Source organism: Ceratotherium simum, chromosome 2, assembly GCF_057802395.1.
Source record: "Ceratotherium simum simum isolate JZ-2026a chromosome 2, ASM5780239v1, whole genome shotgun sequence".
In the NCBI taxonomy this organism is placed as follows: Eukaryota; Metazoa; Chordata; class Mammalia; order Perissodactyla; family Rhinocerotidae; genus Ceratotherium; species Ceratotherium simum.
Genome location: NC_141901.1, coordinates 28,512,060 through 28,656,238, shown reverse-complemented (window position 1 = coordinate 28,656,238; position 144,179 = coordinate 28,512,060). Strand labels below are relative to the sequence as shown.

General features: G+C 42.1%; 2 protein-coding genes, 1 long non-coding RNA gene and 1 pseudogene across 9 annotated transcripts in view; 2 read left to right on the top strand and 2 right to left on the bottom strand.

Moving 5' to 3' along the window:
- LOC106800975 (complement component receptor 1-like protein) overlaps positions 1 to 7,877 on the top strand; it is a 10,941-nt gene extending 3,064 nt beyond the window's left edge. Inside the window, 3 exon segments of the mRNA XM_087420354.1 lie at positions 904 to 987; positions 1,285 to 1,968; positions 4,392 to 7,877. Of these exon segments, the coding sequence (XP_087276480.1) occupies positions 904 to 985 (82 nt within the window). The 3' untranslated portion in view covers positions 986 to 987; positions 1,285 to 1,968; positions 4,392 to 7,877.
- A 33,201-nt stretch (positions 7,878 to 41,078) lies between these two features.
- LOC106800999 (membrane cofactor protein-like) lies at positions 41,079 to 100,099 on the top strand. 7 transcript variants are annotated; one of them, XM_087439728.1, is made up of 12 exons: positions 41,079 to 41,309; positions 53,299 to 53,487; positions 53,816 to 53,918; positions 60,899 to 60,981; positions 61,816 to 62,013; positions 67,420 to 67,602; positions 80,390 to 80,437; positions 90,223 to 90,267; positions 91,704 to 91,739; positions 92,240 to 92,303; positions 96,175 to 96,267; positions 98,533 to 100,099. In XM_087439728.1, exons 1-11 carry the CDS (start codon positions 41,189 to 41,191, stop codon positions 96,224 to 96,226), a joined length of 1,122 nt encoding a protein of 373 aa, XP_087295854.1. In that variant the 5' UTR covers positions 41,079 to 41,188; the 3' UTR covers positions 96,227 to 96,267; positions 98,533 to 100,099. The 7 variants fall into 7 exon arrangements, with proteins under 7 accessions (XP_087295854.1, XP_087295868.1, XP_087295847.1 ...); XM_087439742.1 differs by lacking the exon at positions 96,175 to 96,267 and adding an exon at positions 92,874 to 92,918; XM_087439721.1 differs by lacking the exon at positions 96,175 to 96,267.
- LOC106800978 (ubiquitin-ribosomal protein eL40 fusion protein pseudogene) lies at positions 58,568 to 58,984 on the bottom strand (annotated as a pseudogene).
- A 20,522-nt stretch (positions 100,100 to 120,621) lies between the features above and the next one.
- Positions 120,622 to 124,600, bottom strand: LOC106801003 (uncharacterized). The gene is made up of 3 exons (XR_001390351.2): positions 124,379 to 124,600; positions 123,982 to 124,160; positions 120,622 to 122,520 (listed from the first exon to the last, which is right to left on the bottom strand). It is a non-coding gene; the product is annotated as an uncharacterized LOC106801003 (long non-coding RNA).
- Positions 124,601 to 144,179: the final 19,579 nt, after the last annotated feature.

Below are 144,179 nucleotides of genomic sequence, written 5' to 3'. Positions count from 1 at the left end.
GAAAATGTAATTTTATGGAAAATTTGCTAGTAAAAAGTTTGACGTAGGAGACAAAAATTGTTTACAATGTGATAAAAGTCAAGCAAGCGTTGTTTCAGGAAACTTAAAGCCAATTAATAGTGGAATTGTAACAGCGTATGGATAAGTATTTTTAATCCAAACATATAGCTTCGCATCAGTACTGTCTTTGACACTGGGATCTAACGGCCAATGTTATTGTTTCAGGCAGTGTTATTAGACATTTATGTGGATCTAGTACTCTTGATGGTCTGCAATATCTGTCTGTGGGAGGTAACAAGATTGGGAAGGCAGCAGTTATTTTTAATAATTTCCAAGGAATCTTTGACATTTACAAAGCCTACCACCCAATAGTGATCAGCAGATTTCAGAAGGACAAGAGGATCCAATAATAAGGGTGGCAAAGACTCCTCCCCTCATCCCTCTTTTGTTCCAGAACATCTGGTCCAGTGAGCCTCTGTCTGGCCATTGCAAATGTGGTGGCAAGAAGAACATGGCCATTCTCTTTCCAGATGATCTTTGCTTTGCTCACCCAGATGGAAAGCTGTTCTTCCTCATAACCAACTAATGAGAATACGTGGGGTGTCAGAGGGCTGTCAGTGAGAGATGGGTGTGGGTCTAGGGCACAGGAAGGAGTGTAGCCTGTGTTCAGTGACCTCTGTAGGTGACACTGGGCTATGAGGTCTGTATGACAATTAAGTGTAGAAGTTCTGATTGCTTGGCATGTCACAGGATATTGTAATTCTTTAGAATAAAGAACCAAACTTTAGGACTTTGAACCAAATGGTATTTAGGCTGAAGTGAGAAAGCTGAGCACCTATCAATGATGAGATGAAGGGAGAGATGGGAATTGCTCACTCATTTGTACCCCTTATTATTCTTTAGGTTCTGATTAAAAGGCAGCTCTGCTACTCACTGTGTCTTGGTTGGAATGAAAAGCCTTTGGAGCAGCAGTGTTCACGTGTGAACGTGAGTAGAAGGAACAACTATGCAGCCTGTATATTCCCTTTATTTTTTTTTCCAGTGTGTTTTTTGCCTCGTAGAATCACCTGCTGTCTGCATTTTTATTTAACTAAAATACTGATAAAATACTTCTTTGTTGGAAGAATTTCAAAGGGGTCTTGTAGATCTTATACAGCATGTGTTTTTGTTACTAATCTGTAAGTCACTAGTTTAATGCTAGGGTTGAAATTTGTAGGGAATATGTGGAGAGAAACCAGATGACATAGAAGTACACCAAAACTTATTTATTCATTTATTTTTTAGTTTCGTCAAAGAAGAGTAACCTCTGTGGGGGATCAAAATTGGCTACCTCAAAATGTGTCTCTTTGGCTTGATTATTTTTAAGAACAAAAGACTCTGAAAGACACTTTGATACCGCTCGCACCCCCCCCGCCCCCCCCGCACTGCCGCAAGTGCCTAAAAGAATTTAGGATAGAAGGCCTGTTCCAGGAAGAAGCTAATACCAGAAGATAACATTGTCTACAGACGGCCCAGCAAACACTTGTTTAAGAAACATTTGCATTTCCATCCCTGTGTAAATTGCCTTCCTCCCCTTTGAAGCCCCAAACCACTATTCCCAACATCCTCCTTTGTCTTCAGGTGAAAATGGTATTTAAGGTGGCGACCTCAGGCATTCTGGTGAGTTGCTCAGTTTTCCTGGGTTTCTCCCACGTATACATGTTATAAGCTTTGTTTGATTTTCTCCTGTTATTTTGTCTCATATCAATTTAATTCATAGGCCAGCCAGAAGAACCTAGAGGGTAGAGTAATTGTCTTCCTCCCCTATAGTTTAGTGACTTGACAGGATAAATCTTCACTGGCTGGATGTTGCTCACTCCTGGACTATTGTAGCCGAGACATCCTGGACCCCTGATCACAGGAGGTAAGAGCTCTTACCACATCAGCCTCCCAGATCTCTGCCTACAGGGTCCAATGGAAGCGAGAGTGGTGAGTTTTTCTTCCTTTGCTAAATTTAGATTAGCAGGAGAATATATTGGTGAAGCTAGCTTCTTGGACTCAGTGACTCTAGGAAATTTTGTTTGAGTACCCATTGGTTTATTGATCATTTTCTTCCCAGAGAAGGTCACTATTTTCCCTCGTTCTGTCTTTTGTGTTGTTTGTCATGAAAAGGAAAAACCATAGGGCAAGATGCAGGCATCTATAAGCCTGTTGTCTGGGAATATGCACATGCAGTGAAAGCTGTTGCGAAGGGCATCTTGGAAGCCAAAAATGCTGCAAATTTGGTGGGCATAGGTCAAGCAGTTAAGGGCCATTAGGGTGCTCACCACCTCAAGAAGACTCCCATGATAGGATCAGTTGGGTCACAGAACGGGGTAGATAACACAGGTCCCCCGCCAACTTCAAGAAAATGTCCATGCAATGATGAGGTACTCTGTAAAACCACACACATTCCCCAACCCTGTGGAACCTCCCTCCTAGGTATTAATTTGGCTCCAAGAGACCCAAGGCTTAGCTAAAGCTGTTAATGTGCATATGAAATGAGGATTTTCTTGTCTTTTTTTACGTCTTGAGAGCTTGGCTTTGTGACCTTTCTGGTCTCTGCCACATGGAGGATGCATGTGCCAGCGTGCATCTTGATAGCCAGTCAAATGGACTGGGGTTTTGAGATGCACTCTCTTTATCCAGCTTTGTCAGTTCCCAGGGGAGTTTGTCATAAGGGGTCCCAATTGCTTTCATAAGGGGCCTTTGTCATCTCAACCTTCGTTGCTTGTTGTGCAACAATGGCCTTTGCTTTCTCAGACTATTTTGGGGAGTGAAGTTTCTGGATCTCTCTTGGGGACAGCTCTTATATCCATGGTTAAGCTTACTGGTTTGAGTCGCTATTAAGATCCTACTCATCAGTGTGGCCAGACAATGGAGGATTTAAATTGGAAAACCTTCTAAATTGGAAAAAAAAGTTTTTGAGGGCTCTCATAATAATTGTTTTATTTGTACCTAATAAAAAGCCAAATTAAAAAAGAAATACAAACAAAAATGACTATTCTTAAGACCCTGACTCAGGCTACAATTAAATTGAAAAAAAAAAGCATAAAAGTATAAATGTTGATAAGATTATAAAGGTTGGGATGTTTGAGCTAATTTTATAGAAAGAGGTTATATCAACTTTGCCTGAAAGTGCTTTGAAAATGGACCTTATATCTGACTGGGAATGCTTCTCCTATTCAATATTATAAGACCGAGACCTATTGATAAAGTCCCCCCAATGAAAGCTATGATTAGAAGTATAAGAGTTGATGGAATTAAGTGATTACATCTCTTTTTGCAGGATTGTATTATAAATTCTATTGTGGGTATAGACATTGTGTCTCACTGGGGAACATTTCCCCTGCCTGATTGTAAGACAGCATATAAATCTGCCCTTTAAACAATGTTAATTAAACATACATAGGGAATTCAATAGAGTTGCCTGAGCCCACACCGTATGAGATAAAAACTAGAGGCTAATATCGGGTGCTAGTAAAAAGGATAATAAAAACCCTACCCTCAGGGTAAATTGGTCTAGGGTTAAATTATGTAAGAAAAAAGGGCCTTTGTTAAATGCTTTGTACAGACTTTTAAAGGTGTGATACATTGTCCTGAAGTTTTAGAACATAAAAATCTTGTGATCCACCTCTTAAGTTAAAAATTTCCCTGATACACAGAAGCAATGGGAAAAATGTAACTGGAAGGGTGAGTCAACCTCTTTTTGTCATTCAGACTGTAATCCAGTTCTTTGGATTGCATATCTCTGCAAGGCTGAAGGTATGGCTCTAGCAAGTTGTTCAAATTTCACTTGTCCTTTTGCCAGTCCCAAAGCCTCCGTGTTCCTCTCAAAATGCAATGTAGATTTTCTGGTCTTGTCTTCTCTAGGACCTGAGAGCCGTTCTTTGAAATGCAAATGTTTCTTATAAACTAGTGAGTTTTGTATTGCACCTGATTCATAACAAAAATTTAGCAGAAGCTATAAGGTCTCTGCCTGTGTCTACTTGTGTGTTCATGTATGTCTGTATATATATGTTGTAAATGTGAGATATTTTTCTACCTCCGGATGGTATGGGCAAAATTAAGAGCTCTATTTAATTGGCTTAAAGCAAGCACTTACATAAATTATTTCTAAATATAAAAGAAACTAACCCAAATGTCTTTCAAGTTAACATGATATGAAATAATCTTTGGTGAATGAAAGCTTGTTTAAGTTTGTTGGTTTGACTAAAATAGACATATCCTCAGAGTTATCAGCATTGGACACAATGCAGACACACAGCCTGGGTTTACTAGTGAATTGAGCTCATGTTATCCCTGTTACAAATTTGTCTGCAAAGTAATAGCTTTATTTTTATTTATTTATTTTTTTTCTTTTTTGTGAGCAGATCAGCCCTGTGCCAACATCTGCCAACCCTCCTCTTTTTTTGCTGAGGAAGACTGGCCCTGGGCTAACATCTGTGCCCATCTTCCTCCACTTTATATGGGACGCCGCCACAGCATGGCTTGCCAAGCAACGCGTCGGTGTGCGCCCGGGATCCGAACCGGTGAACCCTGGGCCGCCGCAGCAGAGAGCGCACACTTAACTGCTTGTGCCATCGGGCCAGCCCCAATAATAGCTTAAATAATACCTAATTTTGTCTGATGTCTCATGAAGTTTTCTTGGGTAATCTAAGCATAAGTTTTCGGAACAAATGATTTAGATGTGAGATAAGAGTTTCTATAGATAAACTTTTAGCAATAATTATAGTTTATCACATGTGTACTTAAAATAGCTTCCAAAATCTCTTTGGTAACTGAAACTTTGAAGTTTTGCTAGGTTAATTTAAATGATAAAAATTCATTGAGTATCTAGATAATTTTCAAATAAGAGAAAAACTCAAACAGTAATTGCTAAACATGTCTAAGTTTACCTGTTTCTGTCTTATTACAGAGAAACTAAAAAGTGTTTGGGTCTATTGGTAAACATGTCTTATATTTTATTAAAATATTGTACTATGAAGTAACATGTTTCTAGAAATTATGAAAAGTGTTTATAAATTCTCTCAAGTCATAGAATGCTAATGTAAAAGAGCATTTATAATTGCTTACTTAGTTTTTACTTAAAAATCAAGGGTTAAAAATTCATATGTATGATTAAAGCAACTAAAAATTAATAAGGGAAATATCTTTGTATTCAAGGAAAGTAAAATATGTTTTCAGTAAAGAAGGTATAAATAATGGAAATATTTTTGTTTGGTTGGTTAAGAAAGATAAATTTGTCCTAAAGTACTAGGAGGAAAGAAAAAAAAGGCATGGGACAAATTCTAAATGTAAAAAAAAAATGTTGTAAAAGGTTTGTGGAAGAGGAACCTTGAAAAAGAGTTTTACATGGTCAAGTTGGCTAAGACTGAAATAAATTTAATTAAATGAATAAGTTTTAATATCAAAAGTAAGCTGGTACAAAATTAAAATTTGGTTCTCTCTCTTAAAAGAACAATTTTCTTGAACTTTTAGTCTGCTCTTGATAAAAGAAATTACAAAAAGTTTTTTTTTTTTGAGTGTTACCAGAAGGGTAGAGATTTTATGTTTTATCAAAATAAATTTACTATATTGTTTTTATCAGGTCTTTAATCACAGGTGCTAAGGTTTTTCTTACAGCTATTTAATCTTCTGCATTCACCTAAAAATCTTTAACTGTCACCATGGTTAAATAGATAACTAGAAACTGTTTCATAGGGACCTATGATATTATGTGGGTAAATGTTATTGCTATAAGTGTTTTAAAAATTAGATAACATTCCTAAAATTCTGTTATCTTCTGTTTATCAGTCACAATTCTAGTATTATCTTAAAGTGTTGTATGTCACAGAAATAACCAAGTTACTTTGTCAATTGCCCTTTTAAGTCTTTTGTCATTTACAAACAGCTTGGTTTTACTCTGCTTTTGCAAATGTTTTCATCTTTAGAGAGATTCATGGAAAGAACTCTGACACTTATTCCAGAATACAAGTTTCTGATAAACTTTCAAATCACAAAACTGAACTCAGTAAAAAATTGCAGAACTCTAACAGAGAACCTGAGGACTTCAGGAAACTGCTAACAAAAGATCAAGATCAAACATTGATTATGTGGGAGGGAATGAACTGATACAGATAATTATAAATTCTATGACTTTTCTTTTGAAATATTGCTGATTTTTTAAATGTTTTGTTTTTTCAGATTTAAAGGAAACTTTTTCTCTTTTCTTTTAAGTTAACTATGACTCATAGCAATTTGGTAAACTATACCATTGTAAGCAAAATTGAAACATTTATCTTTTTCTCCCTACCTGATCCCTCTAGAATGTGAAAACCCTTAGTAAGTGAATATTCTTATTTCATGGCAATATAGTTATTTGCATAATTTCAATAAGAATATGTTCTCCTTATAGCAGGACACAATTGGAAACATTGGTTATATTATCAAAGGTTTGATTAGAATGCAATATTTGAGAGAAACAGGCATAAACTCAGATATGACCACACAGCTTTTGAGAAACATAGATTGGACATTATGAAATAAAGACACTTGGAAATATTGGCCTGGTACCTTGTTTATAGTGTTCCTAACAACCTTACCAGGTGAGTAAAGAAGGTCACGTCTCTGGCAGGTGCCTAGAACCTCAAAATATTTGGGAGAGGAATTTATCCACATCTATAGGTATTACTGATGGAGTCTGACAAGTCCTTCACTTTCCTGGACTCTAGAGGGCTTTCAAGTTCAATCTGAGATTCCTTATATAAAGTTCCAGCAAAGCAGATTTTAAAAAGCCTATATGATCAATTGCTATTCTTGCTGTACTTATAGAAATAATTGGACCTAATTTATTAAAACTAGATTTATTTTACAAAGCAGTTAGTCTTAATTTGGCTATCTTTGGTAAAAATGAGTGTGATTTTAGAGAGGAAAATTATATTTCAGTAAAAACTATAATACCCATTTGTGGATATTAGATTCTAGTTCTGTTAATTCTTGAAGGTTTTTGTTTTCTAAATAAACTGGACTGGATCTTGAATTCTTCTAGTCTCCTGAAATATCTGGCTACAAATCTCCAAACTATTGTTTTCAATTGTTTATCCATCATTTTCATTTGAAATCAATTGAGAACTGAAACCCTTTTTCCTGAAGCCTTGCAAACTGAAGCTAGATAACTTGATGGGAACCTTGTAGAGATCACCCCAATAGCATGCCTGTTGCTATGTAAGCCACGCAAAAGGATACCTGAACACCTGATGACATCATCAGAGACATTTCAAGCTACAAAAGATACCATGACCCTAACATCTAGAAATCTTCTTGACTCGTTGTCCATTGGGCTCAAAAACTGGTTTATAATTCACTCCAACCAATAACGTTGTTTTTCTTTTTATTTCCATAGAAATGCTACTTATTGAATACATGATTGCTGGTTTCCAAAATATAGGCCTAGCTTTGGAGCCCAACCGCATCACCACCTTCTGAAATGAATTTAAGTGGACTGATCTATTATCAGGACTAAGAAATGTGTTCAGTGAGATGAAACAATCTACCAACTCACCTTCTGGACTATGAAACTTCTTAAAGTTTCAAAGGTGAGACTGTGGGGGATCAGAATTGGCCACCTCAAAATGTGTCTTTTTGGCTTGATTATTATTTTTTGTGTGTGTGAGGAAGATTAGCCCTGAGCTAACATCCATTGCCAATCCTCCTCTTTTTGATGAGGAAGACTGGCCCTGGGCTAACATCTGTGCTCATCTTCCTCTGCTTTATATGGGACACCACCACAGCATGGCTTGACAAGAAGTGCATCAGTCCGCACCCGGGATCCGAACCTGTGAACTCTGGGCTGCCAAAGCAGAGTGCATGAACTTAACTCACCAGGCCAGCCACTGGCTTGATTATTTTTAAGAACAAAAGACTCTGAAAGAAACTTTGACCCCCCGCAACGGCCTAAAACAATTTAAGATAGAAGGCCTGTTCCAGGAAGAAGCTAATACCAGAAGATAACATTGTCTACTGACGGCCCAGCAAACACTTGTTTAACAAACATTTGCATTTCCATCCCCATGTAAATTGCCTTCCTTCCCTTTGAAGCCCCAAACCACTACTCCCAACATCCTCCTTTGTGTTTAGCTGAATATGGTATTTAAGGTGGCAACCTCAGCCATTCTGGTGAGTTGCTCAGTTTTCCTGGGTTTCTCCCATGTATACATGTTATAAAGCTTTGTTTGATTTTCTCCTGTTATTCTGTCTCATATCAATTTAATTCATAGGCCAGCCAGAAGGACCTAGAGGGTAGACAGTAGATGTTTTCCACCCATATATCTCTCTTAAATGTTTATGTCCTTCTATCCCTCACATCTCTAAACTATTTATTCTGCCTGTTATTTAGTCCATAGTGTTTAGTGAGGAAGGGCTTCCATGGGCCAGGACTTTCCATGTGGGGAGAGGGCTAAACAGGAAAGTCTTATCTCTGCTCTCATGGAGTTCATTTTCTACTTGGGGAGGCAATAATGAACAAGAAAGTAAATAGGTAAACAAATAAAAATAGAATATATAAAAAGGTATAGTAAAAAGTGGTAAGTGTTATAGAGAAAATAAAGCAGAGTTACATGGTAAGTTAGTATGGTGCAGGACGGTGAGTCAATATTTGAAATGATGAGATGACTTGCCCTTAATTTCAAAACCACCCACTTAAATAAAATAGCAAATATACAGAAACTGATAAATAGATAAGAGTGTTTTAAACACCAAGACATTCCTGATTTATCCTACTCTTTACTAAAGCAAGGCAAGACTTTTTTTTAATCCCTTTTCCCTAATGATTAAAAATTGCTCATTTTAATTTGGACTTTGTTAAAATACCTTGCTAGAAATCTATTTGGACATCTTATGGGATTATGATGTTACTTTATAAGAACATTCAATACGTATAAAACTCAGATATCCAACAAACTCAACCTTCCTGAGACACATAAAGCTGAAAATAAGTATATAAGTAAACTTTGGAGAAAAACAAACACATAGAGAAAATCCAGTATGGGATGTCCTGCATTGTATCATGCACTAAGGCCTTCACTTTGTTTATTCACACAGTTCTGACAAGCTTGGGAATATCTTCCTAAATCCATATCAGATTAGAAGCATCACATTAGTTTTAGGGAGAGAACACTGGAATCAGATACACTAAAAGCAGGAGGAAATGACACCTGATAGCTTGAAAGAAAGAAAACCAGCCCCCATCCCCCAAAAAAGGTTCTCTGGAGCCATTTAATCTGGCTATAAAGAGCCATAAAGGAATCAATGTACTTTGATGACACTATTATATCTTTGGTATTGGTACTGATGATAGTGGGCTTGAGTCATCAAGAAACGTTTACATCTACTGAAAATGATAATCCATGTTTAAAAACTTTACAAAGATTTCCCTGGACCCTCAGATATTTGAGGGCCAAAACCTTGTCTGTCTTATACCCCATTGTCAACCCAGGATTCTTAAGATGCCTCACATAAAGTAGGCTATCAAATGGTTGCTGAAAAAAACAAATTAATTGCCGTCTAAATTGATTAAAAACGTAGCTACCTTGAGGGTCTTTTGGACTTTTACAATAAAAACTGCCATTTAAGTCTCACTTCAGTTTCTTCTCAGCCTTACGTATTTAAATTGCATCCACCTTATTATGTTCTCATAGAAAAAAATTGATTCATAACACATTCCAAGGGCACCATTGTTGTATAATCATTTTTTTTCTGAGGCAGCCTCACAGTGGGGATGTTGACCCCAGCCCACCACCCACCCCCATTCACTGGCAGAAGCTGTTCACTGGGAGGGAAAACAAAGAAAAAATTCATGTTTTGGAGGAAGGGTCTGCCTTCAGGCGAGACATGTTGAGCTTGAGCTACAGTGGGGGAGTCCAGATGAATAGGATAGACTAGTGCTCCCTAACCTTTAACATGTGCGTGAAACATATGGATCCTGATAAACTGAAGATCTTGGTTCAGGAAGTCTGGGTGGGGCCTGGGAGTCTGTGATTCTAACAAGCTTCCAGGGAATGCCCATGCTTCTGGTCCCCAGGCCACACTTACAGTGGCAAGTATGTAAACTGCTAGAAATGTAGATCTGGAACCCATAGGGGGATGGAGGTGTCCTCAGAATACAGGTCACAGGTCAAGGCCTGACAGTGGGCAAAATCCCCAGGCAGAGGCCACCCAATGGGGAGGGAAGGTACCTAGGACTGAGTGGTGGGGGTCACCCGAGCTGGCAGGTCCAGAAGCAGGCAAGGAGCCTGAAGGAAACCAGAGAAGAACAAAGGATCAAAGGAGTAGGAGGGAAGCCAGAAGAAAGTTGCAACTGGGAGTTTCTAGAAGGAGGAAGGGCTCCATTATTGTATAACCATTTTGCTTGAAACTCTAATGGAACCTAGAGTTCTTGTGTTCTTTCTAGAATCCGTTGTCCAAATCCTCTAGCTATCCTTAATGGAAACTCCACAGCAACTTCTCTGGGAGACATTCCCTATGGAAAAGAAATTACTTAAATGTGACCACCAGTCAGAGGTATGACGTCGAACCTCACTGGGGAAAGCACCATCCACTGCACAAGTGACAGTCAAGGGAACGAGATTTGGAGTGGCCCTGCCCATCACTGTGAACTTCCCGGTCCTGCTGGTCAGTGCACATTTCCCCACACTCCAGATGGATCAGAATATCTAGGAGAGAAGCCCCACAATTCTATAGTGAGAGTCATTTTTGCTTGTGAACATGGCTGTGTTGTGAATGTCACAGAATTACCTGCCAAGTGAATAACAGATGGGTTCTAGATGAGCCACACTGCATCCCAATTGTGGTATTCTCATGTCCCCGCTGGGGTGAGGAATGTGGGATGGTGAGGAGAGGAGGGAGTGGAGAGCAGAGAGAATCAGTGAGGTCCGGCTTTCATAGAGAATATTTCCAAAGCACCGAAAACAAATGCCAAAGAAAATACCCTGTGATGCCGTCTCTTCTACTAGTTGTCTTCATACTAGATAGATGGGTGTGCAGAGCAAAACATACATGTTGATGGCAGTAATTTACTTCAGAATTGATAATGCTACAGAAATAATTAAATAATCCCCAGTGTAGGCATTTATACTGTTTTTGTTAATTCTAAATGTTCTGCTCTAGCTTGTGACTGTATTTTGTTGACCCTTCATCTCGTGGTTAGCAAAGGGAACTCAGGACGCCCTGGAGAAGTGGAGTTCAAGGTTGTGCTCTTGGCCTCTGTAGCTCATTCCTCTTACATATTAGTCTGGCTTTAAATGACAGTGCCTGACAACTGTAGGCTCATTTGTGGCTGTGATTGTCCACACCAGCTCCATCCTCCAGTGAGGACAGACAGTGTTGAACTGGTAGTCTATAGATCCCGGTGGAACTCCCATCTGGTGCAGTTACAGGTAGAGAATACAGATGATCCAATATAAAAGTTGAGAGGTCTCGGTTTAGACAATTGGTATTCCCACTGATTGGCAACTGTTCAGTGCCTTGGGAACCTGCCTGCCTTGGGTCCTCCTGTGGCTCTAGTATCCAGAGATACTAATAGATGGGTCGGTGTAGTCATACTTCTTTGTTTAACTGAATGTTTTTTCTCATGTTTTGGGGGGAACTTGTTCTTAGCATGCCCACATCCACCTAAGATCCACAACAGGCAGCACATTGGAGGCCATGCATCTCTGTATCTTCCTGGGATGACTGCCACCTACACTTGTGACCCATGCTACCTGTTGGTGGGAAAGGCCTTCATCTTCTGTACACACCAGGGAACCTGGAGCCAATTTGATCATTATTGCAAAGGTATTTCTTATTCTAGCTGGGTTTTCATGGAAAATTGATGCATGAGGCTAAGAAGGCTGAGAGATCATTTCTGAGAGGATCATGAAATGAGTATCAACAGAGGAGGAGAAGAGCAGAACAAAAGGAAGGAAGGATCCTCAACTTTACTGAACAAGTAGGAAGAACTGATGGAATTTCCAGTAATACAATAGATATCAAACACCAATTTAAAATGCTTTATGGGCTTTTAACTAATAAAATATTTCAGCTCTAAAGGACATCAGATGGTCACAGGTGGTCCTCACAAACATCCGTAGAAGGTAAATAGGAGAATAGAAGCACACATTGTTGTGAGGAAAATTGAAGTCCGAAGCAAGGTTGAGAGCAATTAATTTCTAGAATTACTGGATATGGAGCCTCATATCATCTCCAAGCCCAAAGGTGAGATGTTTATTTCATCTCTTCCCTGGAACGAGTCCCCAGCAATTACTTACTTTATTCCTGGCTATGTTTGTGAAAATGGCAACTGACTTAAAAAATTTTTGTTGGTATTATTCCAAACAGCTACAAAATGTGGCTATAAAAATAATATTCTATGACTAGGCATGGTATGGAGGTCTTTACAAAAGTTATTTGTATTAGTCTCCAAAAGAATCTGATGAGGTGGGATTATTATTCTTGCCATCTTCCAGAAGAGGATACTAAGGTTTAAAGAGATCCAGTAACTAGTCCATGGTCCACAACTCATGAGTGGTGGTGCTAGGATTGGAGCCCTGCTCAGTCCCTGCTTTTGAACACTGCACTGTATATTGCCTTCTTTTATTTTATTTATATATTTTTTGTGTGAGGAAGATTTGGCCCTGAGCTAACATGTGTTCCCAATCTTCCTCTTTTTGCTTGAGGAAGATTGGGCCTGAGCTAACATCTGTGCCAATCTTTCTCCATTTTCTTGTATGTGGGATGCTGCCACAGCATGGCTTGATGAGCAGTGTAGGTCCACGCCCGGAATCGAAACCCACGAATCCCTGGGCCACCAAAGCAGAGTGCATGAACCTAACCACTGGGCCAGTGGTTTCCTTTTAAATGTGGTTCTTTTGACTTTGCAAAACTACGAGTTAGTGATATTGCTTTGTTTTTTTCTTTTCTCCTCTATTCCTCTCTAGAAATACTAGGCTTAGGGCAGCAAAGAGGGAGGAGGGATTTCAGACCTGCCTGTGTTTCTAATGTTAAGGAGAAGTTAGTCCTATGCCCGCTGTGATTACAGGGTCATAGGGCCCTCCCCAACCTAAACACCTCAGAAATCCTTCTTGTCCTCAGGGCCCTCCGATTTTAGAGACAGAGAAAATGACGTCCAGCACAGAGATGGTAAGTGACTCTCCTGTGTTTATTTGCAAGAATGGACTGCACAAACTACAGAGTCCCTGTGGCTCTGCAGGCACCAGAAAGCTCGCTCCTCCTTGCTTTAGTTACATAAAGAAGTATGAAGATTTAGGGAATGGTTCAGAGATCAATTATATAAACTACGACTCTAGGAAGGTTCTTCTCCTGAAAATAAAAGAGTAAAATTCTATTGTCTTGTCAGCTGTTTTGAAAGTTAAGCCATAGAAAAGCTAAAGTAGAAAAAAAAGAATATTTATCAAACAGCTAGAAGAAGACCAACTTTTTAAAATTTTTGATATGATAAAGAAAATTACAAAAGGCCAATAAATTTGATTTAGAACTTATGTACATTGAAAAGTAAATATGCAGGCAGTAGACAGATGTGACGTACTTGAAAAATATAATGAAGAGTTAACAGTGTTATCATACAAATAGCAGGAGTGGTGGTTGTGGTAGTAATAGTCATAAAAGTTAACATATATTGAGCACTTAATACCACTGTTCAAAGTTTAGATACAGAGATTCTAATTTAATGCACACAAAAACCTACGAGAAGGATAGTCCTTTTATTACCTTCATTTTATAGATACAGAAACTGAGACACACAGGGTTTAGGTAACTTGCCCAAGACCACAAAATGGGGTAGCCTGCGTCCAACCAGGCAATCTACCTATCTGTAGAGCCTGTGTACTTTAACAGTACATCAACAGACAAAGACCTTAAATACACAATTCAACAAAACAGAAAATTCCAGTGTTAGTCATGATGAAATGGAAAGTTATTAGGCCAAGTTCCCACACAACAGACAATAAGCAATTCTTCAGATTCATGAGGGATATATATATATATATACAAAGTATTAGAATGGGCCAAAAAGCTGTTAACAAGCAGACTGGAACTCAGACCTTAGTGCAGACTCCTCAGGAATTGGGCTGTGAACTCCTTTGGTCCCTCTGGACTCAGACCCAGACTAAAAGCCGGTCCCCTTGCATTCTTTTTCCTAGTCTCTTTACCCTATCCAATCTTGGTCCTTGAAATCTTACCACTCTGTAGTGAGAAGAGGTAAAGAAAAGTGAGACCATGGAAAAAAGAGAAAAAAGTCAGTATTTTTCCCTAAGGCTTAAGGAAGATTGCTCAAAATACCAGTCCTAGGCCTTTCTAAAAAGGAAGCTGGGGAAATAGATTGGAGAGGTGTTCCAGGCTTGAAATAACCCACCATAGGGAGTTTTGAGAGAGAATAGCAATCTAATAGGAAAAGGAACCTTTGAGTACTAGCATCACAGAATGAAGAATTTCTTGGAATTCTCAAAACCAGCACAACCCCTATGTCAATGGCCCAGGTATGCCAGAGGCATGACTCATATCAACATCTTCCTCAGAGTATGGGGTGATCTTGAGCTCCTCCATAAGACCAGAACATGCTGCTAACAATATATATAACCCACATTTAACTGTGCTGTCTCAAGATTAACATAACATGGTATTGCTTGACAGCTAAATAAAGTCCACTCCAGAAATAATGTAAAAAGTAAGAGAAGACTTTATTAGAATATCTCAAAGAGGCTCAGAGAAGGATTATACTATGTGACACTCATAAAAATGTCCTAAAATCCACTTTATCCATTTCCGTCCCCCAGGGTTCCATTCACTAAAGCAACTGCTTTTCTAGAACCTAGCTTCTCTGTCTCCCACCCAGACTTTCTCTCAAAAACTCCAGCTTAAGTTGGCTTGTCTGATTTCTACTACTCCCCCCACTGTCTGGATCTCCCAGCTCACACAAGTCTCCATGACATTTCTAAGGTAAATGGAGTTTCTTCTGCACAATTCAACACAGCACAACACTGAAAGAGGAGGAGAGAAGTGTAGACACTGTCTTAGAAGGCAGGATTGGGAGAAAGGGTGTAAATATGTGTTTACTCTGGCACATAAACATCTAGAAACTGTTTAACCTCACTAAAATTGAAGAAATGCAAAAGAAAATAACAAGGTACCATATTTTTTTGCTCATTAAATTAACAACAAAACAGTTCTTATGTGAACACCCAATAAAAAGCAATGTGTGATGAACTGATATCCTTGTATGTTGAAGGTACCATTGTAACTGGCAAAAAGCCAATGAAAAATAATTATGCACTGTATGTGAAGAATAATACAAATAGGCATGCCAATTAGCCCTCCTATAAGCCCAATCTCAGGAAGTAATGTAAAATATGAAAAATACTTCATGCACTTTTATCAAGGGTTTCATTAAAAATATACCCAGAAATAAATATACAATAGAAATCTTGGACTACACTATGATATATCCACTAGAATAGTTTATATTAGTTTGCCTCTGTCATAATTTGCATTTCTATTGTATAACTATGTAAAAGCTTAGGTGCATGGGAAAACGTACCAGAAGGGAATGTACCAAACATTTCAGGGTAGTACGATTATGGGTGATATTTTTCTTTTCTTCTGTTTTATAAGTTTTCTGCTGTAGTTATATTACTTTTATGATAAAATATTAAGTTAAAAAGAAAAAAACCAGACTTCACTGAGCGCACAAATTAAAATGGGATGGTATGAGTACAACCAATGGTTTTTATATCAGAAAAAAATTAAACTGTGTCCTGAAAATGTCAGGAGGAATTGTCACCAGCTGAGAGCTCCTGTTTGATCGTGTTGTGTGCGCCACTGATGCTTCCATGGCTTTTGTCTTCCTATTGCGCCTACGTGATGCTCTCATACTTGGTCAGTTTTATGAAGGGTTTGCTGAGGAACTCTAGCATCTTCAACAACAAATAGCCACTTATAATGAATGAAATGTAAAAAGAGAGATCAAATTATCTTATACTGCAATTTCAACTAGAAAGAAAATAATGAGGGGGATTCTGGGAAGATGGCAATGTAGAGCACTCTGAACGCACCTCCTCCCTCAGACACAACAAATCTGCAGCTACCTGTCGAACAATTACCTCTGAGAGAGATTTGGAAACTGGTTAAAAAGAACCCCCACAACAAGGGACAACACTGACAGGGGTGGAAGAGGCAGAAATACAGCTCTGCTGAGAAAAAAACACATCTAGCCATGGTGCTTGACAGCCAGGAGCCACCTTAAAGGTGCGAAGCTTTTCCTGGAGGAGCAGGGGTATCTGAGCAGGAGATCTATGCCAGTATAGGCATCCCACTCTGAATTCAGCACAACTGAGATGAGTTCCCACAATATCTGGCTTTGTTGGTTTTTAAAACTAAGAGGGAATATCCTCAGAAAAACAATCAAACTTCAGAGAAAGAAAAGCCTGCTCTTACAGGGCCCAGGCATAGATTCACCCATTCCAGAAACTGACACAAAAATACCAAAAGAAAGGTACACCATCCTTTGGTAAAAGAGACTCACTGGCTAAGCTCCGAGGGTATCGCAGAGAGGCAGGAGGCAGCTGGGCACACCTCCCCAGGGACTGAGACACTGGCAGCAGCCATTCTTGACCTAGTGCAGTCATGCTGATACGGATGCTGGCAGATGCCATTGGATTGCTTTCTGTGGCCTCTTAGTGCAGGGGTTTGCCCCCTGACCACTAAAGCACTGATTTAATCCAGCTCAGCCACAGCAGACAGCCTGCCCTAGGGTCTTGCACCAACCACCAGCAAACCTTTGGGGAACTTGTAAGCCCTAGTAGGCGGGGTGTGTAGGACCTCTGCAGTGGGCTCAGTGGCTCAACCTCAGCAGGGCTGAGCATGCTCTGGGGGATGGGCCTGCCTTGGTGGGTGTGTGGGCCTCCAGGGTATGGGGCAGCAGATTTGTGCTCCTCATCATCTCAGCCACACAGAGGATCAGCCCTGCCTTCCAATGCCTGAGACAATGGTTTGCTGCCATGCCTGGGACTGGCCCCACCCAGCTGCCCTCTTGAGAGAGCTGACAACAGCCTCACACTGCAGTGAGCCTCATAGGAGCCCTGCAGCAATTGTGACCCAGAGCCTAGTAACCAGCCACACTAGGGGCCTGATTCATTTCACAGCAAAATAGCAGCAGTTGTGTGCTATTAGACCTTGCAGCTAGCCATGAAGGGGCATGCTCCACCCAATAAAGTGACTAAAGTGACCATAGCAGCCACATGTAGCTGAGCATTACAACGAGCTGGCCCGAAGACCAGCCAGCCTACCCCTGCACCCGCAGCAATAGCAACCCTGCCACAAGAGAAGGGCACATGTAGCCTATACGGGGGACAGTCCTGGAACATCTGGAACAGGTAACAAGAGGGAAGCATATTGCTGGGCCCCATAAGGCATCTCTTACGTAAGGCCACATTTCCAAGATTGAGAGACATAGCTAATCTACCTAATACAAAGATATAAGCACAGAGAAGTAGGCAAAATGAGGAGACAAAGGAATATGTTCCAAATAAAGGAACAGGACAAATCCTCAGAAAAAGGACTAAACTAAACGGAAATAAACAATCTACCTGATAAAGAGTACAAACTAATAGTCATAAAGATGCTCACTGATTTGGGAGAAGAATAGATGAACAGTGAGAACTTCAACAAAGATTTGGAAAGTATGAAAAAGGACAAATCAGAACTGAAGAATACAATAATGGAAATGAAAATTTCACTAAAGGGAATCAACATCGAAGTGAATGACACAGAAGAACAGATTCGCGATCTAGATGAAAGAGTAGAGGAAATCAACCAAGCTGAACGGAACAAAATAAAAAGAACTAAAAAGAATGAGGACAGTCTATGGGACTGCTGGGACAACATCAAGCATAACAATATCTGAATTATAGGTGTCCCAGAAGGAAAAGAGCGAGACAAAGGGGAAGAGAACCTATTTGAAGAAATAATAGCTGAGAATTTCTTTAACCTAAGGAAGGAAACAGATGTCCAGGTACAGGAAGCACAGAGAGCTCCAAACAAGATGAACCCAAAGAGGCCCAACCAAGACACCTTATAATTAAAATGTCAAGAATTAAAGATAAAAAGAGAATCCTAAAAGCTGCAAGAGAAAGGCAACGTTACATACAAAGGAAACCCCATAAGGCTATCAGCTGACTTCTCAGCAGAAACCTTACAGGCTAGAAGGGAGTGGCATGATATATTCAAAGTGCTGAAAGGAAAAAAAACCTACAGCCAAGAATACTCTACTGGCAAGGCCATTGTTCAGAATGGAAGAAGAAATAAAGAGTTTTACAGATAAGCAAAAACCACAGGAGTTTATCACCACTAAACTGACCTTACAAGAAATGTTAAAGGGACTTATTTAAGTGGAAAAGAAAAGACAACAAATAGGAATAAAAAAATTATCAAAGAAAAAAAATCACTGGTAAAGGCCAATATACAGTAAAGGTAGTAGATCAACCACTTATAAAACTAGTATGAAAGTCAAAAGACAAAAGTACTAAAACTATCTATCTGCATGATGAGAGGATAAGGGATATACACACACACACACAAAAGAGGTAAAATATGATATCAAAAACAAAAAATGTTGGGGGAGGGGAATAAAAGTGTAGGGCTTTAGTAAGAGGTCAAACTTAAGAGACCATCAACATAATATAGATTGCTGTTTACATAGGTTATTATATATGAACATCATGGTAATCACAAACCAGAAGCTTATAATAAATACACAAAAAGTAAAGAGAAAGGAATCCAAACATAATACTAAAGAAAGCCATCAAATCACAAGGGAGGAGAGCAAGAGAAGAAAGAACAGAGAAGAGCTACTAAAACAACCGTAAAAAAGTAACAAAGTGGCAATAAGTTCATATTTATCAATAGCTAATTTAAACATCAATAAGACTAAAGGCTCCAATCAAAAGACATAGGGTAGCTGAATGGATAAAAAAACAAGACGTATATATATGCTGCATACCAGAGACACACTTCACATCTCAAGACACTCACAAACTGAAAGTGAAGGGATGGAAAAAGATACTCCATGCGGTTACAATGAAAAGAAAGCTGGAGTAACAAAACTTTTATCAGACAAAATAGACTTTAAAACAAAAACCGTCACAAGAGACAAAGAAGGGCACTACATAATGATAAAGGAAACAATCCAGCAAGAGGACATAACACTTGTAAATATCTATGTACCCAACATAGGAGCACCTAAATATATAAAGCAATTATTAACAGGCATAAAAGGAGAAATTGACAGGAACAGAATAATAGTAGGGGACTTGAACACTCCACTTACATCAATGCATAGATCATCCAAACAGAATATTAATAAGAAAACTTTGGCCTATAATGACAACATTAGACCAGATGGACTTAACAGATATATACAGAACATTCCATCCAAAAACTGCAGAATACATATTCTTTTCAAATGTACATGGAGGGCCGGCCCCGTGGCTTAGTGGTTAAGTGCGCGCACTCCGCTGCTGGCGGCCCGGGTTCAGATCCCGGGCGTGCACCGATGCACCACATCTCCGGCCATGCTGAGGCCACGTCCCACATACAGCAACTAGAAGGCTGTGCAACTATGACATACAACTATCTATGGGGGCTTTGGGGGAAAAAAAATTTTTTTTTTAAATGCACATGGAACATTCTCCCAGGGTAGATCACATATTAGGCCAGAAAAGAAGTCTCAAGAAATTTAAGAAGATTAAAATAATATCAAGCATCTTTTCTGACCACAACGGTATACAACTATGAGTCAAGTACAAAAAGAATACTGGAAAAGCTGTAGATATATGGAGATTAAACAAAATGCTACTGAACAACAATGGGGTCAACAAAGAAGTCAAAGGAGAAATCAAAAAATACCTGGTGACAAATAAAAACGAAAATACAACATACCAAAGTTTCTCAGGTATGGCAAAAGAGGTACTAAGAGGGAAGTTTATAGCATTACAGGCTTACCTTAAGAAACAAGAAAAAATCTCAAATAAACAATCTAACAGTACACCTAAAGAAACTAGAAAAAGAAGAACAAACAAAGCCCAAAACAAGTAGAAGGAAGGAAATAATAAAAATCAGAGTGAAAATAAATGAAATAGAGACTTAAAAACAATAGAAAAAGTCAATGAAACTAAGAGCTGATTCTTTGAAAAGATAAAGAAAATTGACAAATCTTTAGTTAGACTCACCAAGAAAAAGAAAGAAGCCTCAAATAAATAAAATCAGAAACGAAAGAGGAGCAATTACAACGGACATCACAGAAGTACAAAGCATTATAAGAGAATACTACGAAAAGCTATACACCAACAAATTGGATAATCTAGAAGAAATAGATAAATTCTTAGATTCATACAACCTTCCAAAGCTGAATCAAGAAGAAAAAGGGAATCTGAATAGACTTATCACTAGTAAGGAGGTTTGAAACAGTAACCAAAAACCTCCCAAAAAACAGAAGCCCAGGACTAGATAGCTTCCCCAGTGAATTCTACCAAACATTCAAAGAAGACCTATCCTTCTCAAACTCTTTCAAAAAACTGAAGAGGAGAGGAAGTTTTCTAACTCATTCCATGAGGCCAACATTATCCTGACATAAAAATCAGACAAGGACAACACAAAAAAGGAAAATTACAGGCCAATATCACTGATGAACATAGAAGCAAAATTCCTCAACAAAATACTAACAAATCAAATACAACAATACATTTAAAAGATCATACATGATGATCAAGTGGGATTCATTCCAAGGATGCAGGGATGGTTCTACATCTGCAAATCAATCAATGTGATACACCATGTTAACAAAATGAAGAATAAAAAATCACATGATCATCTCAGTAAACGCAGAGAAACCATTCAACAAGATTCAACATCCATTTATGATAAAAACTCTGAATAAAATGGGTATAGAAAGAATGTACCTCAACACAATAAAGGCCATATATGACAAACCCAGAGTTAACATCATACTCAATGGTGAAAAACTGAAAGCTATCCTTCTAAGAACAGAAACAAGAAAGGATGCCCACTTTTGCCACTGTTATTGAACATAGTATTGGAAGTCCTAGCTAGAGCAATCAGGCAAGAAAAAGAAATAAAACAGATATAAATTTGAAAGAAAGAAGTAAAACTGTCACTATTTGTAGATGACATGGTTTTATCTAGAGATAACCCTAAAGAATCCACCAAAAAACTATTAGAAATAATAAAAATATACAGTAAAGTTGCAGGGTACAAAATCAACATATCAAAATCAGTTGCATTTCTATACACTAACAATGAAATAGTAGAAAGAGAAATTAAGAATACAATCCCATTTGCAATTGCAACAAAATGAATAAAATACCTAGGAATAAATTTAATGAAAAAGTTGAAAGACCTGAACACTGAAAAATATAAAGCATTGTTGAAAGACATTAAGTAAGACAAAAAGAAATGGAAAGATATTCCATGCTCATGGACTAGAAGAATTAACATAGTTAAAATGTCGATATTACCTGAAGCAATCTACAGATTCAGTGCAATCCCAATCAGAATCCCAACGACATTTTTCACAGAAATAGAACAAAGAATCCTAACATTTATATGGAACAGTGAAAGACCCCAAATAGCCAAAGGAATCCTGAGAACAAACGACAAAGCTGGAGGTATCACACTCCCTGATTTCAAATATACTACAAACCTATAGTAATCAAAACAGCATGGTAGTGGCACAAAAAAAGCCACACAATCAATGGAACAGAATCGAGAGCCCAGAAATAAACCCACACATCTACGAAAAGCTGATTTTTGACATGGGAGCCAAGAACATACAAAGGAAAAAGGAAAGTCACTTCAATAAATGGTGCTGGGAAAACTGGACAGCTACATGGAAAAGAATGAAAGTAAAGCATTATCTTACCCCATACACAAAAATTAACTCAAAACGGATTAAAGACTTGAATGTAAGCCCTGCAACCACAGAACTTCTAGAAGAAAACATAGGCAGTACACTCTTTGACATCAGTCTTAGCAGTATCTTTTTGAATACCATGTTTCACCAGCCAAAGCAAACAAAAGAAAAAATAAACAAATGGGACTACATCAAAATAAAGACACGTGCACAGCAAAGGAGACCATCAACAAAATGAACGGACAACCTAAAAACTGGGAGAATATATTTGCAACTCATATATCTGATAAGGGGTTAATATCCAAAATATATAGAGAAATCACAAAACTCGATAAAAGGAAACCACAAACAACTCAATTTAAAAATGGGCAAAGGATCTGAACAGACATTTTTCCAAAGAAGATATACAGATGGCCAAGAGGCACATGAAAAGATGTTCAACATCACTAATTATTAGAGAAATGCAAATCAAAACTACAATGAGATATCACCTCATGCCCATCAGAATGGCTATAATTACCAAGACAAGAAATAACAAGTGTTGGAGAGGATGTGGAGAAAAGAGAACCTTCATACACTTCTGGTGGGAATGTAAACTGATGCAGCCGCTATGGAAAACAGTATGGAGATTCCTCAAAAAATAAAGAATAGAACTACGATATGATCCAGCTATTCTACTTCTGACTATTTATCCAAAGAACATGAAAACACGAATGCGAAAAGATATTTGCACCCCTATGTTCATGGCAGCATTATTTACAATAGCCAAGACTTGGAAACTACCTACACGCCCATCGATGGATGAATGAATAAAGAAGATGTGGTCTATGTATACACCATGGACTACTACTCAGTCATTTTTAAAAAAGATGAAATCTTGCCGTTTGTGACAACATACATAGACCTTGAGGGTATTATGCTAAGTGAAATAAGTCCGATGGAGAAAGTCAAATACCATATGATTTCACTCATAAGTGGAAGACAAAAACAACAACAACAAATAAACACGTAGATATAGAGATAAGATTGGTGGTTACCAGAGGGGAAGTGGGTAGGGGGGAGGGTGAAAGGAGTAAAAGGGCACATATGTACAGTGATGGATGGTAATTAGTCTTTGGGTGCTGAACATGATGTAGTCTACACAGAAGTCGAAATATAATGATGTACACCTGAAATTTATATAATGTTATAAATCAATTTTACCTTGATTAAAAGAAAGAAAGAAAAGAAAAAGGTGCTAGACCAAGAAACCCTATTTCAAATCCTAACTCTGCCACCAAATAACTTTATACTCTTGAGATAAAAGAGTTCAGTTTTATGAAGATAAATAATTTATAAATATATGCAATAAATGACAAATTCAGACTTTGTCACCGCCCCCCCCCCAAAAGAAAAGAATGATAAATTCAGGCCACGCTGTGGCAAAACTAGTATCTTCATATGCATAAAGAGTGAGTGCCTTCTATCAAAGGTTCTATACTATCTTTGAACCATTACCAATGAACCATCATTCTTCTTATTTTAGTGTGGTGGGAGAATGCAACTTCCTCCTTTATTTATAACCTGGGAATATTCTTCAGGATGGTAGTTGTGCCCATTTGCATAATTCAAAGCCACAAGGACCAATTTTCTTAGCCCACTTCTCTGATCTGCTTGTGTAAGAGGAATAGTTTTGTGACAGTGATGCTTCAAAGGTAGTTAGCAGAGTCTGTTGTGTAGAATAGCTCCTGCCTTGTGCCTTCCACAAGAGACACATGCAGAGCTGGAGCCCAGGGGCTCCAGTGCCATTATCACCTACTTGTTGAAAGGCTGCTGTTGGACTAAGGGTCACAAAACTGCTCTGCTCACTCCTTATCTATAACCCTGTGGTGGTAAGACGGATATGCCAGATTAAACCGGAGCAGAGGGGAAACATTAAAAGTGAGCCTGTGTGGGGTGTTTTTTAAAGCAGACTTTGTAATTACATTTAAAAAAATCATTGGCAACCTCTAGTGGTACTAGATATTACGACAGAGTTTAAAATCCAGGGGTTATAGCCTCCATGCATTTAATGATCTGTTTTACTGCCTAGGCACGTTCTTTTTGGTATGATCTTCTTTATTGTACCCATCATTGTTTCCTGTAGGATAGCTCTAAAGTGCAAAAAAGGGTGAGTAGAGCCATATTCTCCTAGAAAATGATCATTACTGTACTTGCCTCCTCTTGGAAGCCAAAGAGAAGTAAAAGAAAACCTCAAAAAAAAAAAAAAAACCCACTACCACATAAACAGATGTAGTAATTCTTATGGAGAAAGCCCTTAATACACAATATGGATAGTGAAGTACTCACACTAAAAGAAATATATATGATACCAAGAACACATTTTTAAAAAGCTTACAATTTTAAGAAGGACTTGAGTTTTACAAAAGGGACAATGGGCAGAAGGAATTTTCGGAAAGGTATTGAGGAGGCCGTTGGTATTCCAGTTTTGCTGAGACATTCCAGACTCGGACCTTTATACACAGACCCTATCAGGGCTCTAGAAGTTAGATAGTGGGTCCCATTGGCACACATCACAGGCTGCCAGTGTGGAAGAATTGAGGCTTTGCTTTGGATACTAAAAACATAAGTAAATCTTTTATAAACACCATTTACTTTTTAAACTTGCAAAGACCTTGCAAGGATTAGGATCTAAATGAAGAAATATTTTTGACTGGGAAGAGAACATACACAGCTTTTGTACTAGTTGATTTAATTAGAACAAAATCAGCAAGATCAAAGTCAATGAGATCAGTGTTTAGAAGCTTGAGGAGCAAATTCTATACCCATGAGAAAAGCCTATAACTTTACATGAACAATTTTTTTTATAGGAAACAGTCTAAACGAAGGCAGCCTCCGACAACAAGCTTTACAGAAATTGAAGTTTTGAAATTTCAGAGGATACCAATATAAACTTTTTAAAAGCAGAATATCACAGCAGGTCTTCCTATAAGCAATCTCATGAGGAACTCAATTTCATGATAAAATAATTAGAAGAAATGTAAATTTAAGTTAAATCTTTATCCTCCCTAACTAACGTCTCTATATTTTGTGGCTTGATGTGTAAATACACCTCACTTCTGTTCATTACAAAAAGAAAGTGAAAGTAGCCTGATGCTTTTCATTAGTAAAACTCCTTGTGTCAACAACCTTTCCCCTTAAAGTTTCTCATTTAATACCACTATAATTTATGAGTCAATTTTTTTTTTTAATTTTAGACTTTTTAAAAATTAAGGCTGAATTAGAGTAGTTGGGACTTCTGATTCTATTTCTGTACCAGTCTCCAGTTAAAACCACCCAGGGCAAATGACTCTCTCTTGCTCATAGATATAGTCAAGATAATTCTCCACCTCCTGCTTTCCAACTACTTCATTCCTCATCCGCATGGCCTATACCTTCTTAATAAACCGGAGAATCAAATTCCCAAGACTGATTTGTTTCACCCATGTAATTTAAGATCATTCCCTCATATTAGTCACCCTCAGGCATAACTAAGATTCAATACAATTTCATAAAAATTATTTCCTCAGAAATGATTACCTTGCCTTATCTAAATAACCTCAGATCACACACCATTTCTTCATGTATTCTATGTCTTAAAATCTGCCTCCTCTTTTTTCCACGATCTTTAAAAGTGTAAAGTCCATGGCACAACTAGTCTCTCTCTGAGCAGTGGCAACCAGGATGTGGCAGGAAAAGATCACGATCCTCTTTAACCTTACAGGTCAAGTAACAAACCTCCCAAACATCTAAGTAAGCCACAGTTGAACCTGTTATATATGTGTAATCCATGAAAATTTCAAAACATTGTCTAAACTTTTATTTTTGGCCTGTTTCAGTTTTTGGGATAACAAGTGGATTACTAAAACAAAATGCCATTTATTTTTGCATTAGAAAAAACACATAACTAAAATTAGGGGGAGGAGATACTAAGCTTAAAAAATCAGAATACAGGGGCCAACCTGGTGGCGTAGTGATTAAGTTCAGCATGCTCCGCTTCAGCAGCCCAGGTTCACAGGTTCGGATCCCAGGTGTAGACCTACACCACTCATCAAGCCATGCTTTGGTGGCAACCCACATAGAAAACAGAGGAAAGAAGGGCACAGATGTTAGCTCAGGGCAATCTTCCTCAAGAAAAAGGAGGAAGACTGGCAACAGATGTTATCTCAGAGCAAATCTTCCTCACCAAAAAAAAAAAAAAATCCAAATGCAGTAGTCCTTTGTCTTAGAAGCAGTTGGGCTGATTAATCGTGTAGTCATTTGTGCTTGTGCTTGTGGGGGTGAAGCTGGTACACTAAGCAGATGCAGCTACCTGGAGAGGACTGATTATTCTTATCAGGAGCTCAAGCTGTCCTCACCGCAAGAGAAGCGCATAAAGGTCCTCACAGTAAAGAAGAAGGAAGCCACGTGAGAAACACAGGACATAGAGCGGAGAGGACCTTAGTGGTTGTCTAGCCAGAAGAGCAGTTTATCTCAGAGCCAAAAGACTGACAGAGACAGAAGAGTGTAGAACGAGATGGGCTGCTCTGGGGGAGACACAGAATGAAACCATGCTTGGAAGGGCACAGACTGAGGTCTGCCTCTGATGCAGGAGACAATTCAGAAACTATCGATGTTTCATTTGGTGGTAACACTTTTATGTGGTGTTTAGCACACGCATTTCATTTAGCAAATATTTACTGAGTACCTCTCTGTGCCAGGGACACTTCTAAGGCTTGTTACGTATCCATCAGTGAAGATAGACAAAGATCCCTGCCTTTCTGGAGTTTGCATTCTAGTGGAGGGAGAGAGACTACAAACAACACACTTCATTCATTCATTCATTCATTTATTCATTCCATTAAAGGGGATAAAAGCTATGAAAAAATAGAGCAAAGTAAGACAGATTGGGAATGTGGGTGTGAGGTGGATGTAATCTGTAATATGATGGTTAGAGTGGGCCTCAGGGAGGACGGTTTTAAAGTAAGATCATTTCTGTGTGTGTATTCTTTCTATTTTTGCCTCGCTTTAATTTCTTAGTAAACCTTCAAACTGCTTATGTGTTTGTAAAAAAAAGGAGATTAATGTTTTATGCCCTGTTGAGAGAGGGGAGCAGGAAAGAAGTGGCCAGGATGTTAGCAGGGGAAATAGTAGCTACAAATACTCGTCAGCAGCTGAGGTGGTGTTTAGGACCCAGCAGAAAGCAGGGCTGTGACCAGTCAGTGAAATCTTCCCCGGTGTGTGATGTCCAGAGACTGAAGGACTCTCACGGATATAACTGCCACTCTTCCCCTCAGGGAGTTCTGCCACACTCTCTACCAAGTCAAATAGTCCGTCTTTGACTTCTAAACTTACCCCAGGTTTCAAGGATGCTCATTGTTTAGGATCCTGACACTGAACTTGGTGAGCAAGTCTGTTTTAGACTTATATCACATTACTGATGATTTCATATGGCTCCTCAATCCTCAGGTTCCGCAGATTCAGGATGCCTGTGCCTTTCCTCCCTCTCCCCCGCAGTGGGCTTTGTCACACGCTATTAAAAGATCTCTTGTGGTCTTGGTCTCCACAACAGGCCTCACCAACCCCTCCTCAGACAATGAGCTCCTTGTGAGCAAGGACCACCTGCAGGCACTCAAATTTAGTGATTTTTGATCTCCACTTGTACAGTAGTCAAGATTAGTGAGAGCAGCAACAGCTAACATGTTTGTTTACAAGATGCTTTACCATTTATTGTCTTCTTTGGTCCTCAAAGCAACTCTGCGAGGAAGGCAGGCCCGATGATGTGGTTATCCCAAAGCAGGGAAGACTCTGAGGTGCAGAGAAATTCAGTGACTTGCTCAAAATCCATTAGTAAGAAGCTGTGAAGAGTTAGGGCTTTAGTCCCAATTATTTGACTCAAAATCTTGAACGTATTCGCCTACTCCGTCGATAATTTTAGTTGTTCATTTCTTACTCTGTATCATCGAAATTCAGTATTCTGAAGTGCATACAGTAGAAAGCTAGAATATTTCCTTTTTTCTTTCAGTATTCCTTTTTTTCTTCCTCTATTATTTTCCCCCTGAGGAAGATTCACCATGAGCTAACATCCATCACCAATCTTCCTCTTTTTGCTGAGAAAGATTTGCCCTGAGGTAACACATGTATCCAGTCCTCCTCTGTTTTGTCTGTGAGCCGCCCTCACAGCATGGGACTGATAGATGAGTGGTGTAGCTCCACGCCTGGGAACCAAAACCAGGCTGCCGAAGATGAGCGCACCAAACTTAACCACTAGGCCACCAGGACTGGCCCTCTCCCTCTATTTTATCGAGTTTGTTTTGGCTACTCTGGTATATGGAGGTAGTATCCTTCTAGAGAACAGTATGCAATCTCTCCTTCTTTACTCTATTGTGAGCAATTAGGCTAAAAGAAAATTAGAATATTTCTGTAAGGGCCTCTGTCGATATTAAGATTTAGTGAAAACTTGCCTGTCCATTCACACAGACTTGCAAGTTCTTTCTGTAATTTAACCTCACTGGCTTGACATTTCACTAGTGACAAAAATGCTGTTATCTGCACATTTGATATTTCACTGTGTATTTACTACATCAATAATTTATGACAAACGTTAAAAAAGAGAAGTCTGCACTGATCACTGAGGAATAATACCGTTGGCCTCCTCCATTCAGAGCCCATTTATCCTTGCCTCTTCTTTCTGCCTCTCATCCATTCCCATTTCTATACAAAACAGCCTTCTTGTTCATAGATAAAACTTGAAAGATGTCACTGGTATGATGCTAGGAGTGACAACACTATTACATCCACTCTCTGTAAAGCCTCCCTGCATTACCCTGTGTTCACATTAACCACCATTAAGCAACTGGATAGCCATTCCTTCAGCATCCACTCACTAGGGTGGTATTCTCACACCCCATGTACCACTCACCATCCACGGCCACTTTTAGGCCATTCCTCCTGGAACCACTTAGTCACTGCTCCCTGGAAGCCCATGCCACCTGGCTGCACAACCCTCTACTCTGCCTCATGCATGGATTTCAAGTTTGCACTTCCTCATGCTGTGAACACTGGCTCCTGACTCACAGTCTTCCTCTGTCTCAAGTGGTGCTGTTCTTCTAATGTCCCTGGTGGGCAGAGTGACCAAGTAATGAGGAGGTACTGGCAAGTGGTGGAGTGAGTTAGCTCTTTGTGTCTCCATTCTTAAATCTCTCAATCCAACGCAAGCCTGAAATCTAAATGTATTGGTATTATATTATTTGCCATTTCATTTATGTAAAATGAAGTGCTTATTAAGTAATGCCCACAGAGGCAGAGTAGCAGACCAGGTAAGACCATGGGCTTTGCAATCAAGAAGACCTGTGTTCACACTCCCTCACTAGTTCTGAGACCCTGAGCAAGATACTGATCCTCTCTACACTTCATTTTCATTGCCTGTAAAATAAGGATAATAGCTCCTACCTCACACAGCGCCTTGCTTATGATGAATGTCAGAAAGTGTCAGCTATTGTTACTTACACACGATTGTTATTACTGACATTTCAAAGTAATTAAATACTTCCTTTTACTGTTGGTTCTCATTTACCTCATGACAACTAGTGCTGATCTCCTAACTGTAGGTTTTAACTGTACAGAAAACAGAACTTATTTCTTCACTACAAGCGGAAAAGGAAGCCTTGTGTAAGATTGCAGTGCAAAGCTACTCATATTGTGAAGCTTAAATGTCACAGTCTTGTGGAAACAGTATTTACTAATCAAATTACTTTGGAAATAGTGAAATGTGTCATTTTAAGGCGCAGGCACCTGCCTATAAGCAATTTAGAGTCTTCTGACACAATGTACAGGATAGTAGTATTTAGTATTTAGTATTATTTTCTAATCCAAGTTTATACTTAGTCTTTAAAGGTAGGACATGGTTATGTGTTTCCTTTTACATATCTTGCAAAGATTTCAGAAACTTGAGGCACATTATGCCCTAAATTTCAAAATGAAAGCTAATTTCTTTCAGAACAGAAACATATAATAAAGTTGTTTTCCAATTTTTTTCCTCTACCGATTAGCAATAATACAGATGAAAAATCCAAAGAAGTGATTATCCATTTACACCCCCAAGAAGGCAGCGGTGTTCATCCTCAAACTCTGCAAACAAACCAGGAAAATCGCAGGTACCTAATACACATATTGAATTCAAAATGTTTTGAACAGCTGAAATATCGAAAATAGAAACAGGATTTGACTATGATATTGCACTAGTTGGATCATTGATACCAAAGAAGTTAGAAAGTACATCAGGAGCTGTAAACGCCTTGTTTTTTCTTGCATTATGTTGTTTCCAGTGATTTGGGGTGATGACTCTGTCAGTGCGGTGCACAGGCACCATCTTTTCAAAGCCTCCCTATATTTTTGTGCATTTATGCTATGAATCTTTGAGAAGTAGCAAGCTTATCTTTTTCTGGTGGAACCCAAGCATTTGCCACGTGGGTGTGCCTCCAAGGCCTCCAGCTCCCCTTAGATGTGCAGCATCTCTTAGGGACCCTGGGGAGACTTGGGCTTTACCTCCTCCCCTGCTTTCCCACTTTCACGGAATTCTCCACCTCACCCAGCCTCCTGTGACTGCTTCTCCTTTCTGTCCTCCTCCACTTGGACTGGTTCCCATTCCTTACCCCTTCATTCCACCTATCCACAGCAGCCTTACCACAAGCTGTTGTGTAGTAAACGTTTAGCTGTTTGCTAAAGGTTTGGGGTGAAAAGGGAAATTATACTTCAACCCAAGTGCCACCCCACATAGAATTCAATATTAGAAATCACTGAACTGAAAAGTAACTGTTCTTGAAATAAAGTTTTACTGGACACAGCCACGCCCATTCGTTGACCTACAGTCTGTGGCCTCTTTCACACTACAACAGCTGAGTCGAGTAGACGCCAGAGACCCAGAGACAGCGTGGCGCACAAAACCAAAATACTTACTCTCTGGCCCTTAAGAGGAAAAGTTTGCTGACCCCTGAACCCTGTCACACTGTGAGGATCTTCTCACTGCTGGGCCGTCTTTAGGCCTTGGCGTTCCAGCCTTTTCCCAGGTGTCTCTCACGTTAGACACTTGTCCCTTTTGTTCAAACCTTTAATGCACTCTCAGGGTACCTCACTTCCACTCTGGGTTTTCTTGTAAATTCAGAACCTCATTTTTCTTTATCATACAGAGCAGTTCACCTGGGCCTTGCTGACCCTGGCCATGCCCAGGAGTCCTAAACTTCCCATCCAGGAGATTCTCAGGGCATTGTTAGAAACAACAGCACCAAAAGCACTCGAAAGAGATTAGGCCGCTCCTGTAGAAAGCAGAATCAACAAAACCCAAATTTTTTCGTAAATTTCCTTTCTTTCTGTCCTACCTCTTTCCCACATCAACGTGCATTAACATAAACCTGGCATTTCATATCTACACACATGTCAAAATCTGAAATTCAACAGAGTACAGTGGAAGTGGCCACAGAAAAAGGTAAGGGGATGGGAGAGGCATTGGATAGCTAACCAAAATAAAGGGAATTCAAATTTTTCCAAGCAAACAAAAATACAAATTATGTCCTATTTTCTCCCCAAAAGAAATGAATTTGCAAAGCCCTATGTCTATTATCTGGCTTTTACTCACTTTGCTTCTGTCTAATAACTTGTTTTTCATGACTGTTTATGTAAGCAAACGAAATGTGCATTGTTTTTACACATTCAAAATTGGTAATTTACTTTGTGAAGGTTTAATAATCTTCTAGTCTGATCCTTCTCAAAGGGGCGTTTGCATATGTCTGGGGATGTGTGGCTGGTTTACCAAGGCGATACAGAAGTCTTGAGTGAAAATGGCATGGCTTCCTAGGAGAACATTTTTTCTAACATTATTCCAATAGTTCGAAGGGAAAATAGCATTATTTCTATATTAACACAAACACATAGATAAGGGAGCAGAAGGCCAATAATGCACGAGACGTCAAGATAAAATCAGACAGAATATTGTGCTGTCATAAGTTCTGCCTCCAAGGCTCTTGGGGCAATGCATTGGCTTCCCATTACAACTGGGGTCTATGATGGAAAAGCTGTGCAAAACTGATCCACAGACAGCCATGCTGCCACCAGATATAACCAGACACAACAACAGCAGGCTGTGAAGGCAATGGTTGTCTTTACAAAAGTTCATCTAAAAATATTCCACAGCACTGGATTTCACCTCATTCCTGCCAGGTTACCTGCCGAAAACACCTTGCCCCCTTTCTTCCCATGCAAGTTGCATTAACCCAGCTCAGATTCACTCTCCCAGGAGCTCTCCCGAAGAACTGCAGTCCAAAGGGACGTCTCTGTGGAACTCACAGCACTTCCTGTCTGTACCATTTTTTAAATAAACCATTTCTTTTAAGAGTAATATGTGCTCACTATTGAGAATACAGAAATTATAGAAAAATATAAAGAATGTTAAAATTACCTGTAATAGCTTCCACCCAGTGCTTAGTATTCTTAAGCTTCTTTGCATATCACTTTACATTTGCAGGGTTGTACCTTCAGATTATATTGTCTGTGTAATATTAAATCCTGTTTTTATTTCACCAAATGACAACCATTTCCCCCATCATTAAAAGCTATATCTAAACACATCCTATAATAGTCAACATTCCATGTGTTGTTTTTCGCCTATTAACTTTATTGCATTCATTCACTTGCTCATTCATTCATTCTTCAAACATTGATTGGTCACTTATAATGTACCAAACATTGTGCTTATGTGTTTTCTTTCCCATGCCAAATTAACTTAAGAGTAAGGACACCTTTGTAAATTCTTTTCTTTTTAAAGCGTCAGAGAGAAGGTGACCTTTTTTTTTTTCTTTTTTTGCTGGGAAACATTCACCCTGAGCTAACATCTGTTGCCAATCTTCCCCTTTTTTTCTTTTTTTCCTCCACAAAGCCCCAGTCCATAGTTGTACATTCTAGTTGTAAGTCCTTCTAGTTCTTCTATCTGAGCCGCCACCACAGCATGGCTACTGACAGATGAGTGGTATAGTTCTGCGACCAGGAAACAAAGCTGTGCCACTGAAGAGTTGAAAGTGCTAAACTTTAACCACTAGACCTTCAGGGATGGCTCCCCCTTTTAAAATTTGCCAAAATTTCTGAGTACAGACTTAATCAAATGTGCAGTGTACAGTAAATATTTGAGAATTAATTTATCACAATTTCATTTATCCTCACCTTTTTGGAAACATCAAGGTACATCTCAAATTATGTGCATTTTCTGTTGACTACCTTTTAATAAAAGGAGAAAGTTCTTAATGAATTTGTCACAAATTTCTCTTTTAAGACTGGAATTTTGACCACCCTGTTCCACAGGAGCAAGGTTAAGCATTTGTGGCAACATATGGTAGACAAGGAATGAGTTAGAGTCTGTACCAAGCTTAAGACCTGTGTGCCCAGGCCAGGCACAGGGGCAGAGAGGGCGATACAGGTAAAGAGGCAGACTCCAAAGACACAGCCGTGTGCTGAAGGACATGGGAGGGTTCAAAGATGATGCAGGTAACAGACGATGTTGGGAACTCCTCTGAGGTAGAAAGGGAACAATGATGAGGGATCAGGTAGCAGTGACAACTGGGGGTGTCGGGTGAGCTGATGGCTTCATCAGGGGTCTGTCAATTGGTGGAAGGACAGAGGTCCTGGCCTTAAGGAAGAAGAGAGGCTTCAGCATGGCCAAGGAAGCATTGGGATATCTTGGAGTGTACAACCCTTCTTTCCATCTTGACTGTGATTAGAGGAGGAGGACATGCTATCTGAAGCTGACCCTCCTCCAAACCACCAGCTCCTGTTTACGGTCCCCTGTCACATCCATAGTATGGAAAAGAGACTCAAAGAAATATTTTGTCTGTTATGAGCAACTTGTATGTTTTCTGGAACAAGGCTCTTTTGATTTAGTTGCTCAACTCTGAGAACACTTTTCCTTTGGCAAAAGAGCAATGAGGAAACGTCAAGTTATATTAATCTCTCTTTACCTACTCAGTGTCTCAGTTTATGCCATACTTTCTTGTGCCCAACAGAGCAACCACAACAGAGAGCAATAAACACTTTTTTTGAACTTGTAATTTATGTGTAATGCTAGCATCATGATTATCAGCATATAAATTCTGGGTAGTTCAGTTGTCAACGATGTTGCCATCTAAATCAAAATATCCTGTTATTTCAGTGTCCTTCCTTAAAAGTGTACTATAAAGCTGGAGAACACCTCGAATTAAAAGGCTAGTTGCCAAGGAGCCAATGCATTTCAACAGAAAAGACTTGAGACTCATAAAATCTTTGAAGTAACTTCACAGAGATGCAAATATGTGCACTTGAAGATGCTGAAGGTCTCCCGGGGTCTGGTGAAGCTCCCTCCTCCCAGTTTGGATTATTGTCACTCCTTCACCCTCTTTCCTTTTGTTGAAAGCACACACCGTCTAGTCAGGGGAAAAGACTGCACTTAGGAAATATAAACAGTTTCCATTACTTCAAGGAAGAAGCTGTTGCTTAGGATTTCTGTTTACAAGTTTGTCATTTTTTTTCCTTATTTTAAAAGGTTTATAATATGGAATGAGCTCACTATGGACAATTTGGAAAATGTAGGAGGAAGATATGAAAAACATATAAATCACATATAATTACACTTCCCAGTGGTAATCACCGTTAATATTTTAATTCATTTTCTGCTAATCTTTCTTCATGTATGTTTCTTTACACACAGACGTGTCTTTCTTTCTTAAATAGCTTTTTTTCTTTTATAGGGCCGAACCCACTCCTTTTAGACATTTTGGAATAAAATATATGCTATATCAGTTTGCAGTTTCTCTAGGAGAAAAGGAATTTCTGTTTATTAAAAAGGCATTAAATAATTATAGGGAAGAGTGGTCAAGAGAAATATCTGGAAAAAAATTAAGCTTTGGATATCTCCTATACTCTGTTTGAAAAGCACTTTGTACTATGCTCAGTTTAAAAAATATACTAAAATTTAAATGAAAGAATTTGTATAATAAAACTAATTAGCTTACTTTCGTATGGATTCAGAATATGCCAAATTAACTAAGAAAGTATGACTTTTAAGAACTTATAAAATTAATAAACGTATATTGACACTTTCTAAATATGTGGCCCTGGAGTCTTTAACGGGTCCACATCTTTATAGATCAAAAATTTATGTGGTATAATATTATGCACCATGCAAATGATCGCTAGAAGATATCAGAATCTTTCTGGATATTTAACAATAGATTTGTACATGACTATTGCTAACTTCTGGGTAATTCTGGGTTTTAATAGTTGCTTCTAGAGTGTATTCTTCCATTTTTACCTTGGTAAATACAAAGAGTGAGCTGGATATGAACTTGAATTTCAATTTAAAATCATGCAAGATAAAAAAAAAAAAAAAGCATAACCAAAGTCAACTGACAAACCGGGAGAAGAAAATTCAACTTACAAAACAGACAAAGGGTAATTCGGCTTATTTAGAGAGTTAAACATTCAAAGACCACCCTTCCTCCCACCTCCCCCCAAATGAGCAAAGGACATGCACCCAGGTGACCAAAAAAAGAAAGGCAAGTAGCCCACAAATATATGAATAGATGCTCAATGGTTTTGCTTAGTTGAAATGTTAGCAAATCTCATATTATTTCCTGGATTCCTGAGGAAGTAACTGTGAAGGATGCCATGAGGGGAGCCATATTGAGATAGAGCCAGAGCAGCCATTACAGATGAGTTGCCTTGCACTTCTTTTCTTTATCTTCTAAACTGGACCAAACCACCAACATTCCAAGAAGTCAGTGAGCACAAGAATATCCTGTTCATAAGGACTGATGAAACTGGACTTTGCTGATGACCAAATGGCTAACCAATCAATGAAGTACAGATCTAGCCCTTTGCCTGATGACTGAATCTCAAGCCAATCTATGAAGTACAAACCTGGCCTTATCTCATCCAGGACCAATGAACTCTTCTTTAATACGGCTTACCTCATCTTCCTTTCTTTTTCCCATAAAAATCCTGAGTCCCTCTCCTGTAAGCGGGACACTTTGGGTTTCTACCTGAATCTGTGCTCCCTGAATTGTGATTATTTAATCCCAAAATGCTTGGGAATTGGCCTTTCTTAGAAATAAATTTCTCCATCACAAGAAAAAAATTTTTTTCCCAGAATTGAGTAGGTCACTGATCAATATGATTAACAAATATCTGATGCCCATGATTTTTTTAATTACAAGAAATACATGAGTTTTTTTTTTTCTATTACACTACTTACCTATGGGAAATACTATTTGTACTAACTATATGTAAAATCCTATATTGCCTAACTTAACTTGCATTATTGAGCAATTCTATTAACCTGGGGCCTTAACATTTTTCATCTGAAAAGCAGGGTCTGGACCAACTGGTCTCCAAAGCTATTGTTAGTGCTAACTTTCTAACTTTGTTTTGTTTGCCTTTTTGTAGACTTAAGGGTGAAATGTAAGTTAACATCTATGATATTTAAATGAAACTTTCTGTCTCTCCAATTATAATGAGAAAGAAATAAAAGATTTTATCTTTGCAAATCTACTTATGGAATATAGTTTGTAGTACATTTACTTTTTAAAGCCTTCAAAAGCTAAGAGGAAATAAAATGAATATACATTCCTTCTGAGAAATGCCCTCCTTTCTGTACTTGATTGGTTTCAGAATCCTTGCATAGGGTGTGGCATACCACAGTAAAGCACTGACTGGGAACAGCTAAATATGAAGGTCCATTGGCTGTCAGGGGCTTACCAGGTGTAAATAGAGATGGCAGGGCTCCCAGGGCCAACATCAAAAAGTGGCTTAACTATCCTCTGTTTAGCCATTCTCTTTCAGGTTTTCACAAATACCTAATGTGTAATTCACCGTGACAGTGGAGAGCCTTTTCTGAGAGCATTCACAGCCCCATTCATGCTGCAACCCCCACCTCTGAAAAGCATAATGTACATATACTAATTGAGGAGGCAAAGAGTCACCTAACATTAAGTTTTATGTGAAAGAAGTTGGCCTCCGTTGAATGACATCCCCATACACCTACCTCACCCTCCTGCCATTCATAAAGCCTAGGGAGATCTACCACACAGCTCAAAACCGGGTCTACAAACATGTGTATTCTCTTCTCTCCTCATTCTCTCTTTGGCAGTTTGACAAAATCTTGAGGGGGAGTTGGCTGAACCCCTAGTATTTACTCCCCTACTTCACTCAAAGCCTTGACTCTTGAGTTCCATCCCTGTCAGGACCTTAGGAAGTTCATGGTCAACACTCTCCCTCTGAACTCAGTCACTAAAATGATCTCAAGGCTAAGGGAGAGACAGTAGCTCCACTTCATAGGTCAGCTTACAATGCCTGCTTTAGGAGAGCTTTCTGTGCAGACAGTTGTAGCTCATTCCTTTCAGAGACAAATCCCATTTTGTTCCTAGTGTCTAAAAGTACTAAAATCAAAATCTCTCAGAACTTTCCCAGCATTTGGTAAATCCATGCTAGGGGAGAATTGGCAGAGACACGTTAAATGCACTTGACAGCAACATCCATTTATTTCATTCAGGATTTACTACACAGTGTTAAAAACCAAAATTCCACTGAGTAAATGTGAAGATCTAATTGGCTTTATGAAACAATTCATGAATGGAGCAGCATTCCATCCAGAAAGTAGAAGCGTGCTCTGAAGAGTTGTACAAAATGGAAAGTTTTTATAGGAAGAAGGGTGGGGCAAAGGAGCTACTGGCAAAAGAAACGAAACGGTTATTTTTGGCCAGGACATTTTCTTCTGGGGAGGAAGGGAACTGGCAAGGGTTTTATTACGCAGATTGTCTCTTCTTCCTCTGAGGGGTGGAGAGGGCCTACTTGACAGATTACTTTACTGGTACTTGACCAGAAAATTCCAGACTGGTAGATTAAGATGACATTTCTGGGAGAGGGTGAAACTGCAGTGAGATCAGGTATTAAATCTAGGTTTGGTATCATGGGCTTTTGGCACAAGTGACGCCATTTTGGGCCTGTGGTTTTCTTTTTAACAATAGGTATTTAATATGCACCTACTACAGGCCTACAACAGTCTCTGAACTGCAGATACAGCAAGAAAACTCTATGTCTGCCTCATGGAGCTTGTCCAGAAAAATAAGGAACAAGGTTCAGAACATTTCAAATGGAGCCTCTGTTGGGTCAAATCAAAATAAGTTAAAGAAATCAATGCGAAAGTCTTCAATTATATTCAGAATGGCTTGACGAACCACAGGTATACAAATTTCACTGATGAAAGCTCCAGTAAAACTCCAATCCTTGAATCTAATCTAGCACCTGTAACCAGGAAATCAAACACGAGCCAAATTTTTCCATTTTGTAAATTTTCTCATGAGAAAAGAAAAACTTCCAGTCTAGAAACAGATGAAGAAGTTTTTTTCAGCTTTATTGGGATATAATTGACATACAACATTATGGATCGCTGGCAGCAGAGAACAATAAATAGATTCTCTGTTTTCACAAATAAGTGCCAACACTGAGCCCCAGAAATTTTCTGTTTTATCACTCTTTTACAACTGTAAGAATCAACAGAAATTATCATTCCCCCTCATTGAGTTTCCTATTTGCTGTCTCCTTAATTATACCTCCTTCAATTAAGTGTTATCATGGAGTGTCTGGATTGTATAATCCAAGATACTAAGAGTTGTTTATTTTATACCTCATATCCACAGTTGGTGTCTATATGCTCTACCGAGAATTCAAACACTGCATTGGTCTGGGAGGAAGAGGAAATTGCATGGTTTTTTGAACCCAGAAAGTCTTTAGTACATCTCAGGTATAGAATTGTTTACATATAGATAAAGTTTTATAATTCCAGAAGATGCACTTGAGGTTTATACAGAGAGCTTCCATTTCCTCACCATCCTCACATACCTTAACCCTGTGCAATATAGGTTCTATCCTCCCTATTCTATGAACAAAATAGCAGTTGATATACAGGTTAGATTTTTTAATTTTTTTAATTTTTTATTTTTTTGGTGACAAAGATTGGCCCTGAGCTACCACCTGTTGCCAATCCACCTCTTTTTGCTTGAGGAAGATTGGCCCTGAGCTAACATCCGTGCCAATCTTCCTCTATTTTTTATATGTGGGTCGCCGCCACAGCATGGCTTTGATGAGAGGTGAAGGTCCACACTCAGGATCTGATCCCACAAACCCCGGGCCACCGAAGCAGAGTGTGCTGAACCTAATGACTATGCCATTGGGCTGGCCCCCAAATTTATTTTCTTTACCTGATTCCAAATGTAACATAGCATCAATATAGAAAACTGAAGAGCACAAAGAAAATAAAATACCCATAATCCTATCAACTATTAGTTAATTTGGGTATATTTACAACTACTCTCTTTTTGTGTGTATTAATATACTACTTTTAATAAAAGGAATGCCAAAAGGCACACTCTGATTTCGAGTCTGCTTTTCCCGCTTACTAATATAGCATAGTTTCTCACATTGATTTTTTTTTACACTGCTTGCTGCACAGAATTTCATCCCATAAAGCCACCTATCCAAAATTCCTGGGGCTGGCCTGGTGGTGTCACTGTTAAGTTCCTGTGCTCTGCTTCAGTGGCCCAGGGTTGGAAGGTTTAGATCCCAGGTGTGGAATGATGCACCACCACTTGCCAAGCCACACTGTGGTGGCGTCCCATATAAAGTAGAGGAAGATGGGCACGGATGTTAACCCAGGGCCAATTTTCCTCAGCAAAAAGAGGAAGATTGGCATCAGATATTAGCTCAGGGCTAATCCTCCTCACACACCCCCAAAAAATACCTTATATTTTTGCTAGACACTGAAGAGTTTATATTTTTTCCTGAATTATACATCTTTGATCACAGCTCTGATGACTTCTTTGGGATAAACTCTAAATGAAACTGGTGGTTTAAAAATCATGTAGCTTTTAAAACTTTTAATATATGGAAGAGTTATGTTAAAAATCCCAAGTCTGAGGGGGCCAGGCCCCCAATAGTTTTACTCACATTAGTTGACATTTTTATTCTTTGCCAACTAATAGGAAGAAAACGTCAGCTCCTTTTGTTTGCTCTTTTAATACCAGTCACGTTACCTTTTTTTTTTCACTTTTGTAGTCATACAGGTTTACCCACAACTCTACAAATAAATCTTGCTCATTCTTAATTTTCCAGCACTAAGAGACTGTTTCACCAGAAAACTTCTCCCTCTTACCAACTCCTACCCAAGCCAACAATAATGGCATTCATTGCTTCCAGGAATTTGGCACTTAATATACTCTCGTCCTTACCTTTTTCATACATGTATATTTCCTCTTCATAAACATTTAGTTGCTGAAGGGCAAGGGCCCATCCCATTGAGTTGAGGCGCAGTACCTAAGGGCCCAGTGTTCTTTAATAATTTACCTTCCCGGGCATCCCTTCAAGCGAGCAGGGGGAGAGTAATTTACATTAGGGGCTGTGAGTGCAGAGGCCAAGTCTTTGTGGATTTGAAGTCTAGCAGGCCTTGATGGGATTCAGGAGCAGAGGCTCAACCACGGTTCTCAAGTGTTGTCCCCAATTATGCCTGATTAACGCCGAATAGTGACCAAGGGCCCAGGCAGTCCTGACAGATGGAGCGCCCCAGGGACAAAACTGAAGCCCTGAGGGGTGTTGGCCCCACGGTGACCCGCTCCTGGGCCCCGGGTTTCTATTTTCAGGTCGATGCGCTTTATTCTTCCATCCAGCGTTCCGGAAAAGGGACAATGATGACCCCGCCGCTCTTGTTTCCTTTCCACCCTTCCTGAGCGGGGTGTTAACCGTTCTTGAACGCGGCGGTGACCCAGCGTTTCCCGCAAGCCTCCTCGGGCTTCCGGGCAGGTCTGCAGGGGGTGCGGCCAGAGAAGAGTCGGGCTCACGCGGGAGGGCCCGGGGCCGCCCGCCAACGCCAGTCCGTTAGATGCCAGTAAGGGTTACGCCGCGTCCCCTCCGGGCCTGACGCCCCGTCCCCGCGCCGACGCCCCGCCTCGCAGCCGCCAGATCGGCCCCGCCCGCCCACACCCCGGGCCCCGGTAGGTCGAGTCACTTCCGCCCCGGGCGCGGCACAGGCCACGCCCACCCGCCGTTCCGCGCTGGACTCTTTGCGAGTCTGGGGATAGTTACGTCCGGTGACCAGACTCCAGAAGGTCCGCTCCGCCGTCTCTCAGGACTCCCGCGGATCTCCTGAAAATGACGGCGTCTTGCGCGCCGCGCACGGCGCCTCCCTGCCGCCCCGAGAGCCACTTCTCTTCTTGGGGCTTCGTTGGGGTCCTTTTGGGGGCCCTAGTGCTCCTGCTGCCCGTGTCCTCCGGTAGGAGCCTGGAGAGGGTGTGCGCTCCGGCGGCGAACGGAGCGGGTCGGGGAGCGGGCGGACCGGAGCCGAGGGCGGGGGAGCCTCGCTCGGTGGGTCGGGTGGGAGGCGCGGGGCTGGGTCGAGCCGGGCCGTGCGGAGTTGGCGCTCCGTGGCCAGGGTCCCCCCGGGTGGTGCTGTGCGGGGCTCCGGGGGGGTGAGGACCGCGTAGTGCGGGCGGCGGAGGCGTGCTTGGTGGTCGGCACTGAGCGGGGCGGGCTGGTGGGTGCGGCCGGCGTTTACCGGGGCCAAGCCGCGTCCCTGGCCAAAGCTTGCAGGGCGGTGGCCGCGCTGAGCCAAGTCGGGATGGGCGCGCGGACCGCTGCTTGGGGTGAGGGCTTGCTCTTGAGTGCCCGGGTGCGCGGGGGTGTTGCTAGGGCTCGGGCTGTGCGTGGGAAGGGTTTGCCCTTGTTCCCTGGGCAGGGTGGTGCCTTGTTGAGAGGGGTGTTTGTGCCCCGCTGGGCTGGGCTACGGAAGCCCCGGCGGGTGTTATCGGGTGTGTGCTTTATGGAAGTGGCCAGCCCCGCGGTGCCGAGTGTGGGGCAAGGAAGCTGCTCGCTTTGTAAGGGGGCTGGGAAGTGCCTGGTGTGCCTGTAGCGCTGGGGTGAGAGCAGGCTCTGGGTGCCTGGGCTTTAGAGGGTTTGGGAAGGGCGCGCCATGCTTTTGTACCTGACGTTCACAGGCTCCTTGTTGTGCAAGATCGTGTTGATATCCGTTTGCAGGCTGTTGCTTTTTTTTTGTTTGTTTGGCCGTGTAGTTATATTCCTGTGCCCATCCAGTACAGACAGCCAATTCTATTACTGAATGGCTTTTTAGCATTGTTCCCTTCTTTTCATTAGCTTGGATCATATTTGAGGGGATATCCGAAGTAACCTAAAAATCATTGGTAGTCAAACCTAGCAAGAAATGATTATTCCAAGAAGATGAACGATAAATAATGTTAATCTGGTTTTCCCCTACAGCTCAAAAACTATAGCTGAAGGCCCATCTACTAACTTTGTTTCTTGTTTCATTGAATGGAAATAAGTACTTTAAAAATATATATGCTAAAAAAAGACATGCTTATTGTATAAAACCTAGTCGAAGGACAAGCATTTTTAATACTTGGGTATATTTCCTCTGTCTTCATATGCACATGTGCTTCTATGCCCAACTTATTTTCAGGACCCTATTACACATACAGTTTGTATGCTGCGTTCTTACCTTAGCAGCATTCATTCCACAAAGATTTGCCTTCTCTGCTCCAGGTCCTGTGCTGGTCCTGAGCATACACTGGTGAGCAATAAGAAACCATTCCTGTTTTCAGGATCTTCAGTTGTCTGTTTGCACACATGCACACGAATATCAGCAGGGACTGTTGCTCGCTGTTATATCCCAGTAGGTAATCAAAAATATTTGCTAAAATTTATTGGGGGTGGCAGTCAGTAATCAAAACATAATACTAATGAATACGTTATAACCCAAGAGAAGTGCTCTGGAGGAAAGGATCACGAGTCTCTGAGAGCATTTAACAAATGACTGGAGGCAGGGAAGACTTTTCTGCTCATCACACAGGCCGACTCTGCCACTTTGGGGCTTGTGCACTTGTATTCCCTCAGCCTTGGAACATAGTCCTCCTGCCTCTTGCATAAGTGGCTCTTGCTTATTCTTCAAATTCATTTGAGATGCTACCCCCTCAGAGGGACCTTCTCTGACCACCCTGTCTCAGATGGACCCACACACACTCCCCAGCTTAAATCCCCCCTAACTTGTAGTCACCCTTCCAAAACTATCTTCTCTGTTTTCTCCCCATTACAATGGGGGATCTTGTCTGTCTTGTCACACTTGTGGTTGCAAACGCCCATTTTTTTTTTTTTTTTTGCCTCCATATCAACACTCTTGCATTACTATTAAATACCAGAAAATTAAGTATACTATGCAGCAGGAGCTTAGAGCTCAGGCAAGCATGCCTCTGGGAGGAAAGTCTTTTAAAGCACCATGCTTAGGATGGCCTTTCTGTGTTGCCTAAAAAGCTAAGGCTGGGACAGCTGAGGTCAGAGAGGCTCTGTCTTCCCTGTTAGTAGACTCTCCAGGGCTCACAGTATTGCAGACTTGCTTGTTACAGATCATGAACAAGTTCATTCCTATGTAGGAGGGGGGAGGGTGGTGGAACAGTGGTAGTAAAACAAAAACAAAAGGGGGTGACGTCAGCGTCATGGCAGAGTGAGCTTTCCCGTAAACTCTTCCCCCAATAAGATACAACAAAAGGAACAGTCACAGACCAACAACGGAATCCTAGACAGTGAAAAGCAAGGTCGGAAAGATCCATACTGCCACACATCTGAGAGTGGAACTTGTTGGGCCCCCGGAGGAAGTGAGGAGAGGTAAGGAGAACTCGTCTCCCTCCCCTTCAGATCAGTGATCCGGGTCCTCCTGGCTCCCAGAGAGGGGGGAGGGGCGGCCCTCTGCAGGGACACAGTAGCTCTTCGGGCTCTCTCAGCCGGTGGGAAACTCCTACACAGAAGACTCAGAACTGCTACGGGGTACCATCAACATCTGAGCACCCCAGGAGAGCGGATAACGAGGGGCGAGCGAGAAGCCCCCCATGCCAGGGACCCCGTAGGCAAAAGAGAGATCCCCCCCTCCCCGCAAGCCGGACCCTGCAGCTCAGCTGACAAGACCAGACCAAACGACTGGCGGATCGCATCAAACAGCCAGGGCAGAGTGCAGGGGGCTCAGATTACACAGCCCTTTACCCCCACAAAGTCGCAGCGGGTGGAAATTGCAGCCAGATATTTCCAGGATGAGGAAAAACAAAGCCAATACAAGAACCACAATGCAAAGGTACACGAAATCACCAGACCAGAAGGAAAATGACAAGCACCCAGAAATCAACCCTGAAGCCACAGAAATCCATAACCTAAACAACAGAGATTTCAAAATAGCTATCATAAAAAAACTGAACGAAATATGAGACAACACAGACAAACAATTCAATGAGATTAGGAGTTTCTTCACAAAAGAGATTGAAATCATAAAGAACAACCAATCAGTGCTGATGGAGATGAAGAACACAATGGAGGAGATAAAGGAGAATCTGAAATCTTTAAAGAACAGAGCTGACAATATGGAGGAAAGAATTAGCATTATAGAGAACAGGAATACAGATATGCTCCAGATGGAAGAGGAGAGAGAACTAAGACTAAAAAGAAATGAAAAAAGTCTTGGAGAAATATCTGACTCTATTAGAAAATGTAACATAAGGATTATAGGTATTCCTGAGGGGGAAGAGAGGGAAAGAGGAACGGAGAGCCTATTCAAGGAAATAATAGCTGAGAACTTCTCAAATCTGGGGAAAGAGCAGGAAATACCAGTAAGCAAAGCCAACAGATCACCTAAATACATCAACAGGCAAAGGCCCACTCCACAACATGTAGTGGTAAGGCTGGCCAAAGTCAATGACAAAGAAACAATATTAAGGGCAGCTAGACAAAAACAAAAAATAATGTACAAAGGAACTCCCATCAGGCTCTCAGCAGATTTCTCAACAGAAACTTTACCGGCTAGGAGAGACTGGAATGATATATTCAACATACTGAAAGACAAAAACTTTCAGCCAAGAATACTCTATCCAGCAAAAATATCCTTCAAATATGATGGAGAAATAGTAACTTTCCCAGATAAACAAAAGCTAAGGGAGTTCATGGCCACGAGACCCCCACTACAAGAAATACTCAAGAAGGCCCTCAGGCCTGGAAAAAAGGAGAGAAAGGGAATACAAAGCTTGGAGCAGGGAGAAAAATAGGTAGACAAAATCAGAAAAATAGGAGATCTTTACCAGAATAGGTTAGCAACCACTTAAATACCAAAATCAAAGATCAAAGGAAGGAATTCACCAAAAATATATTTAACCTCCTCACTGTAAACACACATCCACAACACAAGATAGAATAAGGCATGACAGGAACGACTTAGAAGGGGAAGAGGAAAGTGGTTGAATTGATTTAGTATAAGGAAATAGGCCATCAGATGATGGACTATCTCATACACAAGATTTTTTACACAAACCTCAAGGTAACCAGTAAACAAATAATCCAAACAAAATCACATATGATAAACAAAGAAAACTAGAAGAGTCATAAGACAGAACAACCAAACTGAATTGGCCGTCCGAAGCAAATGGGACAAGAAACAAAGGAAATGCAAAAGAACTGGAAAATAAGTGACAAAAGAGCAACATTAAGCCCTCATATATCAATAATTACCCTAAATGTAAATGGATTGAACTCTCCAATCAAAAGATACAGAGTGGCAGGATGGATTAAAAAGCAAGACCCAACAATATGCTGACTCCAGGACACACATCTCAGCTCTAAAGACAAACACAGGCTCAGAGTGAAAGGATGGAGACAATATTCCAAGCTAATGGCAAACAAAAGAAAGCAGGTGTTGCCATACTCATATCAGACAAAGTGGACTTCAAGATAAAACAGGTTAAGAGAGACAAAGAAGGGAAATATATAATGATGAAAGGGACACTCCTTCAAGAAGACATATCACTTATAAATATATATGCACCCAACATAGGAGTACCAATGTACATAAAGCAAATATTAACAAACCTAAAAGGAGACATTAACAACAACACAATATTAGTAGAGGCTCTTAATTCCCACTTACATCAATGCATAGATCATCCAGACAAAAAGTCAATAAAGAAATAGTAAACTTAAATGAAAAACTGGACGAGCTGGACATAGTAGTAGACGTATACAGAGCGCTCCATCCAAAAACAGCTGACTACACATTCTTCTTGAGTGCGCATGGAACATTCTCAAGGATAGACCATATGTTGGGAAGCAAAGCAAGCCTCAATAAATTTAAGAAGATTGAAATCATAACAAGCATCTTTTCAGACCATAATGCTATGAAACTGGAAATCAACCATGAAAAAAAAACTGGGAAAGTGACAAAAATGTGGAGATTAAAAAACATGCTACTGAACAACCAATGGATCATTGATGAAATTAAAGGAGAAATCAAAAACTATCTGGAGGGGCCAGCCCGGTGGCGCAAGCATTTAAGTGCGTGCGTTCCACTGCGGCGGCCCGGGGTTCGCCGGTTCGGATCCTGGGCGCGCACCAACGCACTGCTTGTCAAGCCGTGCTGTGGCAGCGTCCCATATAAAGTAGAGGAAGATGGGCACGGATGTGAGTCCAGGGCCAGTCTTCCTAAGCAAAAAAGAGGAGGATTAGCATTGGATGTTAGCTCAGGGCTGGTCCTCCTCACAAAAAAAAAAAAAAACAAACAGTATCTGGAAACAAACGAAAATGAAAATGTGCCATACCAAACCATATGGGATGCAGCAAAAGCGGTCCTGAGCGGGAAACTCATAGCAATACAAGCCCACCTTAACAAACAAGAAAAAGCCCAAATAAGCAACCTCAGATTACACCTAATAGAACTAGAAAAAGAAGAACAAACAAAGCCCAAAGTCAGCAGAAGGAGAGAAACAATAAAAATCAGAGCAGAAATAAATGAAATTGAGACCAAAAAAAGAGTAGAAAGGATTAATGAAACAAAGAGTTGGTTCTTTGAGAAGATAAACAAAATCAACAAACCCTTAGCCAGGCTTACTAAGAAAAAAAGAGAAAAGGCTCAAGTAAATAAAATTAGAAATTAAAGAGGAGAAATTACAACGGATACCATGGAAATACAGATTATAAGAGAATACTATGAGAAATTATATGCCAACAAATTGGACAATCTAGACGAAATGGATAAATTTTTAGACTCATACACCCTCCCAAAACTGAACCAAGAAGAAATGGAGAATCTGAATAGACCAATCACAAGTAAAGAGATTGAAATAGTAATCAAAAACCGCCCAAAAAATAAAAGTCCAGGGCCAGGTGGCTTCTAGGGTGAATTTTACCAAACATTCAAAGAGGATTTAATACCTGTCCTTCTCAAACTATTCCAAAAAATAGAGGAAGATGGAACACTTCCTAAATCATTCTACAAGGCCAACATCACCCTGATACCCAAGCCAGACAAAGGCAATACAAAGAAGGACAATTACAGGCCAATATCGCTGATGAAGATATATGCAAAAATCCTCAACAAAATATTGGCAAACTGAATACAGCAATACATTAAAAAGATCATACACCATGATCAAGTGGGATTTATACGAGGGACACGGGGATGGTTCAACATCCGCAAATCAATCAACGTGATACACCACATCAACAAATCCAAGAATAAAAACCACATGGTCATCTCAATAGACGCAGAGAAAGCATTTGACAAGATAAAACATCCATTTATGATAAAAACTCTCAACAAAATGGGAATAGAAGGAAAGTACCTCAACATAATAAAGGCTGTTTATGACAAACCCACAGCCAACATCATACTCAACAGGGAAAGACTGAAAGCCACTCCTCTGAGAACAGGAACAAGGCAGGGTGCCCACTCTCACCACTCCTATTCAACATAGTACTGGAGGTTTTGGCCAGAGCAGTTAGGCAAGAAAAAGGATTAAAAGGAATCCAAATAGGTAACGAAGAAGTGAAAATCGCACTATTTGCAGATGACATGATTTTATGTATAGAAAACCCTAAAGAATCCGTTGGAAAACTATTAGAAATAATCAACAACTACAGCAAAGTTGCAGGGTACAAAATCAATTTACAAAAATCAGTTGCATTTCTGTATGCTAATAATGAACTAACAGAAAGAGATCTCAAAAAGATAATACCATTTACAATTGCATCAAAAAGAATAAAATATCTAGGAATAAATCTTACCAAGGAAGTGAAAGACATATACAATGGAAACTACAAGACATTATTGAAAGAAATTGATGATGACATAAATAATGGAAAGACATCCATGCACATGAATTGGAAGAATAAACATAGTTAAAATGTCTATATTACCTAAAGAAATCTACAGATTCAATGCAATCCCAATCAGAATCCCAAGGACATTCTTCACAGAAATAGAAAATGGATACTAAAAGTCATATGGGCCAACAAAAGACCCTGAATAGCTAAAGCAATCCTAAGAAAAAAGAATAAAGCAGGAGGCATCACAATCCCTGACTTCAAAACATACTACAAAGCAATAGTAATCAAAATAGCATGGTACTGGTACAAAAACAGACACACAGATCAATAGAACAGAATTGAAAGCCCAGAAATAAAACCACACGTATACAGACAGCTAATTTTTGACAAAGGAGCTAAGAACATACAATGGAGAAAGGAAAGTCTCTTCAATAAATGTTGTTGGGAAAACTGGACAGCCACATGCAAAAGAATGAAAGTGGACCATCTACTATCGCCATTCACAAAAATTAACTCAAAATGGGTCAAAGACCTGAAGGTGAGACCTGAAACTATAAAACTCATAGAAGAAAATATAGGCAACACACTATTTGACATTGGTCATAAAGGAATCTTTTCGGATGACATGCCTACTCAGACTAGGGAAACTAAAGAAAAAGTAAACAAGTTGGACTTTATCATATTAAAGAGCTTCTACAAGACAAACGAAACCAAAATCAAGATGAACAGACAACCCACCAGCTGGGACAGAATATTTGCAAAACATACATCTGACAAGGGGTTGATGTCCATAATATGTAAAGAACTCACACAACTGAACAACAAAAAAACAAACAACCCCATCAAAAAATGGGCAGAGGAAATGAACAGACACTTCTCCAAAGAAGATATACAGATGGCCAATAGGCACATGAAAAGATGTTCAACATCACTAATCATCAGGGAAATGCAAATCAAAACAACACTAAGATATCACTTCACACCCGTTAGAATGGCTATAATCATCAAGACAAAAAACAACAAATGTTGGAGAGTATGTGGAGAAACAGGAACCCTCATACACAGCTGGTGGAAATGCAAACTGGTGCAGCCTCTATGCAAAACGGTATGGAGATTCCTCAAAGAATTAAAAATAGAGATGCCCTATGATCCAGCTATCCCACTACTGGGAATCTAGCCAACGAACCTGAAATCAACAATCCACAGAGGCTCACGCACCCCTACGTTCATTGTAGCATTATTCACTATAGCCAAGAAGTGGAAGCAATCTAAGTGTCCCTCCACTGATGCCTGGATCAAGAAAATGTGGTATATATATACAATGGAATACTACTCAGCCATAAAAAAAGACAAAATCGTCCCATTTGCAACAACATGGATGGGCCTCGAGGGTATTATGTTAAGTAAAGTAAGCCAGAAAGAGAAAGACAAACACTGTGTGATCTTACTCATATGTGGAACATAAACTAACACGTGGACAGAGAAAACTGTATTGTGGTTACCATGGGCAATGGGGATGGGGGTGGGCACAAGGGGTGAAGGGAGACATATATATGGTAATGGACAAACAAAAACGTACAACCCCAAATTTCACAATGTTAAAAACTATTAAAACATGAATAAAAAAAATAAATTAAAAAAAAAGAAAACAAAAGGAATTGTTATAGAAGGATAATTTTTAGAATAGGCTTAAAGCTAGAAGTTGAAGGAGACTGAAACTTACTTAAAATAGAGTAAAATAGATAACTGAAATGAATAGGATGCATCATGGAAGGTAACAAAACTAGAAATGAAGAGGAGGAAAAACAAAGTTAAGGTTAAGGTTGAAAGGTAAAATCAGGAGTGGTATGAGACTTAGAGGAGTAAAAATGAGAATTCGCTATGCTGGGCAGGGAAGAATGTGGATGAAATAAACAGTTCACTTTTTTTTTCTTTTCTTTTTTTGGTGAGGAAGATTGGCTCTGAGCTAACATCAGTTGCCATTCTTCCTCTTTTTGCTTGAGGAAGATTGTCCCTGAGCTAACATCTGTGCCAGTCTTCCTCTATTTTGTATGTGGGTTGCCACCACAGCATGGCTTGATGAGTGGTGTGTAGGTCCACTCCTCGGATCGGAACCCCTAGACCCCTGCCGCCGAAGCAAAGCACGTGAACGTAACCACTATGCCACGGGTTTGGCCCCGAAACATTTCACTTTTGAAGCAGCTCATGAGGGGAAGATTTTGTAAGCAGACACTGTTGTGCCTGGGAGGCTTGTCATCTCAGAGGTACTTGCCAAATGTTATGAGGTCGTAGAAGGGAACATTTGTCAAATTTTGGGAGCAGTCTCATTCCTCCAGAAAGAGTCTGCTTTTTTGACAAAACCCACAATCTACTGTTATGGGTGGGGTCTCTTCCGTCTACTGTAGGTCTTTTCTTTCTTTCCAGTAAAGAAGCCAAGATCAGTAAGTGATAACACAGTAGTTACTTAGTTTCCTTCCTCTGCATATTCCAGTGCAGAGAGCAGTCCTTATCTGGTCAATTGCTAGGTTACCAGAATCCTGGGAGATAGGCAACAAAAGAAAATATGTGGCCAGATCTCTCTCCAGTGCATAAAGCATTAAGATGATTATCTTCTTGTCTGGAAGATGAGAGTTGAGCAGGAGTTGCTGCTGAGCAGGGAGGAAGGGTGTCCTGAGCAGACGGAGCAGTGTGAGCAAAGACTCAGAGATGTGACAAGCCTCGGGGATTCATGGACTGCCAAGCTACCCAGTGAGGCAGCAGTAGGGCCAAGGAGGGGAGAGAAAGGAGAGGACTACATCACAGAGTGATTGTGAAAAGCAGCAGGATAGTCAGGAATGAACAATCACCATCATAAAATTCAGACACGATGTTATTACCTGACGTTTTAGGGCTCCTTGAGCCCTTCTCTTTGACTTAGCACAATGCAGATCTACACTAGAGTTGCTTTAATTTCCCAGGCTCAGTAGAAGACCATTTCTTGAGGACTAACTTGCAGACAGAGTGTGTTGGTGTAAGCATGCAAGTGTTCAGATGAGAGACCGGGACGGGAAGCAGTGTTGGTAGTGGAACCAGGCTGCCTGGCTTGACTCCTGGGTCTGCTGCCTACTGGGAATGTTTCTTGGGCAAGTTACTTCACCTTACTATGCCTCAGTTTGCTCATCTTAAGGAGGGGGAAATAGTACCTGTGGAACTATTATGGAAGAGTTATCTCAACTCATAGGATGATTATGAAGATTAAGTTAGTTTAAAAGCACATAAAATATGGTTGGCACAAGTAGTGCTTAAATTTGCTATTTCTAAATTTATTACTATCATCACTATTGTTGTAAGAACCAACTACTGGAATCTTTCATTACCATACTTTAGGTGAAAATATAACCCACAATATTTGGTGTTAACCTTTGATAATGTTAAAATACCATTTCATATAATAGCAGTAATGAAAAATGTGTTCATGGTGAAATAATAAAACATAAATATTTTGACATGAAAGAAATTTAAAACTCAGAAAAGGGATTTCTCTATAACTAAACCAATGAAATAAAATTGAAGACAGGCATAAAAACAGCAAAGAAAAAAGTCATGGTTTGCGGATACCTCTGGAACAGGTTGGCTGAACAGTAAAGAATTGACTTTGGACCTTAGAGTGTATAGAACTGAGACCCGTGCTCAGTCAGCACTGGCCCAGGGTCCTACAAATGCAGTGATGAGTGAGACATGGTCTTCAAGAAGGTGACAGTCTCGCAAGGAGTGTCAACAATAAAGAATTACAATATGCAAAATGCTATGAAAGAAGTAAATTGGGGCAGCATGAGGACACTTAGCCCAGTGTTTTGATTGAGAGATGTCAAGAGGTTCGAGGAAGAAGTAGCATCTAGGATGAAACTGAAGGATGAGTGGGTGGGAGGAGTGGCAGGGTCTCTGGTCAAAGCTGAAGCAAAATGGTGCATGGAGGCGAGAGTGCTAATGTCATTTAAGTAACTTAATGGGCTTGACATGGAATGGAATATGGCTTGAGAATAGTGTGTAAGAGTGAGCAGCGTCCTGATAGTGACAGGTTTTAAGAGTCTGTTAGCTGTGTTATGGAGGCTTAGACATTATCTTGAGGGCAATGGGGAGCCATTGACAGGCATGTGACTTGGTAGAGGGTTGGTCACTGTATCACATCAATATTATTCTAGTTGCAGTGTGAGGAATTGCTGAAGTAGAAATGACATTATTCTAAGGAGAAAAATTCCCTCCCTCCAAAAAAAAATCCAGAAGTAAAAAATTTATCTAAAAGCCTAGCAATATAGTAGCTTTACTATAGGGATATATTGGATAAACAGCTCAAACAGCTACCTCAGGGAGCTTTTGAGGGAATGCACGCTCCATAGATCAGCAAAGGAAGATTAAGTTATGTAAAATAATGTCCAAGAAAGCAAAACTTTTCATGTAAGGCTGTTCAAAGTAGTTCATTTGTGATATTTAAATGGCATCTATTCATTTATAAAACGCTCATTTCACTATTATGAAATGATGTCTTCTATTTTGAAGTTCTGCAGTCCATATTTATTTTGATCCATGAAATCCACGATGCTCATTTCATCATTACCTCTTACCGTAGCATTTCATGAGCACCCACTGGGTACGGGGTGTAGTAGAAAAAGAACGCGTGTGGTCCCTGACCTCTAGGAACTTGCCTTGTGAGAGGAGACTGAGCCCGAAGTGACAAGTGGTCATGAGTTTGTGTTTCCAACTATGAAAGAGTAATCCCAGCAGAGTGTTACATGCTATAGAAGACTTAGAGGAGAGGTGAGTTTTGGAATGAATTTACAAAAAGTGGAGAAGGATGCATACCTCTATATTTTCCAACTAAAACCATTGATATTGTGTCTTAAATTTACTGTTGAATGAAAAGTCACCTTATTCCCCAACAAACCAAAAGCTGATAGAATGTTATTTAAAATAAAGCGAGAGACATCATCCATAAGTGTCACCATTTGGGTAAAAGCATGGGCCAGTCATGTAACGTCTTGATGAGAACCTTTCCATTTATTCTGTACTACCTACCGGCCGCCGGGCTGGTGAAAGAGGTAAAATGCTCTATTTTTGTGTTCTTATCTTCTTCTTTCTAGATGCCTGTGGTGATCCACCAACATTCAATTCTATGAAGCTGAAGGGTGTCGCTCAATCCTCTTTTAGGCCTGGGGACACAATAGAATATGAGTGCCGTCCAGAATACGTGCTCAAGAGACCTCCTCCTCCTACCTCTACTGTCTGTCAGTCTGATAACACATGGAAAACTCTCCGGGAGGCTTGTACAAGTAAGCAAACAAAACTTATTTCGTATTTTTTTTATCGCTTTAGAGATAGTCACACATTTTATGGTGTATATTCCCCTACTGCAATGATGGTTTTCTCATGTGAATTTAGGTTTTAGAGAGCAATGTATATTTTCAGGCTTTGAAAAATCTCCAGAGAATCTTTTTCTTGGCAGTTGGTTACCTAGGTAGATCTGAATCTTAAGTTTGGCCTTAGAATAGTTAAAGAAAATAAATAATAGTCCCATGAATTCAAAAGAAGAGTTTTGATTTGGATTCAAATCTGTTTTAAAATTCACATAAAAGAATGAATTTGAAAATTACCTTTTAGGAAAATCATGTCCACAGCCAGCAGAACCCGTAAATGGCAAAGTAGAACATGTAAATGGAACTTTGGATTTTGGTTCACAGATTCACTATGCTTGTAATGAGGGGTAAGTAAGTTGCTCCTTAGAGGAAATAAGGTAAATGTTATAAATTCCATTTTTGTTTCGCTTCTCTTCTTAAGCGTTCCCATAAAGTTGATTTCATTTTGCTTACTATGTGACAAGTTCTACTTGTAGCCGGACAACTCTTGGGCATTTTCTGGAGACTGAAAAGATGTGTAATTAATAGAAAGCAATTTAAATTGAAGGAAAGCAAAATTGTATAATACTGTATGTAATAATAAGCCTGTCACAAGCATTAAAAATGCAGTAACCATGGTGACTTTATCCTTGACATCAAAGTGCACCCTATTTAAAATGGTCAACTGTCAGAGTTGAAGTGGGGTTTATGGAAATGGGATGTAGCATTGCCATCCAAAGATATTCTTATATCAAGATAGCTGTGTAAGGTGTCAGCAGACCAAAATAGACCTGGTTAGCCTGGACCATAATGTTCATCAAGATTTCTAAGTTGGCAAACCTTATCTTTGAGACTGCTGCAAAGGAGTAGAGCATCTCAAAAAGAGGTACTGAGCACCTAATTATAACCTTTGTTCTATGGGGCTCTTTTAGTACTTATTTATAACCTTTGTTCTATGAGGCTCTTTTAATAGTATGTATTGGGAATACTGGGCATTTATGAAAAATGTGCATTTAGAGGGTAAATGTAATACACTATAGAAATGCAACTGATTTTTTTTTATCAACTTTGTATCCTGCTACTTTGCTGAATTGATTGATTAGTTCTAATTTTTTTGTGTTTGTGTGTGCCTGTAATCTTTAGAGTTTTCTACATATGAGAGCATATCATCTGCAAACAATGATCATTTTATTGCTTCCTTTCCAATTTGGTTGCCTTTTATTTTTTTTCTTTCCAAATTGCTCTGTCTAGAACTTCCAGAACCATGTTGAATAGAAATGGTAAAAGCAGGCATCCTTGCCTTGTTCCTGATCTTAGAGGAGAAGCTTTCAGCTTTTCACCGTTGAATATGATGTTTGCTGTGGATTTTTCATGTATGGCATTTATTATCTTGAGGTGGTTTACTTCTGTTCCTCATTTGTTGAGTATTTTTATCATGAAAACATATTGAATTTTGTCACATGCTTTTTTGCAGCAATTGGGATGATCATATGTTTTTTTCCCCTCAATTCTGTTGATGTGGCATATTACGTTGACTGATTCATATGTTGAACCATCTTTGCATTCCAGGAATAACTCCCATTTGGTCATGGTGTATAATCCTTTTAATGTGCTGCAAAGTTGTTTGTTAGGATTTTGTTGAGGATTTTTACATGAGTGTTCATTAGGGATATTGGTCTGTAGGTTTCTTTTCTTGTAGTGTCTTGGTCTGGCTTTGGTATCACGGTAATGCTGGTCTCATAGCATGAGTTTGGAAGAGTTTCCTGCTCTTCAAATTTTTGGAAAAATTCGATAAGGATTTGTATTAGTTTTTCTGGAAATGTTTGGTAGAATTCACCAGTGTGACCATGAGGGCCAGGGCTTTTCTTTTTTTGGAGATTTTTGATTACATTACATTCAATCTCCTTACTCGTTATGGGTCTATTCAGATTATCTATTTTTTCGTGATTTAGTCTTGGTAGGTTTTTTGTTTCTAGGAATTTGTCCATCTTATTTGGTTATTCAATTTGTTGGCATAAAATATTTCATAGTGCTCTCTTATAACATTTTTTTATGTCTGTAGAATCAGTAGTAATGTCCCTGCTTAATTTCTGATTTCAGTAATTTGAATTTTCTCTTTTTTCTTAGTCCATCTAGGTACAACCTTGTCAATTTTTTTGATGTTTTCGATGAACAAACTTTTGGTTTTATTGATTTTCACTGTTGTTTTTTTCTTCTCCATTTTGTTTCTATCAGCTCTAATCTTTATTATATACTTCCTTTTGTTAGCTTTGGATTTGTTCTTCTTTTTCTAGTTCCTTAAGTTGTAGAGTTAGGTTGCTGATTTCAGATCTCTCAATTTTTTTAATGTAAGCATTTTTAGCTATACATTTCTCCCTTGGCACTGCTTTTGCTGTATGCCATAAGTTTTGGTATGTTATGTTTTCATTTTCATTTATCTCAAAGTATTTTCTAATTTCACCTGTGATTTCTTCTTTTTTTTTTTTCAATTCAGTGGTTGTTTAAAAGCATGTTGTTTAATTTTCACAATTCTGTGAATTTTCCAGTTTTCTGTTTGATATTTGTTTCTAACTTCCTCCCTTGTGGTTATAAAAGATATGTTGTACAATAACTGTCTTTTTAAATCTGTGAATTAATTTATATTAATTTGTAGCCTACATAATTATGTTATTTGTCATATAATTAATTGTATTATTAATAACATTAATTTGTTTTATTCATTTTTGGCCTGACATATGGTCTATCTTGGAAATGTCCCATGTGCACTTGAGATGACTGTATATTCTGCTGTTGGGTAGACTGCTCTGTATATGTCTGTGACATCTAGTTGGTTTATTGTGTTGTTCAAGTCCTCTATTTCCTTACTTATCTTCTGTGTAGTTGTTCTATTCGTTATTGTGAATGGGGTATTGAAGTCTCCAACTATTATCATAGAAATGCCTATTACATAGAAATGTGTATTTTCCCCTTCAATTCTGTCAGTTTCTGCTTCATATTTTTTGATAGGCTGTCATTAGGTTCAGAACTGTTTATAATTGTTATATCTTCTTGCAGTATTGAACCCTTGTTAATATATAGTGTTTGTTTCTTGTAACCTTCTTTGTCTCTTGTAACCTTTTTTGTTTGAAGTCTATTTTGTCTGATATTAGTATAGCCACCTCTGCTTTCTCTTGGTTACTATTTCCGTGGAATAACTGTTTCCATCCTTTCACTTACAACTTATTTACATCTTTGGATCTCAAGTGATCTCTTGTTGACTGCGTATAGTTGCATCATGTGCTTTTATCCATTCTGCCGAGCTCTGTCTTTGATTGGAGAGTTTAATCCATTTACATTTAATGTAATTACTGAAAGGAGGGACTTACTTCTGTCATTGTGCTATTTCATTTCAATATGCCTTCTGGCTTTTTTTATCCCTCATTTCCTGTAATACTGTTTTCTTTTGTGTTTAGTTGATTTTTTTGTGTGTGTGTGAGCAAGATCAGCCCTGAGCTAACATCCATGCTAATCCTCCTCTTTTTGCTGAGGAAGACTGGCTCTGAGCTAACATCTATTGCCAATCCTCCTCCTTTTTTTCCTCAAAGCCCCAGTAGATAGTTGCATGTCATAGCTACACATCCTTCTAGTTCCTGTATGTGGGACGTGGACCGAGCATGGCTGGAGAAGCAGTGCGTCGCTGCACACCTGGGATCCGATCCCGGGCTGCCAGTAGCAGAGCACATGGACTTAACCGCTAAGCCACAGGGCCGGCCCTGTTTAGTTGATTTTTGTAGTGAAATGGTTAAATTCTTTGCTGATCTCTTTTTGTGTATATTCTTTGTCTATTTTCTTTGTGGTTACCAGGAGGATTCCATTTAACATCCTGTAGTTATAACACTCCAATTTGAATTTATACCAACGTAACTTCAATAAATTATAAAAACTGCTCCTCAACAGATCCATCCCCACCCCTTTTGGATTTTCATGTCATACTAGCCTCTACCCGTATAATTTTAATACTAGCTTCTACAATAATAATTACCTTCTTTACTCTAGAAAGATTAGTCTCTTAAATTAGAAAACAAAAATTGCAGTTACCGACCATTGTCACAGTAATACTAGCTTTCATAATTGCCCATTTATTTACCATTAGGGAGAGCTTTATTTATCCAAATGGCTTCGAGTTACTGTAGAGTCCTTTCATTTCACCTTGCAGGACTCCCTTGAGCATTTCTTGCAGGGGAGGTCTAGTGGTTAGGAAATCCATGTGCTTTTGTTTATCTGGGAATGCCTGAGTTTCTCCTTCACTTTTGAGACACAGTTTTGCTGGATAGAGGATTTTTGGGTGACACTTTCTTTGTTTTAGCACTTTGAGTCTATTGGCCAACTGTCTTATGGCTTCTGAGTTTCTCATGAGAAGTCTTCTGATAATCTTGTTCAAAATCCCTTGGACATGATGATTCAGTTTTCTCTTGCAGCTTTCAAGATTCTCTCTTTGTCTTTGGCTTCTAAAAGTCTGGTTATGATGTGCCCTAGTGTGGGTCTCTTTGAGTTCATCTTACTTTGAGTTTGTTGAGCTTTTTAGATAATTATATTCATGTGTTTCATCAAACTTGGGACGTTTTCAGCCATTATTTCTTCAGCTATTCTCTTTGCCCCTTTCTTTCTGTTTTCTTCTGAGAGTCCCACAGTGTTGATGTCGATCTGCTTGTTAGTGTCCTGTGCGTCCCTTAGGCTCTCTTCACATTTCTTCAATCTTCTTTCTGTTCCTCGGGCTCAGTAATTTCCATTCTCCTATCTTCAGGTTCAGTGATTCTTCCTTCTGCCTGCTCAAATCTGCATTTAATTCCTGTAGTGAATTTTTCATTGCAGTAATTGTACTTTCCAACTCCAGAATTTACTTTTGGTTTCCTTTATGTTTTCTATCTCCTAATGGATATATCCATTGTGTTCCCACATTGTTTTCTTGACTTTCTGCAGTTCTTCTGTTGTTTCTTTGAGCATCTTTAAGATAGTGTTTTCTCTCTTCCTTCAAATTTTATTGAGGCCCCAGGTCCTTGGGGCTCACACAGGAGGCCACCCTGCAGGCAAAGGAGGAGCCAGTGGAGAGCCCGTATTTGACCTTCTTTCTGTGGCACAGGTTGTTGGCGTGGCCATACTTCTTGCGACAGTTGACAGCTCAGGGGTATAGGCGAGCGTAATACTTGCAGATCATCCTGTAGCAGTAATATTTCTGGGTGAGCTGGCACCAGGTACGCAGTGCACTCTTTCTGAATATTGTACCCTGTGAGAGTGCAACTATCCTCCAGCTGTTTGCCTGCAAAAATCAGACACTGTTGTTGGGTAGGAAGCCCTTATTGTCTTGGATTTTGGTTTTGACATTCTCAGTAGTGTAACTGGAGTCGACCTCAAGAGAGATGGTCTTGCCCATCAGGGTCTTCATAAAGATCTGCATCTCTGTGTCTGCCACTCAGCCTCTCACCGTAGGAAAAGATAGTGGCAGTAGTGGAAACCACTGATTTGCCGCCAAGAGCACCTGTGTAAGACAGTTATTTTAAAGTCTTTGTTTAGTAAATCTACCATGAGGTCTTTTTCAGGAGCCATTTCTGTTGATTTATTTTTCCTTTCAGTGGGCCATACTTACTGTTCCTTTGTATACCTTTTGATTTTTCATTGAACTGGACATTTGAATCCAATAATGCGGTACTCTAGAGAGATTATCCCCCTTTCCTAAGGCTTGATGTTTTATTGTTTTTTGGTTTTATTTTTGTATTGTTGTAGAGTGTCTCTGTGCTGAGGATCAGCCTGACATATAAACTGAAGGTCTTCTCAGGTCTTTTCTGAGCCTTTCCCTGGACCTGTATAGTCACTGTCTAATTTTCCCCTCATATGCATTTGCTTTTCAGTGTTCTAGTTTGTAATGTCTGGCTCCTGAAGGGGGAAAAAGTGAAAAATGAAGGGGGCAGCAAATGGTGCTGGATCTTTAAATCCCTTGAAAGTCACTTCAGCCAGCATGGAAGGGGCTTGCAAAAGTGTGCGTAGGTGTGACAGCAATGGCTTCCCACCCCTTTGTCAGCTTCTCTGTGATCAGAAGCAGCACTCAGTGATAAGAGCACAGATCCCTGATAATTGGAGGACAGAGTCCTTTTTGCCCAGCCTGGCTCCTACAGGCTGCTTCTAAGCTGCTCCAGGGACACATGCACAGTTGCCTGTTAGGGGTCGGGTTGGGTAGCTGCCACTGTGCTAGGAGTTGATATTGAAGGACATTAAGGCTAATTACCTGTCTAAGTCTTCCCCGGGAAATTGCAAGCTATCAACAGACTCCAGACTTCCTAAATAGTTACATCAGGCAGATTCTACCAGTGCAGTTGTTGTCTAGGTGGGAAACAGATTCCTGGTGCTTCCTACTTTGCCATCATCCCAGAATCCACTCCTAATATATTCTAATATAGAATCAGTGAGTAAGACTTGGGGGAAGAGTCCGCTGGAAGTGTGTACAGTCTGTTTTAGTTACTGTTTTTTAATTTGATCAAGTAAAAATATTGAACATCCAGGTAATACTTATAGAGAGAGAGCCTGTTGGGCACTTTGAGGAATACCAAAAGGTTAAGACAGAGACTTTTCTCAAGAAGTTATAGCCTTCTTGAGAAACACAATATAACCAGAAAGATGTCAAAGCAAAACAAAAATGAGAAGTACCAAGTACATAGAATTACTCATGCTCATTACAATGCGAGTCCAGAAGGAGGGAGAGTACTGTGAATTTAAACCATCAGAGATTTCCTCCCGTAGTATTCCTGAGCTATTCTTAGATATTCTGATCTAAAGGACATTAGTAAGAGCTAAAACTTAGCTGGCACTCACTGTGTGCCAGATGCTACCTCATCTAGTCCTCAGAACACCCCCTGAGGTTCGTTCTATAGCCCCTCTTCATAGATGAGGAACCTGAGCAAGAGAAACATTAAGGGACTTGGCCAAGCTCAAATAACAAGTCAGTCATGGAGCTGGGACTTGAATCCAGGGGGGAAGGTTTTGGGCCTGTTCTCTCTACTCACCTGTTGTCCTTACTGAGCAGATGGCGTGAGCAAGGGCATAGAAATGAATGTGTGATATGATTGCCAGAGATAGCAAAGAGTGCAGACGCACAGCTATGACAGATTTATTTAGACATTTTTCCTCTTGGCCAATGTGTGTTCAAATGCAGAAACTCTTTAATTAAATTGCAGGTTTCATTAGCAGGTCCATTGTTTTACAAACTTTTCTCAAACTATTGTCAGGCAGGAAAACAACCATATAAAACTTTTGTTCATTATTATTTGCATCTTGTTAAGTAGTAAAGAACACGGTAAGTTTTTCTTTTTTCTTTTAGTTTTAACTTAGTTGGACCAAAAATTCTATATTGTGAACTTGGAGAAATTGCAAGTTGGAGTGACAATCCCCCATTATGTCAAGGTAAGTGTATTCTCTCTTTAGAATTTCGAGCAGCAGTTGTCACACTTTTTGGCCTCAGAACCCTTTTCCCCTTTGAAATTAACAAAGATCCCAACGAGGTTTCCTTTATGTGATTTATATCTTGACATTCATTATATTGGAATTAAAACTAGGACGCATTTTAAATAATTATTTGTTAATTCATTTTTAAGAACAGTAAGCTCAATACGTGTTAACATATGCGACATATTTTTATGAAACATCAATTTTTCCAAAACAAATAGAATAGTGGCACTGTTTTACATTATCGCAAATCTCTTCAATATCTTTCTTAAAGGATGACATCTGGGTTCAGTCTGTTGCATTATCACACAGTTTGTAGCCTCTGGAAAATTTCACCCTACACTCATAAGGATGAAAGTGAAAAAAGACAACAATAAAAATTGTAAACCACCAATTTAGCAAATGGATATATTTATAAATTACAAAGCATTTTTCAAGTAGCACTGAGTTTTATTTTTAATCACAAGCATATTTTCTCATTAAATTGTCAGCATCTCTTATCATGAGAACAAAAGACAGCATGACCTTGTAGATAAATGGAGATATTTCATATAGATGTTTTATATAGGTATTTAAGAAAATAGGTTTATTTTGAAAGTTCATTTCTATGTTAATGGTTTGAATTTGGGATGATACAGTATCTCATAGAATCCTTCTTCTAAATGGATATTGGATTCATGACTAGATTTTACAATCATATGTTAATGAAACTCTTGAAAGACTTTACTAATGCTGTCTTCATGTTTTACCGTTCCTTTTGCCTTTCATGCCTTCTTTTTTTCCCTTCTTAAGAGATCTATTGTAGACCCCCTCCAAAAATACAAAATGGAAAATACACCAGAAGCGACCAGGAGCAATTTAAATACAATGAAGTGGTAACTTATAGTTGTGATCCTTCAAATGGAACAGATGAATATTCACTTGTTGGAGAGAGCAGGCTCGTTTGTTCTGGGAATGACAAATGGAGTAGTGACCCTCCTGAGTGTAAAGGTAAAAAATTTCCATGTATTTCTATCTTCATTTGTAAATACTTTAGAGATACTTTAGAAATAGTTTTACCTACAGGTAAATAAAACAGTCATATGTGTTTCCTCCTCCTGTTAAATTGACTTCTAATTTAATTTAATATAGGTCAAATTTAGTCAAAACAGTTCTCGTTGCAGAGTTCCCCACCCCTCACCTCACATATTCTTCGCATTCCAATTTTACATTGTGAATTCCTGTGTATATGCCTGAGTTAGGATTTTTTTCTTGTAAGCATCCAAAAACTCAACACGTATTGGCTTAAATATTTAAGAAAGTTTTATCTTGTATTACAAGAAGTCTGAGAGTTCTGGCTATAGGAAATGGTAAAGTAGTAGCTATCTTACTGATAAGACTGAAAAATATGAGAAAACATATTTAACAAAGAATATTTCAGGCACTAGAGAATGACCAAGCAGGGAGACAATGGAGGGGATTTGTCTCTTGAAAGAAAGGAACCACTGAATAACAGTGAAATATTTACTCTTTTCAAGTGCGCTTGGAACATTCTCTAATACCATGTTCTAGGCAATAAGATAATTTTTAACAAATTTCAAAAAGTTGAACTCATTCACAGTACGTTGTCTGATCTCAATGGAATGAATGTTAAAATCCAATAAAGATTATCTGTAAAATCCCCAAATATATAAAAATTATACAAGACACTACTAACAATTGAGTCAAAGAAGCAGTCACAAAGGATATTAGAAAGTGTTTTGAATTGAATAAAAATGAAAAGACAACATATCAAAATTTGTGGGATACAGCAAAAGCATTGCATAGAGGATATTTATAGCATGAAATACTTATATTAGAAAAATGAGAAAAGTCTCAAATTACTAGTGTAAACTTCTACCTTAAGAAAATAAAGAGAAGAGTAAATTATACCCAAAACTAGGAAACAGAATGAAATAAATAAGATAGAAAGAAATCAATGATATTGAAAAGAAAAAAGTAGAGAGTCAGTGAAACCAAATCTTTTTCTTGCAGAAGAACAGAAAAAAGGATAGCCCCATAGTCAGTGTGATATGAAAAAAAGAAGATATAAATTACCAATATGAAGAATGAAAAAGAGGAAATCACTAAATATCCTGCAGACATTTAAAGGATAATAAAGGAACAAAACAAACAATTTTATGCCTATAAATTTGATAACTTAAACTTTATCACAAACAGACTGCAGGCCCCACATGCTCATTGGGATATTCTACCAAACATTTAGGGAAAAAATAATAGCAGCTCTACAGAAACTCTTCAAGAAAATAGAAGAGGAGGGAATACTTCTTAACTTAACGTCACAAGAAGAGCATTGCCATAATACCAAAACCAGACAAAATCATTGCAAGAAAATAACAAACAACATCCGTAATGAAGATAGAACCAAAACTTCTTATCAATGTATTAACGAATAAAATACTGTCATATATAAATATAAGCATACATCATAATCAAATAGGATTTAATCCATGAATGCAAGGATGATTCATATTCAGAAATTAATTAGTGTAATTTGCCATATCAAGAGTCTAGAAAGAGAAAAAATCAGATGATCATCTTAATAGATGCAAAAAAACCCATTTGACAGAATTCATCATCTTTTCCTGATAAAACTCAGCAAACTAGGAATAAAAGGGAACTATCTGAACACGATAGAAGGCGCCTACAAAAATCCCACAGCTAACATTATATTTAATGGTAAAAGACTAATTTATTTCCCACTAGGGTAGGAACAAGACAAAGATCTGTTTTCTCACCACAATATTCAGCATTGCATTGGAGGTCCTAGATAGTACGATAAGGTGAAACTTAGAAATAGATATACATTTCAGAAAGGAAGAAATAAAATAGACTTTATTCACTTATGACATGATTGTCTGTGTAGGAAATTTGAAAGACTGAAGTTTTAGCAAGGTTGCAAGACACAAGATCAACCTATAGAAATCAACTGTATGTCTATACACTAGCAAAAAACCATTCGAAATTGAAATTCTTTTAAGGAGTATTTACAACAGCTCCAAAATACACAAAATACTTGCATATAAATCTAACAACACATGTGCAAGATTTGAATGGTAAAAACAACTAAACACTTATAAAAGAAATTAAAGAAGACCTTAATAATTAGAGAGAAATTCAGTGGTCATGAATTGGAAGACTCAATATAATAAAGGTGTCATTTGTCCTAAATTGATCTAGAAATTCTGCACAATCCCAATAAAAATCCCAGCAGAACTTTTTGTAGAAATTTACAAACTAATTCTAAAATTTATATGAAAAGCCAAAAGAAGTGCAATTGTCAAAACAATTTTGAAAAAAATTAGAGGACTCATTCTACTTAGTGTCAAGACTTATTATAAAACATACTATAAAGCATGTAATCCAGACAGTGTGCTACTGGTGAAAACATAACCATATAGAGCACTGGAACAGAACAGAGAACCCAGAAATAGAGCCTTTCAAAAGTGTCCACTTGACTTCGTGACAGATGTACAAACAATTCAATGGAAAAATGGTAAAATACAGGCACAATTGGACATCCATATGCAAAAAAAAAGAACAAAAAGAATCTCAACCCATGTTAGCACCATATACATTTACTCAAAGTAGATTATACAATTAAATGTAAAATCTAAAGCTATAAGACTTTCAGTAGAATACATAGAAAAAATTTGTGACCTAGCCAAAGATTTCTTCAGTACAACCCTAAAAGCATGATCCTTTAAAAAAAAAATTAATAAATTGGACTACTTAAAAGGTCAGAATTCCTACTCTCAAAAGACACTGGTACAAGAATGGAAAAAATGAGTCATAGGATTGGAGAAAATATTTTCAAGGCACATGTCTGATAATGGGTTTCTATCTATATTATATAAAGAACTCTCAAAACACAGGAATAAGAAAACATCTCAGTTTTTTAAAAATGGGCAAAAATTTGAATAGACCTAGTTCACCAAAGAAGACGTATGGATGTCAAAAAAAGTACATGTAAAATTGCTCAATATCACTAGTAATCACAGAAATGTAATTTAAAACCACAATGAGATACTACTATGCTCCTATTAGAATGGCTGAAAGTAAAAATAAAAACGAAAAAGTAAAAATACCATCTACTGGCAAGATATGGAGCACTTGGAACTTGTGTACATTGCTGGTAAGAATGCAAAGTGGTATGAGCCTTTTGGAACAGTTTGGTAATTTCTTATGAAGTTAAACATACACTTAACACACAACTCAGCAATCCAAGTAAAATGAACAGATGTTTACATAGAAACCTGTATGAGAATATTCATGAAAGCCTTAGTCATAATCGCCCCACACTGGAAACAACCCACGTTTTTCAATTGGAGAATGAATGAACAACTGTGATATATCCATGCAATGAGATACGACTTCGCAATAAAACAGAATGAGCATCTACTCTATGCAGCAGCAGTAATAAATCTCACATGCATTACACTAAGTGAAATAAGCCATACTCAGAGGCGGTGATCCCATTCTGACATTCTGGAACAGCAACAGAATAGAGATAGAAAACTGATCAATGTTTGCCTCGTTAGGGCAGACGGTTCGAGGAGGTATGGAGGGTTGATTATAAAGTGGAATGAAGGAATGTTGGGGGCTTGTGGAACTTTTCTATCTTTATTTTGGTGGTAATTACATGATTATTTGCATTTGTCAAAACTCATACAGCTGTACAGTTAAAAGTGTGAGTTTTACTTTACGTAAGTTATGTCTAGTAAATCTAACTTAAAGAAAATCATTAGTGCAATTAACAGCAGTTTAGCACAACAGAGAAAGGATCAGTGAACCAGGAGTCAGGACAATAGAAATCCAACATGCTTTGGAAAGAAGTATTAAAGAAAGAGAGAGAGAGGCTTTCAGACCTGTGGGAGAGTAGCAAGCAGTCAAACATACATGTGATTGGAGTTTCAGGAAGAGAAGAGAAGGAACAGTATAAACAATTATTTGAATAAATGTGGGCCAGAAATTACCTAATTTGATCTAAAACAACCACCCTATAGGTCCAGGAAATTCAGTGACCCAGCAGGATAAATAAATTTTTAAAATTTACCAAGAAACTCCCACTAAACTAAACACATCATGGTAAAACTAGTGAAACAAAAGATAAAAGAAAAAGCAGCCAATGACAGGGAGAAAAACATATTTATTTTACCCACCCCCATGTATGAATGACAGCTGACTTCCCTTAAGAAACTGTGGAGGAAGTGTGGACTCCAGAAGACAATAATATCTGCTAATGTGCAGAAAGAGAAACAAAACACTTAAGCTAGAATTCTCCGTCAAGGAGAAATCCTCAAAAATGAAGATGAAATAAAGAAAAACATTTTCAGATATACAGGAACTAAGAGAATTTGTCACTACCCAACCTGCACTACAAGAATTGCTAAAAGGAGTTCTTCAGGCTGAAGGGAAATGATACCTGATGGAAATTCAGATCCTCGGGAAAGGATGAAGAGCACTCTTCTGGCTGAAAAGGCTGGATATCATCTGGCCCTGAGCTATTGCTCAGATTTGATCTCAAAAGATGTTTTCCTGTACTCAGTGCCTAGGCTAGTGTTTTTTTGTTTTTGTTTTTTTTCCAAATTCTGCCAAACCCATTAATGGGTCCTGAAATCAATCTAGAGGGTCATGACCAGCGTTTACTTCTTCAGAAGTAGAGTGGAATGGGAAATACCAGAGTACACTAGTATGGAGGCTAAGTACTCACTTTGTTTCAGGCCTGTGTGCTTGTATACTGGTTTACAATGTAAAATGTGTTTCTTGGTCTCTGGGTTGCAGGCCAAAATGTTCGGGAAGCACTGCCCTAACTCCACTGGCCTTTCTATTTTGTGAACATCCCAGTTCGTGTATGTTATTGCTACCTCTGAACTTTCTTTTTGCATATCTTTGCATGGCTAGCTTCTTTTCAACTTTTAAATTTGAGCTCAAGTATTACCTTCTCACAAAAGTCTTTCCTACCTTTCTCAAAAAGCAGGGTACTGTAATCGGTGTTTGCATGACCTTAAAAAAAATCTCTAGAGCTAAAGAGTATCGAAAGTTGATTTTGAACTTACCTGGAATTTGTATCTGATAGTCAGAGTTTTCCTCAAATTTGTCAGTAATGGAAAAAAGTATAGGAAAGCCAGTAAACTAAAATAGCAGTCTATTCTAGGTGGGAAAAGTTATTAGATTTCTCTAAATCTGTTTACCTGGAATTAAAATACCCACATGAAGTTTTATTCTTTTAAATTAACATCTTGCCTTTCATTCCTTGTCTCTCTGTTCCCACTGGAAATTGCTACTTTGCACTAGTTTTTCTGGTGCTCTGTTAAAGGAGCTTTCTATTAATTCTGTAATTTCTCCACTTTTCAGTGGTCAAATGTGTATATCCAGTACTTGAAAATGGACAACTGGTGTCAGGATTTGGAAAAAAATTTTACTACAAAGCGACCGTCGTATTTGAGTGTCTCCAGGGTTTTTACCTCAGTGGCAGCAACACAGTGGTCTGTGGTGCTGACAGTACTTGGGAGCCTGCGATGCCCACGTGCATTAAAGGTACAAAGTGTCTTCTTCCTTCTTGTTTTTTTTTTCTTTCTCAGATTTTATTTCTTTGATGTTAAATATCAATGGTACGGAATAATTGAAAGATAATTTTACTATTTTACTCTGTCTGGTATTCATTTCCCATAAAATTCACAAGGAATTCTTCTGTTACGATTTTGCGTGTTTTCATAGAGTCTTAGCATGTTGTGTACATCACACAGGTATATAAATTTTTAGTGTTCAGCTTTGTTACGTGTGAAAATGGATAGCAACCATTTTTGAGAAAATGGAAGTATGGGAATTTTTACCTCAACAAGTCAAGAATGAAAGGCATAATTCATATAAATGAAAATAAACACTAATTCCCAAGTGGTTGATCCAGTGTCTATCATTTTGTTTTCCAGTGCTGATTGCACTCAGTATGAGAACTCTGATTTTGAATCATTCGGGTTTAGTAATTTCCTGGTTATATTTTTCAAAAATCTTTTCAATTCCTGGTGCAAATGCCAGCAATACCTCCCAAGTGTGTGATTCAAACTACATTATTTTGTTTTCCAGTGTCAACTCCTCCCAGTACAAACCCTCCAGTTCCCAGTGTCTCAGGTTTAGTAACTTCCTGCTTAGATTTTTCAAAATCCTTTAAATATCTGGTGATTCACACTCTTTTATCATTTTTAGTAATAAAAAGAAGAACATATTTACAGCCATTTTAGTTCTTATAGTTAGTGATTCTAAAATTATTTGCCATAGTCTGCATATATAAACAGGTATGTCAACTTCGGCAAGTTACATAAACTTTCACTGTGTTTCCTTATATGTAAAATGATCTAATGCCTTCCTTACTTGGTGTTAGTAAAGTGGAAATGGAATGCATTTTTTTTTTTAAACATTCTTTTTTTTTTTTTTTTAAAGATTTTATTTATTTTATTTTTTCCCCCAAAGCCCCAGTAGATAGTTGTATGTCCTAGCTGCACATCCTTCTAGTTGCTGTATGTGGGACTCGGCCTCAGGATGGACGGAGAAGTGGTGCCTCGATGCGCACCCGGGATCCGAACCCGGGCCACCAGCATCGCAGTGTGCGCACTTAACCACCAAGCCACAGGGCCGGCCCTGGAATGCATTTAAAGCACTTAGCGCAGTGCCCGGCATATAGGAATCTCTTAAAGCTAGCTCATATGACTTATAGCATCACTCGAATTAATATTAGTGGAAAGGAAAGTCCATGGCTTCTGTTTTTTAATATATGTTTTCTGTGTCATCAACTTTACTGTTTTATTCATTTTAAAAGTGATCTATTGACACCTTTACAGGGTATCTTCTTGGTCCAGGATTATGTTTCATTTCCTGGAATGCAACCAGTGTAATTCTTTTTACGCGGTACAGTTTAAACTGGGAAATTCTGCTGTCTTCAGAAAAAGAAATTTATTTCTACTGTTGGAGAGGAAAAATTTTCCTTAGAAATTTTAGAAATTAGAAATTTCTAAATAGAAATTTAGAAATTAATTCCTTAGAAATTAGAACCCTCTTAGGCTGATCTAATAATGAAATTAACATAAGACAGATTGGCAGGAGAAAAACAAATTTAATGACATACTTATGGGGGCCTCGTAAGAATATGAATCCCACAGGCAGTCAGGCAATTGAGGCTATTATATGCTATCCTCAGCTAAGGAGAAGAGGGGTAGGGCTCTGAGAATTCAAAGAGGAGGAAGACAGTTTACAGGTAGATGGGAAGAGCAAATGTTTAGTAAACAAATGTTTGCCATGCCATGCAGATACAAAGTGACACAGAGAGGACTTTGAATAAGTAGGCCTGGCTAAATGCCGCCAGGTCTACCACATCTTACTCATGTGTTTTGCAGTTATCTCTGGTGATAGCTCCCTTCCTGGAACAGGTCCACAATCTAATTTCTTTTTTGCAGTTAAGGGGCAGGTAAAAAGAACAAATTCCTGAATCTTTTGTTTCTTAAAAATAATCAGCCTAAAATAATCCTTATGCCTAAGAGACACATTTTACAGTGGCAAATTTCGCTCCCTTACAGCCTTTGAAGCTTCCCCCAAAAGTTTCACAGTCCAGAAATTGAGTTGGTAGCTTGTTCTATCTTATTCAACTAGTCCCTTTGTGTTGACAATAAGTCAGTTCTGTTAAACTTATTTCAGGTTAAACTTTGATTCTGGTGTGATCTCAAAGTTAGGCTTATGGTGCAGCAGTCAGGTATTTAATAAGAGGTATTTCTATGGACACAAAAGAAAAACAATGGTTAATGATTGGAGCAGACTATAATCCCTGTTTCTGAGTCAAGACGATTTCTAGGCTCAAAGCATCTTCAGATGGAGTGAGGGCAGGCAGTAGCAATCTAACAGATTTTCCTGGTTTGCAGTTTGAATGTCTCTGATGATGTCATTGGGTGTACCTGTAAACTTTCTCAGTGGCCCATATAGCAACAGGCAGGAAGAAGATTGTCTAAACCTGAGCTATTGTGGTGATTTCTCTGAATTTTATATCAAGTCATTTGTATTCAGTTGGCAGTGCTTCAGGGAAAAGGGCAGCTTTTGTCCTTAGTGATCTGAAGTAAAATGAGTGGGAAAAAATTAGCAATGTTAATTGGGAAGGTTGTAGCCAGATGTGAGGAAACTAGAAGAATTCAGGATCAGGTCCAGTTTAAAGGGAAAAAAACTTCAAAGACAGTGAACAGCACTAGAATTTGATATCAACAAAGGTGTATTACCAAAACAATTTTTTCTCGTCACCCCCATTTTTCTCAAAGATAACCATAGTAAGACTAATTTGTTTATGGAATAAGTCTAGTCTCAATAAACTTGGCCTGATTATTTACACAAGTGCAGCAAGAATAGTGATTGACTGTATAGGCTCTTTTATGTCTGCTTTGTCAAAACTTTTCATAAGCAATCTCAGATTGGAGTTTTAAAATCCTTTCATGGCTAAGAAATTAACCATGGACTTGCCATCAGACTTCGCCTATAATACCTGTAGATTTGGGTTAATTCCTCTCTTCTTGAGGTCCCCAAATTATCCTGAGGTTCCAAGATCTGCTAGAAAGTGACCTTCTTACTCACTTGGTAAGGCTGTCAGGAACTCTGTATGCAAGGTACCAGGCTGATTTTTCCAAGGGGCTTTATTGGTTCCATAAAGTCAATCTTAGTGCCTTAAGGCTGTCCAGTCATATCTGAGTCTATGGATATCTCTCTCAAATATGACATTCCAATCAAAGCCTTGGTAATATAACCAATGTTTCTAATTATATTCTGTTACAAGGAGAACAGATTCTTACTGAACTTATGCAAATAACTGTATTGCCATGAAAACAGAAGAATACTCACTGAGAGTTTCCAAATTCTGGAGGAATCAGGTAGGGAGAAAAAGATAAATATTTCATCTTTATTCAAAAAGGTATATATTTTACCAAATTGCTCTAAGTCTTAGGTAGCTTAAGAGAAAAGAGAAAAAGGGTTCCTTAAATCTGGAAAATCAAAACATTAAAAAAATCAGCAATGTTGCAGAGAAAAGTCTTAAAAAATTATAATCATCCTCCTCAGTTCATTTAGTCCCATGTAATTAATTCTTATTATGCTTGAATCCAGGTTTTCTACCAGTTTCGGAAATTCTTACCCAGTTCAGTTTTATGATCTTAAAGTTATCAGAAAACTGTACTTGTCAGAGTTCTTTCCATGAATTCTCCTTTGAGATGAAGCACTTTTGCAGGAATGCTTTTGTAAAAGCATCAGAGTAAAACAACAACTCTCTGTAAATGACAAAAGACTTAAGAATACCCATTATTAAAGATCTGATGAGAGTTCATTATGAGAATTGACAAGGAAATTTGGTTATTTCTGTGACACACAACATTGTAAGATAAAAACTGGAATTATGACTGATAACATTATACTAGGACATAGCAGATATTCAGAAATTTCACATAATTTCTGGAACACTCATATACCTATACAAATACAACATAAAGATGACTTAGTCCATATAATTTAACATGTCACATAAGTGTAATTAGTTTAACATCTCCCTTTTAGAAGGAGAGAGAACAGATTCTTTGAGATGTTCCAGGGGCTTTCTGGAAAATTTCAGTTAGTTCAAGATCACAACAACTTCATTTAGAATTTTATTTGGGGAAGTTTGTCGAAAATATCAAAAGATCTTACACTTGGTTAAATAGGGTCATAGGTCACTATGAAACAATACTTAGTCATCCATTTAAACATAGTGACAATTAAAGATTTCGCACAGAAATACAAAAAGTTAAGTAGTTGAAAAAAAAACCTTTGCTCTTTTAATAGAGAAGACCTAGCCTTCTTACATAATCAAAAGACCTGATATGAAACAGGTATGTATATGTATTTGCCCTTGACAAGTAATCTAGCATTTCAGCAAGGAAGGCTTTATATCACTTTGTATTTTTAAAAGACCTCTTTTCCTTTTTTTTTTTTCATTTTTAGCTCACAGGAGGAGGCCAAAAAAAAAAATTCTTTCAGGCTCTGAATATCAGCTATTTTCATGAGTTCAGTCAGACCAGTGGCCTCCCATATTTTCTGCCTTTTTTATCTATCTGCTAATCTCAGGAGGTAACTTGTTTACAGAAACTTTTGAGAATCCTCCCTGGGTTTAAGAAGTTCTTTAAGTATGGCCCTTGGTTTGGCCTTTGACGAAGGAGTGAAAGATATCTGAGGAGGATCACCTTCAACCTTAGGTGGTTTTATTTTAAAGGGTAACTGTTTAATAGTTTCTTCAGAGTGGAAAGGCAGTCCAGACAGAGAATTAGTAAAATAGGAACACTCAGGTAATGAAGGATAGAGGGGAGCATCAGGAGTCACCTCAGTCCTATTGTGCTTTGTTTTAGGTAACTCTTGTGTCCCTAAGTTTTCATTTGCTCAACTTCCAAATAGTTCCTCTTTTTTTTTTTCCTTCTAATAAGAAACTTCTCCCTAAAGTTTGCATTTCAAAGAACAGTTTTAGGTCCTAGAAAAAAATAGGTAGAAAATTAATATTACAAAAGCAGAGAAAGTATCCAAGTTTTCTTCAAACATTTGGGGTATATTTCTCTATTATCAGAAATCTAGAATAGTTACTATTTAAAATTTTCCTTCATTTTAGAATAATTCTGTTCCAATGTGCTGATTTCTTAATGTCTATAAGCATTTTGAGATGAATAGGGGAGGTTTGGGGGATGGCCTCTCTAAACTGAAAATAAGGTGAAAGGGCTTTCTAATTTAAAAGATCTGCTGCTGTCCAGGGGCCATGAATTCTTTGAGTAGGGGTCTAGGATGTATCTGTGGTTACATGAAGTTCATATATAACAATCTCTGTATATAGCAGTCTATGTTAAGTTGAAAGTCCCTTAAGTTTGAACACATTCTAAAAGCTCTACATTTTTACTACCCCCTCCCATGGTGTAGGTTTTTTTTTTTTTGCTGAGGAAGATTTGCCCTGAGCTAACATCCATGCCAGTCTTCCTCTATATTTTTTAGTATGTGGGCCGCCAGCACAGCATGGCGGCTAACAGAGAGCAGTGTAGGTCTGTGCCCGGGAACCAAACCTGGGCCACCGAAGCGGAATGCGCAGAACTTAACCACTAGGCCACTGAGGCTGGCCCCATGGTTTATGTTTTTGACATCATATTTTACATATTTTTATACTGTATATCCCTTAACTACTTATTGTAGTTAGAGTGGATTTTACTAATTTTGTCTTGTAACCTTCATACTAGTTTTACAAGTGGTTCATCCACTGTCTACTATACAGTCGCCTTTACCAGTTAGGTTTTTTTTTTTTTTCATATATTTTCTTGTTTCTAGTTATGGCGTTTTGTTTTTTTCTTAAAGAAGTCCCTTTAACATTTCTTATAAGGCCAGGTTAGTGGTGGTGAACTCCTTAGTTCTTGCTTGTCTGGGAAACTCTTTATCGCTCCTTCGATTCTGAATGATAACCTTGCAGGGTAGAGTATTCTCTGTTGTAAATTTTTACTTTTCAGCACTTTGGATGTTTCAAGCCACTCACTTCTGGCCTGTAAAGTTTCTGCTGAAAAATCAGCTGATAGCCTTCTGGGAGTTCCCTTGTACTTGACTAGTTGGTTTTTTTTTCTCTTGCTGCTTTTAAGATTCTTTCTTAACCTTGACATTTTAATCGTAATGTGTCTTGGTGTGGATCTCTTTGGGTTCATCCTGTTTGGGACTCTCTGTGCTTCCTGGACCTGTATGTCTGTTTCCTTCCCCAGGTTAGGGAAGTTTTCAGCCATCATTTCTTCAAATAGTTTTTGTGCCCGTTTCTCTCCTTCTTCTTCTGGGACCCCTATAATGTGAATGTTTATAATCTTGATGTCATCCCAGAGGTCCCTTAAACTATCCTCATTTTTTTAAATTCTTTTTTCTTTTTGTTGTTCTGATTGGGTGATTTCCATTACTGTGTCTTCCAGCTCACTAATTTGTACTTCTTTGTCATCTAATCTGCTGCTGATTCCCTCCAGTGTATTTTTCATTTCAGTTATTGTTTTCTTCAGCTTTGATTGGTTCTTTCCTATATTTTCTAACACTGTTGAAGTTCTCACTGTAAAAATTCATCCATTTTTCTCCTGAGTTCTGTGAGCATCCTTATAACCATTACTTTGAATTCTTTATCAAGTAGATTACTTATCTCCATATCATTTAGGTCTTTTCCTGACATTTTTGTCTTGTTCCTTCGTTTGGAGCGTATTTCTTCCTTTTTTCATTGTGCTTGGCTCTTCGTGTTTGTTTCTTTGTATTAGGGGAAAGTGCTATGTCTCTCAGTCTTGAAGGTGTGGCCTTGTGTAGGTGATGTTCCTTCCCATTCAACCCTGCCCTAGCTCTTGGTTTTCTATTGATCTGATGTGGTGGTCTAAACTGCCTGATTTATTCAGGCATGCCATGACCTGTCAGTGTTCCAAGGGGAACAATCTCATTTAGCACCTCGTTTGAGGCTGATTGGAAGCCAGGCCCTCAGGCAGCAGTTTTTAAAGTGTGCTAATATATATAGTCTTGTGGGGCCCCGCAGTCGTAATCCCTGCTGGCCTCTAGACCCCAGAGATCTGGAGGTGTCCCCTGGGCAATAGTTGCAGATATCAGGGCTCCTGACAAGTGTATAGGTTCCTTTCCGGGGGGCTCTCACTGAGCTTTAGTGAGGCCAAGGGGGTGTGCAAGGACAGTGTCTACCTGCTTATGTTCCCTGGGAGTTACTCCTTAACCTCTAGGAATGAGGGAAACCTGAAGCCTGTCCCTCAGGATTAAGCTCCAGGCTAATTGAATATACCTTTCTCAAAGGAAGACTGGGGTTGTGTTTCAGTCTGCTGAGTGTGCAGTGCCCTGTGGTGGTAGCCTGCCAAGAACTGTCTTTCTGATTGTTACAGTCCCCTGTAGCTCAGGAACACCAGTGACATGGCCACCAGGGCCAGGTAACCAAAGAGTTTCCCCTGTGTTGATTGCATGTGCCCACTGGCTTTAGCTAGGCAGCTGGAGAGTGTAGGGGCAGGGCTTGCTCTTTGGCTTCAGAACAGGCGGTGGGGAAAAATGTCTTGAATGCATGTGCCCACGGACTTCAGCAGTGCTGCAGGAGAGTGCCTTGTCTATGCTCTCACACTGGTTTTAGGCTGGGAGCAAGAGAGTATCAAAAATGCTCAGGCTCACAGCCCTAGCCCAGGAGCAGGGGAGTGTCACATCAGCTTTTGCCGGGTAGCCTGGTAGCCAGGTAATCCCTCTATCACTTGTACTCTTCAGCTATAGCCAGGGGGAGGGGAGTGTCCCAGCCACCTGTGCTTGCAGACTTGAGCTAGGGAGCAGGAGAATGCCGAGTTCCTTTTCACCTGCCCACCCCAGCCAGAGAGCAGGGGAATGCAGCAACTGCTATATTTCTCCCAGCTTAGCAAGGTAACAGGATAGTGCCACAACTGCTTGCCCCCATGTCTGAGCTCACCCGCCTGTGCTGGCAGCTTAGGTAGGAAGCACAATGGCCCCCACCAGCCAGCGCCTCAGTCCCCAGGTAGTGTTTCCCACTGTCCCTGTCCCCTCCAGCCATTGCTTTTAGATTTGCAAATGACTCTCTTTCACATATAGTCTTGGCACTTTTAAAACTGCTTTTATTTCCTTGGGTCTCCAGGTGAGTGAGATTGCACATGAGCCCGTAAAGAGGGGAATTTTAACTTCCTATAGCACTTTGGAACCCTTGGCCATCGGTCCCCTTGGTTTTCTAAGCCAGACATTTTGGGGGCTCTTTTCTCCCGTGCCGATCCCCAGGGCTGGGATGCCTGATGTGGGGCGCTGACCCCTCCCTCCTCCAGGAGAAGCACCTGTCTGGTGAGATCCCTCCCCATCGTGTGCTGCCACGCCGGGGGTGGGGTATTTGGCAAGAGCATTTCTCTGCCTCTCCCACCCATCTTGATGTGGTCCTGTTTCTCCTTGGTTGTGGAACAGGTGTTCCACTAGCTCTGTCTCTTTCAGGTGGAATTGATCCATATGTAATTGTATATTTGTTGTGTCTGTGGGAAGAGGTAAGTTCAGGCTCTTCCTACACTGCCATTTTGAACCCCCACCTAGGATATATCTGCAAAAAGACATTGCAGAGGAAGGCCTGAAGCTGGCAGAGCCTAATTATAGAGCCCTGCAAAACAAGCCTTATACCTGAGCCTTATTGTCCGTCCTGGGTGCTTCTGTTAAATTTATGTCCTGGTTTGTATTATTTACATGAATAACTTATATATTCTAGGCTTAGAGATCAAGCCAGAGTGCTCTCTGTAAATCTTGTATGAAAAGGGAAGCTAAAATAAATAAATAAAAATTTAAAGGATTTTCTGGGGAGAGTGGAGGAGTTTTGGGAGCTAAGAGAGTTTGTTGAAGAGACCGGGCCGGATTTTTAAGAAGAGGAATTTATGTTGTATGGGGACTTTAATTTTTCTTCTAAGTCTAATTTCTGTTCTTTCAGCTTATTAAGGGAGTCCTTACAGCTAGCCATTATACTTCTTTGTATCCGCACTTCAATTTGGACATTCCGTAGGTACTAATAAGACATGTGTTTAGGATGAGACCTCCTAAACAATTAAAAATTAAAAAAAAATTTTTTTTTTAATGTAGAAGTTTTTCCAATTCAGACGATCTATTGTCTGGCCATTGATGAGTAGGATCTGTTAACCTCAATAACGACTCAAACCAATAAGCCTTTTTATTGCTTAACCATGGATGTAAGAGGCTTCCCAAAGTAGAGTGCAAAAGATGCAGCCCTCAGAAGATCTAGAAAGTTCATTCTCAAAATTACCCTAAGACAGCAAAGGCCTTCATTGTTATAGGCAGTAAGAATGGTGTGGTGAAAATGGTGTCTCTGGTTTCCCATGAGAATTTGAGACACCTCCAGTCACAGACCTGCTAATCTGTGACACTGGGCAAGTGCTACTGGAATGAGACTTTTTCTAGCACTAACAAAACAATGAAGTGTGAGACAACAAAACCCCTTATGGATGGGACCCCTTCTGACAAACTCTCCTGAGAGCTGGCACAGTCAGACAAAGAGAGTGCTGCTTATAACTTCATGTCTTGGAACCCCAGGCTATTCGACTGGCCACCAAGATACAGGTTGGTACGTGTACCTTCCAGCTGGTGGAGACCAGAGAGAATATTTTCAGTCATCAAAAAGCCAAGCTCTCCATTATTCACCATAGCCAAGAAGTGGAAGCAACCTAAGTGTCCCTTGACTGACCATTGGATTAAGAAAATGTGGTATATATATACAATGGAATATTCCTCAGCCATAAAAAAAGACAAAATAGTCCCATTTGCAACAACATGGATGGGCCTGGAGCGTATTATGTTAAGTGAAATAAGCCAGAAAGAGAAAGACAAACACTGTATGATCTCAATCATATGTGGAATATAAAACCAACACATGGACAGAGAAAACTGGACTGTGGTTACCAGGGGCAGTGGGGGTGGGGGGTGGGCACAAGGGGTGAAAGAAGTCATATATATGGTGATGGGCAAACAAAAATGGACAACCCAAAATTTCACAATGTTAGAAACCATTAAAACATCAATTTAAAAAAAAAAAAAAAAGCCAAGCTCTCAAGACATAGAACAAGACGAAAGGAAAACCTCATCTGGTTCTTCTTATATGCGCATTAACAGCTTTAGCTAAGCCTTGGGTTTCTTGAAGTCAAACTAGTGTTTCCAAGATGTCCCTTACCAACAGCCTTTACTTCATGTGCACGTTAACCCACAGCAAAGTTTGTCTAAATAGACACCAGTCTGGTGAGAACTGTGAACTCACCAGTCTGTGAGGCCAGCTGGAACAGCAGACTTATAGGACCTATACCTGTGTTCTACCTCATGGTTTCCATTCTTATGACAAACGACACAACAGACAGAGACAAAGAAAAATAGTGACTGTCTCTGGGAGAAAAAGGATCAATAAAAACCAAGAGTACTTGGGGCCGGCCCGGTGGCGCAAGCGGTTAAGTGTGCGCGCTGTGCTGCAGTGGCCTGGGGTTCGCCGGTTCGGATCCCGGGCGCGCAACGATGCACTGCTTGGCAAGCCATGCTGTGGCGGCGTCCCATATAAAGTGGAGGAAGATGGGCATGGATGTTAGCCCACGGCCAGTCTTCCTCAGCAAAAAAAAAAAAAAAACAAGAGTACTTATAACAAATCTTTACCATAGTCGCTATACCCAAGAAACTAGTTCCAAAAATATTTTCTCCTGCTACTCTAAATGGAGAAAAGGAAAAAGGACTCCCACCACTCTTGCTTCCACCAGACCCTGCAGGTAGAGAGCTGGGAGACTGACATGGTAAGAATTCTTACCTTCTGCCAGTGCTTGTCAGAGGTCCCAGGATCTCTCAGCTGCAGCAGCCCCATAGTGAGCACTATCCAACCAGTGAGCTATCTCCTGCCAACTACACCAACTGTTGGGGAGGAACAATGTAACTTATATCCTTCTAGGTTCTTTGGCTGGTCTGATAATTAAACAAACATAAGACGGATTAAAGGTGAAAAATAAATTTAATTATGTACAAGGGCCCCATAAGAATTGAGACCTACAGGCAGGCAGGCAGTTATGTCAGGCTTATATGCCATCCTGAGCTGCGGAGAAGAGGGGTAAGGGTCTGGGACTTCAAAGGACAGGAAGACAGTTTACAGGGAGATGGGAAGAACAAATGTTTGGTAAACAAATGTTTGGCATGCCTTGCAGAGACAAAGGGACACAGAGAGGACTTGGAATAAGCAGGCCTGTCTGAGTCTGCCGTACCTCTCTCACCTTCTTGGGAGTGATCTCTGATGACAGCAGTCTTCCTGGAACAGGCCCTCTATTGAAATTTTTTTAAGCAGTTAAGGGGGAAGTTCAAAATTCTGCACATCTTCTGTTTCTTAAATTCATCAGCCTAAAATAATCCTCATGCCAAAGAGACACATTTTGGGGTGGCAAATTTTGCTCCCCTATACTGCCCCTCGACCTCCCCCCATGTCATTATTCTTTTTATCTTTACTGGGCAGTTTAATTTGGCAAAAGAAACTGAATTTCATAGCAACTGAAAGGCAGGAAGAGTCCTTATTTATTGAAGTGAAATGGAGGATTTCTTGCAGGGACTCCTGATCAACTGCTGAGCTTAAGACTTGAGAGATGATTTTGAGATGGTGGAAGGAACTATCTTCCTGATTCCAGTGCCGCTATCTCTGTCTTCTCTCTGGTTGCAGCAGAAGCAAGAGACAGCAGGAACAGTGGGAAGAGCTTTAGCCTGGGCAGACCTCGTCCAGGGTCCTAGTTTGGTTCTGCTCACTCACATAACACCATTCCTGTAGTTTCCCCTTGTTTAATGAGGGTGTTGAACTCAAACAAATCTCAATTACTGGCTTCTATCTTGTTGGTGTATTTCCTATGACCCTAATATTTAAAGGATTGAGGGGAATTATGGATGTTAATATGGTAATTAGAACACCTTTTTGTAATTCCTGTAACCTGGTACCTGGTAGCCTCCTTGAGTACTTACCTGAGTGCTATGAGGTTTTGGGGGGCAAGAGATGGTTTTTTGGTGGACTGATATATTAAGATTGCATATGAAATTTATACCCATTGACCTATCCCTGTTTACTCAGATGCTCCTAGTGGGTATGTGCTCTGTGGTATTCTGTGTTTGTTGATTTGCTTTTTTGAAAGAGTTGCCCATAAGCATTTCATAAGGATTTATTAAACACTGATACAGTTTAGTGTTTGAAAGAAGAGAGAACTGATTGTGAGGAAAAGTTTACAAAGAGGATAAACTTGCAGTGATCTTTTCTTAAATATCAAAAACCAAATTCCTCATGGGACTGTCAATCATTTTTTATCATCAGAGAAAGACTATACAAAAAAGATAAGTAGCAACATATAATGGTGATGAGGTAGATCTGATTGTGCTGATATGAAAAAATGTCCACAAAATACTAAGTGGAAAAGAAAAGGATACAAATTATGTAGTATGATACTACTTGGGTTGTAATTTCTTTAAAAAATACATATGTTTATTCTGAACACGTTATTTTTATGATTTATTATTAGTTAACTTCTAGGATTTCCATTATAAAATATGAAGCTATAGTGAACATTGTTATGCATACATTCTTATGTGCTTGTGCAAATATATATTTAGGTTAAATTCCCAGAAGTAGAACTGCAATATCAGAAAGTATGTATATTTTCCATTTTGAGAAATAATCTCTTTAAAAATATCAAAAATCAAAATTAAATTCATAATTTTGTATTGATAAGGCTGTTGAATTGAATCTAATTCATTTTTCCAGGTTCCACACCTTCTCCTACAACCAGGCCCCCAATTTTAAGTCATCCGGGTACGCTAACTCTTTATCCCACTTATCTTTTTAAGAACTTCATAAGCTGATGGCTGAAAAATGAGGTCATATATTAATCTGCTTTTCTTTATCAATGAAGCCGAAGATTTTTTGGTCTACATTTATTTATTCATGTCCTTTGCTCATTATTCTATTTAGTTTCTAAAATATTTTTCTTTTTTTTTTTTAATTTTTTGTTTATTGCAGTAACATTGGTTTATGACATTGTAAAAATTTCAGGTGTACATCATTGTACTTCTATTTCTGCATAGATTACATCATGTTCACCACCAGAATACTAATTACAACCCATCACCACACACATGTACCGAATTATCCCTTTCACCCTCCTCCCTCCCCACTTCCCCTCTGGTAACCACCAATCCAATCTCTGTCCCTATGTGTTTGTTTATTGTTGTTATCATCTACTACTTAATGAAGGAAATCATACGATATTTGACCTTCTCCCTCTGACTTATTTCACTTTGCATTATACCCTCAATGTCCATCCATGTTGTCACAAATGGCTGGATTTGATCGTTTCTTATGGCTGAGTAGTATTCCATTGTGTATATATACCACAGCTTCTTTATCCATTCATCCCTTGATGGGCACTTAGGTTGCTTCCAAGTCTTGGCTATTGTGAAAACGCTGCAATGAACACAGGGGTGCATGTACCTTTACAAATTGGTGTTTTCAAGTTCTTTGGGTAAATACCCAGCAGTGGACTAGCTGGATGATATGGTAGTTCTATCCTTGATTTTTTGAGGAATCTCCATACTGTTTTCCATAGTGGCTGCACCAGTTTGCACTCCCACCAGCAGTGTATGCGAGTTCCCTTCTCTCCACATCCTCTCCAACACATGTTGTTTCCTGTCTTGTTAATTATAGCCATTCTGACGGGCGTGAGGTGATATCTCATTGTAGTTTTGATTTGCATTTCCCTGATAGTTAGTGATTTTGAACATCTTTTCATGTGTCTGTTGGCCATCTGTATATCTTCTTTGGAGAAATGTCTGTTCAGGTCTTTTGCCCATTTTTTAATTGGGTTGGTAGTTTTGTTGTTGTTGAGATGCATGAGTTCTTTATATATTTTGGAGATTAAGCCCTTATCAGAAGTATGGTTTGCAAATATCTTCTCCCAATTGTTAGGTTGTCTTTTCGTTTTGTTGATGGTTTCCTTTGCTGTGCAGAAGCTTTTTAGTTTGATGTAGTCCCATTTGTTTATTTTTTCTATTGTTTCTCTTGCCCGGTCAGACGTGGTGTTTGAAAAGATGTTGCTAAGACCGATGTCGAAGAGCGTACTGCCTATGTTTTCTTCTAGAAGTTTCACAGTTTCAGGTCTTACATTCAAGTCTTTAATCCATTTGGAGTTAATTTTTGTGTATGGTGTAAGGTAAGGGTCTACTTTCATTTTTTTGCATATGGCTATCCAGTTTTCCTAACACCATTTGTTGAAGAGACTTTCTTTCCCCCATTGTATGTTCTTGGCTCCTTTGTTAAAGATTAGCTGTCCATAGATGTGTGGGTTTATTTCTGGGCTTTCGATTCTATTCCATTGATCTGTGTGTCTATTTTTGTGCCAGTACCATGCTGTTTTGGTTACTATAGCTTTGTAGTATATTTTGAAATCAGGGAGTGTGATACCTCCAGCTTTGTTCTTTTTTCTCAAGATTCCTTTGTCTATTCGGGGTCTTTTGTTGTTCCATATAAATTTTAGGATTCTTTGTTCTATTTCTGTGAAAAATGTTGTTGGAACTTTGATAGGGATTGCATTGAATCTATAGATGGCTTTAGGAAGTATGGACATCTTAACTATGTTAATTCTTCCAATCCAAGAGCACAGAATATCTTTCCATTTCTTTGTGTCTTCTTCAATTTCTTTCAGAAATGTTTTATAGTTTTTGGTGTACAGATCTTGCACCTCTTTGGTTACGTTTATTCCTAGGTATTTTATTCTTTTTGTTGCAATTGTAAATGGGATGGTATTCTTAATTTCTCTTTCTGCTACTTCGTTGTTAGTGTACAGAAATGCAACTGATTTTTGTATGTTGATTTTGTATCCTGCAACTTTACCATATTCGTTTATTACTTCTAAAGTTTTCTGGTGGATTCTTTAGGGTTTTCTATATATAAAATCATGTCATCTGCGAACAGTGACAGGTTCACTTCTTCCTTTCCAATTTGGATCCCTTTTCTTTCTTTCTCTTGCCTGATTGCTCTGGCTAGGACTTCCAGTACTATGTTAAATAGGAGTGGTGACAGTGGGCATCCTTGTCTGGTTCCTGTTCTTAGAGGGATAGCTTTCAGTTTTTCACCATTGAGGATGATATTAGCTGTGGGTTTCTCATATATGGTCTTTATTATGTTGAGGTACTTTCCTTCTATACCCATTTTATTCAGAGTTTTTATCATAAATGGATGCTGGATCTTGTGAAATGCTTTCTCTGCATCTATTGAGATGATCATGTGATTTTTATTCTTCATTTTATTAATGTTGTGTATTACGTTGATTGATTTGCGAATGTTAAACCATCCCTGCATCCCTGGAATAAATCCCACTTGATCATGGTGTATAATCTTTTTAACATATTGTTCTATGCGATTTGCTAGTATTTTGTTGAGGATTTTTGCATCGATGTTCATCAGTGATATCGGCCTGTAATTTTCTTTTTATGTGTTGTCCTTGTCTGGTTTTGGTATCAGGGTAATGTCAGCTTCGTAGAATGAGTTAGGGAGCTTCCCCCCCTCCTCAATTTTTTGGAAGAGTTTGAGAAGGATAGGTATTAAGTCTTCTTTGAATGTTTGGTAGAATTCACCAGGGAAGCCGTCTGGTCCTAGACTTTTATTTTTGGGGAGGTTTGTGATTACTGTTTCAATCTCCTTACTGGTGATTGGTCTATTCAAATTCTCTACTTCTTCTTGATCCAGTTTTGGAAGGTTGTATGATTCTAAGAATTTATCCATTTCTTCCAGATTGTCGAATTGGTTGGCATATAGCTTTCCATAGTATTCTCTTATAATCTTTTGTATTTCCGAGGTGTCTGTTGTAACCTCTCCTCTTTCATTTCTGATTTTACTTATTTGTGCCTTCTCTCTTTTTTTCTTGGTGAGTCTAGCTAAAGATTTGTCAATTTTGTTGATCTTTTCAAAGAACCAGCTCTTGGTTTTATTAATTTTTTCTATTGTTTTTTTGGTCTCTATTTCATTTATTTCTGCTCTGATTTTTATTATTTCCCTTCTTCTACTGATTTTGGGCTTGGTTTGTTCTTCTTTTTCCAGTTCCTTTAGGTGCATTGTTAGATTGTTTATTTGAGATTTTTCTTGTTTGTTGAGATAGGCCTGTATCGCTATAAACTTCCCTCTTAGAACCGCTTTTGCTGTATCCCATAAATTCTGGCATGTTGTATTTTCATTTTCATTTGTCTCCAGGTATTTTTTGATTTCTTCTTTGATTTCTTTGTTAATCCAGTCGTTGTTCAGTAGCATTTTGTTTAATCTCCACGTATTTGTGACTTCTCTGATTTTCTTCCTATAGTTGATTTCTAGTTTCATACCATTGTGGTCAGAAAAGATGCTTGGTATTATTTCAATCTTCTTAAATTTATGGAGACTTGTTTTGTGGCCTTTTATGTTTTTGATATCATATCTAACCTCTTTTTTGTGTATTTGTATCCATTACGTTCTAATCATGGAAATAGATAATTTTTCCTATTTGTGGTCTTCTCTTTTCCCCTTAAATCAGTCCCTTTAACATTTCTTGTAGCACTGGTTTCTTGGTGACAAACTCCTTTAATTTTTGCTTATCTGGGAAAATTTTGATCTCTCCTTCCATTTTGAATGATAACCTTGCTGGATAGAGTATTCTTGGCTGTAAGTTTTTTCCTTTTAGCACTTTAAATATATCATGCCATTCTCTTCTAGCCTGTAAGGTTTCTGCTGAGAAGTCAGCTGATAGCCTTATGGGGTTTCCTTTGTATGTAACTTGACATTCTCTTGCGGCTTTTAGGATTCTCTCTTTATCTTTAATTCTGGACATTTTGATTATGATGTGTCTTGGTGTGGGCCTCTTTGGGTTTATCTTGTTTGGGGCTCTCTGTGATTCCTGTACCTGGATGTCTGTTTCCTTCCTTAGGTTAGGGAAGTTTTCATCTATTATTTCTTGAAATAGATTCTCTGCCCCCTTGTCTCGCTCTTCTCTTTCCGGGACACCTATAACACGGATGTTAGTGCGCTTGATGTTGTCCCAGAGGTCCCTTAGACTGTCCTCACTCTTTTTAATTCTTTTCTCTTTTACCTGTTCACCTAGGGTAATTTCTTCTAGTCTTTTGTCCAGCTCACAGATCCGTTCTTCTGTATCCTCTACTCTGCTTTTGAGTCCCTCTAATGAATTTTTCATTTCCAGTATTGTATTCTTCATTTCTGATTGGTTCTTTTTTATATCTTCCATTTCTTTGTTGACATTCTCACTGAGTTCATCTATTCTTCTCCCCAGATCAGTGAGCATCCTTAACACTCTTAGTTTGAACTCTCTGTCAGGTAGGTTGCTCATTTCTGTTTCACTTAGTTCCTTTTCTGGGGTTTTGTCCTGTTCCCTTACTTGGAATGTATTCTTTTGCCTCCTCATTTTGCCTTTTTCCCTGTGCTTGTGTCTACGTATTAGGTAGTTCAGCTACGTCTCCTGCTCTTGGATAGGTGACCTTATGTAAGTGATGCCTTAGGCTTCCAGTGTGCTTCCCTCAGTTCTCAATGTTCCAGGGGTGACCCCTATGTGGGCTATGTGTGTCCTTCTGTTGTGGCCTGTTTGCTCTCCCTGTAGGCACCCAGGGAGGCTGAGTTATGCTCCTGGCCAGCTGTTGTAATGCTCAGCTGCTTGTAGTTGTTGTGGGCCCTTCAGTCTCTTTATCAGGTGTGGGGAGCCCCAGCACAGTTGGCTGCAAGTTCTAATACCACATTTGTGATGCAGTATTTCTTTTAAGTGAGTAGGCCCCCAGCGTGGCAGGTTGTTAGGCTCAGGGCCTTACAATTGCTGTAAGCCTCTAGCCTATTAGGTCTCTTGTCAGCTCTCTGAGGATTGCAGCTGGGTGGGGCTGGCCTCAGGCACAGGAGCACCCAATCGTTTCAGGCTTTGGAAGGTGAGGCAAACCTCCTATGTGGGTCTTTGAGAAGCACATGTCTTCTGCAGCTGACAAACCCTGCCGCCCACAGGTCCACACACACAGTCAACACAGTCCTGCCCCGTGTGAGCGCCCCGACCTCCCCAAGCAGACCCAGTCTCTCCACGGTGGGAGCCCCACACACTCCGCCACCGCCCCACACTCTCCACCCGCTCCTTGTGCACACCCTGCCCCGCTCAAGTCGGCTCAGTTGCCAGGCTGCAGAGAATCCAGTTACCAATCTATGCAGGCCCACAAGTTGCCTGAGGGCTTGTGGTTGGGTGGGGCCAGTCTCTAGGGTGGGCTGCCTGCCCTGGCTGAGCTGGATTAAATGGGTGCTCTAGCGGGTGGGGCAGACCCTGGGCTAGCAGGCCTCAGGGAGAACTCCAATGGCGTCTGTGTCAGCACGCCCACACCGGGCCACAACAATGGCTGCCGCCAATGTCCCAGTCCCTAGAGAGGTCTCACCCCTCACCGAGATGCACTCAGGGCCTATTAGGTGAGTCTCTTTTCACCACAGCACTGTGCACCTTTCTTTCTGGTGATTTTAGGATGCTTTCTGAAACGGGTGAGTTTGCGCGCGGGCCCTTTAAGAGCCAGTTTTAGTTTCTTTGTGAACCGGGTTTTCTGGGGGTGCTCCCCAATGTTTTAGTAGCAGGCACAGTCGGGTATTATGCCGCTGGACTCGATTGTGCTGGGTCCACAAAATGCCCACAGCGGGGGCGCTCCCTGGCTCAGGACCCCGCGCCTCCAGGGAGGCTGCGTACCTGTGAGCTGCTCCCGGCGGCCGTGAAGCTGGCGGCTTGTGAAGGCGGCGTTTTTCCTCTCCAGAAGGGGGTCTCTGCCTCTTCTACCTCAGTGAGGATTGTCCGTTGTTGCAGGAGTTCCTCTTATGCGGTTTTCAGTTCTGTCTCAGGGGTAATTTTTCCACGAGTAGTTGTAAATTGGCTGTGTCCACGGGAGGAGGTGAGTTCCGAGTCTGCTTACGCCGCCATCTTGACTCCGCCTCTAAAATATTTTTCTTGTTGATTGTCAGAACTCACAATAACTTAAAGCCCTTTTAACTTGAAAGAACCTTTTTTCCTAGTTTTTTGTCCTTTGCCTTATTTTTATTCGTCAGGTTTCTTTTAAGATTTTTATACTATTGGATATAGATTGCTTTTTCTAACTTTTAATTCCATAAATAGTATATGAATATAAATTGGTAAAATTTCAAACATTACAAAAGTATACAGAGTAGAAGATTAGTTCTCCTTCTCTTTCTCTAGTCCTTTACCCAAGTTAATCACTTAATAGTTTAGGGTGTCTTTTTATCTGTTTCTATACATCAACATCCTTATATGTGTAGCTATATACGTATATTGGCATTTTTGGCATTTTTTCTTTTTTCTTAACCAAAAATGGCATCATGCTGTTCATATTTTTCTGAAACTTGCACTTTTTCAACTTAATGACGTGGGTTTTATGTAGATGTATTCCCATCCTTTTTAGTGATAACTCTAATATATATTATATTTAACTATTCTCTCATCAGTGGTCATTTATACGTGTAGAAGTTTTACATTAATAGGTAGTTGGATGTATCGATCTTTTCCCTAAAGGCTGTGAGTGTTATGTCTTTTTTATAAAAGTTTTAGGTCTTCCTGATGCTAAATTATGTAAATATTTCAACCATGCTTTCTGCTTTCATTCTTTGCATTTAAAGCATTGGTACATCTGAAATTCATTATGGTGCATGGAATGAGATAGGGTTCCTCTCCACGTCACCTGCCCCATCCAATGGCTAAGTGCACACTTTGTTGAAAAAGTTTTTCTCTCCAACTGTTTTGAAGTGCCAGTTTTTATCGTACATTAAATTCACAGGTGTTCCACTCGCCTTCCTGTTCCCTTGAACTGTGTCCAATCCTGTGCCAGCACCGAATTGTTTTTTTTCTCACTATAGTTCTAAGATATGTTTAATATCTGGTAGAACACTTCCTTTTCAGAAATGTTCAGGCTACTCTTCTATGTTAATTTTTCAAGATCAGCTTTTATTTTTACCATTTTAACCCTTTTAAGTGTACATTTCAGTGGCATTAAGTACATTCACATCGTTGTGCAACCATCACTACTTTCTATCCCCAAAACTTTTTCATCATCTCAAACTGAATCTTTATACCCATTAAACAATAACTCGCCATTCCCCAGGCAGGTAAGCACTATTCTACTTTCTGTCTCTATGAATTTGACTATCCTAAGTTCCTCACAGACGTGGAATCACTTCTGGCTTATGTCACTTAGCATAATGTTTTTAAATTCATCCATCTTGTAGCATATATGAGAACTTTATTTCTTTTTATAGCTGAATAATATTCCATTGTTTGTATATACCACATTTAGTTTATCCATTCAACTGTTGATAGACACTTGAGTTGTTCCCACCTTTTGGCTATTCTGAATAATGCTTCTCTGAATATTGGCATTCGAGTATCTGAGTCCTTGTTTTCAATTTTGGGGTGTATATACATAGGAGTAGAATTGCTGGGTTATATGGTAATTCTGTGTTTACTCTTTTGAGGGACAACCATTGTGTCTTCCACAGTGGCTGCACCATTTTACCGTCCCACCAGTGATGCACAAAGGTTCCAATTTCTCCACTTCTTTGCCAACACTAATATTTTCTGTTTTTTGATAATAACCATCCTAATATATGTGAGGTAGTATCACATTGTGGCTTTTATTTGCATTTCCCTAATGATTAGTGATTATCTTTTCATGGGCTTATTGGTCTTTTATATTATCATCTTTGAAGAAATGTCTCTTCAAGTCCTTTGCCTATTTTTGAATTGGGTTGTTTTTTTATTATTGAGTTGAGGAGGTCATTGTATATTTTGGATATTAATCCCTTATCAGAGATATGATTTGCAGATGTTTCCTCCCATTCTGTGGATTGCCTTCTCACTATTGATAATGTCCATTGATGCACAATTTTTTTAATTTTGAGGAAGTCCATTTTATCTATTTTTGCTTTTATTGCCTATGCTTTTGGTGTCACATCCAAGCCAAGAAATCATTGCCAGATCCAACATCGTGAAGCTTGCCCTCTATGTTTTCCTCTAAGAGTTTTATGGTTTTAGCTCTTAAGTTTAGTTCTTTGATTCATTTTGAATTAATTTTTGTATATGGTGTAAGATAAGGGTCCAACTTCATTCTTTTGCACGTGGGTATCCAGTTTTCCAAGAACCATTTGTTGAAAAGACTGCTGTTTCCTCATTGAATGTTCTTAGCACCCTTTGTGGACAATCATTTGACCATATATGCGAGGGTTAATTTCTGGGTCCTCTATTCTATTCCATTGGTCTGTGTGTCTGTCTTTATGCAAGTACCACTCTGTTCTGAGTACTGTAGCTTTTTAAGAAGTTTTAAAATCAGGATGTGTGAGTCCTTTCAAATTCATTCTTCTTTTTCAAGGTTGTCTTGACTTTTCCTAGTCCCTTGATTTCATACGAATTATAGGGTGGATTTTTCTATTTCTGCAAAATGCATATTCAAGATGATAGGGGTTGCATTTAACATGTAGATTGCTTGGTATGATATTAACATCTTAACAAAACTAAGTCTTCCAATCCATGAACACAGGATGTCTTTTCATTTATTTATGTCTTCTTCAATTTCTTTCAGCAGTGTTTTGTAGTTTTCACTATATGAGTCTTTCACCTCCTTGGTTAAGTTTATTCCTAAGTATTTTATTCTTTTTGACGCTATTATAAATGGAATTGTTTTTTTAAATTTCATTTTTGGATTGTTCATTGTTAGTATATAGAAATGCAAATGATTTTTGTGTGTTGATTTTGTAGTCTGCAACTTTGCTGAATTCATTTATTAGTTCTGCCAGGTTTGTGTTTGTGTGTGCATGTGCACACGTGTTTATATCTTTAGAATTATCTGTGTAAAAGAACATGTCATCTGGAACAGAGGTCATTTTGTTTCTTCCTTCCCAACTTGGATGCTTTTAAGTTCTTTTCCTTGCCTAATTGCTCTGACTAGAACTTCCAATATTATGTTGAATGGAAGAGACAAACACAGGAATCCTGTCTTGTTCCTTATCTTAAGGGAAAAACTTTGTCTTTCACCATTGAGGATGATGTTAGCTATGAGTTTTTCATAAACGGCGTTTATTATGTTGAAGTTTCCTTCTATTGCAGATGAACTTCTAAATCGTTTATTAAGCCCTCCTATATCTTTTTATTTTAAGGAAAATCACACTGAATCCATAGGCTAATTTTGACAGTACACTAATGATAAATTTGCTTGCTGTACCACAGAATTGTCACAGGAAATGTTACTGGACAGGAATAAGAATGCTGATGACATTAAATATAAACTTATAATATTTTGTGATACTGCTTTTATTTGGGAAGCATTAATATAATTTATATAAGGAAAATGAAGCATAAATATTAACTTAATATTTTGTGATACTACTTTTAATGAGAAGAATTAATGTAATTTATATAAGGAAAATGAAGTTATAAGGACTTTAGTACAAAGGCAAAAAAATCAAACCTATGAATTTAGCACTATTTAATCTTCATAATTTTTTCTTCTACTTTTTTTTTTAACTTATTTCCATTGTTTTTTTTTTACCAGCACATCCCACTGATGAATCACCACCACCTAAGAAGGAACATTTAGGTATTATTTTGGTTACTGATATTCCTGCATTATTAGACCCTAGAGTTCTACATGGAAATATCATATTTCAATTTTACTGCAGAAACACCTGGAATCGGTAGTATGTGTAGACACATGCAGATCATACCTTTCTTAAGAGGTCCCCCACGTTAGGATTCCTAGCAAGGGGAAGTAACTTTCTTCAATGCTATGGTTATACATAGGTTAAAATATATAAAACATAACTTGCTTTCCAGGTGATAGTGTTATTTTGGGATGACAGTTTGTGGATAAATTTTCTTTGTATTCATATCTTTAATACACAAGCCTTAAAATACTATAAGTTGGGTGAGGTTTTTCTATAATCGGCTGGTGTAGCACACTTTGTGTAGGCTCACATAGTTCACACGATTTGTGTTAAAGAAAATAATGAAGTATAGTTGTGACAGTTAAATGAAATACAAAGATTTCTTGATCAATAAATGATGAAAAATCTCTATGACTTTTATTTATATTAGACGAGCTTAGTAAGGTTACTCCTTTTATGAAATGCACTTTAGACTTGTTATATTTTTCCCTCTGAAGACTGTGGTCAAACTGTCATTGTGCCAGGAACTCCAGTGCCATCTTAAGGTGTGAAACACTTGATGATTTCTCCTGAAATGAAAACAGCAGAGTTAAACATGACATTTTACACTTTGACTTATAGAAATTTGATAAAAATAATGGCAGTTTAGGAGTGGTACTACTGACAGACATTTCTACAAATCAAGATTTTGTAGTATTATTTATTGCTCTCTGGATAGTTAGAACATGTTAACTTAAATACATGTTTAAGTTTCTCTGCATAATTTTTATCCATGTGCCTGGTGTTTCATTTACATTCTCAGAATTTCCTTGGTAACTTGGACTATGTCTTAATTATTTTGTTGGAGTGGGGAATAAAGATGGGTTGATGATAAGATAATGTATTGTTTGTGAAGACTCTGCAAATAGCATCTTTGTGATTGATTAATGGAACTTTATATATGACTTATTCCACAGACTCACTTTTGAGGAAAAAATATGAATTAAATTCCTAAGAAAATCATAAGAAATGATAGAATGAATAGTGAACTAAACCAATTAGTTTTTAAAACAATTTTCCTCCAATCTAGTGAATTCTAATTGTTCTAATAACCTTTACTAAATAACCTGGTGTGGTAGCTACAGTACAAAACAAGGAAAAGTGAGGTTCCCATGAAGAGTTTCACAAGTTTGGACCCTAGACCTGGAATCTGATTAGAAGGGTTCTGTGATCAAAATGACCTGGATACACTAGCAGGCACCCTAAAACCAGATTGATAAACTTTTCTTTGCTGTAGTTTTTAGTTGATGTGACCAGAATGAAAATACAACTGCTACCTGGAGGCCCATATGTGTTCGATTATCTTCCAACTGTTTTCATTTTTTCTCAGGTGGAGGAATCATTGCTCTGATTGTTATCTGCGTACGTAAGTATCCCAGTCTTTCATAGTACTTCAAATATTACTGTGAAGAAGTACATTATTTTCTTAATGATTTGTCGTTTCTACAGTTTTTATAGCTTGAAATTAAGTAAACCGGTCTAGAAACCTGAGCTTTTCTATGATATACTACCTCGTCTTGGTGATTGTATATTCTTTTATATTCTATATGTCCACTTAGTAACAAACCCTAAATAATATGTTTTTTCAAAATAATTAGTCATATGAGTTTACTTCCCAAATATACTTTGGGTAATTTTCTAAATTAACAAGGCCTCTTCTCTGACTTACTGTGGACTGTTTAAGTGATTCTGGGGAAGTGGATTTAGATAGTGGAGAGTCCAAATGGAATATAAATGTGTATGTGCTTAAATAAAATAACCTTTCGTGGCCACTGAAATGTAACCAACATTTATTTCTTCTACTAGATTTTCAATCATGGTAATTAGTTTTCAGTCACATGTCACCTGTTTCCTTGTTTCTTGTAGTTGGTGCTGTTGGAGGAATTGTCGGCCTCGTCCTGTGGAGATATCATCGCACCAAGAAGAAATGGTAAATTAAAGCATGCTTCTTCTAACTTATTGGTTCTTCTCATTCTTGACATACGTTTGTGCAGCTTTTGTTTGTACTTTGTATCACATGCCGTCTTTTTTAAAAATGTGCCTGCATGAGTGTGCCATTAGAATTGTATTTCTTTACTAAAAATATTTTCAGCTGCTTTTAATATAATTGTAACAAGAGTAACCTGTGCCGAGTTGCTTCAGCTATTATGACTGTACAAAAAATTTCTGTGGGATTTGAGGTTTAAGTTCTGCAGTGAATCATGGACCATCATGGGGCCCTCCCTACCCTAGGTATACCCCATTTCCTGAATTGGACTAGTGGCCAAGATTAAATTTAAAATAATTCACTGTGGAGATTTGGACAGTTGAATTCACGGGAATTTTCACAATGCGAGTTCCATTTGTCTCTGTAACCTAGGTAGTTGTGAGGAGCTCTGTAGTTGTCTCATTCAAATACACAATTTGATTTCTTTTCACATTGAGTTATTTATACATGTGAAACTGGGAAGAATTAAAGCAACACTATTTGATTTCCCTCTTATGTTCTCTTAATTACTAGGTTGCAGTAAAACTGATGGGGTTAAACTTAAAGTTGCTGAGAGGGGTAAGATTTGCAAGGCACATTATCTTTGTCTTTTTATTTATAAAATTGAAAAAGTGGGAGGGGCTTAGAATAGAAAAAATGTACAAATCCATATCTTCTAAGGAGAACAGAGTTTTTAAACAGCAAACTTAAATTTTAATGAGATAATGTACAATTTAATGAAAGAATAAATCCTGGAGCACAGACCAAGATTAGGTGCTTTGGAATTGCTGATTTTTTTTTCCTGAATTTTTTTTCCCCTGTCGCTTTGGAAGTAGCTTTGAAATCAAAGTAAGAATTTTAAGACTTTTGGTATTTATGGTTTTATGCTATAATTTGCTTTGATGTTAATCATTGGTTTTGGACTATGCCATAAAAGTACATTCTTCACTCATAAAGAGCTCAAACTTTTTTTTATATTACTTAGTTATCATTTTAAAATACCCATGATGCCTTCATTTGAATCTTAAATCTTATATTTGTGGAACACATGATATGCATATTTGATTTCTCTATCAGTAGTGTCTTTTTAAAATTACATATAGACAGCAGTCTGTCTAGGAAATACTATGGGTGGAATATTTTTACAAGTCCAAAATGTTTGTGTAGAAATGACTTCTCAAGAAACTGAAACAAAATAGCTTTGTGCTCCTCACTTTCTTTCTTTGTTTAAAATATCACTGCATCAAAATCCTTAAAGGTCCCTTATTAAGTATTAAGCAAACTCTCTCTAGCTACAGTTAAAGGACCCTTTAAAGGTGAACAATTATCTGAACAATTGTTCCCCTAGATAAAGGCTCAGTGGCATCATTGATTTGAGATTCCATTTCTTTTTTTTCTTTTTGTGAGGAAGATGAGCCCTGAGCTAACATCCATGCCAATCTTACTCTTTTTGCTGAGGAAGACTGGCCCTGAGCTCACATCTACTGCCAATCCTCCTCCTTTTTTCCCCCCTTTTTCTGCGCAAAGCCCCAGTAGACAGTTGTGTGTCATAGTTGCACATCCTTCTAGTTGCTGTATGTGGGACGCCGCTCCAGCATGGCCGGAGAAGCGGCGCATCTGTGCGCGCTGGGGATCCGAACCCGGGCCGCCAATAGCGGAGCACACACACTTAACCGCTAAGCCACGGGCCGGCCCCCTGAGATTCCATTTCTAATGAGCTCCCAGGTGACGCTGCTGCTGGGCCTGGACTTCACTTTAGGGATCCAGGGTGTAGAGTGCTATTGGTGTGCCATATTCTTGAAATGTGAAGAAACAGCATCCAGTTTATTGGCAAATTTTTCTCCTGTTTGAGATAATTGGATTTTTTAAAGACTCCTCATCTATGTGTATGATTTTTAAAAGGGTATGGGGTAATACTTAGCTTTATTTTGCTTTTCTTTAAAAAAAGTCAAGATTTTTGTTATATTCTTTGCATTATTTAATGTCCATAATCTTCTTCCCAAATTGGCTATTGCCTGAGAAACTCCTTTACAAGACTATAAAATGTGTGCAGTTACTTCTCTGTTTGTAGGGGTAACTCTGGAAGCAGGGCACCAGGCACAGATAATCCCAAATTGCTGTTAAAACTTGGTTCAGAATGGATTTGATGTAAACTGTACTTATGATGATTTGGGAACACAATTACCCTTCTACATCCTTCATAGCACAGTACAAAAATAGTATAAGTAGTCTTTTTTTTGGGGGGTGAGGAAGACCAGCCCTGAACTAACATCCAATGCCACTCCTCCTCTTTTTGCTGAGGAAGATTAGCCCTGGGCTAACATCCGTGCCCATCTTCCTCCACTTTATATGGGACCCCGCCACAGCATGGCCTGACAAGCGGTGCATTGGTTGCACGCCTGGGATCCGAACCTGTGAACCCTGGCCCGCCGCAGCGGAGTGTGCGCACTTAACCACTGCGCCACCGGGCCAGCCCCCTATAAGTAGTCATTTTTAAGATCATTAAACATGTTTAAATTACTTGATGAAAAATGGCCACAAGGTTGAAGTATTCTGCTATAGTTTTCTGTTTCTTGTTTTTCAGCTAAGAATAGAGTAGGATTGCAATTGGTCTGAAATGTGCCCCATCTACACACTCCTTCCTTTTCCCCTCCAGTGTCTTTTCTTACCTAATGTTTCTACCAGACTTTCTAGTCTTGGGATCCACAGCCCTTCCCTGTCCTTTGCTACTGCTTGAGTCCTGTTTCGCATGTCATGACTGTGTGATTCCCAAAAACAGATGCCTTTAGTTTACATTAATGTTTTCACTTATTTGTAATGATTTTTTTCCCATAAATGCATGATTTTCTTTACTCCGGTTAAATCATTCCTGGATAAGTGAGCGTTCACTAAATTCTTTAGAATTATTTGCATAATTCATGTATTTTATTACCTGTGACTAAATAGATTTTATTTTTTTCCATCAAGGTTATTTATTATTTGTTATAACTTAAACCTGTTTTTAATGTTCTATTAATAATGACTAATTCAGTAACTTTGTAATTTTTAAGCTATCTCTTTACATAAATGTTACAACAGTTTTTTGGATTTAATATATGTAGTGGCCAGTTCAGGTAGTGGGGAGTGTAATGACATGGGGTAAAAAGTTGAAGGATCAAATTAACATTTTTCTACTTGACTCTCAGATTCTTGAGCATTGAACAAACTCTTCAAAAAATTTGAAACAAAATTAATAAATAAATCTTTTGTAATTAGTTTTGATAGCACATTTATGAAATTTAGATCTGTCCCAGAAAAATGGGAGGTCATATACTAAGTTTTACAGGGATCTTCCTCAGGTTGAAAACAAATGTGCCAGGGAAGAAACTGTACTCAATGCAAAAGTCCAGATGCATCTGAGAATGTATGATGTCATAAAATTGATTTCTGAAACCATATTACATGGACTTAATTATATGCTCCGTGTGTTCCCTCAAAATAAGGTGGTGGGGTCCAGGACCCCTTCTCCTCACACAGTCTGTTTTCTAAGAGAGAGAGTTTACATTATTCACTTCAGGCTAAATGGTTTCAGAGATAAACAGATTGCACAGAAATTCAGAATCTGTTCATCTGCTGGGTGATCTATAAGACTTCCAAGTTAAAGTAGCTTCTTGTACAAACTTCCTGTTTCAAGTTCCTAAGTGAGAATCAGAAAAGTCATAATTTATGAACCTAGGGATCAGCTTTACCTCCATTCTCCTCTGTCATTGATTTGACCCCACTTATTATGCCACTCTCGCTGCCTTTGGCTTTGATGTCACTATTATATTCAGCCCTTTTCCCTTCCTCCGTTCAGCACGTACCTAACTGCTGAGAGCCACAGAGAAGTAAAATTTATTTCCCTCTGAGAAGAAGAGATGAGAGAAAGGTTTGCTTTTATCGTTAAAAGGTATCTGCTTCCTGTTGTGATTCTTTTCAGAGATGTCGTTTCTTTTGAAGAATATTCAGTGAATATTGAGACAGCAATGACCTGAGCTAAGATATGTGGGCAGGAAACATCAGAGGACACTCAGAGTCCTGTTGCCTTTGCTCAGTGATTGGTGTTTTCTTCTACCATTCCTGTTCTAAACAGGACATGAAGTGTCCTCATGGCTTTTGCTTTGCTGTACACTCCAGTAGAGTAATGTCCTCCTCGTCCTTTTATCAGACTATCTAGCTTCCTCTACCTTCTAGCAGCTGTGAATACAAAAGTGAGGAAATTTTTTAGCCCAAGGGGAAATAATCACAGAATCTGTTAAGTACAGGGAGAAAAAGTGTCCTTTTACAGAAACCAAAATACATTTTACTTAATTTTGTAAATGTATACGTCACCCTGAAAATAATTCTGTAAAGGCATTTATCTGTTTCCCTTGACCAGAATATTTTTAATATGTGAAAGAGAAACCAGCAAAAAAAATCCTCAGATTTTGAAAAATTATGACTTGCACGGCCTTAAACCCTTTGACCCCAACCACCTTCTGTCTTTGAATGAAATGAATGGGAAATGTTTCTCTATTTGTGCCAAAATGTGTGTCCACATAGCTGGGCAGAGAGGGAGATGTGTATCCCACCTCACAACGTGAGGCGCCACCCGAGGTTACAACCAAGAGTTTGGGAGAGATTCTGCAAAGGGCAACAGGAAGGGCAATTTCTTGGTAAAGCCGAGTGGTGTCTGTGAGCACAGGGGAAAGGGAGAGACAGAACATACCAGCTAGAAGGGCAGTCTGGGCCCACCCAGCCCTGTGTGTCTTCCTGGGCTCCTAGCATTCCTTTAAGCTAAACCCAGCCAGGAAAGTAGTTTTCACACTGTCGTGAGCTTCAAGGTGTCTGTCAACATTTGAAGTTAATTCAGTGAATGCTGAAGTTAATAGAAAATATCAGTACTTAGTGATTCAGTCTCAGATTTTTATTATCTTCAACTAGGTTTGTTGTTTCATCAAATAAATATTTCTTTAAATGTATATTAATGCTTACTTAATTTCTCATATCTTGGATTTCTATTTAAAGAAGAGGATGCCACTACTACAGAAAAAAAAAATGTATTGACTTCGAAAAATAGGAGAATATAGTGGTCTTGGAGAAATACTGACAGGCAGAAATACTGACAGTTATTAAGTCACTCACCACAATTGTCCGTAAAAACTGCCATATTACAAGTATAGTACTGTGACAGTGATGGTTCATATTGATGGGCTCCCCCACAAAGAGAAATATTAAAGTATCCGAAATTAACATAGTTAGCTGTTACATTGGTAGGAATCCCTGAAGTGTTTGCTGTGGGAAGCATCACTAGCCCAAATTTAGTTTTAGTCTGTCTATTAGAGTCAGTTTAGTAAGGCAGGGACTAGAACTGCATTTTCCAATTTAATAGGCAATAGCAATGTGTGGCTACTGTGGACTTCAAAAGTGGCTAGTGCAATGGAAGATGTGATAGAGGTATAAAATACACTCCAGATTTCAGACTTAGTATGAAAAAATGTAAAATAAATGGCAAAATGTTAATATTTTGACTGTATTGGGCTAAGTGACGTATATTAAAATTAATTTTGCCTGTTCTTTTACTTTTCTAAATGTGGCTTATAGAAAATTTAAGATTACCTATGTGATTCACATTATATTTCTCTGGATAGCACTGGACGAGAATAATAGATTTTAGAAGGATATCTATTGTGACAATGAAAGTGTGATGGAAACTTTAGTTATTTAGGAGAATCTCTTACTGGAACACAGGATTTCCTTGACAGTGAGGGGTAAAGGAGGCATTATTGAACTTGAACACTGTGGGAATCATTACCTTTTTAAAAGTTTCATCTCAGAGCCGGACTTAAAATTGTGATATTAGGAAAACATATGTTTCTCTCCAGTCTTTCCCACTGGCCCTAAGTTAAAACGAGGAAATATTTACTAAGTACTTTATATGCGAGTGCTCTAGTTCTTGTTTTGGAGGGAATCAAAAACGTAATACAGGGATAGAAGAAATGTTTCTAGAATGAGACTAGTTGAATATTTGAAATTACTTTAAAAGAATCATTTATTTCCTGGTTCAGGAACTCTTGATACTATAAATACAGGGTTGTTTTTTTTAATTGTCTGTTTTCTAAGTGGGCTTCTGGAATTGAATTTCTGTACTTAATGATGTTTATCTCTGATTCTGTCTTTTTACCTTGCCTTGTAGGGAAGCAGAGGTTAGCACTGCATACAGCACTTACCAGAATAAATCAACCATTCCAGCAAATCAGGCGCTCTAAATGGTTTCCACAAACCAGTGCATCAGTTTATCTTTTGATTCTGTTAAAATGTTAAGATCTACAGTAAATTCATATAGCTACTATGGAAAACAGTATGGAGGTCCCTCAAAAAATGAAAAATAGAACTACCATATGATCCAGCAATTCCACTTCTGGTTCTTGACCCAAAAGAAACTAAATCACTATGTGAAAGAGATATCTTCACCTCCTTGTTTATTACAGCATTATATATAATAACCAAGACATGGAAACAACCTAAGTGTCCATTGACGGATGAATGGACAATATGGTGTGTGTATATATAATGGAATACTATTCAGCTGTAAAAAAGAAGGGAGTCCTGCTATTTGTGACATGGATGGACCTTGAGGGCATTATATTAAGTGAAATAAGTTGTATATATAGAGAGAAATACAGTATGATCTCAATTATGTATGGAATCTTAAAAAACTAAAACTCATAGAAAAAGAAATTAGATTTGTGATTGCCAGAGGCGGTGGGGGCACGGTGGGGGTGGGGGGTAGAATTGGGTGAGGCTGGTCAAAATGTGCACACTTCCAGTTATAAGATAAACAAGTACTGGGATGTAATGTACAGCATGGTAACTATAATTAGTAATACTGTATTGTATATTGGCAAGTTGCTAAGAGAGTAGATCTTAAAAGTTCTGATCATAAGGAGGAAAAAAAATTTTTTTGTAACTATGTGAGGTGATGGATGTTAACTAAATTTATTGTAGTAGTCATTTTGCAAAATATATATTATCAAATCTTTATGCTGTACAGCTTAAACTCATATATGTCAATTATATCAATAAAACTGGAAGAAAAAAATTTACAAAAGTTATTCTGTTGTTTCTTTCACTGTCATGAATGCAATTGTTAAGAAATAATGACAACATTTTAATGTGGTTTGAATGTAGTCACCATCCTTTGATGCTCCTTTGAAACATGAATGAATTTGGATTTGAACATCTTGCCTGTTTTCCCATAAATAACACTTGGCATTTATACGGCAAGTCACAACAGTATCCTTGGTAGCATTAAGATGGGGAAATGATGTTTTTTAATAAAATCTCCATTTTAGACAAGTATACTTCAAAATGAAATTACATTTCATTCATAAAGAAAGTGATTTTGAAATCTTTTTTGTTCAAAGATTAATGCCAACTCTTGATTCATTCTTTCAACAAATCTAAAGTGGGGTTTATATATTGTTTATTGTAAAGAGTCTTTACGAATATGTGTCTACTCCTTCAGACCTTAAAATTTAAAAACAACACTGAAAACTGGGATTTTGAACAAGTTTGACTTCCTTAACTAAGAATACTATTGGAAAATACTCTTCAAGTTAAAAGGGTAAAATTCTACTTTGTAAAAAATTATTTGTAACTTCTTGGTGATGTAAAGAAGCTGTAACGTTTATGGATGGCGTTTGTTCTTCACCTTTTTTAATATCAATAAACCAGTCTAAGGAATCAGTAAGGATTCAGAATCAGTTGCTATTTCTGTAAAAAGTTAGAGAGCTCTAACCCCCATAACAAGACGCCATCCCGTGGTACAGCATGAGCACTGTGGCCTTGTGGTTTTCTTAAGGAGAATTCCATCTTTAAGAGAATTAGAATCCACTCTAAATTCTGGCTATAGGTGGTTTTCTGTCCCTACTTGAATAAAATGATGTCTTGTTTTAAACATGTCATCTAAGGGTAGGCAGTTTTACTGGAAATAAATTCGTCAGATAACCTCCAGTTGTATCAGAATCTTAGTGTTTTGTGTGCATCTCACCTCATCTGCTAAAAGCCATGTATTTCAGAAAAGGAAACTTAACTTCGTGTATTTGCTGTTGGTTGTAGGAAGGGACGAAAAAAGGGAACACAGCTCAGGTAGCACTTTATACTCAGGTGGACTAGATCCCCCTCTTCTGAGTCCTCACACCAGGCAGGGTCTCTCTCAGATACGCCAGTGGGAAAAGGAGGGACCGCCACACTAATTCAAATTACGTTTTTACAAGTGGTGTTTTGCACTTTTATATTTAGTAGCACATAATGGGCCAAAGATACATTGCCTGAGGAGGGTATGAATTGGGGACTCAAGTGGACCACAGTAAATATTGTTTTACTCTATAAAGACGTGTTTATAATGCACTGTAATTGCTCCTTCCCTTGTAATCTCTGATGAGGTACTTTAGGAAGATGAGTTCGGGCAGAAATAAACCAGAATTCTGAATTAAATATAGAGTTGAAGTTTTGCTGTACCCATTTTCACATACTTTTCAAGAATGTAGCACTTGCTTAGAAGCAAGGGATGGCTGTACTATTTATGTTTTTAAAAGCCTGCTTAAAGTGTTTTTCAACCAAAGATTTGTTTTGCTTACCATAATAAATTGACTTCTATAGTAGTTTCACTTCAAATTTAGTTTTTTCAATTTGATATATGTGAGATTGATATATTTGTGCAAATATAAATTATGTTCTGTTTGTCAAATAGTTTATCAATTACTTAAATATATAGGGAAACCAGTTTTCTCTAGAAAAGTTTGTTTCAATGACAAGGAAAGAAGCATATTTGAATTTAAAAGTTTCTTAAAACTGCAAGAATGTATTTGAGTGAAATGAGAAGTGCCTGTATAGTGGTCTTTATTGTTCATTTTTTGAAAATTGGATCTTCAAATCTGGCATAAAATAAAATGTAGATTTGAAGAAGTTTCATTTGTGATGATGTGTTTATTTCCAGTGTGTTTTATCTCAAGTCCGAGTATGCTTCTAATTGGGGCCCATCTTCTCTAATCTTTCCACTCCCACGATCATCACTCCTGCCCTCACATCTCAGACCCTTAAGCATGTCCGGGCTTCTCCACTCCCAGCCCCGCAGGTGCCTCTCCTGCTCAGACGTTCAGTGACACCACATCACCTACAGCAGGAAGTCCAAGTCTCTTAGCGTGATGCTTGACGGCTTTCTACAATTCAATCCCACCTTTTCTTCCCCAGCCTTCTCTTTCTGCTCCATTTCTTCAAATAACCTGCTCTCAGTCAAGCCAGACCATCTGCCCTGTGCTCTTGGCTGTATTCCTAGTTCACTGTTGCCTGAAGCGCCTGTGCTCCTGTCCAGATCCCGGGCGTCTTCCAAGGCTCAGCTTGAATACTGCCCATTCGGTGAAGCTTTTCCTGATTTCTGCCCAGCGCTCATAGCCTCTGTTATTACCTAACCTTGAGTTAACCACATTTAAGTATCTCTATGTATGTATCTGGTAGACAACATATCTTCCACATCACTTTAATGCATGGGTATGGCTAAGTAATTAAAAACCCGAGTCCCAACAGTATAAAATTTAATTTCCACACTAACAATAAAATTCATTTTTGTTTATGCAAAAATAAATTCTTGCTGTCTTTGCAGATTTTATTAAATCAGATTGCTAAACTTCTGAGCTCAGGCCTCAGTTTCTGAACCATGGCTGCAATTGGAATCACCCGAGGAGCTTTACTGCTGCCCGGGTCCCACCTCCCAGAGGTTTCTCATGTAACTGATCTGGGATGTGGCCTGGGTATAAGGTGTTTTTTGTTTCCTAAGTGATTCTAATGGGCAGCTAAGGTGGAGAACCTCTGCATTAGTGTTTCCCAAGCTTCACAGTCCATTTCTACATATAAACTGATACAGACAGAAAATAAAGGCTTATTTTACAAAAGAAAATCATAGTTTTACTAATTCAGCCTATTAAAGAAATCAGAAGCTAAGACCTGAATTAAGGTCTTGTTGCCTGGCTAACCAAGCAAGGCAATCTTACATTTAAAAAAAAAACAGAAGCAATCTTTCTAATAACACTGGATGAAAATTAGGTTGACTATAAATAAAGCATGTTATCAAATTTTATTGGGCCTTGAGACTATAGTATAGTTTTAAATTGGCATAAACTATCTAGGGAGAGCTTTTACAGTGACGAACAATGAAAGTGAGAACGTTGATGAGACCTGGGATAGGCAGGAGTTTCAATCTGCATTGTTAAAGTAGATTCTGGGTTTAAGGAAAATAGGCAACTGATATTCTAAAACTTAGAGGTGCCTGACAGCTAACATTGTAACCAAGAAGGAATTTTTTGCATATTTAAAAACTTTGCCTGCTTGCTGCATTGCTTTTATCATTTCCAGGCTCATCCAGCAAAGGTTACACTAACATGGTCAGGCTTTGTAAATCGTAGCACTGCTGCCCTCCTGTGGACTGTTCGGGCATTTGACAGTCTCTCCCTTGGTCATGCAGAGGTTTCAGTCATTGCTCTGACTCCCAGAAGCCAATGTGAATTTCATTTTGGATCTAGTATTAACTAGCTCTTTTCTGCTTTCCTTCTGTGATGTTAACATTTTAAAAAGGGCTAAACTCTGTCCCTTGTTGCTTAAATATGGGAGAAGCATAACACTGGGGTCTGTGGTCAATAAACTAGTTTTCCTTCCCTCTCCCTTACACACGAGCAGAAGGTGAACAAATTGCCACAGTAGACAACATGGAGGAAGTTACCCACCCCGATCCTGACTTGCTCGCCCAAGAAAACCTGTATAGGGGGAGTAAAACTGATGTTAGCAGCAGAACACGCTTATGTTTATATAATTTACCTTCCTTATGTAGCTTTTAAAAAAATTGAACTATTGTATGTCCCAGTGGCAAGCCTTGTGCTGAACTATCAGAAACAAGAGCTCTGACATCCTGGTGCTTAGGTCTTGTGGCTTCACTGAGAATTCTGGAGACTGCTGTCATTTAGATGATCACTTATGGGGCCGGCCCCATGGCTTAGCGGTTAAGTGCGGGTGCTCCGCTGCTGGCGGCCCGGGTTCGGATCCCGGGCGCGTACCCACTCACTGCTTCTCCGGCCATGCTGAGGCCGTGTCCCACATACAGCAACTAGAAGGATGTGCAGCTATGACATACAACTATCTACTGGGGCTTTGGGGGAAAAAATAAATAAAATTATATAAAAAAAAATAGATGATCACTTATTTATGCTGTTTGGGAAAAGCATCAGTCATCTGATCACCCACCGCCACCTGAAAAGGCTCCTAAAGAAAACACTCCTTCAGTTTGTATTTGACGTGGGACTCAATTATTGGAGAATTCATTGGGTCGGATACAATAGAACCATGCTTCTCACATTTTGGCGTGCAGGTGAATCACTTGCTGATCTTGTTAAAATGCAGATTCTGATTCAGCAGGTCTCAGGTGGGGCCCGAGGGTCTGCATTTCTAGTTCCACATACTGCTGTTTGTGGTAGGCTGTATCGTGGCCTCCAGATATCCCAGTCCTGATACGTGGAACCTGTGAATGTTACCTTATATGGCAGAAGGTCTTTTACAGGTGAGATCTTAGATTGGGAGATTATTCTGCATTATCCAGGTAGGGTCCTAATGTAATCACAGGTATCCTTATAAGACGAAGGCAGAGGGAGATGTGACCACAGCAGAAGGCAATGTGACTGCTAAAGCAAAATGCTACGCTGCTGGCTTTGAGGATGGAGGAAGGGGCCACAAGCCAAAGAATGCAGCTCTGGAAGCTGGAAAAGGCAAGGAAACTGATTCTCTCCTAGTGACCTCTGGGGGGAGCCCAATACCTTGATTTCAGCCCAGTGGAACTGAGTTTGGACTTCTGACCTCCAGAACTATGAGAATAAGTGTGTGTTGTTTTGAAACACTGTTATGGTGTGAATGTTTGTGTCCCCTCAAATTCCTGTGTTGAAATCCTATCCCCCAGGATGACAGGGGGTGGGGCCACAGGGAATTGATGAGGTCTGGAGCACGGAGCCTTCATGAATGGGATCAGTGTCCTTATAAAATAGACCCACGAAAGTCCCTCACCTCCTTGTGCCGAATGAAGTTACAGCTAGAAGGCACGTCTGTGAACCAGAAAGCTGGCTCTCACCAGACAGCGAGTCCGCCAGCCCCTTGACCTTGGACTTCCAGCCTCCAGAACTGAGAGAAATAAATGTCCATTGTTTGTAAGCTGACTAGTCTGCAGTATTTGATACAGCACCCAAAGAGACTAAGACAGATGCCAAGTCTGTTGTCATTTGTTACAGCAGCCACAGGAAACTAATACACCGATGCTAGGGGTCCTCAGACCACACCTGGAGTAGTAACGCCTCCTAGAAACCAGTCCACAGAGGAGCGGCTCTCAACCCTGGCTGCACGTTAGAATCACCTGGGGAAACTTTAAAACCAACAAGTAATGTCCAGACCCTGTTCCTACAACAGTTAAACCAGAATTTATAGGGCTGGGATTCCTAAGAATCACTAATTTAAAGGCTCCTTGAGTGAATCTAATCAGAGGGTAGGGTGGAACACTAGTGCTTTATAACTTTTCTTGTGTCAAGGAAGTCTTAAGCTGCCTCAAAATAAGGACACAGTTGTCTGCTAGGAACCCCCTGAAACTATACACCAGCTTCTCAAAATGCAGGCGTGGGCCAACACCTTACTTGAAGAATTACCAAGTTTAAGACAACGCATTCTGTTTCACCTAAATTGGTCAAAGATTTGACTTGTCTATTTATTAGGAACTCCTCAACACTGACGTCCACAGATGGGAATTATTTGCTAGTACAACTTGCGTGAGGCTCGTGAGCGCTCTCAGTCTGCCATTCCCTCTCCACTACACATTTACAGCTGAGTATGTGGCCAACTTAGGCAGGCGGGACCCAGGCCTGACCACGCATTTTCTGTCTAGGTTGAAAGTATGGCCTCGAAACCAGATCCAAGATGTCTCCAGAAGAAACATTCTGCTCACAATTTGTTATGAAGAACCTCGGAATGGCAATTTTAGAGAAAGGGCTGTCAGCCTCCAATGAATAAAGCAAATATTCCTGTGTGAGGGGCACCTGAGTACCTCAGGGCCTGCATTTTGCTTCTCATGACCTAGACATGTGGACTGTTTAAAATGAAGCGTTTTAGTGGGAGCACCAGAAACTACTTTTATGGAAAAGATGTCTCAAGTCATTGTTTTTGTGCTTTAATGCTAAATTTGATCTTGTAGCACTTATTCATTTGGGGACTGGAATCAGCTCCACCTGCAGGCAGAATCCATGTCTAACTGGTATTTGCAATACCTGGGCTGGAACTTGGGACACAGTAGATGAATCAATAATTGTTCAGTTGGTTACAACCCACAGGTCCTATTGTGACCTACCTCAGCAGAGAAGTAAATAAAACAACTTGGAGTCTTAACTATTCCCACCATCACATCCTGGGGATGAGAAGATGGATTCTTCGGTCAACAGCCTGAAATAGCACAGCAGCCACAGAGAGGGGGCTCATCTCACTCACTGGGAAGTTTTCCCAGCAGATGCTTCACCCGCCCCCCCACCCCACCCCACTGGGCAGGGCCGCATCTGGGGGAAGACTGGCAGGATGCGGACTTAGAAAAGCTTCCCAGGTGGTTGAGTGGCCACCGCTTATTGCGAACCACAGGAGTGAAATCAAAGCACTGCAGGTAGTTCACGGTTGGCCACGCATCTCCTGTGCTAAAAGCTCCGTCAGGGGCCACAGCCGCCCTCCCTGAAGATTCCCCAAGTCCAATCCCCTGTGACGTCCAGTCTGGCTAATCTCTGTGAACCTTTACAGAACGGGTTCACCCTGTCTTCAAGGTTGATAGAAACTAAGAGCCAAAAGTAGAACTGCATCTCTTAACGCAAGTGAAATCCTCGGGTTGCTCCCTTTAAGGGCCACATGACAGTATGTTCAGTTAAGCAAAAGTTTCTCCAAGGAACACCGACTGCGGAGGGGCCAGGGCTGCAGCCCGTTTTAACTGACATCGGTTTTCCCTTTCAATAAGGAGCATCCCTCGGCCCAGGTCTTCAACCTTTCTCTCTTCTGTAATCTGTTCTCTCCTTTTATTTCTTGGCTCATAGAATTTCATTCTTGTCTTAATGGGCTTCGTTTTTAACGTCTGTCTGCTGTAACCAACCTCAAATTCTTTATGAAGCAGGTAAGATCTGCATAGCAAATTAACTTTTCAAGACCCCACTTCTCATTAGCATAGAATTACGAGTGGAAAATAACAGATGAAAAACAAAAGACATATGTTTAATTCAGCAAAACATTTATTAAGGTCAGGATGCATGAACAAACTCTTCTTAACAGAAAGATAACTCAACAGCAACCAATCAGAATTTACAGCACCGCCACATTTCAGCAACACGCAACTGAAGACAGACAAATTCTAGTGATTTGTTTTTAAAAATCCATTGAATTATCTCTTACCTCTTCAATAACGTATCATAAATGCAGTTAAAGAAGTTAGCAGGAAAAAGTGTGATCTTCCTTCCCCACTCTCTGCCCATCCATCTTCCAGGAAACCACAGGGGGTTGCTGAGCAGACTTGAAATGAGGCTTCGAGGCTGCTGCTTTTCCCCCTACATCATAACCGATTTCAAATGGTGCTAGACAAAAACAGACTCTGAACACCAGGAGAAATCGGTCAGCCTGTGTAAGAGATGGGTCCAGTGGTGCTCCTGGCGGTCCTGCACCTTGACAGTGCAGGTGGCAAGTTTGATTTCAGCAGGGCTGCAACGGCAGCTGAATGTTCCAGGGCATCCAGGAGCAGGCAGACAGTTGTGATGTGGATGAAACAGTCCTGCAGGTAGACAGCCCTCTCCACTTCCCTAATACAATCAAGTATTCAATCGAGCCTTTCCCCATCACCATGCTCAAAGGCCCTGCCGCTTATCAACAAAAAGAGTATTGCAACCTCTGCCCCTGCTCCAACCACTGAGTTGGAGACACACTGAGTGTCTTAAATACAAACTCCTCCCTGCACCGTCACCCCTCCACAACCGGACACACTGAAGGGTGTATTTTGTTTTTCAACTTCCTCCTTTCTTGAACCGGCTCAGGTGGCAGGAGGAGGGGAGCCAGTCCCACAGCAGCAGCTCTTCTGCAGTCGGTCCTTTGCTGTGCTGCAATTCTTACTCCTAAAACACTGATTTCAAATGGTGCTAGATACAAAGATGGAAAAATCTAAGCCACCATGTGAAACCAGCTTCCAGAAGAAGAGGATCTCACTGAAGAAAGGAGGGAGATGCGACCGGAAGACCCAGCCTCTGCCGTGAGGAGAAATGTCTTCTCGGAGTTCTACTTGTGACATGACACATAATGTAATAATCCGTTAGAAACGCAACAGAGAGTTACAAAGTGATGCTCAAGGAACATGCAAGTCACAGCTGATGCTTCACACAGAGAAAAGCAATACAAAACTCATGAATCCTAGTTAATTCTGTTTAATTCCACGAGTCCCTACAAATTATTATACATATGAAATAAAATGACCAAAGCTAAATTAAAATGAGTTAATATTTACATTAGTATTGCCCTGCTTTGTAAAATAGTTCACAGTATGCAAAGTGTTTTCCGATATTACTCACTTCATCAGGAAAGCAGCACCCTCTCTGTCTGTGAGGCTCCAGCCTGTCCACAAAGGTGAGTTTCAGCTGGCCAGGGCAACGCGTCCACGTGCCCTATTCAGGAAGAGCATGGACTCCTTCCCAGCCACAGGGAAGTGTCAGAACACTGGCAATCTTATTTCACCTCTGGTGTGACACAAAAAACTGGTGTCCTAAGACTGTATTAAGTAGATAATCCTCTAACACAAGAATTGAGTGTTTTTTGTTGTTTTCAAAATTTCCTGAAAATAAGATTTGCAAACTGTGTTCAAATTTGATTTCCCTTCTCCCAACTCCATCATCTTTTTTGGTGGTTTGAAGCTAAGAAAACATGGCTATTTTTCCTCTGATACCATAACCAAAAGAAAGAAGAGACACACAGTAGAGTCTGTATCTTTCAGGTTCCCTACCAATTCTTTAGGCCTCCAGATATAGGCTTATATTTTTTATGGCTCCTGGAAATAAAGGCACGTGCTGCTTCAGGGAAGAGAAGGAAAAACACCAAGTTCTAATTCTCACAGTGGTCCTGTGAGGCAGGTATTATTCCCATTTTTGCAGAAGAAACTGATCCTTTACATGGTTCAAAATCTTGTCCAGGGTCACACGACTAATGACTGGTGTAGATCCCAGGTCTAACTCTGAAGTCTGTGTTCCTGCTCCTCTGCCCACTGCCGCCTGCTCCATAGCTGGACTCGCACCTCATTCTGTTCTTGAACTTCACTATGAGAAAGACTGCCAGGGGCGGGGGGATCCTAGGCAATATTTTACACAGAAGTAGGATGTTCCTGACTGCACACACGTTAAACTTGGGTGGAGACGGGAGCACGACTGGTACTGCAAGGGGCTGCGTGTTCTGGGGTAACTTGTTTTGCTGTCCTGCACCTCTGGTGGCTTGTGGTCTCCCATAGCATGACTGCAGGAGTGGAGAAGACACTGGAAATGAACCGCCCCGCAGTGCCTGTGCTGGACTCCTGAGCGATTCTGACACAGCACTAGGCTCGGCAGTCTGTGGGGCTTTGCAAGGCCTCGGCCACAGGTGGGAGAGCGGGGGCTCTGCTCTGCCCACAGGGGCTCTGAGGGAGGACACCAGCAGCCAACAGCTGGGCCCTGTTAACCAGGTAACTGCTAGGGTTTTAAGGTCAGGAGTGAGTGTTAAATGACAGTCATTACTCCTATAAAACGAGGGAATTGAAGGAGATCTACATTTGGTAATTCTCAGCTTCTCTGCTTTTTACTTCAGTCAAACTCTTCATCCTTAGCAACTTCCAACTGCCAGTCTCCACAAAACCCTTTCCTAAGGTGTTGTCACACGGATGTCCTTCAGTGATCCAGACAGCATCCTTCTTCCCACCAGAAGGCCTCTGTACATGCTGCTCTCTCTTTCTGGAACACTCTCCATCCACTCTCCCATAACTGTCACCCCTCCACCCCCCAACCCACCCTAGGTAACCCAGGTTGTCTGAAGTCCTCCCTAAGATCTCAGCTCAGCCCTCCCTTCCTCAGGAAAGCTTCCCCCAAGCTAGCCCAGCTTTCAGTTGGCTGCCCTCTCACACCACCAAGTTCTTTTCCTTCAGAACACACTTATGACATTTGGTCATCCGGTGATTAGTTAATGTCTTTCCTGTGACCCAGGAAGCCTCAGCCCAGAGCTCAAGGGGGTTGCACAGAGCAGAGGAACAACTGTCACTAAGGGAACTAAGGGACACGAACCATCATGTGGGCTCCCAACTCTTGAGTTGTAAAATAATCTTAGCTCTCTGGAAAAAGAGATGAGAAATCATTAACAATGCATCACTGTCAACACTCTGAAAGAAGAAGAGGGGGAAGAAAGCAATCTTAATGCCAAAAACTCTGCCCTTCCGATCCCATTGGATAAAAGGGTCTGTTCAGGTCTTAGCCCTCCCAACAGAACCAGGCGTCTCTCTCTCGAAGTCTGCTGGGCAATGACTCACTTACCTGAAACAAGCTGGCATTTTTGTTCCCTAGTTGGATGTAGCTGGGTGGTTTGATGGGGGCTGGAAGGGAGCTGCTCTCCCCGGCACCCAGTCCGAGGCACCTAGATCTGGAAGAAGCCCCAGCCTGCTGAGGGCTCACGGTCATCCTCCCACCTTGACCTAATGGCCCCATGCAAACTGGCCAGTGGAAAAGGGCTTGGTGGGCTGCCTGGGAAGGAAAACCACCCACTAGAGAGGTGGGCATGTCAGCCCTGGGAGGTGCCATGACGCAAGAAGAGAGCTTGGGGAGCCACGCTGCAGCCCCAGTCCATTTCTGTCCCCACATCTGATCTGGACGTTTTTCCACCCCCTCATGCCTAGGACACTCCTCTGCCTGAGCAGGGACCTGAGGGTGGAGGAAAGGTCACCACACAGTGAATTAGAACACAGTGGCTTTAATTCCTGCTCATCCCAGACTCTGAGCACAGGGGCCTGCACTTCCCTGGAATGGGCCTCGGAGGGTTCATCTGAAAAGAGAGGGGGCTGGCAGACTGGTCACTGCACGCTCAAATATTGGGCAGGAAACTTAAGACAGAGAAGCAGCGACAGCGTGCAGCAGAAGTATAGTGACCCGGAGAGGCTGGGTTTTGTCTAAAGGCATGCAAAATCAGATACATTAAAAAAAACAAAAACAACCCTGTGCAGGACAAACAAAAACATCTGAGGGTTAAATACAATTCATGGGCCATCAGTTAAAGGACAGGCTGGAGATTGCAAAGAGAGCTTCTATTTCATTTTATAAATGATGCTGTCTATGTCTTTTTAAAGTCCTAGGAATGCTATGCCCAGCATGGTGCCTCAAAAATAACATGGGAGGAAAACGGGAAGGAGAGGAATCCTTGTTTAAGAAATCCATAAGCAAACCCAGAGAACAAACAGATATTCACCCCAGGAACCTAATGCTGCTGGCTTGTTTGGTGCTACCAGTGTGTTCAAATCCAGAAGGCTGGGAAGGTTCCTGTGAGGCAGCAGCTTCTCCCTCCCTCCCGACTCGCCTGGGTGCTGAGTCACAGCTACTTACTTGACTGACGCAAGTTCCAGCCAGAGCGGGGGAGGGGTGCCGGAGGCAGAGCCCAGATCATCCATCTTCCTGCCACTTGGAATGCTGATTTCAGGGCTCCTGGCAGTGAGGAAGAGTCATCTTGGTGAGAGAGGAGCCTGGGGAAGGCCCTTTTGAAAAAGGGGAACGTTCTGCCCTCCAGACAGTCCCACACCATTGTGTGTATGAACTGAGAGGCCCAACCCAGCTTCCTGTCACTCTGGCTCTGGCCCAGGCCCAGTGTCCTGGACATTTTGTCTTGAGCTGTCAGGGTGGGGCCTGTTGCCAACTAGCTGTGGTTACTGAATCAGAGGAAAGGGTGATAAAATGAAGGGTATGTGTATGCGGGGCTGGGGTGGAGGGGAACATGGAGCTGGAGCTCTCTTTCTGGCAGTTTGGCCCCCAAAAGGAGAGCTCAGCATCCAGGGATCACCTCACTTTCCAGGCCCTGGAGCCCAAAGTGGGAATAACACACTCCAAACCCACCGAGCCCCTCAAATGCCCGCTGACGTAACAAGGTCACAAGTCACAGGCTTCTCAGCTGACGTGGGCCCAGCATCAGCTCTTCTGGTTTCCCTTGAGGCAGGGGTAAGCAGCTGCTTTCCACAAAGTTAGGTTCTCTGTCCCTTCCTCAACACCACTGGTGAAAACCTGGGTCTGGAAACCTCCCAGACACAGTACAGGGCACAGAAGCCCTCGGTGGGGCGGGCTGGCTGGCTGAGAGGATGCACCAAGGCTACTCTGCCCTGGGATGTCATGGGGCGTCAGGGGCAGCAAGAGACAGTGGGGAGCAAGGGGAAGGAGGACGGATGGAGTGAAGATGGGAGCACGGATGTCTGCATGTTCCCCTAGAGAATGGCTTAGCCCTGGTGGAGGAGGATGGGCACAACCGTGAATTGCTTTCAAGGAAGCTAGTGCTTTCCACAAGAGGAAAAGCGAGCATGCCTACGGTCTATTACACAAATACAATGCCCACCACACAGTTCACAGGTCCAAACCAAAGCGGATCCAAAGGAAAACCACCAACATTGCTCCCTTGTCACTCCCAAATCATTTACTTGACTCAGTAATGATGGACTCAGAAGTGAAACTTCAGTCTCAGGTGAAATCTAACTCTGCAGATTGCGAGAGAGATGCCCCAGAGCCCAGCTCCCCACCTCCCCAGGCAGAGCTGGGTGGCCCTCTCCTTCAGCCACCAAGTAACTAGCAGATGCAGTATCCCACCAGGCACCTCACTCACAGGACCATGTGCCTGCTTGCTGGGAGAAGCATGTTCCTGTCCCCATGAGCCCCTCCAGAGGCATGCCCCAGCCTCAGCAGCACAACCCCTACTCCTCCTGGAGGGAGAACAGAGCATCTCCTCAAGTCAGACATCCTCCCCAGAGCATGACCCCCAGCGGGCACCAGGAAGCCTGGGGTGTACCCACGAACCTCCAAGTGGCGGTTCTACCCAGTACCTGGGCACACACCTGGCGGAGCACATGAACTGGGGCACACCCCGTGACACGGTTCCACTTCCCTAGTTGGGGGAGGGAGGCTGGGCAGACAGAGGGTAGGTCCAGAGTCCAAAGCCAACTTGGAGCACCTTTCTCTCCTGCTTCCCCTGCAGCTGGCCCGGCTGGTAGCTGTACCTACAGTGCTATGCCAGCCTCATTCTGTTATCAGGACCTATGTCTGCCAGTCTCAGGACCGGGAACAGTGAGTGGTAGGAGGAGGCAGGAGGAGGAGGGAGGAGAGAGGAGGGAGAGAGGGGGAGGGAGGGAGGGGAGGAAGTTTCACAGTCTAGTGCATTCTCATCAGATCAGAGAGAGGGGAACACGTACAACTTCCCTTTTTCAAGCGCGTCTCTGCCCTGCTTTCATTTTGGTTCCTTCCCTTCTGGACGGGGGATGGTGTGGATGGCGTGGATGGCAGGCTGGGCAGGGGCAGGCGCCCAGGTACCCAGCCAACTGGGCTTTCGCCCGGCTCCATCTCGGCCTGGCAGGCTCTCTCGGCCACTACCCGGCATGCCCTTCTCCTCGTCAGGGAGGCCTCGCCCTCTTGTTTTCAAAGTTTTATAACAGTATTGTTTGTTGTCCAGCAGATTAAATTCTTTTGGAGGCTGGGGGGGGGGGTGGTGAGGGAGAGAGAGGAGGGAAAAGAGAGAGAGAAAACACAAATAACTTCCATTAGGGCCAAAAGACTAAATGAGTTCCTTTTTGAACACAGAGTTCACCTGTCTTGGAGAGAGGCTAGTGGCCAGGAGCCCGTGTTCTCTTCCTCTCTGCCCCTGACCCTCTCTGCCCCGCTCCTCACCTAGCAGGGTGGCATGTGGTCTCAGACTTTCAAAGCCACTACTCAGAGTTCAAGCCGAAAACAAGAAACAGCTAACAATGTCTGCAGGGACGGTTTGTGCCTGAGCAACCCCCATCGCAAACAGGAGGCACGCTGAGGGGCTGAGCTGGTCCTGGCAAGGACACCCTTGCCCCTCATCTCCCGGGGTCTGGATGACCGGCTCCAGGCCTAGGTGGGGAGGGGGGCTCTACGAGCAGCTGCCCCATCTCAGAGATGGTTCATCTCTGCAGTGAGCTTGTGGTTCATTCACATTTGAAATAAAAGTCATATATTCGATGTCAGAGAGAGAGACGTGGGAAGAACTATACCCCAAAGAAATAATAACACAAATGCATGGACAGACATTCCTGTACACGTAAGAAATGAGTGAGAGTGGGAAACGGGAAAGAAAGGACACAAAAAGTCAATATAAAATGAGCATGATCTTACAGACAGGAGGGCCCGCTGACAGGTTCCTGACCTGTCGGGCCTTTCGATGCTCAATTTGCAGGTAGTAATAACTGCCTGGCTATAAGATTGTCCGTATTTACCACAACCCTCATTTGGACATTAACTGGTTTATTTCAGACTCTAGGTTACTTCTAAATAGTAGGCCCATTTGAACATACACCTGTGCCTTCAGCATAGCAGGCAGTGCTGGTGGTCCCAGAGCTGTGGACCTGCCCTGAGACACTCCTCTTCCATCTCCTACCTTCTTCCCAGCAAATCATGTCTGGCCCTGCCTTCTGCACTGCCTCCCTCGCACACACTCTCATTCACATCTCCAGCGCCCGTCACAGGCCCCTAGGGCTGGGGGAACCGGCAGGGTAGGTGGCGGCAGCGGCACAAACATCGCGTAAGAGCAGCTCAGTGCTCCTTCCTGGAAAAGATGAAGGACGACGTGCCTTTCTTCTCTGTTTATGCGCAAATAATACCAGTCCTATAGGGTCAGTTCCAGAAGTTCTCTCTGCACGGGGAACAGGGTGAGAGCTCCAGGCCCGATGCTCACGTGCCACCCCCACCCCCACCCAGCTTAGGCTCGCCTCAAAGGCAGCAAGGCAAGATGGAGAGTGCAGCCATGGGGCCGCTCTAGATCCTGGCACCCAAACCTCATGCTGTTCTAGGGACGATATCAAAGTTCCAGGGGCTTGGGACTGGAAGGATCCTGTCAAAGACATCCAGTCTCTCCCTCTCAGATAAAGAGGCTTCATCTTTCCTCAGGAGCCCTCAGTAAAGGGGATGCCACGGTTCTCCCTGAAGTCTAGCATAATCACTCTCCCTCTGCAGGTTCAGCCGTCCTCCTTCCCGTGCTCCAGGCAAATAGAAACAACTGGGTCCGATAAGACAAATCTTCACAAGTAGTTATCGAAGGCTTCATCCACCAAAACAACTCCCCTGTGGATTCCCCCATCACAGGGTTTCTCTGCAAGCCGAGGCTGCATTCAGGGGATACAAACAGACAAGACATTCACAGACATCTGCATGCTGCCCCCATCCAATCCCAACCCTTCCTCAAGGCACACCCCCAGATAAAGCCTAAACCATCTGAGCTAAATGTGCTATAAACAAACACTTCTCTCCTTCATACAAGTTCTGGGTCTATTCGAATGATGATCAGTCAGAGGGCCACATGCCAAGAAGGCATGCAGTCCGTGCCCTGCCTCAGCACTCCTTATAGAGAGTGGGGACTATGCTCAGCGTTCAGGGAACACCGACACCCAAGAATTCTCTGACCCACCTTCCTCTCCATGGGTTAAGGCCTACTTTTTCAAGTCAATCAAACAGCAAACATTCAGAGCTGAAGCCAGCTGAAGCCAGCATTGCTAGTATCTTACTTTATATTGTACATTAGCCAATTATTCCAGCAGGTGCTGTACACTAATTAGCCAACAAACAGGTAACATACACACAACACACATGCTAGGCAAAGCTCTGGGCATACCTTATACATCTGCTGGAAAAATCTCAAAGATCCCACAATGAGGCCTCATTCTAAGAGAGCTACTTAGCAGAAACATGACTATATGCACATGCATGAAGTGTGATACAAATGTGTCAGAATGGTTTGAAGAGCCACATATTCCAGAAGCTTCCAAATGTAGGAAACCTCATCGGAAACACATGATGAATGGCTGGCTTCCTAGCCAAGAAGAGCAAGACACTTTTCACAAGAGCGCCAAGAAGTTGCAAGACATCAGCGACTATGAGAATCTGGATATTCTGAGGTTTCCTTCCCCCTTCAACGTATATAGAGCGGACCTACGGCCACCAGCGATCAAGTCAACTACCCAAGACCCACTCCACTCTTGCCCCCGCTGCACCTGTCAGCTGAAGAACACAACTAGAACCCAAGGAAATGACAACTAGAGTCAGGGTCCTGGGTGGGTGACCCAAATTAAGCAGGTAGAAGCAGTCATATCTTGCCAGGACTCTCTCTGGCTCAGCTTCATCAACTAGGGGGATAATACCACCTACCCTCAGGGGGTTGTGTGAGGACGAAATGATCTAGCAAATGTGAAAGGAACTGTGCAGTGTCACATGGGGCGTGTGAGACGATGGTTACTAATCAATTCCTCTCCTGCCCGAGTCCTGGCCCAAATCCCTGTTCGCTACACCTTCCTGGGGGTGAGAGGGGGGTGGGCTCACAGTTATGAATCCCAGGTGAGTGGCCAGCAAAGCGGCAAGCAGACAGTGTCTTGGAGAAATGTAGCTATTTTTAAAACTCGGCATTCTGTTCAGCGGATTGCACAATGTGTACCCTCAGCCCCAGGGGCTCCTACCCACGCAGCCTTGGAGAAGTAGTGGACGTTGGGGACTGAGGCTGCCATGGAGAAGCTCAGTCAGGGCCCCAGCCGCCCCTGGCCCCGGCCTGGCCTTGCACAACAGCCTAGGAGGGCCTGGGACCCTGGACTTTCCTGCATGTGTTTTATTTTTGCTCTCTTTTAAAGAGTGACTCAAGACTAAAAAGCCAAAATGGAACTGGTGGCTCTGAGATATTTTTGTTTTTGTTTTTTTTTTCCTTTCTCATTTTCTTCTTTTTTCTTTTTTTTTAAGTAGAAGGGCTTCAACAACCACATGAGAAAAGAAGGCTAAATATAAAGGAAAACTTCCTGAAGGCAAAGGGGCAAGGACCCTGAACAGATGTCTCAGGGAAGGCACAAGACACACAGGACCTGCAGTTCCATTTTCTCTCCAGGATTTAGGGCCAGAAAGGATGGAGCATCTCTCCTGGAGCACGACATCTCAAGTCACCCTCTGCAGCACAGCAAGCCCCCCCAGGAACTCCTACACAGCCCATCTCCAGACAAGCCTCTTGGTGGGAAACAGAGTCCACATCCTCTGTCATGTGGACACTCCTCATCAGCCACCTTCACGCAATCACCAGCCCCTTCCTACTTACTTCTGGGTGGGGGAGGTCCTTCAAAAACTGTTTCCACCCACCTGCCCTAATTGATGGCAACAGCATCTCTTCAGAAAACAGGATTGTGGCTGCTCTCAGACAGGTCCTTCAAGATCCCCCCCACCCCTTCTCTTGTCACGCAGGTCTAGTCTTCCTCGTCCTGAGTTCCTGGCTAAGAAATACCTCAAGGACCTCAGCCACCTGGGGAACATCCACGGGGCCTCCACATCAGAGTTGGCAAAGAACCTCCAAAAAGATTCTGGTTCAACTCTCTCATTTTATAAATAACGAAACTGAGTCCCAAAGAGGTAAAGAGAGCACGTGAGTTTTTACCAACGTAGCCAGGGCCAGAGTCCAGGCCTGCTGACTGTCCTACGCCAAGCAACATAAGCCCCACTCTCCCTGATCCCCCCACAACCACACCACCAAGACCCACACCTCATCCTTGTGCAACATCAGCCCCCTGGCAGCAGGGGGCAGTTTCCGTGGTCCAGGTGGGCCAGGTGTACGACTATGGGGCCAAGGAGGGAAGAATCACGTGGCCTGACTCACCATGGGCCTGGTGGCTGCTTCTACCACATAAACAAGTCCTGAGCCCTGGAGCCACACACCAGGAACACCCCCTCCCCCACCTCCAGCCACCAACCTGCCTCAAGCTCTCAAGACGCAAAGCTCCTCCAAGCATCTGACACAAGGTGATTTCTCCTTCCTTACCCTCTGCCCGTCCCTTCCCTATCGCGATAATCTTGGAACCATGTGTTCTGGCAGGAGAGGCTGAGCTCAGAGTTCTGCCTCCTACAGGCACATATTTTACCAGTGACTCAGCAAAGACTTAATCCGAGTGTTCCCCTGTGCTGCATGGGCAAGAGAGGGGCACGGTGACCAGGGTGAGGTAGAGACGCCAGCTGGCACCTGGTGAGGGTAGGAGACGGAAGGCCAGGAGCCATGGCTAATGGAAAAAACCCTAGTCTGCTGGTGACCAAAGACCTGACGTCTACTGCCACCTTGATCGCTGACTCACTGCAAGTTCCTGTAAGCTATGGGGGACCTTGGAAGATTGTTCTAGCTGTTAGGAAAAGAGAGGGGTTAGCACCCATATCAATCCTAACTCTTTGGAGGCTTGATCAATGCAGCTTCCCCAGGTGGCTAAGGTCCTTGAGTCTCTCAAATTTCCTCCTTGACCAACATCTGGATCCTCTCTTCTTATGTATGGGTCTCCTCCTTTTCCATATATGTCTACTTGATATATTTTTTAATTCTATTTTTTTATTATTAATAAATAATCTCCCCACACTAGAATGAACCCCAGGAGAGCAGAAACTTGTTTTTGTTGAGTTCTGCATCCCCAGCACCCAGTCCAGTCCCTGGCATATAGCAGAGGCTGAATACATATTTGTAGGAGGAATGCATTGGCCATGCTCAGCCCTGCCTGTCCATGGATAACCAAAGTGTATCTGCCTGCCTCTGCCCTGCCTCCCCAAAAAGGGATGTGGTGTAGCCAACCCCGTGACTACAAAGTTCTCCTGGGTATATGGCCTTTCACTCTGGTTCACATCAGTTCTCCTGGCTACCTATCCTGTGAGGGTCTTAGCTCTCAAAAATGTCTGACTTTAGCCCAAGAGGATGAAGAAAAAGTACAGGCTTTGGAATCAGAAGTGCCTGGGTTTAAATCTCAAGAATGCCACTTCCCAAGTGTGTGACCTTGGTTAAGTCACTAATAATCACAGTTTCTTTAACTATGGTAAAAGGGAAGTAATACCTACTTCACATGGTTGTGCTGAGGATGAAATGAGATAAGCAAAGGAGGACCCTTAACAAAAGTCATTTTCCATTTCCCTGACGGCATGCTCAGACCAAGAACTCTGATGCCCATCTCATACCCTCACGCCTCACTACAGACCCTGATCTGGGCTCCACGTACACACACATCCATTCTAGGCCGCAGCAGGCAGCCGTGGTTGAATACTGGACACATCCTCCCACCCCCTCCTGGCCTTGAGCCCGTGGTCAGATGATGCACAACCATCTCCCCACGTGGCTCTCTCCATCCTTGTCCTCCCATTCCTCCCCTGCCCAGGCTCGACACTATTGCATCAGGCTCTGCATGGGCCTTGGGATCTGCAGGTGTCCTCTGGTTTTATCAGCCCTTGAACAGCTCCTGTAGAAGGAGCCAGCAAGAAACCAAATCTAGTCCATGCTTTCTCCAGTCACTCCAAGTCCCAGCAAAGCAAAGCAAAATGAAGGCCTCCCACAGACAGCTGGCTAGTGGAAAAGGACAGTATCTCTTACATATCTCAAAAGGAGGCAACATGCCCAAAAAAGTGACCAGCACGAGGTACAGATCCTCTCTAAAGCTGCGGCTGCAGCCTTGGGGGCACTTGTGTCAGGGGACAGAGCCAAGATATGCATTAAACAATTCACAGCCCCGACGAGACCAGGATTCAATGGAACAGAGAAGGTGCTGACCAATCAGGTCCACCGGCAGGGCCCCTCCCCATCGCCTCCTGGCCAAGCCACACCACCACAGTTCCAGCACCACCAGCTCTGTTCACCTCTGCAGGACCCCAGACAGAAAGCCCCCATGCTGCCCCAGACCACAGGGGTTCAAAGGTCAAGAGGGAAGTGCCAGATATGCCTGGTCGCCCTCTCAGGGGACGCCAACTGTTCTGCTAGGCTGACTTCTGACAACACAATGCCCCACGTCACGTCAATCAAAGCCAGGCTGGTAAGCAGAGAGGAAAGAACTAGAAGAGAGACAATAATAGGAAAATCAGCAGGGAAGCACCAACCCCGATTCTGGAAACACCACAGGCCTCAGGGGACAACTGGGTCCCAGGGGGCAAAACCAACCTCCCCTTTGCTGCCCACTCTGATTGTCCCAATCTAGCCAAGGGTAGGGCGACCACCCAGAGCCAGGCCCAGGGACCACCCGAGCACGGCCGGCAGCTCCATCCGGCCCCAGCCCCACAGCCAGTGCTGGGCAGACTCTAGCCGACACACCTTGAGGGACTTGGCTCGCTCCTCATCATCTCCCCAGCTGCACCAAAGCTGATCTCTCCACTTGATTCATGTTCTGGGCCCAACACCCCCAGCCATCCCTCACTACATTACTGCTGGAGGGGCTGAGACTTGTCAAATTCCTTGAAGGAAGAGACACCGGACTCTTCCAAACAGCCCTGGACTCCTCACTCAGGGAGGATCTCAGGCTGCTCACAGCCAACTCAGGGACTCGTCTCCGATGGGAAGAAGAGAAGACGAAACAACGCGAGGCAGAATTTGCCAGTCTTCCCTGGATCCTTGGGGTGGGGACGAGGACACACCACCCACGTGCATGAGACACGAGCAGAGAGGCAAGATCCCACAGATGACCCCTGATATGAGCCAAAAGCATCATAAAATTACCCAGTACCATTCCTTTTATCTTTAGACCCCAGATGAATCTGCTGTCAGCTAATTTCAACCAGCCCTCCTGGCCCAGAACATCACAGGAATCTACCTGATAGGAGAGATTTCCTAGTGACGCGGCAAGTGCCTACAGTCTGCTTTCTGAACTGACTCTATAATGCAACAGACCTCCCTAATTCTGCAGGCTGTCATCATTTTTAATCATCGTCGCTATTACTGTGACCAGCACCAAGTGAGGCAGAGAAAAAAAACACTTCTACGTCAACTGCCTAGAGATGCTTTGCAATGGCTTACTGGGCCAGGAATTTTTTTCTAAGACAAAGGCAATGAGGGCCTAGAAGAAAGTGATTCACTCAAAAAAACCCCAAAAGTAGGGAAAGAGCCCCAAAGTCCACTGCCAAGCCCATGGCCTAATCTCTAGACCAGAGCCCTAGACTAAGGCCCAGCAAGGCTAAAAGTGCCTCAAGTCAGAGAGAACATCCACCATCCACCAGGACGACACGGGGAGGAGAAAGCCCAAGTCCCAGGCAGGCTCCAGGCACCTCTGAGGGGTTATACGCAGAATCTCATGTTAGATGTTGGGGGCCAAGGAGAGTTCCCGGTCAGTCACTATGGGAGGCCCAACTGCTCTGCCAAGTGCCACACCCAGCAACGCTTCCCAGCTATTTCCCACACATCCTAGCAGCCTGATCACTTCAGCTGGCTGCCCTTCCCCCAAGCCTTTGCTAGCTACTAACCCCATTCACAGAAAAGCCAGGAGTAGGAGAATGGAAAGAAGAGAGCAATTGTTTGGGAGATTCTGAATGGAGAAGTTTGAGGATTGCCCACTGAATAAGAAAAATGGTTTCCATGGGAAGGGAAGGGGGCTCAGGTAAGGTCAGAGGGAGGCAGCCTGACTTACCTGGGAGGCAGGGAAGGGGTTAAATCCTGTTTTCCTTGCTGTATCTGGTTTCCAATAACCAGCCTGCCAGATGATTCATTGACAAGACGGGGATCATGTCAGCATTTGCAGTCACAGAACCACACAAACTGGTGGCTTAAGAGCACCTATGAGAGGGAGGAAGCAAATACCCAGACTACTCTACCCTATACCACCCGCACAACACACTGATTCACCACCAACTCCTCCTGAGGACAGCTGACCCCTCTCTGCCTGAGCTAAGCCAGATTTCCAGAAACTCCAAACAGGGGTGAGGGCAGAGAGTAGACATAGCTCCCGGATGCTTATAGCTGAGTTTGCCCTCATATAGCCTAAAGAAAATCAAAGGAAGGAGGAGGAAGTGGTGGAGGAAGGCAGGGAAGACAAGAGGTCCAAAAGAAGGAAGAGAGAGGTCAACAGACATGCTTGGGCAAAGCACAGCAGACAGGAAACCAAGACAACATACGGGGCTGGTCTTTGCCGCAGGCCACACTGTGCCTTCAGCCACATTGTGCGCCCCAGCCTCTCCTCCTCCAACCCCAAAATCCATCAAGAACCATCAGCCCCTCCTGGCCCTCATCCCACATCAGTACCCTCATCCACATGACTTTTGAATCTATCAGCACCTGAGATAAGGGAAAGGAAAGCAAGCTTGGCAGCCCTGAACCAGAAGCAGACGCACGCACACGTACCCCTTCCCTGAATGAAAGGCCCCTCAGAGACGGCTCACACTCTCCAGGTTCCGGCTCCCTGATAGAAGTGCTCCTCTCCCACAGGGGAGGGCGGACACGGCCGATAAGAATTGCTTAGCACAATGCTATATATAGTCTAGGTTCCTACCGGCCTAGAGATTTGGAGCTAGAACTTGGCAGAGAACCATGCTAGATGCTGGCAAGGACCAGCCTCCCCCAGCCAGTCAACTGAGAGCCTCTCCTCCCTGCTGGGGGCAGTAAGGGCAAGCAGGGTCCTTCCACTCAGCCCATTAACACTCTGCACTGAGGGACACAGGCTTTTGGCTCCGTTTTAGGGAAAATCGACTTGTGAATGTGAGGGGCATGTGTTCAGAATGAACGCTGAGTTCTAACCTCTCTGCAGCCAGCCAGCAGCACCAGAAAATGGATCTATTCCTCTCTTCTGGAGGACCGAGGGTGGGGGTGTGCATGAAAAAAAAACTGGAGAAGGCACAGCAGCTGGCTGGGTTCAATACACATCTATCCACTTCCAGTATTTGAAGGAATAAAAGAACGCAGACGAATACTTACTGCAGAGAATCAGGCTGCCAGGCATCCCCTTTTTTTGTTCCAAATAAATGCAAACAGGCTCTTCTATCCGACAGTATGACGGCTGTCTTATGCTTACCAGCACCATCTTCGGCTGAGCCCGAGTCTCCAGGAGGTTGTCACCTACTCATAGAGCTGAACTCCGCTGAGTTCTCTGTGGAGAAGAAGAAAAGAGAAGACAGGTGGGCTCGGCTCACAGGGCCAACCAAGCAATGAATTGTGTAGGTCCCAATCATGGTCCTATCTGGGGTTAATATGTGGCCCTGGGACTACGGCCCTCAGCTGCTGCTCACCATCCAATGACAGAAGCAAGACAACGCAGGGCCCATGGTCCTGGAGAAAGGCCAGTACCAAGGGGCATGGGGTCTCATCAAAGAGGGTCTGTCCATCACCTCTTTCAGAAAACAAACCTGAGGGACAACAGAGCTCTCTCAAGTACAGAATCTGGGCTCTCTTTATGCACAGCTTCTGGACAAAGAAACATGAGATGCAAAGGCTCCAACACCCACATACATACAATTTTTTTAGGTCAAGTTGCTCTCTACTCAGGCTCAAAAAGACATGATGTTAAGGGCTGGAGCTGCCTTTGCACTCTGGGTGGGGATGGTTGGCTCCCAACCCTTGCCCTGCCTAACTCTCTGCCGTGACCTGGGCCAGGTCTCCCTGCTCCCTTAGGCTCCCAAGCCCCCAAAGCCAATCCTTCCAGAGATCCCCAATGAGTCACCGCAGGAGGTCCTTGGGGAGTGGAGGAGGTACTCACTGACAAATGTCAGTGCTAGCACCATCTACAGGCAAGTGTGAGACTGAAAAATGGTACATGGAGAAAAGAGGCAGGGAGCTCCTGGGCCAGGCTGTCCCTCATTTCCCACCACAAGTTGCTTGCTTCTCTGCCCCCAGACACTGGCCGAGGGAGGGAGAGGAGAGAAAGGGAAGCCAGATGCTGGGGATGAGGGTTTGGCCATGATTCAGTGGTAATGGAAGCCCATCTTCTCTCTTGCTCCCAAGAAGGCATGGCGGACAGGGCAGGGCCCGGCGGGCGGGGCAGGGGGGGATGTCACGCGCATGTAGCGCAATGCTGCAGATTCAAGAAAAGCCTAGAACCCTGAGCCGCCATGATGACACACACAAAATGGTCAAGAACTCAAGGACCACTATTTCACCTAAGAAGGAAGCAAGGAAGATGAAGGAGAGAAGATAAGCTTTGATTTGGGACAATGAGGAAAGGCGAGGCTGAAGCAGGCTGCCCAAGAGCTGGCCTTCAGCTTAAGGCCGGTGATGCGGATCTACCATCTTCACGTAACGCCAGCAGAGGAAACCTAAAACGCCATATCCCCATGACGGGCACTTGCTCCTGCGGTCCTGGAGCACCAGCGTTCACTAAGAACTGCCAGGCCCACCCCCACCCCAAGAAGAGACTCGCCCTCTCTCCAAGGCAATGAGCCACAGCAAGAAATCCCAAAGGGTTTTCTGGCCCTGGGAAGATGTCTCTCCTTCGGGACCAGTGAGAAGAGCTCAAGAAGTGACCCTATTTGCCAAGCTCATCCAATAACACAAACAGCTGCATTTTCTTTTCAGATTCTAAAATTCAAGTGTCCACAGAGCCCTGCTGAGTTACCTGGTGTCGCCCCCACCCTGATGTCCAGCAGTGGCCTTCTTCTATGCCAAGCTCTTCCTGAGAATGACCCCAAGCCTAAGGGTCAGCTCTGAGCCCCGACAAGCTGTTCTTGCTGCTTTCATGTTGACAGAACGTCCTGGCCACCCGGCTGAGCGCTCCATCGCCCGGCTCCCGACACACTGAGTCATCATCCAAAGAGGAAAGAAACAACAAAGCAGCCGTCACCAGGGTCCCCGCTGCCGTCGGCTGACGACTCATGGGCTGTCGTCACTCTCCGCTCTGCAGCCCCGGACTTGGTGATGAGGGGCTTCAGGGTGCCCAACGCCCCTCCCACGGGATGCAACAGCGTCAGGAAGGAGGCAGCCACCGCTGTGATTCGGAAGGGAGGGAAACTAACCTGGCATCGAAAGGCTCCCAGGAAGGCTCACTGGTTAACCCTCACTCTGCCACCACCAGTTCTCACGGCTCCATTCCCACGGCGTCGTCCTGACGCAGAAGTTAAAGCGGTATTTACTCCAGGTGGGGAAAGGCATCACCTCAAAGGCTTCACGTGCGTACTGCCCGGTTACCTCCTCCCCTGCCCCTGCGTACGCTATCACCAAAGGCAAGCAAGGTCCCTTCTCCCTCATTTCTTCTTGAGCCACCTGCTGTGTTCCTGTCTTAAGTTCCTGATAAACAACTGGACAGGAGGAAGGGAGCTGCAACACTTTCTATTGGGAACCTATCTGCTTGGTAATATATTAGGCATTTCTGAGTAGTAGGTTATGGTGGCTCCATCTCACTGACTGAGGACACTAAGACTTAGCAAAATCAAACGCCTTGTCTAATAAGACCAGCCAGCTAAGGACGAGGCAGGGTCAAGATGCAAACCCAGGTCTGTCCAAGTGCAATGTCTCTGCTCCCTGCCTTCTACTGTCTTCAATGACTCTGGGTTCTAGAGCTTATTCTGCTCTGACAATGCTACAACCCACCCCACCTCCACTCCCTCTTCTACGAGGAAGGTGACCAGGATAACTGAAGTTTGTTAATCCATCAATTACAGCTACAAAAAAAAGCCATCACCTTGAGTGAATCTGGCCACAAAGGAAGAGGAGAAAGGCAACGAGGGAGCAGTGAGGGTGGCATAGAACAGCTAATTGACCCAGACCTTGGGCTCAAGATCGGTCACTCAGACTCCCACACAGCATCAGGGACTCACAAAATTCCTTAAATAGACACGTTTTGGGGATCTACCTTGTAAGAGGCATTTTGCAGACAGTGAGGATTGAGAAAGGAAAAACACAAAGGCTTTAGGAACCCGGGGTTCTAATCATGATCGGAACACTTACCAGCCATGGGACTCTCCTCGCAGGGTGTGGTAAGGAGTAAGTGAAATAACCGCAGTGAGAGACCCTGCCATGGTACCTGCAAATAGGAGGCACCAAACAGGTATGTTTCCCTTCTTCCTGCCCTCGCCTCTCAGAGCTCACAATCTAATAGTTGACATAAGACTCATACACAAAGAACCGTAACACAACTCAAGCAGCATAAAAGAGGGATGAAGCGTATGGGAGTCCGGCCGAAGGTGGCAGGGGTGGTTACAAGGATTGCTTCTCGTGAAGGTAATCAGGAAAGTTGCCCGGAAGACAGCGGGACTGCCGCAGGTGGGTGCGGTGGAGAGGAGGCACAAAAAATATCTCCAGTGAAAACAGAGAGAAAGAAAAAGCAAGAAAAAGTCAGTCTCCTGGTTTTGTTTCCACGTAGGGAAACTCAAGAGAGGTAAGACTGTATAGGAGAACTAAGGCTTGTTACAGACAGCCTTCAGCATCACGCTAAAGGGAAGGGATTTTATTCTGGAAACGACGAGAAACCATTTTAAATTCCTGAGCCAGAAAGACAAGATGGCCGCTACACGCACAAGGGCCTGGAGAGGAGAGGGACAGGCAGCAGGGAGCCTCACTGGAGGACTACAGCTGGAACCAAGGCAGAGGCAGGGGGCAAGAGGAGAAACAGAGAAGAAAAACAGTAAAAAGGTAGGGCTATCTGAACAAATCCTCAAAGCTGCCATGGACCCCACCCCCTGTCCCTCTGGGGAGACTGCTGGAGACAGAGCCTATTTGGGGAACACAAACCACAGGTCTGACACGTCTGAGATGAGCTGCCATGTCTCTGCCTCCCCTCTCCCCCAAAACTCAGCTTCTCCCCTGAACTGCTCTAAGCCTCAGGCTGATGAGGGCATGGGAGACCCAGAGCTTCAGGTAGCAATGCCCAGGCTCTGGCAAAGCCGGTGCCCCAGCTAGTGGAACCCCCACCCAGGGATGCGTCCGAGGGTGGGACTGGGCGGTCCTGCCCCTGGGGCCACCTCCACTGCGGCAGTCACCACCGCGCCCGCCTCTGCTGCGCTCCCCCCCCCTCCTCCGTCATAGCCCCCACCCCCCGCCCACTCTGCGGAACTGGCACAGCAGGACCAGAAAAACCAACGCCACCATGTCGGAGACCAGCAGAAATGCCTCCAAAATGGCAGCCTTATGATGAAAGGAGTCCAAAAATATTATCAACCCACCCAGAGAAAGGGAAGCCAGTGACAAGGAGGAGTGAACTGTCAAGCACCTCCCAACTGGGTCCCCCTCACCCTTCCTTACTCTCACGACTGTCACATCTTTCCCTTCAGAAACTTCCTCTCAAAAGTCACAAAGCAAAGAAGGGCATCCCCCCATCCCCCAGAGAGGTCCTGGGGGCCAAAGGTGACACAGGGCGTTCAGAAGGACATTCTGCATTCCATACCCCAAAATCGGGGGCAGCAGTCCATTTCTGTCTTCAAACCTAGCTCCTATCACTAACTGGACAAGAGCTAGCCCTCCAAGGGAGTGAGGTCTTTCCTTGCTCCCCCATCAGACCCTCCTGGGCTCTGTAGGCCCTGGGGAGCCAGGAGGTAGGGTTGCAAGGAAGGGCCGAGAAGGCATAGACATGCCCTCCGTTATGTAATAAGAAGGGCGGTGCTGTCCTAGGCCAGAGACCCAGGGCGCATTGCGCTCCCAGATGCGCAGTCATGGGCGGGGGCCAATGCGCAATGGTGCAGGGCTCAGAAACCCCCTCCCCACAAACCTGAGACCTGCAACAGGACTGGATGGGGAGCCAGGACCCTGATTTTTCCAAGTCTCCCTCCCCCAACCAGAGGCGAACAGCCTGCTGCCCTAGTTTTGCTCTCACTCTCCTCACTCCCCACAACGACAAACCTTACATGCTAACCTGGGACCTCCAAACCTCTCATGGCCCTGTGGCTTCCCGGAAATCCCACCAAATACGCAGTTTCTGAGCAACATCCTGGGGTCGGTCCCCATCCTCACCTTTCCAAGCACCAGGGAGCAGCAGCTTCCAGAAGGCAGGTCCTTTCCATACTGGGCTCAGCTCTGGACAGCCCCGGACGTCAATGCAAATCTCTTGTCCCCGGGGAGTAACCCAGAGTCAGCAGGAAGCCCAGGGTGGTGGCAATATCAGCAGCAGCAGCTCTGCCCTACCTTGCCCATGCGTTTCCAGGGGAGCCAAGAATTATTTTGCCGCAACACTGAGGTGTGGCTGATTGGAAAATTCCCTTTTCCGACACCAAACTAAAGAACAAATATTCTCTTCCAGTTTGGTCAACCCTCTGCACACCCATCTGCCCAACCCCTGCTCCTCCAAAAAAAGTTTGGGAAGCCTTCAGCTCCTCTTCCCTATAGTGCATGAGATAAAAAAAGACATAGGAAGAGGCTTCAACTGGTCAGTCAAAAACAGGTACAGACACAGGAGCATACGCACACCCCTAAACAGATTTTAGAAAGCTGCTAGGCTTCTCCCCCCCTCCCCTTTAAGCAAGTGAAATGCAAATTCAGATTTGATACCCTGCCCTCAGCCAATCAAAAAAAGGTTTTCACCTGCCATTGGCCCACCCACCAATCAGAGGAGGTGTCTGGAGTGAGAGCCCTCCCCTGGCCAATGGAAGGCCAGCTCAGTCACTTAGTTAATGATGCAGCAGTACAAGGAAGGCCATCACATGTGAACTGGAAGGGTGCCAACATGGAGACACAGAGAGCGCAAGGTAAACAACTTTCCAACGCCAAAAGGATGACATTTAATCTCTAAATGCTAGCTTCCCTTCTCAGCTCATCCTTAACCCCTCTCAGCTGGCCCTACAGACCCCGTGAGCCTCACTACCTGTCCCCCTAGAGCTCCTAACAAGATCCAACAGTGACTGCGTCACCATTCCCCACTTTTCCCAACTACGCAGTGACAAACCTACCAGCTTTACCCCACTTCTCCCAGCCCACGCCCCATCCTGCCCACCTGCTCTCCACCAGCCCAACACTTCAATAAGGCACCCCCTGGAAAATCGTCCTTCTTGCCTTCCTCTCAGCACTTCTCCTCCTCACTCCCTACCTTCCACCTAAGAACTGCATGGACGGACAGACAGACGCTGATACCCAAACAACCCAGAATACCAGTCTGTCTGTCTGTCCAACAGAAGAAAATGGGGGTAAAGGCTGGTAGGTCAGGTGGGACGCCGGGGACAGCTTGCTCCTCTCTCCTCTACCCTGGTCAGGCTTGAGCAGCTGACACTAGGGAAAAGAAATTAAAGTGGAAAAAAAACCCTCTCTCAGAGAAAAAATAGCAAAAAACAAGAAAGAAGGTGAGAAAGACAGAGCACCCACATACGCAGAGACATCGCCCCTGATCCCAGCAAATACGTACGTGGGTGAAGAAGGGGGTTACGCCATCAAGTCCTGAAGCCCGTCGGACCACCCATCGTCGCCTGCACAGACCCCAATTTCGGTCCGGCTGTAAGGTGCCGCAGTCCCGAATGTTCCAGAAATTGGTCCCGTTAAACCTTCCACCATCGCCCCGCAACCTCCTTCTCCCACCCCTGCCCCCCACCACCACCCCACCTCCTCCCCGCGGGAACCGCCCGTGCCACCTTGCGTGTCATCTCCTTAGCCTAGGCTACCCAGAGGCCTCCAGCCCCCGACAGATTTCTGAACGCTTGGCAAGTGAGCTGGCAGAACCTGGTGCCCGGTGTTGCTATGACTTGTTTCTTGATTTCTCTCTCTCTCTCTCTGCTGCAGCACGGCTGTTGCTAGCAGACCTATCCACGGAGCGCTCTCTCTCTCCTCTCTCTCTCCTCTCTCTCTCTCTCTGAGCTCTGTGACGCAGATCTAAATTCTCCAGTCTGCTCCTTGTGTTGCAAGAGCAGAACTGCAGCTTTTCCCCTGGAGAGCCGGAGGGCAGTGCCAAGGCTGGTCAAACAAGGCAAAAAAAAGTTGGGCCTACACTCCGCTTCCCTGGCCACACTTTTCAGCCCATTTTTTACCCTACACCTCACGCTCTGGGGCATAGAGGGCCTGGTCCCTGCAGGCCTACGCCTTCCCTAAGGGCTTCCCAGCCACAAGACTAGCTTAACTCTTTGAGTGACAGCGCCCAGAACCCAGACAGGGCTGTCCCACACTAAATGTTGCGTCATCTTTTCTTGAGCCATATGAGCTTCTCCCAGACGTGAGAAAAAAATGGTCCTCACCCTGAGACCACCATCGTATTAACTCTTTCTGCCACAGTTAAGTCCAGAACTACAGTCGTAGCTGATTTTTGTTGTTTTTTGCTTTTTGGGCCACAGACCAGGACCTTTTTCTCCTTAGAATTTCCTATGGACAAAAAGCATAATTAAAACATTGCCTGCTTAGGCCATGAGTGAGATCCTTCTATTGGGGAGGAAATGGAGAAACCAACCTGAGCTGCAGCCTGAAGAAACTAGAGAAAAGCAGTCTGGATCTCCATTCTTCCTGGGCTCAGAATTTTAGGGCCTAGGTGGATACGTCCAATCACTTCTCAAAAGGCGCTTAGGCCACTCAGTCCCAGAGACTCAGGTTGCTGAGTCATTTGTTCCCAAGAAGATCCTCTGACAACATGAAAAGCAGCAAAACAGAGCAGCAGCCAAGCCTGGACCTGGAGTGGCCAACAACTGGGTTCTTTTCTCTGGGGTGTGCAGCCAAGTGAGATGAGCACCCACCAGCCCACCCCCACTGCCCCTGTGATGGTAATGCATGGGGGTATTCACACACCTGGAAACTCTCACAGGGAGGGGGGTTTCCCACCAATGCTCTGGAGACTGACTGGGGTTGTTTCTGGATACTGACAGGTCTCCACTGCAGCAATGCACATAGCTCCCAACGTTTTCCTGCCCCCAGACCCAGAAATGTTTCTAGAACAGCTCAGATGGTAACTCATGAGACCCTGTATGCCCTAGGCAGACCCAGGGAGTCTTGGATCCCCACTCTGCTACATCCAACAAACACAGACTCACAAAAGTTTCTCACAACCAGTTGCACCATATGAGCCTAGACCTGACCAGAAGTGAGAGATATATACAGGTCCTGGAGCAGCTGACTCATAAAGTCTACCACATGGAGAACCTCGCAACTTCCAGAAAGATGGCTTGAGAATGCGAGGCCAGGCAGCCACCTTATCCTGTACCCCGCTTCCCAAGCAGCCTTCTTTAAGTAACTACTCTGGGCCAAGGCTTTGCCCAGCAGAAAGAAGACCACTTGGAAGACAACCATGGCACTCCATGGTTTTAAAAGAAGCCCAGAGCATCTGTGCCAGGCTCCCAGCAGGGGGGAAAGTGCTTCAAATTCACACCTTCTGGGCTCCAGGGTAGAGCATGCCAATAAAGAAGTCACCTACTGGTCTGATGACCAAAGGAATGTGGCCTTGATGGCACTAAAGCAAGTCCCCGGAATGGTCCTCTGCCTACTTAAATACCATTTGCCGTAGTTTCCTTTTCCATGGAAGAAAAACATGCCTAAGTTCATGTCAGGACATTCCTGATTTATCCAAGAGCCCAGGATCAAATAAACAAAGGGCTTTGAGCTCTGCCAGGGAGCCTCCTGCTTCAGGAGGGAGAACTAAAGGGAAGTAGGGCTCAGCACAGAGTTGGCCCATCACTCTGTGAACTTGCTAAATGACGTGGCTGCTCACTGCCATGGCGATGGAGATGTCACGGGTGGGTGGACGTGAGAGAGAAGAGGCAAATAAGTCATGAGAGACGGAGCAAGAGCAAGTTAGGGTCAGAGGCGGGCCATACACAGCCACAGAATTTACAGAGAGAGGCCGACCGCGGTCTACTACCACAGCACAACTAAGCTTGAGTCCATGCAAAGAAAGGTCCCCATCTCAGGGAGTCGGCAGAGACCAACTCTGACTAGTGAAGCATTATGACGACACTAGGTTTGGGAAGGTTTTGTTTCGTTTCACTTTTCATCTAAGTCTTTTCTTTTTCTTCGCACAACCCCCTTCCTCTTCTTACAATTTTACGAGGCTTGAAAGTCATTTTAGGTGCCTCTGCCCCATTCTAGGTCTTCCTTCTATTAACCTGATTCTGCATGGTGTCGAGAACAGAAAAACCCAAATGGGATGACCAGGAAGCAGAAATGAATTCAGTTCCAACAACATGGGAGGATGTTTACTTAGCAAGCATGCTCGAGCCTACAAGGAAGCAGTTTTACAGGGTGCCGCACGCGGTGTTTGATTTCAGGGGGTAAAGATAACTTCTGAGTGAGGAGAAGGTGCTGGCTCCTCCTGTCCACCCCGTGAGGCCTGCGGAGCCTGGGCCAGCGCAAACTTGAAAAGGCAGGGCTTCAACGCAAACCCAGCACAGTCACTGGCTCTCTTTGGCTTCTCCGCAGAGACAGGCCTCGGAAACTACACACACTCTCCAGACATCGCGAGCTCTCCACGGCCTCTGACTGATCTGGGTCAAAACTGTGAAATGCCAAAGACAAAGAATTTTTTTTTGTTTAAAGGGAATGAGCTGAACTTTCACCCAGCCCTTGTCCAGGGTTTGGAACGCAAGCACTCTGTAACTGCCACCACCTCCAGTTCGGCGGGCACCAGTCAGGAGAGCAGGCTTATTGACTGTAGGCCCCTCTGTCCTTCCATTTCCTCATTAGGGCCTCTGCTACAGGAACTGGATCTTTACTCAGGAAAGAAACTGTTTCTCTCAGGATAGGGGTGCTGTGCAGGGGACTGGTCCCAAACTCCACACAAGTATCTACGGCTACAGCAAGCGCTCTAGATAAATTAGGCAGTGATCCGGTCTCAGGCGGAACTGACAGGCCCAGGTCCACAGGGAGATGGTGTCTCTGTTTCCTGCCTGGGAGCGGGCAGACAACGGGCACTCGGTGACCCCACAATGGAAATCATTTATTAAGTACCACTAGGTGCTAAGCCAACATACAGCACAGAAGTATAAGACACAGGCCATCACCTCAAGACATACACGTTCTACCTGAAGACCCTAGAAGCATTTCCAAATTTGGATTTTTGATATTTCAAAACTCTGCTCTTTTCAAGCTGAAATTTATTTTCCCATTGAAATAATATTAAACATACTGGTTGGGTTCCCAGGCTAGCCCACAAATGCCTATTTTACCCACTTCAGGAAGTCACAAACTCAAACGCCTTCAGGGACCAGGCGGGCAGGTAATGAAGCAAAGGAGGCTGGGGAGGGAACGTGCCAAGTGGAAGGAACGTGCCACTCCTCACAGGCAACCCCTCCCCAGACCTGCCTGCTTGGGGCCATCTAGGAATGGAGACCCCAAGAGCCCAGACAGTCCAGATTTTCAGAAGAAGGTGGAAATCCAGATTAATTATGTTAAACTCTTGATTTTTAAACATTGTCAAAAACTTTTAATAGTCAAAACATACCTGCAGAGCTTCCAGGTTGTTTTCTTGTTAGTAATGTGTCCAAAATACGATATGTTTGCAAGGAAAAATTAGGAGTAAGCACTGCCAGAGTGAGGATTTAAATAAAATAAATGAAGAATATAACTGAAGAGAAAAGCTTTACCTGATAGATGCTGCTATTGGAGGAACAGACGGGCACAGAGGAAAATAAAGGAAAGCTAAACCTTCGGGCCAATGGTTGTCAAACCGGCTCTACGGTGAAGGCTGTGGGTGGAAGGGTGCATCAGAATTATTTTAAAATATACGTAATACCGTTCAAGTGCTAGTATTTGTGCTCCATCCTGACCCATAAGGAGGACAAAAGAATTATTCCAATACTGGCCCTCTCTCCCAGTTGAGAGTTGCTGCTTCTGGACATCCTCAAGGGGTCTGTTCAGGGCTTTGTTGATAAGACTGGAAGGGATTATAATAATCCAGCTGCCCAAGGTATAGGGCCCTTCATAGACAACACTATGACCAAGGCACTGTCCAGCCTCTACTGGACTCAGTAACTCCCGTCCCGCCTTTGGAAGACTCAGACAACTGGAACATAACTGAGATGAAATCCCTCTCTAGATAACTAACTACTAGTCTTCAGATCTTTGCTCTGCCTCTGGAGCCCACAGAACAAGCCTACTCTCCCAAAGGCTCTCAGATATTTTAGGATAACTTTTACCACCACAAGTTTTTAGGCTACATGAGGAGGTACAAAAAGAGAAATGCAAAAGGAGGTGGGGGGGAGGGGAGGGGGAAAAAGAAGCCAGAGAGAAATATTCTTAAAATAGCTGATCAAAAGTTAACAAGCCAAAGGAAAAGAGGAAGAGACATATGTATCATGTATTCATGAGAAAGGAGGTACTTATGGCAGAAGAAGCAGCTGAGTGAAGCAGGACGTGCGAAAGGAAGGGCCCACAGTCCACACGCACAAGAAAATGCCAAGAAGAGCCACGGGTTAGACAGTTCCCAAGGCCAGCCACCAGGTTGTGCCAATGATCCAGGACAAACTGGTTAAAGCCTGGAATTGGGAGAAGAAAACCATACACAACTCACAATTATGAGACATTCTTTTGCCCATTTTGGGGGAAGGGGTTCTTTTTCTTATGGATTCGTTGGATTCTTTATATACTCTGGATACAAATCCACTTGCCAGGTGTAGGTCCTGCATATATCTTCTCCATTCCGCTTGCCTTTTCTCTCTTTTACTCATGTCTTTTGATGATCAGAAGTTTCCTCATTTTAATGTCATCCAACTTATCAATCTTTTCCTTTATAGTTAGTGCTTTCAGTGTCTCCTTTAAAAAATGTATGGCTACCTCAAGGTTATAAAGATATTCTATGTTATCTTGTAGATGAAATTTTATTTTGTCTTCACTTTCATATTTAGATGGATGATCTCTCTGGAATTTATTTTTGTGTACGATCTGAGGTAGTGGTCAAGATTCGTTTCTTTCCTTGTGGATATCCAGCTGACCTAGCACTGTCTATTAAAATGACCATCCATTCCCAACTGCTCGGGAGTACCCCCTTTGTCATAAATCAGGTGTCCAGATACGTATGGATCTGTTACTGGGCTCTCTGTTCCATTCCTTTGGTCAGAAATAAGATAGGCAAATAGGTCTATTATTGTAGTATGGAGCACTAATCTTAAATCAGGTGATTTTAACATGAGGATATGTCTACAAGTCAAGTTTAAGAAAATATAAATAGAAGAACCAATTTTGCAAAGTTCTCAGGCATAGTCTGAAAACTTGGCCCCAGCCTGGGCCTCTCAGAAAGAATAGGATGAGAAGGAATAGACAAAGAAATACATCCTAAGCTAAGGAAGCGGGTAGCAAGAAGAAAGGGACAGAGGTAAAAATGAGTCTTGATTTTTGTAGATAATAACATAGTGATCAAGAGAGCAGACTTATACTGTTTAGCGATAACCCCCATCCAAATCCTGACTGGATGCTTTTTAGCTGTGTGACCTTGGGCAAGTTAACTCAGCCTTTCTGAGCCTCAGTTTCCTAACTGCAAACTGAGGAAATCTTCCTCATTGAGCTGTACAGATTAAATGGATTAATTTGATGTGTATCACTCAGGATAAAGTCTAGTGATGTAAGTATTCAATGTCGGGTGCTATCCTCACTGTTAGTGATAACTGCTGGAGAAATCTTGCCATTCAACAGACATTTAGTGAGGACATACTACTGCAGAAAGATAATATATACAGTGGTTAAAAACTCACACTAAAATAAGACAGGTTTGAATCTAAATTCTAGTATAGTCCCTTTACTAGTTATACAGACTCGAACAACTTATTTGACTTTTCCAAGTTTCTAGCTTCAGCTTCACCATATTTTCTAGGAGTTTTCTTGGTGAGGATGTTATGAGATACAGAAGCATTAAGCATAACGCCCAACACGAAGTAAATGCTCAACTGATGCCAGCTATTACTATGATGATGACGATGATGACGGATAACGATGATTTTGTGCTTGGTACCATACCGGGCACTAGAAGAAAAGGCCTCCTAACACCTTGAAAAACCTAGAGTACCTGGCATTCTCAGTCTTCCACCCAAGTACTAACCAGGCGCAACCATGCCTAGCTTTAACCGACAAGACTAAGGAGACAAGATCAAGTGTGTTCAGGCGGTAGGTCCAAGACAGAGGATGGGCTTGGAGGAAGAACATTAGAGATGCCAAGTAAAAGCCAAATTGCTGGGACTGTTAAATACCTGGTAAGGAAATTTCTAATCTTGGGAACTTTAAGAAGAAACAAAAACACAGAATCTGCAAATGTTTTCTAAACAGAAAAATCTGAAAACGTGCTGGTTCAGAGTGGGGGGTATCAGAAATGGTACTCATAGATTAGAAGTCTGATGATATTGATGGGGAGAAGGTTACTGAAGAAACACTGCCATTAATAGCTTTAATCAACAATAATGACCATAATGTGGTCCGTCTTAACAGTCTTAAAGACCGCACCTTCGTCAGTCTCCTGGAACAACCACCCCAGAACCACGGAGGAGTTTTTCCCATCAAATTCCCAACCCAAGGGACCATGGCACTTCCGCCCAGGTTGCTGAGCTGAAGTGAAACAAGGCCCAGTAGTGACAACAAACACTCCAAGGACACAATGCAGTGCCATGTGCCAAGTGAAAATCCAAGAGACGAGGGCTGGGGACAGCCTGTGCTGGAGGGTAGGTCCTGGCAGAGGTGAGATGCAGATGCAGACACGGAATGCCGCCACAGACAGGGAGCTGGAGCCAAGCAGCAGACTGTAAGTGCCCTGGCAGACGCTGGCCCTGAGAACACGGGACTCCCGTGACTGCAGGGTGAAGGAAGACGAGCGAAGGCCAAGTCAAGTCCTGAATTCACTGCACAAACGAACGTGAGCCCCAGCACCAACAGAGACTCCACGTGGAATACGCCCAAGGGCAGTACACTGACGAGGCATGCTTGTCTGGGGGGAAGGTCAGGCCTAGGGTGGCAGATATTGTGACCAGCATGCCCTGTTGGTAAGTAGATGCTTTCTTCTGGGCAGACTGAGTCAGTCTGCCTCTTAGGCCAAAAATCCAGGCTCCAAAGTGTCCTGCTGAGGCTGACTCCCATCATCTCCTGGGAAAGTGAAAGAGGCTAAAATGTCTACCTTGTCCTAGGCCACTGATCATTAAATCTAAGCTTCTGCCCTAGAGGGCTCACGGCTCAGCCTCAAGCAAAACCCAGGCTGCCAATGGGACTGGCACCTGCTGTACTGACAATGGGCTGGGGCTGCGTGAACATGTATGGCCATTACTTGAAAAGTCACTACTAGCCAAAGCCCCTGGACCAGGGGCTTCTAGTGCTGCCCAAAACGTAGGGGGACAAAGTCCTTCTGGGACTCAGGGAGTAACCCAATGCGCCTCTTGGCTGGCTGCTCTCGAAATCCTGGCCCTGTCACCAGATGGAAATAATTTCCAGAGAGATGGAGTGTGGCTGCGCCACGTGAGTCAGACTGAAGAGAGCTCTACCCCATCCCTGCACAGCGGAACCTGTGGTCTGTGCTATAGGCCAGACATGGCCGGGGGAAAAGGTGTCTTGTCTAGATGCCCTCAGGCACAGGCTGGGACCCTTAAATGTTACTGCTGCTCTTGGGGTTCTTTGTCTTGATCAAGGAGGGAAGTTCTTGGCAGGAGGAGATATCACTAGGGTACACAGAACCTGGGCAACTGATGACTCATAGGGCTGTACTGACCTCTGTGTGACCACATGAGCTTAGCACCATGTGACTCAAAAATGGAGTTTCTTTCCTGCCCCAGAACAAACTATTGCTTCGCTCGGCTGAGTCAGATCTAGACAGCAGAAGTCACAAACACAAGGAGGACAGGGGGTTCCCCAAACAACCCTGACTTGAGCTTTAATTTCCATACTGCCTTCTCCCCCATGCAGGGGCATGCCCATGCCCGCACCCACAGCCTAAGACGGAAGAGGAAAGACACCGGGGCCATCATGCACGCCAGGGCACACGTCCGGGCTTTCAGCAAAGTGCCAGCCTTGGAGGGAGCCGGAGCAGGGACAAGGCCTCTGGGGCCAAGTCTCTCATCTGGCGGGTGGGAGAGAGGCTGGGGCAGTCTGAAACATAATATTTAAGGTCATATTTTTGGGCAATATTTGGAATGCATTTTACATTGTTTTCATAACACGAAACCTTAACAAAGGTAAGGTTCCACAAAACTTTTAATGATGTGAATAAATCCTGTGCATACAGAAAGCTCAAGAGGGGTTGACAACGAGAATCCTGGGGCTGAGAGGCAGTTCTGTGATTGTTTCATTTACAGAGGGAGGGTGTTGGAACAACACTCTTCTAGAGGGTTCAGCTCTCTGAAGCCCTCTGGACTGGCAGGCAGCCATTATTTTCAGGTTAGCATCTGGCACAGGCCACTGAGGTCAATGTTCTTTCCCCAAAAGAGGAACAGCAATAATAGCTCTGCCTTAAAAAACAAAAGATTACACTGAGAAGTTTCCCCCAATGCCTTGTAATTTGGGGTGAGAGAACCACCCCACACTCTCCAACACCCTCCCTCTGAAAACTTCAAAACCTTCAGGGGCAGGTGAGCACTGAGTTGCAGGAGAGCCCTACAACAAGAATGGGCCATTTATTTATTCCAAAATAATATGTTTGGGGTCTAGCATGTGTCAGGCTCGGTTCCTGGCGGAAGTCTACCCTTGGCCAGCAGGGGCTTTCTCCGTCACCAGAGGCTGGTGACCTGCGGAAGCACGACATCAGAAGGACAGCTGGCTCCTTAATCCTACCCTGGCCCCCTAGATAAGGCAGATCGACCCCTGTCACCCCTCCAGGTCGTGGCAGCTAGACATCACTCTGTGCCCTTCTAGAGTGGCAGAGCTAAGAAGGCGTGAAGGGAGGGGACACCTGCAGGACACCCGTGTGCTGACGGCACAGTCAAGAAGCCTCTGGGAAGGGTGACGTGAAAAACGCACCACTGGTGCTTCCGAGAGCCCCAAGTCACCAGAGGGTTGGAGGACGCAGGACAGGAGGAGCTGAGATAAGCCTGGGACTCCCCAGCCACTTCCTCAGAGACGCCAGTTCCTAACAGCCAAGAGAACACTCCTGCGAGCAGGGCCCCTCCCACTGACTTTGAGGTCAGGCAAATGCACCCACAGTGAAGTCACCCTGAGAGCAGTAACCACCATTCCTGCCCCAAACCCAATAGAGCTGCCCAACCCCATCCAAATGGCCTGGGATGACCCGCCAGACAGAGCCTTTAGAATGCTGGTGTTGTAAGGCACCCAAGAGGTCATCTGGCCTCAGTTTACATCAATACAAGATGGGCCTTAGGTATGGGACCTTGGGTGGGTTATTCCTGCTCCTATCCTGAGCGCTCACTGGATGGATCCTTTCTATTTGGCCAAACTCCTGCAAGGAGACGGTGATCTGACACAGTTGACACTGGACTAGAACCTGAGACCCATGGTCTCTACTAAACAAAGCAACATATTCTACCTTTACTTTCCATCCTTTCCAAGGCAGATAGGTGGCAATCCTGCAGGCCACATGTTTACCACAATGATTGCTCTCCCTTCTCCAGATGCCAACAACACGCGTAACCCCGTGGTTAATTTAGAGCCCAGTAATACACTGTCATGTCTCGTCACGTGTGCTCATCTGGTGCCTCCAACTAGAGTCTGAACTTTTCAAAGACAGGGCCCAGGCAAGCTTCAGGATTCTCTTTCATTCTTCCCAAAGCTAAACTCCCAACAGCACTCAATCAATACTTGCTGTGATGATGAGCGGATCAGGCTAGATTAGGCCTGTCAACATGACCACCCCAAGGCCCCGACAACACACCAGAAAAGGGCTCATTTGATCCCAGTCCCTTCCCTGCATGCACTGGCCCTCTGTGTTTCTGCTACTCTCTCCTTCCTTTGATCTAGACTTGTCAAACATGAATTTACTCATCTTACTCCAGCTTCGGGAAAGGGTTCCCAAGCAAATACCAAAGGGACACCCGACCTGTGCTTTCACAAACACCAGCAATCAACTCACCCTCGGGCTGGAGGACACTAAGGGCAGCTTGCTCTGGGCTGAAAACAGCACAATGTCAACTCTGAACCTTGGGGATTGGTTATGCGGTTTCCATTTCTGTGTGGCCCCATGTGAGGGTGAGAATAAAGGAGACAGAAATCAGCTGTCCTCATCTCACAGGTAGGAAGGTACTGTCAAACCCACCCTCTCCCAGAGAATCAAAGACCAGAGACTCTAATAGCTCCCCACGGCTACTAACTGTAGATTTTGGCTAAGGAAAAAGGAGAATGCCATCCTCACCAGTTACGGCAGCAGATGAAGAGAAGGGAGCAAAGGAGTGCCATCCATTGCCCTCAGGAAGTAGGTGGAAAGAGGCGCCCGCCTTCAGGCGCCATCTGGGGTGGGCTGAAATTCTTGCTGTTGATATGAACATGCATCAACCAAGGAAAAGCGGGGGCAAAGCCTTCTACCTTGCTGCCTCACTCCAGGCATTTCACGGATACTGATATGCTCCAGATAGAAGCTCTGGGTCCTCTGAGACACGAAAAGTGGTGACTGAACAGAGAAGGCCTAAAGTTCTTGGGAGGCTGTTCTAGGTACTGGCTCTACTTAATTAACGAGCTCTTACCAAGAACCTCGGATTCTTCTAAATACATCTAACACCTAAGACAATGCCAGGCACACAGTGTTTGTTGATGCTGCTACTGAATCCAGGACAAGAGGAGAAAGAGAATCAAAATTAAATATAAGATATGGTTCCTAACCAAAGGAGTTCCTAAAATAGATTCTAGAGCTAACATGATTTGGGAACAGTTATAAAACAGCCTAACTGCAAGGAAGCTTCGCGTGGACCTGGGCTGCGTCTCACAGCCCTTTAAGCCACCACAGATGGCACATCCATTTCCAGTACTCGTCTGCTGGCTGAATGGACAATAAACCCAGGAATGGAAACACAGTACAACTTCTTTGGGGCCTACTGCTAAATATCTCAAATATCAATGTTTACCATTCATCTTCAGAATCATACTGATTGACCACTTTCAGGCTATACTCAGAGTTACTATAGATCACATTTGTGTAAGAAATAGATAAATGTATCCCAGTGAGCCACTCCCAATGTTTAACCTCCTTCCCATCCCCCACCCCAACTCCTGGCTCCTCTGTCTCCTTTTTCTCTCTCACACACAGAACCAAGTAACAAGTTAAAAAATCGCAGGAACTCTTTGTGAGTAAACTTTGCTCCTTGGCCAGGATGATGAAGCCAAGTTACCCCATGGAATGCATCCCTCCTCCTGCTTTGTAACCTGCTCAGACCCAAGGAGGCAAAGGCTACCTCCCTCTTCTGCAGCCCTGACCCACACTAATCACCAGATGAGGAATAGTGGTAGAGCCTCCATTTAGTTTAGAGCCCTTAACAGGGGTCTGGCTTCCTACCAAGGCTGCCCTCTGGCTTTGGCCCTCAGTCCCACCAGACATGGATGTTCCCCTCATCCCCCTTCTGAAACACTTCAAATAAGGCCAAGTCTCCAAACTAGGACGTCCTTGCCTTTTATCTGCCCAAACAGCATCCTCCTCATCACGAAAGTGGACCTCAACATCCGTTAAGCACTTGCCACACATCAGGCCTGGCGCTCGGCCCTCTGCAGCATCGCAGCTCATGCAGTCTTCACAATGGCGCTATGAAGCTGGGACTACTGCCCCCACTCCACAGGTTAGGAACTGAGGAGCTTGTTCAAGGATATACAGCCAGTAACTACTCACAAGCCCAGGCTCTAACCACTGTGCTAGCCATGCTAGTCACATCTCTCCCTCCTAAGAGACTTCCTCCAAACTCCCATCCTTCACTAATGAACTACTTCCGATTTTCACACTTGACAACATCTGGTATAAAGGTGAAACTAACTATGTTTCCTTAAAAAAAAAAAAAAAAGCCAAGCACACACGTGCCTTTTTTGTAAATAAGTATTTCTAAAATAAGCTTTTACTATTGACTCATTTAAATGAGGTGTAATGTATGTATAACTCCTTCTAGTTTACAAAGTAGTTTTATGACAAGTTATCTTATTGCATCCTCCCTCGAAGCCTTGTGAAGTATACACAATTATTCCCCTTTTGCAGATAAGCAAATGAGAAAAGCGAGAGTGAGTCGGCCAAGATCACCCAGCCAGCAAGCAGCAGAGCAATAAACTGACCCCAGGACTTCCAAACACTAAATCCTGTGTTCTGGGTGCCTGTGTTCTGGGTGTCTGCCGCAGGGGAGGTGGCAGAGCATCGGGACTGACAGTGGGGACCTGGGAGTCACGAAGACTCACATTTACGGGCTGTGTGACCCAGGGCAAGTTAATTAACCTCATCTTGTCTCAGTTTCTTCATCCATAAAACAGTGCTAAGAACAACTGTGACACATGGTTACGTGAGGATTAAATGAGATAATGTATGCAAAGCACTTAGCACACTGGCCAACACATAGTAAACACTCATTAAATGGCAGTTATTTTTATTACACTCCACTGCCCAGGCAGGGACGTCGGTGTCTTCTGAACTCTCTACTTGCCTGTAGAGTGGATACCAGACGCACAACTCTGCATGCAGCAGGTGCTTAACACAGGTTGGCGAGGAGCAACTTCCTTCTATCCAGCCACCACACCTCACGAACAGCCGCACCTCACCAACAGCCGTGGTCAAGATTCACAGGCCGCAGGCCATGAGAATAAGCCCAGTGTCACGGGCAGGGTCAGACAGCTATACAGGGTCACAACGGCCAGGGCCTGGGACCAGGCCCCCCACCACGGCGACTCTGAAGCAGCAGCGTCTGCCCTTGAGGAACACGGGCCGGGCCCAGCGAGGAGACGGACGCAGGCTCCACCACCAAAATGGCCACCAGGCGCGGGCATGTGCCAGCCCCAGCACACTTGGGCCTTCCCGGGTGGGCGGCGCATCTTCTCCACATTCTGCCTCACACCTCCCTCCCCCAGGGCTCCAGGTCTCTGCTCCCAGGGCTTGGGAACATGCCTGTCCTTGGTGAGAAGAGCAAATAAAAGCACATGGCCTACTTCCAGCACCTTGCTGTTTCTCACTTTAAGATTAAAATAATAAACACACAGACACACAGAGGCCGGGGTGAGGGGGAAATCAAGTGGCATCAGAGCTGCGGCACGAGGACTCACGCAGCACAGGGCTGTGGTAACCTGGCAACCCGCGAAAGTTGTGTCAGAGTGAGCAGGACGCAAACAGACAAGTACCAGGGCTGGGAACAGGCAGGGCTGGACGGAGGAAGGTCACAACGGGCTGGCCTGGTTCCTCTTGGTGCTGGGAAGGCAGGCGGAAGGGCAGATAGCATGCTGCCTGCCCACACAGCTCGTGACTCCCAGCCATGTGTCCCCAACACCTCCTAACTGGTCGCCCTGCTAGCTCCAGGCTCTCTCCTCTCCAGTCCAGTCTAGATTCCTCTACCAGTGTCTTCTCTGAAATCCTGGACCATCATGTCCCTCTCCTGCTCTGAAACCTTCCATGGTTCCCAAATGCCTCAACTAGACACTCCCCTGGCATTCAAGGCCCCCTAGCATCTGGTCCCCATTTACCCTTCCAATTTCAGTTTTCACATTCTCCCACACTGCACCATCTAACCTTGCCTAACGGCCCCTTCCATACGCCTCCCTCCTATATGCCTCCACATATGACGACAACCCCTCTCACCAGCCCAAACCTGGTCACTGTTCTCTGGACACATATTTGCTGAATGCCTACCATGTGCCAGGCACTGGGCTCGGCACGGAGACTGTAGGAATATGTAAGACACATCCTACCCACAGTGAGCTCGCGGCCATAGGGCCAAACAAGCCTACCAACGCTACACGAACGTGGCAAGTAACCTAGGATTAACAGACACAGAGCACTTACGATGAGCCAGACACTATTTTAAGTACTTTACAGGCTCATTTAATCCTTCAATCACCCTATGAGGTAAGTGCAATTGTGACCAGTCCCAGTCTACAGAAGAGGGAAGGGAAGCATAGCAAAGGTCAAGTAAAACTTAGTCAAAAGCACACTAGGTGAGGGACAGACTTCCATGGACATTGGGCATCCTGGGCAGAGAGGCTGGTATGCCCCTGAGGCCCAGGAGGGCAGTCGGAGGTGACCATAGTCATGGATAGAGCCAAATGCAAGGATGGCCATGGCCACAGCACCCTCTCTCTACTTTCCAAAGAGACACCCTGGAAATGGGTACTTTGCACAAGGAAAGACGTGTGGTGGTGGCAGGCAAAACATCACCCAAGGCTGCCCTCCCTCATTCTAGGAAGTAAGCAGAGAGCAGGAAGGGGACGTGTGTACAAGCAATAGCCAACTGTCACAGCGTGAGACGATGGGAGATGCAGTCCACAGCAAATCCACTCAGCACCTACATTTACCCCAGGCCACTTGGTGGGGGAACTTAACCCCAGATCCCTTGGGGTCTCAGTGACTCCAGTGTCCCGCCTCTGGCACAAGCTGGCAGGAGGATCTCTGGGGTGTGTCGAATGGTCTCTTCTTTCTGTTCCCGCATGGCAGTGAGCCTCTCCACGGCCAGGAGACTCCGCCTGCCCCTGCCAGACAGGCTGCCTCTGCAGCTGTGCCAGGTAAGCCTCCACCACCATATGGAGGGCTGGAGCAGGGAAGCGGGTGCAAGTCTGAGGCACAGGCAGGCACAGGGCTTTGGGGCTTCAGCCTTCACACTGGGGCGTCTCCACCTGGTGCTGTTCCTCCTGCCCACTGGGGCTGTGAATGTGGGGAGGGGGTGCGCAGCCTCAGGGTCAGGAACAGCCATATGGCTGGTGGGGGGGCAGGGAGAGAGACTCGTTGTCCCTTCAGTCCAACCCAGGTGGCCTTTCCTCCTCCTCTTCTCTTCTCTCACAGCAGAAATCCCACCCAGGGAGTCCCTGTACCCCAGGCAGGCCACCAGGGCAGCCTCCATTCTGCTGCAG

Bases quoted from the DNA above. Each gene is read 5' to 3' on its own strand.
- LOC106800999 (XM_087439721.1), top strand. From the start codon at position 41,189: ATGACGGCGTCTTGCGCGCCGCGCACGGCGCCTCCCTGCCGCCCCGAG. The intron at 60,982-61,815 runs GTAAGTGTATTC...TCCCTTCTTAAG, and splicing joins CAATCCCCCATTATGTCAAG to AGATCTATTGTAGACCCCCT. The intron at 80,438-90,222 runs GTACGCTAACTC...TTTTTTTACCAG, and splicing joins CCCAATTTTAAGTCATCCGG to CACATCCCACTGATGAATCA.